Here is a 144,179-nt window from a genome sequence, read left to right as displayed (position 1 = left end):
AGTCATTTGCCATTACAATAAGCTTGAAAATGACTTCTTAAATTCCATAAATAGGTTTGTTAAATTAAATATTAACATTGTGGATTTTATATATATTGGTGTGGGTCTTCAACTTAGGGATTGGACACTGTCCCTGAGCCCCTTTGTGCTCAAGGCTAGTGCTCTACCACTTGAGCCATAGTGCCACTTCCAAGTTTTGAGTGGTTCACTGGAGACAAGAGTCTCATAGAGACTTCTGCCCAGGCTGGCTTCGAACTGTGATCCTCAGATCTCAGCCTCCTGAGTAGTCAGGATTACAGGCATGAGCCACCAGCACCTGGCAAGGATTATATATTTAAACAATATTTTGGGGGAAGTATACCAGTATTTATTGAAATATTATCATTTGAACCAACAATTGCACTAGTAGATAATCCTATAAAAATGTTTACAAGCCTGCACAAAACAAAGGAATTTATTACAGCATTATTTACAATAGCAGAAAGTAGCATGACCAGTACCAATAGGAAAGAGGTCAAAAAACAATGGAACATTAATACAAATGAACTACTGTGCAGCTAAAAAACTGAAGAATTAGAGGTGCAATAAAGATACCATGAAATTGCTAAGGGTAATCCTCTGGTGATTCTTTTTAACATTCTGCTTTACACAGAATAAGCAAAGACCTTGAGTTCAAGCCCCAGTAACAGCACAAAAAACAATAAAACAAATCACCTTTCAGCACTAATACTCAATAAAACATACTATATACTCACAGAGAAAGCATAATGCTGTAGAAAGAATAGTGTTAGAAGGCTGGGCCCCAGTGGCTCATGCCTATAATCCTAGCTACTCAGGAGGCTGAGATCTGAGGATCACAGTTCAAAGCACAAAATTCAGGGAGACTCTGATCTCCAGTAAACCACCAGAAAACTGGAAGTGTTGCTGTGGCTTAAGTGGTAGAGTGCTAGCCTTGAGCTGAAGAGCTGAGGGACAGCACCCAGGCCCAGAATTCAAGCCCCACAACTGACCAAAAAATAGTGTTAGAAAGATCTGGGTTCAAATCCACTCCAGCTCCTAAGAGCTACCTGGCTTGGCCAAATTATTTCGTCTTAGAGACCTCTTCCCTTATAATGCTACCTACCCTATATGGCCAATGAATAAAATAATATACTTTATTAAAAGTGCCTAGCATAGAAAGCCCTCATAAGTGATTTGTTCCAATTTGTCATCAAGTTGTCATCTTTTTTTTTTTTTTTGGTCAGTCGTGGGGCCTGAACTCTAGGCTTGGGCACTGTCCCTCAGCTCTTCAGCTCAAGGCTAGCGCTATACCACTTGAGCCACAGCGCCACTTCTGGTTTTCTAGTGGTTTATTGGGAGATAAGAGTCTCATGGACTTTCCTGCCCAGGCTGGCTTTGAACCGTGATCCTCAGATCTCAGCCTCCTGAGTAGCTAGGATTACAGGTGTGAGCCACAGTGCCCAGCATCAAGTTGTCATTCTTGATCATTTTTCTATCTTAACAAGTTTTGACTGTTTCTAAATGAATTTCAGTGACTAGACCAAATGTGTATTTTAGCAAATTAAGTTGAAATTTCATTCAAATACATTTATAACTATGTAAGAGTGTAGGCAGGATGATAATTTTGAACTGGTATTTTCAGTATAGTTTTAACAAGTGTAGATGCCATATGTATCACATAAAACTGAAACAAAGTTTGATTAAATGTACATGATATTAACAACTAAATATAGCATTAGCTGGAAAAACATGGCTGTTGTTTTGCAAGAAGATAACAAAGTAATCTTTAGAATAAATGATTGTATTTCTTTGCTATCAAATTATCATCATTAAAGCATTCTTGACTTGGATTTTTTTTGTTTTTTGAGCTACCAGCACGTTGGAAGCTCTAGTTTCTGCTAGGCAAATTAAGAGAAGACAAATTCCACGAGACTTTCAATACAGCCGAGACAAATGAGAGAACAAACCTCATTCAACACATGTAATATATGGACACTAACACAAAACAAAACCTTTATGAAAACCATGGAAAACAGCCCAACAGAGTAATATGCCCTAGGATAAAGCAGTCAAAGCAAGATTCATTAAAAGAGCATTCATTCAGACATTTCTTCAAATATAACTGCTGGGCTCTGATGTATTTGTCAACTCCCACACTTGGGCCCTAGGATAGGGATTCTTCCATCTAAAAGTTAAAACCACTGCACATCGGGAGATGGCTCTGGGAAGCAGCATTTCTTTTCCGGCCCTGGGAAACTAGAAACGTATTCTTCATGATTTTTGTTTTGTTTTCACTCTTGACTCCCAAGACCTTTTACAAAGACATTTCTTTTCTCTTTAGCATCCCAATGGAGGATGGAAAATAGACTCGGGTCTGGTTTTCCCGGAAGACGAACTTTGTGTAGCTATCCCATTCGTCTCCCCGGGGCTGGTGGGTGGAGGGACCTCGAGGGCTCAATGGAAGAGGCTGCTTCAGCTCCTGCTGGCCCTGAGGTGACAAGAATTCCTTCCTACAACACCAAACGCTGGGATGAGGGCACAAGGAGGGTGGTGTTAGTTGAACCTAAGCCCCAATGAATCACTGCTTCCTGTACATTCCCTGCAAAGCCGGGATGATGGTTAACAAACAAACAAAAAAAGGTTTCCTTTGGCTCAAACTTCTATTTCCCCATGCTCCCTGCAAGGCTCGGCCATCCGGGACCGCGAGCCTGCCGGTGTCACCGCGGGCTGCAGCTCCGGGTGACCGCGGATGGAGCAGGGGGGAGGGGAGATGGGGTGTGTGGAGGGGAGATGGGGTGTGTGGAGGGGTGCGCCACGTACCTGGAGGGAGCTGCACGTTGGCGGGCAACTGGATGGTCGTGGTGCTGGGGGCTTTCACGGTGACCAGCTGCGGAGCCGACAGCGCGGGGCCACCGAGGCTGAGTTTCGGGAGGGCGCTGACAGGAGCCACTTTGGTCACCAAGGTCCCCACGGAAGCGCGCGCGGGCTGGGACGCCAAGGGCTCCGCGCGGACACTCAGGGGAGCCTTGGCCACGGCGCCCAAGGCCGCCGGGGCCACGGTCACGGCGCCCGAGGCGCTGACGGCCGCGGGAGGCGCGGCGCCCGGGGGTTCGGTGAGACCCGCGGGCATCCCCGCCGGGGTATCAGCGGCGGCGGCGGCGCTGCCCTGCGGGGAGCGGAGCAGAGGACGGCCGGGACTCGCGGCAGTCGACTCCGGCGCCTGGCTGGCCCCGCAGCATCACTGGCGCCCGCCGCAGCCGCCCCGGGACCCCGCGGACTCCCGCCCGGCGCCCGCGCGCCCGCCCGGCGCTCCCTCAGCGGCGCTCACACGTGCGCCTCTGCCTGCGGTCCCGACTGCGGCGGACCCGGACGCGCAGCTCGCCGAAGGCCGTCACTTCACTCCCCACCTCCGGAACCTCACTGCGAACGCCTCCTTTCCCCACCGCCAGAAACTTCAAAACGACAAACCCCGCAGCACCTCAGAAACGCCCCAGCCCGTGGCGTCCGGCCCCCGCTACGAGCCCCGGCCAGCCATGTTTATATAGCCACGCGGAGACCTGGCGCGCACGCGCTCTGGCTTTCGCCGCCGCCCGGGGCTTTCCCCAGAATCTAGCCTTTGGATTGGCCACTGGGAGGAATCGCGCTCGTGACGTCACGGAAGACGGCCCAGGAGAACGTTAGAATCTTCCCTAGAATCCGGGCCTGGGAGTGGCAAAGTGCCAAAATCCTATCACGTACTCTGGGGGCTGAAGAGGGCGGGGATTCACTGCGCTGCGAGACGCCCCTGTCCCGGGATCCCCCTTTGGGCGGTCCTGGAAAGAGCCTGAGCTACTCTTTCTTGGGCTTCTTCTTTTAAGAGAAAGTAACTGATTTGGAAGATGTCATTCATTAAGGACAGTGTCACTGTCTGAGGCTCCCATCAATTAGCATTGCGACTGATGTTGTGAAACTAGCATGGTGTGTAATTCTGTGATAAGTGCCTTCTAGCATTAAACTACCTAAGATCTGAAACGTGATTTGTTTTCTTTGCTGTATTTTTGTGATCCTATCACCTTTAAAACATGTTTTAATTGTTTACGGGTCTATTTCCTCAGAGATTAAGACAGTGTCTTTTGGCACTCAAATCTCAATGCCTAGCACTAAGATCTTCGGTGGGTTTTGATGTTGTTGTTATTTTATTTTGTTTTTAGTTCCCTGATAAGGGAGCCAGTAGCACTAAGATCTTAAGGGCAAGTAGCTGAAAAGTTCTTGGCATGTGGAAAAACATGCCCCTTCCTGATCTAGTCAGACAAGATGCCTTGATTTCAGACCATTGTCCAAAGATTATATGCTTGTAGGAAGTAACTATATTGAAGGGACTTCTACAAGCTGGCAGGGGTGGTGCTATGGTGTGAAGATACTTCCCAGAATGTTAACTTTAACTTGTATTTTACTGGAATTAGTAAGTGGGGGGGAGAGATTCCCCCACCCAGCACAAAAATGATAAATATGTGAGGTGACTCAGCATGAATTGAAGGGATGTGGCTCAAGTGGTAGAGTGCTGGACTAACAAGCGCCAAGAACTTGAGTTCAAACCTCAGTACTGCCAAATAAGTAAATAAATAAACAAAACTTTATCATCCCACAAATGTGTACATATATGAAAGCATCATATTGTGACCGGTGAATGTACGATTATTATTTGGCAGTTTAAAAAGGTCAGGCATGGTGGAACAGGCTTCTAAAACAGCACCTAGGATAGATTGCTTGAGGCCAGGCTAAGCTACATAATGACACTGTCCCCAGAACTTAATATTACTAATAATGAATACAACAATTTACTAGAATAGACTTTAAGAAGAGCCCTTACCCCTTTCATCATTTAAAATTACTATGAAGAGCAGGGCATCAGTGGCTCACCTCTGTAAACCTAGCTACTCAGGAGGCTGAGATCTGAGGATCATGGCCAGGCAAGGAAAGTCCGTGAGACTCTTTATCTCCAATAAACCACTAGAAAACGGAAGTGATGCTGTGCTCAACTGGTACAGCGCTCACCCTGAGCTGAAGAGCTGAGGGACAGCACCCAGGCTCAGAGTTCAAGCCCCATGACCGCCAAAAAAAAAAAACAAAAATTAAATGAAGAAACATAATCTAATAAATTCTTAATTTTAAACACTAAATCTGACTTTATCTTAGACTTCACAGTTTCTCAAAGTGTTGAGAAATAAATTTTGTGCTTTACAAATTACTCAGTTTGTAGAATTTATTTATTTTGGGTCGGGTCGTGGGGCCTGAACTCTGGGCCTGGGCGCTGTCCCTCAGCTCTTCAGCTCAAGGCTAGCGCTCTACCACTTGAGCCACAGCGCCACTTCCGGCTTTTTTCTTTTTTGCTATGTGATGCTGAGGAATCGAACCCAGGGCCTCAGGCATGCAAGGCAAGCGCTCTACCACTGAGTCACCTTCCCAGCCCAAGTTTGTAGAATTGTTATTACCAGCCTAATGCATTAGGACAGCAGGTAACCTGACATTTATAGTTTTCTCCCTCCTGAGAAGCACCACATTCACAAACTCTAGAGATGTCTCCACACATCATTTCCAGTCAGCCTTCTACCTCTTACCCAGTACAAATCAAAATCCATCTCCTGGAGCTGGGTTAGAGCTGGGTTAGAGGGGTGGCAAGACTTGTGAGGTGGAGCCAGAAACATCAAGAGTTCAAGGTCAGTTAGTGCTACAATAACAAGACTGTTTCAGAATTAAGACCAAACAAAACTCATGACCCAATTCAATCACAGCTTCCTCCTTTTATAATTTACCTATCTCTTGTGGAAAATTAATCAAAGGGAAGGAAAGGAAATTTATTGAACACCTCAGTTATGCTGGTTACTAAGACTTGAATTTCCTGCCTTTAAAAAAATAACTAAATGAATGACTAATTGCTTCATTTGACTAAAAAATTCATTTGAAAAAAATTGAAACAAACATAAAAAGCACTGCAGTTAAAACAGTAATTTATCCAAGTAACTGATTTCAACCCAGTTGGTAATTTGCCAAAGTACATCTCTTTCTATGACTGTACAAATATTTTATTCATCATAGATCTCACACTATCTTGAGCAAAAGCCTTAAGCATCAAAGGTATTTAATAAATATTTGCTGAGGGAATGATTTGAATGGAGCCATACAACATTTGCAGCAAAGTAAAATCGTGTAGTGAATGTGAATTTTTAATCTGCTATTCACTAGCAGTAAATGGTTGAGCCTGAGTTTTCCTCTCTCCATATAGTTCTGTATGATCCAATACAAACTTATGGGTGAAGTCTCAAAGTTTGCTTTAAGATTTTCCTAAATTTCCATTAGACCCAAACCCAGTTTATACTGTTTTAGATATGCAATTAACTCCAATCAAATTGCAGAACCTTCATTAAGGTAATACTAGGTACCTTTTTTTCAAGGTACCCTTGTACAGCTCTCTTAATATAGTCCTGCTTACACAACAGTAGATATTTATTATCCTGATTTTTGTATCTAGCAATAACTATGTTTACATTTCCTTCCTATAAAAACTGAGTGAGCATGCACAGATGGCTCACACCTCTCCTCGTTACAAAGCTGAAATGGGAGGATCAAGGTTCAAAGCCAGCCAGACAGTTAGATCCTAGAGACGGTTATCTCTTACTAACCAATAACAAAAAAAAGCCGGAATTGGAGATGTAGCTCTAGTGGTAGAGCACCAGCCAGCCTCAAGAGGAAAAAAGCTAAGCAAGAGCACAAAAAAAAAAAAAGAGAAGGAAGGAAGAGAAGGAGGGAGGGAAGAGAGAGGAAAGAAGCAAGCAAGCAAGGGGAAAAAAACTGAAACAGGACATTGGGAAACAATACATTTTATCTCAATATATAATAAAAACATAAAATGAAGGACAAGGATAATAATCTGATGTATAATATTGATAAACTTGAAGATTTTGAAAAGCATTTATATGTTCAAATATAGTGCTCCTCAAATCAGATAATGAAATAAAACTGAACAAATGTAAAACAAGTATTTGTAATATTTAACTTTGGCACACACGAACACAGTTTAACTTTACTAAAACCAAAGGCTAAAGGGAGAGTTATTAGGTAAACAATGTAAATTATTCTTACTGTCTTTTTGAATTCCCAAGTTCCATAATGCCTTCAGAAAATGAATCAGGTTGATGAGAAGCACCAGAAATAAAAGATGATGAAATAATCTCGCTTAGTAAAAAGAAAATCAATAGGCTATGGAGTCCTGAAAGCCAAGAAATTAGTAAAAGAAAGTGATGGACTATATCAAATGGAGTTGATGGGTATAATCACAAGAGGACTAGAAGACTAGACAAGTGGTTCAAACCTGTTATCATAGTTTCTCTAGAGACTGAGATCTGAGGGCTGAGGTCACCTGGCCCTGGCTTGGAAAAGTCCATGAAACTCCCTTTTGTGGTTCAAATGGTAGAGCACCAGCCTTGAGAGTAAAAGGTAAGAGACAGTACCTAGGCCCCAAGTTCAATCCCCAGCACTCACTGTCTCAATTCTCTGTCTCTGTCTCTGTCTCTGTCTGTCTGTCTGTCTGTCTCTCTTCTCTCTCTCTCTGTCTCTCTGTCTCTGTCTCTGTCTCTGTCTCTGTCTCTGTCTCTGTCTCTCTCTCTCTCACACTCACACACACACACACACACACACACACACACACACACACACACACGGACTAGAGAGTATCTGTTAGATACCACAACACAATGTAGGTCCCTGGTAATCTTGACAACAGAGGGCTCTGGAATGTGGGGGTGTGTATCTGATTAGGACATACGCAAGAAAGAATAGGAGGAAAGGGTTTCAAGACCTTGAAGTTTTATTGCAAAGTAGAGTACAGAGATGAGGGCAGTAGGGTAGGAAGACTAGTCAAGAAAGCGATTTTCCTATGGTAACAATATGCTTGTATGCTGATGGCAGTGATCCAGTAGGGAGGGAAAACTACTGATAAAGGAATGAAGAAGGGAGATTTTTTAGAAGGCATGTCCTTGAGGGCCAAAAGGGCTGGAATCTAGTGTACAAGTGAGAGGACTTGGATAAGAGATAATTATTTATGCAAGGGAAGGGGAGGCAGAATTGTTGGCCAAAGACCAGAGATAAATGGGTATTTTTGAGGGTGGGAACTTGCACAGATTCTCTTCTCTGGTTTTTCTGTTACTTTTCATTATTTATTTATTTTACATATTCTCTTTTAATGCTTTTCCCTCCCATGCAACCTAGGTAATTCATTATATTTCTATGGTGACCTTCCTAAACTCAAATCTATGTATGTAACTCTCCCAGTTACCATGTTTTAACACAGGGTACAAAACAGTGGCAAGGCATACAAAATTCATTATCATCTGGCACTTGCTAAATTGTCCAGGAAACCTCATTCTGCCACGTTCCCAGGAGTACCTTCTATTTGGTATGGTAGTTACTATAGTAATTTTCCAAATGTCCCAAGCTCATCAAACTTCATGCCTTGTATGCATTATGTTACTTTCCTTGGAAAACTCCCATTCGCATACATTTTATACCTGGCTAAGTCCTATTTGACCTTCAAAGTTACTCACCTATCTTGGCTCCTGTGTATTAATTTGAAATCTCTTTTATCTCCCATTACTCTTTGCATGCCACTTAAGGTATTGAGATATTTGAGTGATTTTCTTGTCCATCATCTCCTGCTGAATTGTGAAATTTCAAGACCACGTGAGAGAAGTGAATACATAGTCAATATGTGACCAATAATGCTTGTCTGGCTCTTATCCTACGCCCAACTTCTAGACTGGTTCCACACAGATAAAAATTTTGCCTTGTTTTGTCTTATCCTTAGGGCCTTCCCTCAACTCTTCATTAAATAATAGAGGCTTAATAACCATTGCTGCTTTCTTTTCACAGTCCATACTTTCCTTAGGCAATCACATTCACCTGCAGGACTTAATCTCTACAAGTTTATGACTTCTATTATCTTTGACTTCTTCCTCTAATCCTTTTTTCTCCTTTTGTACTATCAATGCTTAAACACTGGGCCTCATACTCTTGCTTGGCTTTTTTTTTTCTTTTTTCTTTGTTTGCTCTAGGCTGGTGCTCTACCACTTGAGCTCTACCATATCTCCACTTCTCGCTTTTTTGCTGGATTTTTTTGCTGGGCTGGCTTTGAACTGGGATCCTCATATCTCAGCATTTTTTTTTCTGCCAGTCCTGGTGCTTGACTCAGGGCTGGCACTGTCCTTGAGCTTCATTTGCTCAAGGCTACTGCTCTACCACTTGAGCCACAGCACTACTTCTGGCTTTTTCTGTTTATGTGGTACTGAGGAATTGAACCCAGGGCTTCATGCATGCTAGGCCAGCACTAGGCCACATTCCCATAATATCTCAGCCTTTTATTTGTGTCAGTTCGAGGGCTTGAACTCAGGGCCTAGGCACTGTCCTTGAGCTTTTTTGCTCAAAGGTAGCACTCTAAAACTTATCTCTTATTTGGAGATATGAGTCTCCTGCTCAAAGACTTTCCTGCCCAAACTGGCTTCAAACTGCAGTCCTCAGATCTTAGTTTCTTTTTTTTTTTTTGGTGGGGGGGGAGGTCCGGTCATGGGGCCTGAACTGTGGGCCTGGGCACTGTCCCTCAGCTCTTCAGCTCAAGGCTAGCACTCTACCACTTGAGCCACAGCGCCACTTCCGGCTTTTTTCTTTTTGCTTATGTGGTGCTGAGGAATCGAACCCAGGGCAACATGCATGCAAGACCAAGCACTCTATCCCTGAGCCACCTTCCCAGCCCCAGATCTTAGTTTCTTGAATAGCTAGGATTATAGGTATAAACTACTAGCATCAACCTACATTTTTCATTCTCATGTATATGTACACATTTGCCAATTCTCTCTACTTGGATGTCCCACAAATTCAGAACTATTTTTTTGGTTGTGGGGCTTGATCTCTGGGCCTGGGCATTGTCCCTGCACTCTTCAGGTCAAGGCTAGTGCTATCAGAACTATTCTTATCGTCTCTTTTTCATACTTGTTTTTTTATCCTAAGATTCCTGTATCATTGCCAGATCAACCTTTATTCAGTTACCCGTGATGCAAAATGAGGAATCAATACGAGATTCCTTCTTCACCAAATCACTCAGTTATTAGATTTGTTAATACTTTCAACAAAAAAATCCCTCTTAGCCCTTTGTCACTCTTCTTGATTCAAATCTAAGAGTGCTGACTTGGATTACCCTATCAGGGCTGCCCCACGGCTCTAGCCCTCCTCCTCCATTCTGTTCTCTAATCTATAATCAGAAGTTCTTATTCAAATGTTTGGTCACATACCAATATTGAAATTATCAGCATTTTTTGACCTTGGATTACTTTGTTTCTTATTAAAAGAAGGCTAAAAGAAAAACCATTTCTAGTTTTTATCTATTTGTTATTTCATTATTCTGGCTGGATTATTATTTTTTATATATTACTTTCTAATTTTATCATCCTTGTGACTGTGAAATGTATGAATAATTTTGTGTACAATGTACAACTTAACATTACCAAAACAATTTTCCATGCCTTAACATTCAAATCATGTTACTGGTATAATTCCACATTTCTCAGATAGCTTCACAATGATCATTTTGTATCTAATAGTTATCAACCAATAACAAGTAATTATTTGCATGTACAATTAGTGAAAAATGCTGTGAAAGAGAGTGATAGGGGGCTGGGAAGGTGGCTCAGTGGTAGAGCGCTTGCCTTGCATGCCTGAGGCCCTGGGTTCGATTCCTCAGCACCACATAAGCAAAAAGAAAAAGAGAGTGATAGGTTCACGTTCAGGAAGAGAGGGACTCAAATGCCATGTAATGTGCAAAACAACAACTACAAACAAACATACAAAATGAAATAATTGAAACAGAATCCAGATTTATTTACAACTCTCAACGTTTATTTTAAAATAATTTGTAACTTGGAGAAGGGTTGTGCAGGGCACCAGTGGCTCATGCCTGTAATCCTAGCTACTCAGGAGGCTGAGATCTGAGGATCACAGTTCAAAGCCAACCCAGGCAGGAAAGTCTGTGAAACTCTTATCTCCAATAAACTGCGAGAAAACCGGAAGTGGCACTGTGGCTCAAGCAGTAGAGCGCTCACCTTGAGCTGAAGAGCACAGGGACAGCACTCAGGCCCAGAGTTCAAGCAAGCCCCATGACTGACAAAAAAAAAAAGAAATGTACTCATTACTTATGTAACTGTAACCTTCTATGCATCACCTTTACAATAATTAATTAATTAAAAAATACTACTTGCAACTTTCAGTTCCAATTGTTGGCACACATGCATTTATGTGTAAAGAATGTGTGCATGTAGTGTGTGTGTAAAGCCTCAGACCTCCTTTTTTATGATATTGGTGTTGGTGAAGAGAACAGTCTACTCATTTTGTAGTTTGGATTTGTCTGTTGCTTCCTCACAAACAAATTCAGGTTTATATCTTATATTACATTAGAAGTCATATTGTATAAGTTTGTCATACTATTGTTTGTGTTAAATTTGATCACTTCTTTTTATTGTTTTTGTGTTTGGGCTGTGCTTAGCTATTTTATACAGTAAGGAGGTAGTCTACCATTGAGCTACATCCTCAGTAGTATTCCTTTGTTCTATTTGATGTAAGTAGCTAAGGTTATATGCATGTGCCACTGGTGCCTGGTTCAATATTTTCTGTATTAAATCCACTCCTAAAAGAAGATTTTCCTTATTCTTCTTATTATATGGGCAATGAACTTGTGGGAAGAAAGTAAGCCAATAGCACTTATTTGGATGATTTAAAATATAATAGCAGAAGTAAAGAATATGGGAAAATATGAGGTTTTGTGTGTGTGTGTGTGTGTGTGTGTGTGTGTGTGTATGCTTATACACTGAGAGTTGAACCCAGGGACTCTAGTATGTGAAGCAAACCCTGCCACTCAGCTGCACCCCTATCTTTTATAGGTATATTTTAGAAGACTCTATGGACCATACCTGTAGACTGAATAAAGGTGAGGAGTACGTGAAGTGCTAAGATTGTCTTTCACATTTCTACTGTAAGAATCTGGGCAGACGGTGAGTGATTTAGTTCATAGTGATGGGGAGTTTGGAGGTAAGGCAGCTCTGATATGAAAGATCAAGAGTTCAAGTTCAAGAAAGATCAAATGAAACTTGAAAGTGAAATCCAGCATAGGTTTTATATTACCTTTACTCTTGCACTTACTGGCACAGTAGAGATCACACTGCAAGTGTTGAGACTGGATGTTACATATGAGGAAGAAAAGGTACTCTAAAGAGAGGATAACCCATACCAAGCCCAGCAGTCAGCAGTTACCTAGAAAAGAAGCCAGTAATGGGAACTACAGAAGTAAAGAGGTTGCTGAAGGAGGTGAACGCACCCAAGGGAGTTACTCACCAAGCCAAGATGAACACTGACAGAATAATAACATTTCTGTTTTTTCTCTTCTAGAATAATTTTCATGAATGCAAGAAACTTTTCACCTATTTACCTTTTGTGTATCAGTTCTGGGGTTTGAACTCAGGGCCTAAGTAACATCCCTAAGCTTTTTTGCCAAGGCTAGCACTTTACCACTTGAACCACAGTGCCACTTCCAGCTTTTGTTGGTGGTTAATTGGAGATAAAAGTCTTACTGACTTTCCTGCTTGGGCTAGTTTTAGACCTGATCAGCAGATCTCAGCCTCCTGAGTCCCTAGGATTACAGGCATGAGCGACTGGCACCCAGCTTCCCTTTCACTTTTATATCTCTATAGCCTGGAACAGAGGACCTGAACCATAGTAGCTGCTTAATGTTTGTTGATTGACAGAATGTAAATGTAAATGTAAATGTAAATCATGTGTCATTGTACCCCATACTTTGTAATAACATAATTCCAGACAAATGTTAAATAGCAATATTTTGCTTTCTGCTCATGTTCTTGATATAATAATTCCTTTTTTTGGGGGGAGTCCGGTCATGGGGCCTGAACTCTGCGCCTGGGCGCTGTCCCTCAGCTCTTCAGCTCAAGGCTAGCGCTCTACCACTTGAGCCACAGTACCACTTCTAGCTTTTTTCTTTTTGCTTATATGGTGCTGAGGAATTGAACCCAGGACCTCATGCATGCAAGGCAAGCACTCTACCACTGAGCCACCTTCCCAGCCCCATGATATAATAATTCCTAAAATGGTTTGTCTCCTGTTTACTTCTATAACACAAAAGATGGATGCTTCATCCATGGATGAAAGCTTCTGTATCTTTCTCAGCTAATCCTTATATATGTGGTGTTTGAACACCAGGCCTTTCTCACACACTGGACTTTTTTGTTCATGGCCGACTTCTACCACTTGAGTTATGCCTCCATTTCCAGCTTTTTGCTGCTTAATTGGAGGTAAGAGTCTGCCCATATTGGCTCTGAACCTCAATTCTCAGATCTCAGATTCTTTTTCTTTTTCTATTTCTTTGTCAGTTGTGGGGCTTGAACTCTGGGCCTGGGCTCTGTGCCTCAGCTCTTCAGCTCAAGGCAAGCACTCTACCACTTGAGCCACAGCACCATTTGCTGTTTTGTGAGTGGTTTATTGGAGATAAGAGTCTTCCGGACTTTCCTTGCCTGGATTGGCTTTGAACCGTGATCCTTAGATCTCAGCCTTCTGAGTAGTTAGGATTACAGGTGTGAGCAACCAGCACCTAGCTTCAGATCTCAGATTCTTAAGGATCTAAGATTATAAGAATGAGTCACCATTTTGAGCCACCAGTCCTTTAAGAGTCAAATTTTTGCTATGGTTTGCATGTCCTCACAGATTGAAATGTAACCTTCACAGTGAAGTATTAAGAAACAGGACAAGGTAGGACCCTTAAAGAGAGTTTGGACAAAAGGACTACATACACAGGAGTAGATCAACTCATTTAGAGATTACCAGGTTATCAAGAGATATTTGTTTTGTTTTAGAAAAACAAGTTGTCTCTGTCTTAGAGCACTTAAGACTCCACAAAAGTTCTCACCAGCCTGGCGCCGGTGGCTCACGCCTGTAATCCTAGCTACTCAGGAGGCTGAGATCTGAGAATCTCGGTTCAAAGCCAGCCGGGGCAGGAGAGACCGTGAGACTCTATCTCCAATAAACCACTAGAAAACCGCAAGTGGCGTTATAGCTCAAGTGGTAGAGCGCTCGCCTTGAGCTGAAGAGCTGAGGGACAGCGCCCAGGCCCAGAGTTCAACCCCCATGACCGACAAAAAAAAAAAAAATTCTCACCAAAAAGAAGGGTCTCACTAGATGTGGTCGCTTGACTTTGAACTTCTAGCCTCAGGAATTGAATCAATTTTTTTCTGTAATAAATGACCCACTCTGTAGTATTCAATTTTAGCAGCTAAAAATAGACTAAGACAATCCTGCCATGGCATAGAAATCCTGTCAAAGTGTGGCCACTGCTTGACATTTCTTCAGGCTACGCCTCTCCCTGCACTGACCATAGAGGGAAGAGTTTGCTACGAAAGCTTCTTTCATTCTCTCCCAACCAATAACCCTATTGAATTTCTATTTTTTTCCTAACACATATTATATTTGTCTTTCCAGTAGATTCAAAGTTCCTTGGTGAAGGTCTGTGTCATCTTAGGGTTTAATCTGAATTTTCTTCACAGTTATCTTGATATACTATGGTAAGTGGTTATTTGCAGAGGAAAATTTGTCTGAAGACTTATTAGCAAGGCTGCATTGTTATGTTCAGACCTGGGCCTGAGAAGCTTATACCCCATTTGGAGATACTGTTAGTATTATCCCCACCTTTGGTCCTCAGCTCCATCCAGACCTGAGCTGCTCCCTACCCTGAAATTCCCTCCCTACTACTGGCCACTCCCTCTCTCTGCCCAGACCCACCCATGTATGCATTTTACCTCACTTCCCCCAGATGGACTGGTGATTTGGATAGGGGCAGGTGCCTCGTGCTCCCTCTCCTGGGGAGATATGGCCCTTCTAACCATCCTTATAATAATGTTTATCCTGTGCCTGTCTACCTCTGCGTGGTCCCCTGGGAGGATCCTGAAGGATCCTTTCAGATACTATAATAAAACAATTGCTAGATGCTATCCGGCAGATCATGGGAAAGAGTTATCAAGACACAGGGCTCCACCAGGCGCCAGTGGCTTATACCTGGAATCCTAGCTACTAAGGAGGTTGAGATTTGAGGATCACAGTTAGAAGCCAGCTGGTGCAGAAAAGTCTGTGATACTCTCCTCCAATTAAATCACAGAAAAAGCCTGAAGTAGGGCTGTGGCTGGAGTGGTAGACTGCTAGTCTTGAGCAAAAGGAGCTCAGGGGCAGTGCCCAGGCCCAGAGTTCAAGCCTCAGGACCAGAAAAAAAAAAAAGAGAGAGAGACACACACACACACAGGAGTCCAACCTCTAACCAAATGTGAGGATAAGCATTTTGGGGTAGAACTCCTGAAGTCATTTGTGAGAAATTTTCAGAACTCAATGAAAAAGAGAGGAAAAGTCTCAGAAAGAGGAAGCATGTGTGTGACTCATCACTGATGTCTGTCTATCCCAGTCTTTTGCAAGAGAACTACTTTTCTGATGCTAAGGGCATACCCAAGTGAACCTATTCTGCTGGCCTCTGCTAACTGGACCAGCAACAGGAAGCTTGCTCTAGAATAGCCATTGTGACTACAATACGCTGATATAAACAATTACCAGCTGCTCTAAGCACATTGTAGAACTAGAAACCTTGGAAAGAGAAGGGACATCAACTATAGAAGGGAAACTACATAACTATAACTTAATGAGAGGTAGAGAGCCCATCATGCATACACACAAGAAAGTTGTAAGGAAAAAGAACCTAAGAATTTCCATAAGCAGCAGGTTAAAGAAAAGAAAGACAGAAAGTGAAACGGTAATGAGGGAAGAGCAGAAAAGATATACAGAAAGTGACTGATCTCATTTGTGCTTCAATAATATTGTTAAGATCCAAAAGGTCTTATGCTGACATTTCTGGGTCTGCCTGTTCCTATTAGGAAAAAAAAAGCTATTATTTTAAGTTTCATATTTCCCCATAGGAGTTTTTGTTTCTTTGTATCTTTGCTTGAGGTCATTTGAACAAATCCTGGTTTCTTAGAACCAAAAGCTCTCAATTGAAATGGGCATAGTTAAAACACAATACAAACAGCAAAATCCAATTACCCAAGTTAGGTATTCTTTTTTTTTTGTTTTGGAGTCCGGTCGTGGGGCCTGAAATCTGGGCCTGGGCACTGTCCCTCAGCTCTTCAGCTCAAGGCTAGTGCTCTACCACTTGAGCCATAGTGCCACTTCTGGCTTTTTTCTTTTTGCCTATGTGGTGCTGAGGAATCGAACCCAGGGCCTCAGGCATGCAAGGCAAGCGCTCTACCACTGAGCCACCTTCCCAGCCCCAAGTTAGGTATTCTTGAATGGTTCCTGAATTCTAAGCATGGTAAGGCAAACTTTTTGTAAATGATCACACCCATGATGATACATATTACCAAAACAGAATAGCTGATGAATAAATACATCATTTGGAGAACTTTTCAAAATCCCTTTCTTATTTTTCTTCATTATCAATTAATATGGCATTATACTACAAGTTAAAATAAATCATAGCAAGTCATTTCATATATATTTTATGTAAGAAGAATGAAAATACCAGTATCTAGCCAGGTGCCGGTGGCTCATGTCTGTAATCCTAGCTACTCAGGAGGCTGAGATCTGAGAATCACAGTTCAAAGCCAGCCCAGGCAGAAATATCCATGAGACTCTTATCTCCAATAAACCACTAGAAAACCGGAAGAGGCGCTGTGGCTCAAGCGGTAGAGAGCTCACCTTGAGCTGAAGAGCTGAGGGACAGCGCCCAAGTCCAGAGTTCAAACCCCAACAAAAAAAAAAAAAAAGAAAGAAAGGAAGAAAGAAAGAAAGAAAGAAAATACCAGTATCTGATTTTTTTATTTTATAATTTTAAATGGGTCCTGTTATTCCATGACTATTAAATATCTGCATTGTGCTAGACACTCTTCTGGGCACCCATCCTATGCCAATGAATAAAATAACACAGAACTCACAATTCTAAAGGGAGGAACTCTAAGTGAATACAGACAAATACATATTTTGCAGACACATAGTTTAGGTGTCATTAGGTATTAGGGGATGTGTGTTTTAGAAATATTAGTCAAAGAAAGTCTTTCATAAAGTGACATTTGTGCAGCAACTAGAGGAAGTCATGCCAATATGGGGCTGAATCAGTAGAGGATACAGTTCAAGCTCCTCAAGGCAGAAGCGTGATCAGTGTAAGAGCGGGGAGTTCTCTGTTTCTCAGCTAGTGTGGTCTAGCTGAGGGAGGACAGAAAGAAGTGGCAGGAAATGAGACAAAAGTATGTATATGCAGGTCAAGGTCACTGTATTAGTTAGCTTTCTATTACTATAAGAAAATACCTGAGGGGCTGGGAAGGTGGCTCAGTGGTAGAGCGCTTGCCTTGCATGCCTGAGGCCCTGGGTTCGATTCCTCAGCACAACATAAGCAAAAAGAAAAAAGCCGGAAGTGGCGCTGTGGCTCAAGTGGTAGAGCGCTAGCCTTGAGCTGAAGAGCTGAGGGACAGCGCCCAGGCCCAGAGTTCAGGCCCCACGACCGGACCCAAAAAAAAATAAAAAAGAAAGAAAATACCTGAGATAATTATTTTATAAACAGGAAATTCAGTCCAAGATCATCCCTTAGGTGTCTGGCAAAGGCATCAGATGGCAGTGACAGGAAGTAAGTGGCATAGCAAACTCCTCACTTAATGAGCCAAGAACAACAAAAACCCAAGACTCAGATCCCATAGTCCCCTTTAAGGGCACATCCTCAGCAACCTCAGAACCTTGGCTTAGAATTGATCTCTTACATGTCTACAACAGATCTCAATATCACCACCCTAAGGACTAAGCCTCTAATTACACAGATGTTGGGGATCCTATCCACATTCAAACCACTGCAATTCACCAGGGAAAAATGGTGGTTATATGTGTATTTCTCTCCAGTACTAAGCTAAAGAGATCTAGCAAGTTCCTCACTATAGTAGTATACCTTAGGAATCACTGAGGAGTTTGACAGAAAAGATGTTTGCATTTTACCCAGAGACAGAATCTGCATTTTAAAAAAATCTTTAGATGGGGAGGAGAAGCAGGGGGGGAAGGAGGGCTATGGGAAGATATGGGAAGGGGAAACAAAGGAGGAGGCAACAATGCTTGATAAGAAATGTACTCATTACTTTGCCATGTAATTGTAACCCCTCTGTACAGTATTTTCACACACACACACACACACACACACACACACACAAATCTCTAGATATTTGTATTCACATTTTAGCAGGAGAAGCAGTAGTTTAGAGAAATAAGAAAACACAATAAACATTTTTTTTTAATTTTCAGAGTATGATAGTTTTCGATTTCTGAAAAAAATTGTTGGGATTTTAATAGGAATGACAATGAATACATGACTAGCTTTGAGAAGTACTCACGTCTTAACAATGTTGTTTCCATCTATGAACCACACAAATCTTTCTCTTTTGTGTCTTTAACAGTAGCAACCTTTTTTACTTTTCAGTGTATACATGTCTTTTGCTTCCTTGGTTAAGTTTGTTCCAACATATTGTATTCATTGTGATGAAAAATACTGTTTTCTTCATTTCTTTTCTGGATTAACAATACAGAAATAATTTTACTATTTAATTTCCATTTTGAATCTCCTACCCATAATTGCTTAGGCTAGAACTTCAAATATTATGTTGAATAAAGATTATAAAATCAAGCATCCTTAATTTCATAGAGAAAACTTCCAGTTTTTCATCACTGAATTAGCCTTTTAGTCTTCAAAATTGTCCTTTAGCATGTTGAGAAAAATTCTCTTCTCTCTTTAGTTTATTTAGTATTCTTTTACATTTTTCATGTATATGTGTTTGTTTTTGCTGGTACTGGGGTTTGAACTCAGGGCCTGGGGACTGTCCCTTATCTTTTCTCTCAAGGCTGACACTCTACCACTTGAGCTGCAGTTCTTCTGGCTTTTTGGTGGTTAATTGAGGTAAAAGTCTCATGGACTTTCTTGCCTAGGCTGGCTGCAAACCTTGATCCTTAGCTATCAGACTTCTTTGTAGCTAGGATTACAGGCATAAGCCACCAGTGCCTAGCATTTAGTATTTTTTAATATAATAATTGATCTTTTGAACACTTTCCAAATCTGACTGCTTATGGCAAAGAGACAAAAATCTTGAGAGTAAAATCTTCAGATTTTTTACTTTTGCCTGGAGGATTGCTCTCTCTGAAGAGTAATTTAGTACTGAGAAATAAACATCTATTTCATCCATTATAGTAGGTATCACTACCTTCCTACATGTAAGAAAAACATAAATATTCAAATATACAAAAAGCTGTTATAAGTCAGTCAGAGAGAGATCAAGAATTCAGTGGAAAATTTAAGCAAATGAAATAATCAATGGAGGGGCTGGGAAGGTGGCTCAGTGGTAGAGCGCTTGCCTTGTATGCATGAGGCCCTGGGTTCGATTCCTCAGCACCACATAAGCAAAAAGAAAAAAGCCGGAAGTGGTGCTGTGGCTCAAGTGGTAGAGCACTAGCCTTGAACTGAAGAGCTGAGGGACAGCGCCCAGGCTCAGAGTTCAGGCCCCATGACCGGACCCGCCCCCCAATACATATAGATAGATAGATAGATAGATAGATATAGATATAGATATATACTGTTGAGTGCCACATTGACTGGGGAAGATTTAATTAAGTTGTTCAGAAACCATAAGCATTATATCCCATGTTAAATTCACAGACTGGGAAGGAAGCAAACTTTTCGGACTTTATACAACTCATAATAATAGATCTCTTTATTTGGTACCATGACCTCTTTAGGACAAGGACCATATCTTACTTATTTCTGGTGTCTGCACAGAATCTTTCAATCAGGGATGAATAGGAATGCCACTCCTAATTATTGCACCCTCAGGTTTCCCAAGGTTATATCATGTTGCATAACAACATAGTTCTCCTTTCCTAGAAGTATTCCCTTTTATTTAATCATAGCCTGAGTACACTTTCCATGTTTGTACTCATTGACCATGTAGTATCTGCCCATGACTATAATGTTCAGTAAGGTCCAATGAGGTTAGGAAGTTGATTTCTACCCTGAGTAAGTACACTGGTGATTAGTCTTCCTTTTCTTCCCATGTTGGACTTTTCTATTTTCTTCTTCTTTTTTTCTTTTTCTTTTTTTGGTAGTACTGCGAATTTAAGTCAGAAATTTGTGCTTCCTGCTCTACTACCAGAGCCATACTTCTGCCCTATTTTAGCAATGGTTATTTTTGAAATATGAACACATTTTTGTTATTATTAAGAAGTTGTGCAAAGTGGTTATAATTCTATAAGTCAGGTAATGAGTGCAAGGTTTATTGGACAATGTCCATCCTTCCTTTGCTTTTCCCCAGTTTCTCCCTCCCATCCTTGCTCATGAGTTACATAGTTCATTTTTTACATAATGCATATTGAATACAATGATGCAGTTATTCGTCTTTCTTTTCTCATTCCTGTGTCCCATTTTGCCTGCCCTGTAAAAAAAAGTTTCAGTTTCCTATTTTGATAAATCGTACTTTAGATGTTCAGAGTAGTCATACCTTTGGGTTCCTCCCCTAAGTGTATTCTCCGTTAGTCAGTTTATGTGTAAATGCGTACAACCCTATAAGTTATCATATCTAGTTGTATTCTAGATCTAACTTCCACATGTGAGAGAAAATATGCATCATTTGTTTCTCTGAGCTTGCTTTACCTCACTTAACATGATTTTTTCTTTTTCTTTTTTTTTTTTCTTTTGGGTCCGGTCGTGGGGCCTGAACTGTGGGCCTGGGCACTGTCCCTCAGCTCTTCAGCTCAAGGCTAGCGCTCTACCACTTGAGCCACAATGCCACTTCCGGCTTTTTTCTTTTTGCTTATGTGGTGCTGAGGAATCGAACCCAGGGCCTCATGCATGCAAGGCAACGCTCTACCACTGAGCCACCTTCCCAGCCCTTAACATGATTTTTTCTGTGGCTATCCATTTCCTTGCAAATAATATTATTCTTTCTAAGTGATGAGTAATATTTCATCGTGTATATGTACCACATGTTTAGTTTTTGTTTTTTGTTGTTATTGTTCTTGTTGTTTTAATCCACTCATCCATTGTAGTGTGTCTGGGCTGTTTCTATAAGGTGGCTATTGTAAATAGTGCAACAATGGACATGGATGTGCAAGTATATTTATTGTATTTTAACTTGTAATGTTCTAAGTGTTTGCCCAAGATTCGTATGGCTGCATCATAGGGTTCTTCTGTTTAGTTTTTTGAGGAGTCTCTAAACCACCATCCAAAGTGGTTGTAGTAGCTTACATTTCTAGCAGAGCAATAGGGTTCTTTTATCCCTACATATGCACCAGCATTAGTTATTGTTTGAATTCTTGATGTTGGCCAATCTAACTGGGATGAGATGGAATCTCACTGTTGTTTTGATTTGTATTTTCTTTATGGCCACAGATGATAAACACTTCCTCATGTGTTTACTAGCCATCCTTATTCTTCTGAGAAGTCTCTCATTAGCTCCTTTGCCCATTTATTGAGGTGTTTATTAGTTTTAGAGAGAGTTTGTTTCATGAGCCCCTTGCACATTTTGGAGAGGCCCTTGTCCAATGGTTAGCTGGTAAAGATTTTGTCTGTTGGCTGTCTTTCTAGTTTAGTAACTATGTCCTTTTTTGTGCAGAAACTTTTCAGATTCATATAACCCCATTTTCAACCCCATTTCATATAACCTCTTTCCTATTTGTGGTGCCCCTAAGACTCTTTTCAAAAAGTCCCTGCCTGTGCCTAGAAGGTCTACTATTTCTCCTACTCCAAATGGTGGTAGTTTCAGGTCTGACATTGAGGTCTTTGATCCATTTTGAGTTGATGTTGTTACAAAGTGACAGACATGGATCCACTTTTAGTTTCCTACAAATGGATGTCCAGTTTTCCCAACATCAATTATTGAAGAAGCTACTTTTTTTCAAAAATATATTTTTGATTTCCTTGTCAAATATCAAAGAACTGTAAGTATATAGCATTATTTCTCAGCCTCCTAGTCTGTTACATTGATCTTCTGGCCTGTTTCTGTATCACTACCAATCTTTTTTTTGAAATCTGGAATTGTGTTACCACCGTCATTGCTTTTCTTACCTAAAATTGCTTTGGCAATTTGAGGTCTTTTGTTGTTTCATACAACTGTGGAGTTGTTTTCTCTAGCTTGGTAAGAACATCTTTGGGATTTTGATAGGGATTGTGTTGGAGTTATAAATTGATTTGGGCAATATGGACATTTTTATTGGTTGTGGGGCTTGAACTCTAGGCCTGGGTGCTGTCCCTCAGCTCTTCAGTTCAAGGTTAGTGCTCTATCTCTTGAGCCACAATGCCATATCTGGCCTTTTCTGCTTATGGGGTGCTGAGGAATCAAACATGTAAGGCAAGCACTCTACCACTGAGTCACCTTCCCAGCCCCAGTATGGACATTTTTGCAATATTAATTCTACCTAACTTTGAACATGGGAGGTCTTTCTATTTCCTGATGTCATTTTCAATTTCTGTCTTCAGATATTTACAGTTTTCACTGTACAAGTCTTTTGTTCCCTTGGTTGGGTTTGGTCCTAAATATTTCATTTTTTTTTCTTTTTCTTTTTTGAGGTTATTGTAAACAGGATTGTTTCCTTTTTTTTTAAAAAAAAAAAATTTTGCCTGTCCTGTGGCATTCTTGAACTCAGGACCTGGACACTGTCCCTGAGTCTCTCTGTGCTCAAGGCTAGCACTCTACCACTTGAGCCATAGTGCTCCTTCCAGTTTTTCTGTTTATGTGGTACTGAAGAACCAAACCCAGGGCTTCATGCATGCTAGGCTCACACTTTACCACTAAGTCACATTCCCAGCCCTAGGATTGTTTCCCAGATTGTCCTCTCTGACTGTACATTGTTAGTATACAGAAAAGCTACTGATTTTTGTGGGTTGATTTTGTATCCTGCTACTTTGCCAAACTTGCTGATCAGCTCTAGGAGCTTCAGGATCAAATCTCTCAGGTCCTTGAGATAAAAGATAATGTCATTTGCAAATAAGGACTTCTTGTCCTATATGAATCCTTTTTTTCCTCTTGCCTTATTTCTCAGACTATGAATTCCAGTATTATATTGAAAAGGAGTAGAAAGCTGGACAATCATGCCTTGTTCCTGACTTTATAGGAAATGGTTTTAGCTTTTTTACCATTAAGTATGGTGTTGGCTGTTGGTCTGTCATAAATAGCTTTAATTATGTTGAGGTGTGTTCCTTCTATTCCTAGCTTCTCCAGAGCTTTTAACATGAACAGAGGTTTTGTCAAATGCTTCTGTCAAAGGCTTTTTATGCATCTATTGAGAAGACTGTATGATTCTTTTCTTTAGCTCTGTTAATGGGGTATATTATATTTATTGCTTTATGTGTGTTAAACCAGCTTTTCATCTCTAGGATAAAACCCACTTGATCATAGTTTATAATTTTTTTATTAGCTGTTGAATTCTATTAGCAAGCATTTTATTAAGGAACTTTACATTTATGCTTGACAAAGAAATTGATCTATAGTTCTTTTTTATTGTTGGGTCTCTACCTGGTCTGGGGATGGGTATAAGCTGGCATCATAAAATGTGTCTGGTAGTGACCTTTCCATTTCTATTTCATGGGAAAGTTTGAGGGGTACTGGTGTTCATTCATCTTTAAAGGTCTTGGGTAATTCAGCTGTGAATCTATCAGGACCTGGACTTTTCCTTGCTGGAAGACTATTGCTTTCTCAGTCTCATTACTTGTTATATATCTGTTTAAGTGGTTTGTATCTTCTTGGTCCAGCTTAGACAGCTTATATATCTCTAGGAATTTATTCTTTTACTGCCCAATTTTTCATGTTATTTGAGTATATTTTTTTTGGGGGGGGGGTCCGGTCGTGGGGCCTGAACTCTGGGCCTGGGCGCTGTCCCTCAGCTCTTCAGCTCAAGGCTAGCACTCTACCACTTGAGCCACAGCACCACTTCCAGCTTTTTTCTTTTTGCTTATATGGTGCTGAGGAATCGAACCCACGGCCTCAGGCATGCAGAGCAAACGCTCTACCACTGAGCCACCTTCCCAGCCCCTTGAGTATATGTTTTAAAAGCAGTTCCTCAAATATTTTTGATTTCTGGGATGGCTGTTGTCATGTTTTGTCATCTCTAATTTTGTTGATTTGAATCTCTTCTTTTTTTAAATCAACCTTGCTAGAAGGCTGTCAATCTTGTTTTTTTCAAAGAACTAGCTTTTTGTTTTGCTGGTTCTATGTCGCTAATTCATTGATTTCTGCCCTAATCTCTATTATATCTCTCAATCTAGTTATCTTATGTTTAGTTTGTCCCTAGTTTTCTAGAGGCTTTATTTGCATCATGAGGTTATTTACTTGAAAAGTTTCTGTATTCTTTTTGTAGGAACTCAGAGATATGAAATTTCCTCTCAACATTGCTCTTGTTGTATTCCAGAGGTTGTAGTATGATACATTTTCATTTTCCTTGGATTTTAGGAAATTTCCAATTTATTCTTTTATTTTTTGAGTGACCACCTGTTATTCAACAGTTATTGACAAGGGTGTTGTTCATTCTTCATGTGTTTGAATGTTTTCTGTAGTATCTTTTTCATTGAGTTGAAGTTTAATCCCATTTTAATCAGGTAGGATACAGGGAGTTACCTCAATTCTATTTTTACTCAAGCTTGTTGAATATCCTAGAATATGTTCTATTTTGGAGCAGGTCCCATGGGCTGCTGAAAAATATTTATTTCCAGTTGTTGTGTGGTTGTTGGAAAAAATACCGTATAGATGTCTATTAAGTCCGTTTGAGCTATGGTGTCATTTAACTCAGAGGCTTCTTTGCTGATCTTTTGTTTGGTTGTCCTATCCTATAGTGAGAGTGGGATGGTAAGTCTCTCGTTATTATTGTGTTGGTGTCCATCAGGTTTTGTAAGACTAATAGCATTTAATATACTTAGGGACTCCATCATATGATGCATATATATTGATCACTGTAATTTCTTCTTCATGGACCACTCCCTTTATTAATGTGTTGTAACTTTCTTGGTCTCTTCTTATTGATTTTAACATATAGTGTATTTTATGAATATGGCTACTCATGTCTTCTTGCAGGATGCATTTTCCATCCCTTCACTTGTAATTTGTGTTTATCTTTGACTGTGAGGTGTGTTTCTTGGCAATGACAAATGGTTGCATCTTGTTTTTTGATCCAGTCTACTGGTCTATTTCTTTTTATTAGGGAATTGAGCCCATTGATGTTTAATGTTGCTATGGAGAAATGTATGCTTCCTGCCACTTAGTTGTTTTTCTGTAGTTTGCTTTTTGAGATATGATCTCATATATGATATGCTTAGAGTGGCCCAGGGTGTGATCCTCCTATTTGTGCTGCCTTGAGTTGCTGAAAATGACAGGTACAAGCCACTATACTCATCCACTTTGCTTCACCTGTAATTGGAATAACAGATATGCATCACTGCACCCAATTATTGGTTGACATAGACTCTCAATAATTTTTTTATGCCTAGGCTGGCCTTGAACCACAATCCTCTAATCTCTTTCTTCCAAGTGGCTATGATTATAGGCATGTGCCACTATGTTTAGCTCCAGTATTTTGTAGGTATTTTATTTATTTTAAAGGAGACAATCTGCAGGTCAACAACAGCTTTACAAGCATTTATTAAGTTATAATCATAGGCAAACCATGAAAACAAAATGAAGGAAAAACAAATATAGTTTAGAAGTGAAAACAGACATGACACTAATCTCAATTGCATTAAAATTATTTGGGTTTAATTGCTGTTTTTCAACTACCTAGTAATGAGGTCAAGAACTTAGATCATTATTATCATTATATCCTCAACATGTATCATACCTCTTATACTTAATAAGAGAGGCAGCAAGACTTTCCTAGGTTCCAGTGTCTAGCTCAAACTGATGACAGGACATTACACCTCTGGGTGATTTTGGCCTAGATACAATGCTAATGGATTTCCTTGAAACAATATCTCAGCTCTGTCAATCTCCATCTTGCCTCCCTAGAACAGGGACACATCAGCTACGGATGTGGTTGTAGTTCCATTCTTTATTTGTAGTTGGCCAATACTCATACAGCACTCCATATTTGTCAATAAGTAGATCAAACAGATGATCTGAATATACTGTGATGAATATTAAGAAAAGGCCCATGTGCAAGACATTAAGATGTGTGACAAGGACACAGACTCTTCACAATGGACTTAATGCAGAACAGTAGAAGGGAAATTGCAGACTTCTGCATGTACATTTGTATTAAGAGGGACATCTGAGTCTGGCACTGGTGGCTCCTGTCTGTTAATTCTAGATACTCAGAAAGCTAAGATCTTGGGTATCATGATTTGAAGCTGGCTCAGGCAGAAAAGCCTAAGAGACTATCTCCCACAAAAATCAATAAAATGCTAGGATGAAGGTCTGGCTCAAACGGTTTAGAGTGCCAGGTGAAAGTAAGCTGAGCAAGTACAAGGTCTTGAGTTCAAACTTCAGCATCACTAGATAGGAGAAGAAAGGAGAGGAGAGGAGAAGACATGAGAGGAGAGGAAAGAGGCAGAGAGATACACAGGAACAGAGAGTCAGAGACAGTGGAAGCAAGAGAATCTTCAGTGAGGCTGATTTTTATGTTTATTATTATTTTGGCAGTATGGGGTTGAACTCACGGCTTTAAGCAAGTGCTCTCCCACGTGAGCCATACTTCCAGCCAAGAGCTGATTATTGGTAATCAATTTTTGCTTTTTGTTCAAAGCACTAAATATTGCTTAGCAAGCCTTCCATTTGGGAAGTACTTTTGCCTCTAGGAGGTTAAACAGGGCCAGGAGGGGCGTAGAGAAACAAATATTTGGCTTTGATGCTTAGGTATAAAGAGGTAAAATACATACAGAATTCCATGGTTTGAACAAAACTAGAAAGGCAGCCAGGGTATAAGTCAGGGGTGGCATTGGAGTCTGTACAGCTAGCTCTAGAACATGCTCTTTAATCTTTGTATCTAGGCAATGGAAGTGCAGCATCAGAATGTGACAGGAATTTATCTCAAGACAAACACTGATTAGGTGGCCATATGATTGTTGTTACCTATTAAAATTCTAACTCTGTCCTTTTGCTTGTCCTGGCTTTACAGCATTAAAACAAGCTGATTCTTTACCATCACTCCTGAGCTCTTCATTCTTCTACAAAAATTGACTTCTATGCTTCCCTGTTTTCAAAAAGAAAATAATAGAAAATAGCAAAAAACCCAATGCCACCAAAAACATTTCCTGGTATCTTAACTTTTATGTCTAAGCCTATTGCTATCTTTAAAATAATGAATTATGGACACTAAGTACATTCTTCTGTGGGCCATTTGGATTAAGTTCTCTGTGTGCATAAGATTACTTGTTCTCCTTATAAATGTAGCACAATACCAAGCTTAAGCAAACACTCAATTCTTTGATGGCTCACATAACAAGCCTAACATATTGGATATACTGCAGCTAAAATAAAATTAAAATTAAAATTTCAGGGATGAACTTCTTTCCTTATTTTTTTCAGACTATATATATTTTATTGTGAAAATACTGTACAGAGGGGTTACAATTACATGGGCAAGATAATGAGTACATTTCTTATCAAGCATTGTAGCCTCCTCCTTTGTTTCCCCTTCCCATCCCTTCCCAGCCTCCCCCACCCAATCCTCCCCACTCCCCCTCCCCCCCTCCCCAAAGTTGTAAAGTTCGTTTTTGACATAACAACTTGTACATCTCATGGTTGCAATGGGTCCACCTGTATCCCTTTTTAAACGATTTGTTTTTCCCCTTTCCCTCCACAAATTATACCAACATCAAATACAGTGAAAGCAGGGGTTATACTGTGGGGGCTCTCTCCTTATTTTTAATAGCATCCTGCTAGGATACCTTTATCAATTTTGAATTTGGCTTTTTTTGGGGGGGTCTGGTCGTGGGGCCTGAACTCTGGGCATGGGTGCTGTCCCTCAGTTCTTCAGCTCAAGGCTAACGTTCTACCACTTAAGCCACAGCGCCACTTCCAGATTTTTTCTTATGTGGTGCTGAGGAATCGAACCCAGGGCCTCATACATGCAAGGCAAGTACTCTACCACTGAGCCACTTTCCCAGTCCTGAATTTGGCTTTTAATGCTTGCTCCACAACCAAAATATTATACTATTGCTTATGAAATGAAAAGAGCAAAATTTGATGAATTTTGTGTGTGTGTGTGTATGGTGCGGTGGATTGAACTCTGGATCTCACATATGCTAGGTAAAAATTCTGTTAACTACATCCTCTGGGTGCATATAAATAAATAAATAAATATATATATACATACATACATACACACACACACACATATGTATCTCCTTGAGGTAGGATCTTGCTGGCCTCAAACTTGTGATCTTCCTGCCTCAGCTGGTGAGTAGCTGCTATTATAGTTGTGTACCATTATATCAGTTCCTGGAAAGAATTAAATAGCTTTATTAGTGTAAATTAATTATAGAAAGCAATAGGTTTCGGGGCTGGGAAGGTGGCTCAGTGGTAGAGCACTTGCCTTGTATGCCTGAGGCCCTGGGTTCGATTCCTCAGCACCACATAGGCAAAAAGAAAAAAGCCAGAAGTGGTGCTGTGGCTCAAGTGGTAGAGCTCTAGCCTGGAGCTGAAGAGCTGAGGGACAGTGCCCAGGGCCCAGAGTTCAGGCCCCACGACTGGACCCCCCCCCAAAAAAAAAGAAAGCAATAGGTTTCATTATGACATTGCACTATGTGCATACAATGTGCTTTAATCATACAAGAGTGGGTTCTTGTTCTCTGACAGTACAGAAATAAAGTCAGGAACAGCAAATGCAATTATAGTAGACTAATAATTTATTAACAAAGAAAAGTAAAGGCCACTCAGAAATGAGTGGTGGGACCTAAAAACTGGTTGTCTGTCATGTGGTCTGGGACCTTTTTCCTCCTCCCTTTAGTTAACTTGTCAGATTGTGATTGGTTTAAAACAGACAAGACTTTTCCCTGGGTAACAGCTGCAGGATGGTGGGCTAGGGTGCGCTTGTCCATCTTCCTCTTTGTGTTATGTTCTTTCGAAACCAAGGGCAAGTTATTCTTCCTTTGTCCCCTTCCTGCCTCCCTGTTTTCCCTTTCTGTGTTCCTAATAGTTCCCTTTTTATTCTCATGCTCTTCCCCTACCTGCATTCCACACGAGAGAATATTTGTGATTCTACCATTTATGGGATTGCCTGAGGTCACTTGACATGATCATCTCTGGTTTCATATTTTCCTGAAAGTGACAATCTCATTCTTCTTTATGGGTGAGTAAAATTCCACTGTATACACATACTACATTTTTTAGCCATCCATCCATTCACAGAAACCTATGTTGATTTCAGATATATTCTATTGTGCATCAATAAACATGGGCTTTCAGGCTTCTCCACAATAAACTGGCTTTGATTCTTTTAGACTCAAACTATCCCAGAACTGGGATAGTTAGATCATATCGGAATTCTGTTTTCAACTTTTTGAGGAATCTGCATACGAACTCCATGTGTCTGGACTAACTTTCCCACTAGAGGTTCTTTCTGCATTTTACCAACATTTATTGTTTTATTGATTAGACATTTTTGGAAAACAAAATGAAATCTTAACATGGTTTTGCATGGGATTTCTCTGATAACTAAATAGTCAATATTTCTTCATGTATTTACTGGTTATCTGTACATCTTCATTTGAAAAATATCTGTTCACTCTCATTGCCTATTTACTGATCATTGGCTCTACTGTTGTTTAATTTTTTAAATATTTTTTATTGTAAAGATACTGTACAGAGGGGTTACAGTTACATGACTAAGGTAATGAGTACATTTCCTATCGACCATAATTACCCCCTCCTTTGTTTTTCCACTATTTCTTCCCTTCCGGCTTCCCCAACTCCTCCCTCCCCACCCCCAACTAATAAAGTTTGTTTTCAACATAGTGTCTTGTACATCTCATTGTTACAATGGGTCAACCTGAATCCTTGGTTCAGCATTTTCTTATTTCCCTTCCCCTCTCTGTTGTTTAATTTTTTATCTCTGCATATATTCTAGATGTGAATCTTCAGCTGGATGGATATTTGGGAAAGATTTTAACCCATTCTCTTCACTCTTGTATTTCTTTTGTTGATAAATGCTATTAATTCCTGAACTACTGGAGTTCTATTCAGAAAGTTATACTGTTATTTTCAGATCTTGAAGGGTGTATTGAGTCCTCACAGTTCTTGGAGAGGATGACAAGACTTTGAATAATTTACCAACACATGGATGTTTTTATCATTCACCAAGAAATATAACTCATATTGTTTATTTGATCATAGCTAGTTGCTTCATAACATGACTTTTTAAAATTAAATTTTTATATTTACTTAAAGTTTTTTGTGAAAAAAAGCAACATGCTTTCAAAGACAGTCTTCACATGAACCTATGCTTGACTATGTAGCAGACCAAAGATAGCCACAAACCTGCCATTTTTAAAACTGCATATAAGATCTAAGCTTATGCTCACTTTAAATTATTTCCTCTAAACTTTTGCTAAGTAATTCTAAACAAGTACAACAAAACATTAGAAGCTTTTAGTGGTCATCTGAAGATTTTAAATGTTCTTTTTTGTTTTTTTCTTCTCTGCTTCTTCCTTTTCTTTTTCTATTTCAGTTACTTGGAATTCAATTTCTTTGGCACTAAACATCTGAAAAGAGGAAAAATTTTAAAAAGCAAATTTTAGTTACATTGGTATCTAAATATTTCTGTCTATAATTTTGCATTTTGTCACTTCAAATATACAGTGAAATGTTTTATAAGACTCAAAAACAACAAACTTGTAATAAGATCAGATCTCTGATATCTCCATTATTACTACATTTTGAAAAAAAGTAAAGCAAAATGTATGTTGAATTACATATCATATATGTTTAACTGAAAAATTTTCAACAGGCAATTTATTTCTATTTGTAAGTAAATGACTCATTATTGAACTCCCTTTGACTCACCCTATTGTGTGATTCTGTAACAGGGTTTATCTATTTGGTCAGTTCATAAATTGTCAAAAGAGGTAAGTAAAGATGATTTGCATTGTGTTTTAATGTCTCCTCCACTAGGCTGAAAGTAAGAAGTCTGTATCTTCTAAAAATGTGCAATGTTGTTTTTAACATTTCTATTGTATGTCTCACACACAGATCCAATATTACACAATTGCTGCTATAGACTACTTAAATAAAGTTAAGGAATTTATATAGGGAGACCTGAATAAATTTCCTTATTAATGAAAAAGGTATTTAGTGACTAATAAGGAAATAACCAACTTTACTAGATGGCAGTTTTTCAAGAGATTTTAGCAATTAGCCCATTACCATATTTTACATAAAAGGGAGCTAAGAGTAAAACCAGCAGAGGAATTAACAATTAGCCCTCTGACTTCTGTTTCAATTTCAGAATTCTTTGTATTGCACTACTGTATTTCAAAGAATCTGTCTTTGTCAATAATATACGTAAAAGCTGTTATCTGAATATATTATGGAGGGAACTTAACCTGAAACATTTACTGGGAGATCTATGTGCTCTGAAAATAAGGTGGATTAACATGTAAATCTTGCTTGCTATAATATTCCATAGTTAGGCAAATAATTAGGTGATTATGTCAAAACTCTGAATAAAGTGGTATGACATTATTTGTGCAAGAGTCTAAGAAGCCTTAACATTTAAAATCAGATCTTGAGTATAAGCTTTTTTGTATTTGAGGCAGTCTTGAATATAGCCCAGACTGGTTTCAGATTCTTCTTTTGGCCTCCTGATTGCTGGGATTATAGACATGAGTCCTCACATCCAGCAACTAGTGTATGAACATGTTGAAATTAAAGAGGTAGCCAGCTACATCCTGCTAACTGCCCTCCACCTTGTGCTGAATACACACAATTACATATATTTTTAAAAAGAAGATATTAAAAGCTTATAATGAAATACAGCATTTCCTTGATCCATTCACTGGGAGAGGTTCAATGTATTTTCTTTTTTCTTCTTCTTCTTCTTTTTTTTTTTTTTTGCTGGTCGTGCAGCCTGAACTCTGGGCCTGGGCACTGTCCCTCAGCTCTTCAGCTCAAGGCTAGCTCTCTACCACTTGAGCCACAGCGCCACTTCCAGCTTTTTCTCCTTATGTGGTGCTGAGGAATGGAACCCAGGGCCTCATGCATGCAAGGCAAGCACTCTACCACAGAGCCACCTTCCCAGCTCAGTTCAATGTATTTTCAAGTGAAAAGTAGAAAAAAAAAAGAGATGAAAGCCAGCAGACATAGGCTGGGGATGTAACTCAATAGCAGAGCACTGCCTAACATCTGCAAAGCTCTGGGTTTATTCCCCAGGATAGGGATGGGGTAATGGGGTTTGGAGAGGAGACAACAGCAGATAATAAAAAAGTGAGGGAAGTCTTTTGACATAATCAAAGATAACATCATGTAGAAACCTAGAAGGCCAATAACATAAAAACAGCAGCCTATTGACACTGGTGAGAATATCTTGATTTCAGAGATATAAAAAACAGGAAAAGGAACTGTTCTCTGGATGGTACTAGCAATTCCATAGGGAATATGCTAGTCAGACCTCACAGAGGACTGAATCGGTAGATGTTCCTATTCACAGGAACTAAACTGGGAGGCTTATACAGAAATCTGAGTCTGACCAAATCTTCACAAAGAGACTGGGGCTGTAAATACTGCCAAAAACCATATATAAATTAGTGACTATTAACCTACCAAAACAAAATGGAAGTCTTGGGGTACAAATGGATGTCTGTCTTTTGCTTATAATGAAGACTCACAGGTATCAACAATCTTCAACTTTTGTCAAAATATATTATTGATTTTTTTCCTCTTTGGTTAATGACTTACCTTCAATGGTTGATTTCTTCTTATTATAGCCAGTTCAATATTTTTTCCACCAGACTGGACAACCTAATAAAGAAAAAGTACATATCAGAACTAGTTTAACTGGTTTGAGATGTAGTTAAATGTGTGTCCCTGGGTTTGATCCCTAGCACCACAAAACACACACAGACACAGACACATCAGCACATTTTGTGTTTAATAAAATGTATTAGAAAAAAAACAATGTGATTTTCTGAGTGCTTTCTTAGATCACTTACTTCTAGCAAAGCTCTTATTGCTAGCTTGATAGCTTCATAGTCATTTGCTATGGCATCTTCTGTGTAATTCTTTTCTAGAAATTCTCTAACAGTTTTAGCACTTCGACCTATTGCATTGGCCTTGAAAAAGAAAGAAGTAATTATTAGTACCACTGAAATATGAACAAACGTATGTGAATTTAGGATTCTGGAGTTTACTCCAATATTCCTTACTAGAAATACAATGTAAAAAGTTACGTGAAAATTTAGTAAACATTCTAGAAATGCATTTAGAGTTTTTCATAATTCATAAATGGTAATGATGTTTCTGGGTAGTTTAATGGCTGCCAGGTCCTTTATATCTAGAGAAGACAGAAAAAGCTGGAGAGAGTGAGTTCTAGGCCAGCTTGGGCTATACAGTGAGTTTGAGGCTAGCCTCAGCTAATGAGACTCTTTCTCAAAAAACAAATAACAAGCCTGGTGCCGGTGGCTCACGCCTGTAATCCTAGCTACTCAGGTAGCTGAGATATGAGGATCATGGTTCAAAGCCAGCCCAGGCAGGAAAGTCTGGGAGACTCTTCTCTCCAATTAACCACCAAAAAGCCAGAAGTGGCACTGTGGCTCAAGTGGCAGAGTGCTAGCCTTGAGCTGTAGAGCTGAGGGACAGTGCCCAGGCCCAGAGTTCAAGCCCCGTGACCTACAAAAAACCCCCCCAAAACAAATAACAAACCAATAAAAGACATCAATGTCAATGTAAAAAAGGAAACTATTTATATGAATATAACTTCTATGAGAAAATGGAACTTTAAGTCATTTCCTGTGACTTAAGAAGCAAAAAGGGCTTCTATTCTATTTCCTATTTTCTCTGTTCTTTGAAATGTTCACACATAGATGAAATTTTTACACACAGATGAAGGAAATGGGCAAACGGATCTCTGTGCTTGCAAGGCTATTGGTAGCAGACAGTATGTTCGTTTCATTTAGTCTAAATAAGGAGGTCATTACAACTGATGATGATGATGATGACGACAACATGTTAATGGAACACTTACGTGTCAGGCATTATGTTGTTTTAACTGGATTTTCTTGTTAGTAGTACTTGGGTTTGAACTCAGAGCCTCATGCTTGCTAGGCAAGTACTCTACCACTTGATTCCTGCCCTAAGTGGATTATCATTTAACCCTTATGAAAATGATTAATAGGTATTATCTTGAATACAAACTCTTGGATGAAGACATGGGGGCTTGGAGTTCTTTAAACTCAACATTATTAGTTTTTATCATGTGTGTTCTATGAATTGTAGGTTACTTTGCAGTCTTAATTGATTTGGGTCAAGTAGCATCTTCACCCTAGTCTAACAATCAAATATATCTCCAGATATTATCCAATTTCTCTCCCTGTCTCTGTCCCTGTCCCTACCCTGCCCCCTCTGGTGCCAGCACTGAGGCCTGAACTCATGGCCTCACACCAATAATGAAAACATGCTCTAATCACTGGACTATACTAGCTTTTAGGTCTTAAGAGACACAGTCACAAAGCTGAGGTGGTTCACATTGAGCAGAAGACTGATGTACAATTTCTTGCCAACAGCCTTGACAATAAGTTCTGGGTGGATTACTATGACATTGCCTCCCCCCACCTGGATCACAATGTATTAGCTATGAACTTTTATTCAACTTCCTGGTCATCTTAGTCAAAAAGATCGTCGACTAACAATGTTGGGGAGTTCTGGATAAAGGGCTTGTACAGATCATCTTGTTCCTCATGTGTATCTACTGGTGTCATCAGAAGGCTTGACGTCCAGGTCATGTATCCAAGAATTCAGGGGCACTATATTCACATCAGTTACAACTTTACAGTATAGTCAGTTTCTTGATCAAATTGTAATTAATTTTTTGTCAGCTGGGGCCTTGTTATAATTAAACATTAGGTCTTACATTCTATAAACAAACTACATTTCTACCTCCCCTACCATTGGGATACAATCTAACTTTGTAGTAGTTCAAGCTGGTCTGAAAATAATGATCCTTATTCCTTTGCCTCAAGAGGCAAACCCAATTTCCTGACTGAATCTTCAGCAGCTCAGGATTTTTTTTTTATTTTCTAGTGTACCCAACACAAACCCAAATTTAACCCAAACTCTGTGGCATCTTTCACATGTCTCTTGTTGATGATATTCTTAAGACTGTGGTAATCATCTGCTCTGGAGTGCATGGTTTCGCTGAGTTTTGCTGCAATGACAGAGATGAAAAATTCTTATGTGGCCAAGCTTGCTGCCAGGATGAAAACTGCCATTGGTCATACTGAAGACTGGAACAGGCAAGGGCAACTGTGGCAGTAGGATGATTACTTGGGAATTGTTACCCAATTCCTTCTCTATGGTACCAGATTTATGAACAGCAAGGGACAGACACCTCAGCACAACATCCCTAAAATGTTAGATTTACTTTGCCTTCTATTCATATTGATCATCTGTCTACCAATCTTCTGTCCCATCATACTTATTTCTTGCTAACCAGGGTAGATTTAATAGCTTTACTCTCGTGAAGAACAGCTTTTGCAGAATCCTTCCCTATAGCATGAATCCCCCATGAATTCCCTATACCATGAATTCCCCAAACGGGTGTGTGTGGGGGGGAGGTAATGCAAGAGGGCATATTTCTAATAGAGGACATGATAATTTTACTGAGTTAGATGATTACACTGCTATTTATCTAGTTTGGACTCCTCATGCCACTGAATAAACAAAGAAAAGATAGTGTGATTTGTTCTGATTATCAATAGACATAAAGTAACTATGAGTCAATGGGATCAGGAAGGAGGTACTAGAACTCAAAGGATTTTCTGGGGATCTCTGTTACCATTCCTATATAAAGTGAAAAATCAATGGAGAGCTATATAACCCAACATTAGTATCAATGGTACCGATTTTCAGAAATAAGAGTTGTAGGGCTCAATGATAGACCTCTTATGTAGCATGTGTAAGGCCTTAAATTTGATCCCTAACCATTTTTCTTCATGTTAGGGACAATTTTTAAAACTGTTATTGTAAAGGGATGTTCAGAGAGGGTTACAATTACATAAGTCAGGTGATGAGTACATTTCTTTTTTCATGTATTAGGTAACAAACTCCAAACTAAAGTGTTGGTCCCAGCTAGTTCTAGCATTTCTACAATGTATCATGAGTCACCCTTCAGATTTCTACTAAAAATTCCACATTTTCTCTTCCGATATCTTGTTAAACTGCAACTCCACCTTGCAGAACGTTGTCACATTAGTGCCATAGCTATTTCCCCAAGTCCACTGAGCCAGAATACTGAGCCAGGATACCTGGTACAGTAAGTCAGGGTAAAAAACAGAACAAATGAAACACAGAAACAAACAAACAATGAACAACTGAGTCTCATAGTTAAAATGTTAATACAAAAAAAGAAATCAGAAGTAGAAATCATGTCAGAAGATTTCATTCTATCTCCTAAGAATGAATATTCTATCTCCAAGAATGAATATCAGAATTTGTATGATAGGCACAGAAAATCATTGTGCATATGGAAGGTAGCATTATGTAGTAGAAAGAATCAAACTTATTCCTGATAGCTTCCACTAATTGCCATTTACTCGGAATGCAAACCTAAAATAAAATCATTTCAGCCTCAAATCTCAGTTACTAAGTATGTAAATTGAACATTTTTTATATTTTTGTTATAGAGTTTTAAGTTCCATTGTAATTCCTTCCCCTACAACACCAAAGGAGTGCACAGTATGTAAGACACATGAAATGACCATTGTGTGGGTTCTATGTCTGCCTGTGGGTACATGCAGAGGCAGTTCACACTCTCCCCATTCCAAATGTGGCCTGCGGTCACCACAGAAAGATCATCATCAACGACATTTCCAACAGTTCAAAAATCCACAAATTTCTTAAGCTACTGTAACAACATAAAAAGACTTTTCTGGATATCCCTAGAAAGAAATCAGATTAAAATTTTAAGAATTACGTTAACTTGGAAATTGTGTTATGTTGTATTTTGATACTTAAATGAAGAGTGAAAATGTAATGACAAATGCAGACAGAAGATGGCAGGCTTCAAAATATTTCAAGCTTGCTTTCATTAGGTTATTGACTTGGGAGGTACAAGAAACCTAGTACAAGTAAAAGATTTCTTATTGGCAGAAAAAAATGTATTTGCATCAGATAAATCTATACCTTTTGATTACCAATTAGAATACCTAGGCAGATTAAAAAAGCTGACATTTGTTGCAAAGTTATAATCTACTGCTTTACTGGTCTGTTTAACTGTTAAAAAACTATCAGAGCAGGTGCTCCAGCCTGTAATTCTAGCTACTCAAGAGGTTGAGATCTGAGGATTGAGGTTTGAAGCCAGCCTGGGTAAGCTTCCTGGAATTCATTGACCTGTTAATTGTTCAAAGGTGTTATACTATGTAAACCCACCCCTCCAATTTGATTATATATTACAATATGGCCCTGCAAGTGTTTTGGTATGTTTATATTTTAGATTTAACTTTCATAAAATGGAACTGTTTAAAGCCTGTGTACTTAAAACTTTTAATGAAGTAAAAGATCCCCTACAGTAAATTCTATAACATACATAGTCTTATTCTTTTATAGAAGAACATATGAAAATTCACTTCTGGAAACTACTACTAGTTTCTCTGGTTCCTAGACTTTGGTACTGGATTTGAGTGTATCTTTAAATAAAGAGCTGGTACTAACAAAAAATAACAGCTCATCCAGAAAATAAACTACTCCAGGATCCAGGAATCTTGTGGAAATTATAGCTATATGTTAAAACCTAAGTATATAACATAGGTTTGGAGGATCTGACTCTAGTAGAATAGAGGACATGTTAAATATTTCAGGGTGGGGTTTAAGTGCTCATCAAATTCTGTGTGTGTGTGCGTGTGTGTGTGTGTGTGTGTGTGTGTGTGTGTGTGTGTTGGTACTGGGGCTTGTACTTAGGGCCTGGGCTCTGTCCCTTAGCTTTTTTCACTAGTCTAATACTTGAGCTACAGTTCCCCTTCCAGTGTGTCTATGTGAGAGAGTGTTGTGTATTGTGTGGTTAATTGGAGATAGAAGACTAGGTGATGAGATCTGAGGATCACGGTTAAAGCCAGCCCAAGTAGGACAGTCTGTGAGACTCTAATCTCTAATAAACTAAGAAGCTCAGGGACAGTGTCTATAGACATTGAGTTCAAATTCCAGGACCAGCACAAAAATAAAAGAGTCTAATGAACTTCCCTTCCAAGGCTAGCTTTGAACCCTGATCCTCAGATCTCAGGCTCCTAGATGTGTGGCCAAATTTTTAATTAAAAGCAAATACTGTACTACTTTTACTTAAAGCAAGCATCTTAGGACACAATACTAACATAGTAACATGGAAGAATGAACTGGTAAGGAACTGTATAGTATTTCTCTTACTTGGCCTGTTATAAACACTTAGATCTGTTATATCTTTTCAAAAGTAAGGAAAAGAATCTATTATTTTCATTATTCATAATCATTATTTTTTGACTAAGTGACTATAACTATAAAGTTTGTGTATATCATTTTGTAATATCCCCTGAAAACAATAATTATAATGCATATATTCAAGTTCTAAAAAATAATAAATTCATTACTCACTTTCCAAGCATGATAGGTACCAGAGGGATCCGTCTGATACAATCTTGGGATGCCGTCATCATCAAAACCTACAATTAAGGCAGAAATACCAAAAGGTCTTCTTCCATTGCTCTGGGTATATTTCTGTAAAATAAAATTTATTTTTTAGGATAACACTATTACTTATCAAATAAAACATACTGTATAACAAATAAAACATTGCTGACAAAAATTACCTATGTACTTTTTGCTGTACCAGGGAGTAAATTCAGGACCATGATGTTACTAGACAAGAGCTCTACCACTAAAACCATGCCTCTAATCTTTTTGTTATCTTTCTCAGATACTATCTCCCTACTAACTTCACCTAGACAGGCCACCTGCCTCTGCCTTCAGAGTTTGATTCTTATTTTATTCTAAAACTGTATTTTATACCATTTTAGGGCTCTTTCTGGACTAATTTCAATTCATAACAAACTTAAAGGAAATTAATATACATAATTAGGAAAATAAAATCCCAAGTTTGCTTCTACGTGACCTTGAGATGTGTTTTGTTGCTTTGTGTACAACTTGGCAACATAACTACTACACCTAAGTCTCTTTAATAGAGGAGAAGATTGGGGGGTTATGCACATCATTTTGGCTCTCAGTAAAGCTGATTTCAATAAGCTATGCTTTGGAAGCACATCCTGGTCTACCTTGAGGGACACTAATTGTTACTATTATTACCAAGTATTCTTACTTGATACTATTATTATCAAATGTTTTGTTCACTCTATGCTAGGTTATCTCTACTTAGAAATCCAAATGAAATGTTTCTTTCAGCCACATGTAAAAGGACCTTTTGTTTCTCCTGAAGAAAAATTATTCTTTCTTCTCAAAGACAATGCAGTCCTGGAAACGAATTATATTCCTTATTACAATAGTGACAAGGGACTTCTTGGACATGTGCTGGCTGCAAGGAGTGGAATTCCCACTGAGAATAGTGCTCCTAAAGTCATACAGAGGCAGCCCTGGAAAAAAGCTGAGGACTAAATATGTAGGCCACTTTATATAGGTGTCTGTTTGTGGTTCTATGTTAACTCTGTATACAACTCTGTGATTTCAATTAACTTTATAGTAGCTTTTCTCTAGGCCTTATCTATGTATAAGATCTTACTATTCAATTTTGCTAAATTATATGAATTTTTACAAGCCATTTCAAAATTTGAATGCAAACAATTGAGGCACCAATATAAATAACCTTATCAAAAATAAGGGTGCTGGTGGGTGCTGGTGGCTCAGACCTATAATCCTAGCTACTCAGGAGGCTGAGATCTAAGGATCAAGGTTTGAAGCCAGCTCCAGCCAGAAAGTTCATGAATCTTATCTCCAATTAACTAGCAAAAAGCTGTAAGTAGAACTGTGGCTCAAGAAGGCAGAGTGCTATCCTTGAGCAGAAACAACTAAGGAACAGTGCTCAGTCCCTGGAATTCAGTCCTCAGTATTGGTATTGGAAAAAAAAAAGCATTTCACACCTAGATATGATGCCATGCAAATATATCTTATTTACTTATTAATCTTTTTTCAATGAAAAATTAATATATGCATAGGGGTAAAATGATATATAAAAGACACAAATGAGATACCTACTTTCTGTCCCAGATCTCCAAGTCTCTCCAGGGGCAATCCTACTGTGACAGACTTGTAACTATGTTTTAAAAAATGTTCTGTGCTTAACCTTGGTAATTCTAGAAGAAATTCTATACTTTTTGGTGGCTACCTTTGTAACAACTTGCAAAATCAAAGCAAATCAAATAGGAAGGTCATATGAAAATATGAGATTTTCTGCCACAGCTTAAACAAGGTTAAAAAGGCCCAAAGGGGGGGAATTTTGTTCATAAGTCCATCATTTAAAACTTCAGTATACAAAAGAATCTGTAAAATATCTCTACATAGACAGATGATAATAGGTTTGCCAGAAAATCTGCTAGAAACATATTAAATTATGCATTATATCACTTAAAATAGGCATTATGCATAATATTCATTTTATATATAAGAAAAATTGAAATATTCAGTTTTCCTAAGGCACTAAAAATTAGAAAAATCAGAATCAAATTTCAAAATTCTAGCTCTTAAGGACACACTATGTTTTAAATTGTATTTATTATTATCACTAAGTAGTCACTAAGGAATTAGTATTCAACCAATCAGTTTATAAGTATAACACATCTTGATTAATGTCACCTAATTCATCATTCTCCATTATTCTTCCCAACCCAACCCCTCTTCCTCTCAATTTTATTAATTTAATAGGACATATATTGAATCTTATGACTGCATTCTTCCTCCTTCCTCTCTTAATTAAAAAAATGTTTTGTTTTTTTTTCCCCTCAAGGCTAGCATTCTACTACATGAGTCTTAGCTCCACTTGTGGGTTTTTAATGTTTAATTTGAGCTAAGAATCTCAAGGACTTTCCTGTCTAGAAACGGCTTTGAAATATGATCCTCAGATCTCAGCCTCCTGAGTGGATAGGATTAAAGGCATAAGTCACTATCATCTGTGAAAGACACACTCACTAACTGAATTGCCACTTCTAAGAGAGTATACATTAGCCAGGTGTGCTGACTGTAATCCCAGGTACTTGGAACCCAAATCACAGTTCAAAGCTCACCTGGGAATAAAGCATGTGAGACTCCTTTCTAAATGAATAGCTGGCTATGGTGACATGAGACTGTCAGCCCAGCTACAGGGAGGGCTGACATTAGGATAATTAAATTAGGACAGACTGGGCTTCTAGACATTGGCAAGACTCTTCCTCAATTGGAAGAAGGAGGACATGGTGGCATGAGCTTGTTATCCCACTTAATGTGGGAAATGTAAAACAGGAAGATCACAGTCCATGCCTGTGGAGAAAGTGAGAACCTGTTTCAAAATTAGAAAACTTGTCTAGCAAATGTGAGGACCCAAGTACCACAGAAAAAGAATGCAAATAGCAACCACAATACTACAATACTACAATGACAATGTAATATTTATTTGTAAAATAAAGAAAAAGAAGAAATTCAAAGTTGACGATGCCCTGGGTACAGCTAGCTGCACAATAAAATTGGTTCAGTCAACTGTAGTATAGTTAACAAGAAAATAACTACACGGATGATGTTGTAATATATAAAATATATATAAACAAGTGAAAATGTATCATGATTATACTTAATACATCAGAATTATACTTCAATGCTTATCTATGTACAGATTTAGAAGAAATTATACCTAAACAAGATCAGGTATGTTTGGGTTTGTAGGTCAGATTTAAAGAAGGGTTATTACTTTATCTCTAAAAATATAGAACTTTCCTTAAAAGAATAGACTTACTGTTTTTTAAAATTTCCTTTTATTCCTAAAATTGAAACTGATTAAGATTTTCTGTGATAAAAGTAATCCATTCTACCTGAATAAGTGTTTGAAATAATTGTGAGAATAAGGTATTTAGTAGATTTATTTGAGTGAATTCTTATAGCATTTATATGATAGGACCTGCTAAGACAGAAAATAAAACAAATGAAGACATCTGCTTACCTGCTTTAAAGTTGCAATGAAGCGAGTTATGTATTCTACAGTGACTGGGTCTTCAACTGTAAGCTTATGGCTCTGGCATTCCACCCGGGCTCTGTTTATCACTACTCTTGCATCAGCAGTCAGTCCTGCAAAAATAATTAAAACTTCACAAAGATGTATCTTTTTTTTTGGGGGGGGGGTCCAGTAGTGGGGCCTGAACTCTGGGCCTCGGCTCTGTCCCTCAGCTCTTCAGCTCAAGGCTAGCGCTCTACCACTTGAGCCACAGTGCCACTTCTGGCTTTTTTTTTTTTGCTTATGTGGTGCTAAGGAATCGAACCCAGGGCCTCGAGCATGCAAGGCAAGCACTCTACCACTGAGCCACCTTCCCAGCCCCCAAAGATGTATCTTTTTATATTATTATATTTGTCTGTGTCAAAGGACTTTCAACTTCATCAAATCTTTCTTAAAACTTCATTTTTTCCTTCAATGTCGTTTCTGAAGGGATTGTAATAGGAAAAGTACAACTTACATATTGATTTCCTTTTAGAAATTTAAACTGATACGTTCTAGTTTTTAAAGAAACTACATACTAGTTTTAAAGAAACTAGTTATTAAGAATGATAGTCAAAATTCACAAGAGGTTTTTCTTTTAATGTACTATGTGATTTTTTTTTTTGTTTCTTTTGTATGTTCTTTCCCCCTATGGTATATCCCCTGTTGTCACTGTATTTGATTTTGGTGCCCTGGTATTGTATATATATATTTATTTGAATTAGGGAAGGGAAGAGGAAAAATAGAATGGTGAGACAAAGGATAAGGGGGGAACCAATGCAACAGCAACATATACAAGACAATATGTAGGAAATGATCTGTACAACTTTGTGGGGGAGGGAAAGTAGAAGAAAAATGAGGGAAGGGGTAACAAGCTTGACAAGAAATGTACTTATTACCTTATGCAACTGTAACCCCTCTGTACATCACCTTGACAAAAAAAATGCTACTAGTGAGCTGGATTTTTTTTTAACATGAAAACGTTCTTTTACATGAAAATGGGTTGGGGATTTAGCTCAGTGGGATAGCACTTTCCTAATAAAGTACAAGGCCCTGAGTTCAATCCTCAGCTCTATAGAAAGGAAGGAAGGAAGGAAGGAAGGAAGGAAGGAAGGAAGGAAGGAAGGAAGGAAAGATGGCGCTCGCCTTGAACTGAAGAGCTGAGGGACAGCGCCCAGGCCTAGAGTTCAAGCCCCACGACCGACCAAAAAGAAAAAAAGTAGATAGTATTTAGAGGGGCCCATCAGCTGAACTGGATATTGATGAAAATGAACTAAGCAACTCAAGGGCAGTGATGGGAGAGAGAGAATGAGAGGGAAAAAGGGAACAGCTAACACTAAGCAAGAGGAAAGCAATGTACATATCACCTGATGTGGTAGAAATAGTTGTATTATCAAAGCTCATAGAATTCACGAACTTTATAGACCGTGAAGGTTAAAATGTGTTTGTGACTTTAATTATTACTATCCCACAATACTGTGAAATTTGTGAAATTTATGTAATCACTTAATCTCAATACAAAAATTATAAAAAAATAGGTTCTATTGTCTGTTTTTAGTAAAAGCTGGGTGATGTAACTACATATGTTGTACAAACATGTAAAAATATTAATTAATATTAGCAACCATTGTGTTTCCATACAACAGTATGTTTCCATGTTAGTGTAGGGCCATAAGTACCTGCAAAGGCCATGCAAACATGGTCATCAAGAGCACAAATTTTCCTCACAGTTCTTTCATCTTGAAGCTTGGCAACTGATTTTTTTTCTACTCCAAGGACAACTATATTGGTTCCTCGAATTCCAACCTGTCAGGTCAAATAGAAAATAATTAATTTTAAATTCAAAACTGACAAGTTATTCTAGCATATGACTTAAAGGAAAGGGTGTGTTGCTAAACATTTAATAAAAATGAAAGAAAAATAAGACTTCTGGGAAAACAAGTGCATAAGTTCAGGCTTTCTGGCAGCCCATTCCCCAAACTCAAAACAAAGACCAAATAGGTAGAAAAAGCAAAGAAAATACTACCAACAAAGAAATGACAAGTGTCCTGATTTCATACCTCAAAGGCACTATCTAAACATAGTACAGTCTTAACCAAAGTGAAAGAAGATATTGTTCATCCATACAAATTGCTACTATAGTGGCTGATAATGGCAGTGATAAAAAAAAAGTCTAAGGGGACTGAAGTATAGATGATTGATAGGACATGTGCCTAATATTTACAACACTGTGTTCAATCTCTAGTAAAAGAAGAAACTATGACTAAGTTGGCTTTGAGCTTCAATTTCTTTTTCTTTTTTTTTTTTTTTAAGTCCGGTCGTGGGCCTTGAACTCTGGGCCTGGCCGCTGTCCCTCAGCTCTTCAGCTCAAGGCTAGCGCTCTACACTTGAGCCACCTTCCCAGCCTGAGCTTCAATTTCTAAGCCTGAAGTACTGTAAAAAATAAATTGTTGTTTATAAATTACTGAGTATATAATATTGTTACAGAAGCCAGAATGAACAGAGAGGCCAAAAGTAGCCGAGAAAGCGACAGGATCACAGGTTATGAGGGGTTGCCTTCAGAAGGAATTAACACAGCTCTTATGAGATCCCTGAGTTAATTCTCTTGAGAGATTTTATTTTTATTTTATTGATGTTTTTTTCTGGTCCTGGGACTTGAATCCAGGGCCTAAGCACTGTCTCTGAGCTTTTGTGCTCAAGGCTAGCACTCTACCACTTGATCCACAGCTCTACTTCCAGCTTTTTGATGGTTAATTGAAGATAGGAGTCTCATAGACTTCCCTGCCCAAGCTAGCTTCAAACCATGATCCTCAGTTCTCAGTCTTCTGAGTAACTAGCATTATAGGTCTGAGCACCAGCTTCAGAGTTTTTATAAGAAAAACAAGTCTACGGGAAAGTTATTAAAATGTAAGTGTAAGGTGCAATACCTGCAAACCATCTATCTGAAAGAGGACTAGTATCTAGAATCTACAGAGAATAGTCAAATCTCAACAGTAAAAATAAATAAATAATAAACAAATCATTAGAGTTGGGCACCCATGGCTTATGCCTACAATCCTATCTACTCAGAAGGCTGAGATCTGAGGGTCTCAGTTCAAAGCCACGCCAAACAGGAAAATCTGTGAGACAGTTATTTCAAGTAAACTATGAATAAGCTGGGACTGGAGCTAGAAGCTCAGAGACAGCACCCAGGCTGAGAGTTCAAGCCCCAGGACTGGCAAAAATAAAGATAATTGGCAAAAGAAATTAAGATACATTTCATTAAAGAAGATATAGTGGCAATTAAGCACCATAAATATATTCATCCATCGTTAGCCATTAATATTCATTTCAATTAAAACTATACTGAGATTTCACTACACATTTACTGAAAAGTAGTAAAACTGCTAAATGCTGACAAGGAGGCAGAGAGACTGGATCATTCATCCATTCAAAAGAGAGATTGTTTTCTACTCTGGGAAGCCATCTGGCAGTTTCTTACTGACTATCCAGGTGATTAACCATATAATTCAGCAAATGCACGGTTAGGGATTTATACCTAAGAAAAATTTATACCCATCTTTTACTGAAAACCTTGCAGACGAATGTTCATAACAATTGTATTCATACTAGCTATAGAATGGAAACAACATACATGTGCTTGAACAGATTACCATATTGCCAGGAGCCAGTGGCTCCTCGCTACTTAGGAGGCTGAAATCTGAGGATCTCAGTTAAAAGCCAGTCCAGACAGGAAAGTCCATGATACTCTTATCTCCAATAAACCACCAGAAAACTAGAAGTGGTGCTGTGGCTCCAGTGATAGAGCGCTAGCCTTGAGCTGAAGAGCTGAAGGACAGGGCACAGGCCCAGAGTTCAAGCCCCATGACTGGCAAAAAAAAAAAAAAAAAATCTAAATGGCTCCATTCTGTATGATACTATTCATATAACATTTCTGATACGGAGGGCCGGAGGGGTGATGTCAGGGATTGGAGACATGGATTGGAAGGTGTGGTGAATAAGGAGGTCAATCAGGGCAACATGAGGGAAAGCTGCAGAGCTGGAGGTGTTCACTGTGGATACATAAATTGCCCAGCTAATAAAATTTGAAAGAATTTAATATACAAATTGATATAGGTAAAACTGAGGAAATTTGAATAAAATGTGATATATTAATATGAACAGTATCCTGGTTGTGATAGTAGTGTATTATAGTTTTGTAAAATGTTACCACTGGTAGAAAATGGGAAGAGATGTAGAAATTATTATGAATTATTCCTTACAACAGTATTTACAGTTCTATTTACATAAATCAAGATTTTTTTTTTTTTTTTTAGTCCGGTCTTGGGCCTTGAACTCTGGGCCTGGGTGCTGTCCTTCAGCTCTTCAGCTGAAGGCTAGAGCTCTACCACTTGAGCCACAGTGCCACTTCCGGCTTTTTTCTTTTTTCTTATGTGGTGCTGAGGAATCGAACCCAGGGCCTTGAGCATGCAAGGCAAGCGCTCTACCACTGAGCCACCTTCCCAGCCCCCACTTTTCTTTTAGCTGGTGTCACTGAGGATTGAATTCAGCAGACTGAACTCAGAGCTTGTGCTTGTGCTTGGTAGAGTCAGAAAATGGATCCAGGATGACAAATGGTTCAGGCATGGTGACAGAGAAAAAAATGTGTGGCATTTCTTAAAAAATAAGCAAGGTCTGGGGTATGGCATAGTGGCAGAGTGTAGTCCTAGCATGAACCAGAGCCTGAGTTCAATTCTCAACACCACAAAAACACACTAACCTGTTAAAAAAAATTAAAAAAAAAAAAAAAAAAAGCAAGCCAATGCTTGTCCACATGGCTGGTCCTGGAGCCAAGGAAGACCCCCCTTTCTTACCTTTTCTATAGCTTCAGGGAGCTAGCAAAAACAAAAACAAAATAAAACAACCCACCAACCAGCAAACTAACATGGAAGGGTAAGTATGTCCCCTGCATGGGCAGTTAAAGTGGATGAGGTTTCTGGAAGGCTTGGACAACCAGGCATGGGAACTAAGATTTGATAAAGTAGGAAATATGAAGCTATTAAGTTTGAGGTCAGGAAAAGGACAGAGTGAGGAATAATAATAAATCTTATCTTTTTCATGAGAATACTGAGATTCATGTTTTCTCCTAACATGAAAGGCATTACTTTCCCAAAATGTTATTCAAATGTATTTTGCATTTATAGAGACAAAGCCTAAAGCAAAAAGAAAACAGCCATCAGGCACCACTTTGCACTGTCAGAAAAATCAAAGAAGTAGAATCTATGCCCAAATAATTATGGCCCACATAGAATTTTACATTACTAAATAATATCATATGTACATACTGGTCAAAATTGGCTTAATTCTAACCCATCATATTAACTGCTGTTTATAGATACAGTATTTTATAACCTACTTTAACAAACAAGTGCAGCATAAACTTTACCCTACTTAAAAGGTCATAGCACCCTCAAGGAAACACAATGAATAACTTCTAAGAAGATGCAAATTGTAATTTCAGAATCTTGAAAGTCTCACTCTCCCAATGTATCTTTATAAATGCCCACTATAGGTATTTTTATATCCTTATCCTTTTACAGTTCATTACAAAGGAACTATCAATCAGTTCTATAACATTCTTAAAACATTTTAAATGAGCCAATGTGGTTTCTTATTACACTCAAGTCTTCTCCCATTACTCCCTTTATTTTAGGCTCTAAAACTTAGACATTATTTTCTAACCATATGCTACATGCCATTTTGGGGATTATATAACTTTTTGTTTTTATCAAAATGGTACCCTTTTGGTTTAAGCTACATCAGACTTTTCCTAAATTCACAATTCTAAAAATATTCCTTATAAAATAAGAGCTAAACTAGTGGGCCTAATTAAATAGAAAAATATTTTAATAATAGTTTTTGTTTGTAATTAATTTTTGGCACTTTACATTTGCTAAGTTTATAAAAGTTAACCATTTGATTAGTTTATAATGAAAGTGAATTATTTCCTTCCATTATGAAGTTGATATGTAAAGACACTTGTAGACTTAGAAATGCTCTGGGTATTTTCATAGCTACTGTTTAAATTTCCAAAATATACAACGAACATATGCATGAAATTTGAAGGGTTTTTTTTTTGGTTGTGATTTTGCATCAGGTCCTTCCGAGATTTTAGGTTAGGTTTTGGAAGTTTAGGGGTAAAAGATCTTTAGTCATGAGGGTCCTTTTAAAAAAGTTTTTATAAATCATTAAGATATTCAAAGTAGAATTTGGCAGCAGCCTTAAAAGTATACTATCATAGCTACCATGAGTGCTTACATTTTTCCGTAATGTGGATACATAAGTATAAAGTATAAACTCTCAAGAAACTAACTTCCAGAATTACTTAAGAACAGAAAGGAAGCAGGAAAGAGTTCTGAACTTCTAAAAGACTTCCAAATACTGGTGTGGCAATGACTAGGAAACTACTTTTTTTTTTTTTTGGTCTGGTCGTGGGGCCTGAACTCTGGGCCTGGGTGCTGTCCTTCAGCTCTTCAGCTCAAGGCTAGCGCTCTACCACTTGAGCCACAGCGCCACTTCTGGCTTTTTTTTCTTTTTGCTTATGTAGTGCTGAGGAATCGAACCCAGGGCCTCATGCATGCAAGGCAAGAGCTCTACCACTGAACCACCTTCCCAGCCCCTAGGAAATTACTTTTAGCATGTGTATTTGAGTTAGTCTATTTGACTATTTCCTTATATAAAAAGACAATACTATCTTAAGTCCATATTTCTGGAGCAGATTTGGTTAAAATTTTTTTTTTATTTCTCATCATTCACAATTGTTTTTTTTTTTTTTTTTTTTTGTCGGTCGTGGGGCTTGAACTCTGGGCCTGGGCGCTGTCCCTCAGCTCTTCAGCTCAAGGCGAGCGCTCTACCACTTGAGCTACAGCGTCACTTCCGGTTTTCTGGTGGTTTATTGGAGATAGGAGTCTCATGGTGTTTCTTGCCCGGGCTGGCTTTGAACCGCGATCCTCAGATCTCAGCCTCCTGAGTAGCTAGGATTACAGGCGTGAGCCACCAGCGCCCGGCAACAGTTGATTAGGTTTTTTTTTTTAACTGTATATATTTTTTTGTCTTTTCTTTTTTGGTACTGGGGATCGAACCCAGGACGTTGAGCTTGCTAGGCAAGCGCTTTGCCACTGAGCTACATCCCAGCCCCACAATTGTTATTAAACAATGGCTTCCAACACAAAAGCATGACTTTTCTAAGGATGGTTCTGTGAATTCCTAAGTGAGCCATGAGTATTGATGGAGGCTCCGCTGGGTATGTCATTATTTTCAGACACAAGATTCGTGTATCTTCTAGAATCACTATTTGCTTCCCTCTGCTCCTTATCTTAGCTTTATATCTATAACTACTTCTAAACAAAGCAACAGTACAACTGAAACCAGTGAAAGGTATCATCAAATTTTACCCAAACCTCAGAAGCAAAATTTCCCTCAATAAAAAGACCGGATAGTTTTCACAAGCGAGGGGGAAGAGAGAAGATCCACTCCAGTCTTGGCCCCTATATTCCTGAGCAGTGGGCTGGGACTGGATGAGGAGGCCTGCCAAGGCATGGGGGGTGGGGGGATGGACCTGTGGGGCGGGGGGAAGGGCCTCACCGCTGTGGAGCCTTTCTTCACGGCTTCCTGGGCATATTCCACTTGGAAAAGATGTCCATCTGGAGAGAAGACAGTGATTGCCCTGTCGTAGCGAGAGGCCATGGCACAGGACTATAGAGATGCGCAGTCTCAGAGCAGCTCAAGCTGGTGGACTGAGCATCCACCACCACGCGCTAACTCCCGGAAGTCGTGCACTGCCTGGTGCTTCTGTCTCCCAGAAGCTCCTGCGCATACCGGAAGTCCTCCATACCGGAAGTCATTCCATCCTTCCCCTAGCAAGGCCTGTGAGTTGTCTCTGTTCCGGTGAGGCGGTGGTGCTCTTCCTGCCCGGTCTTGGCTCCTAGTTTTCCACCTCGGTTTTACCCTGAGCGGTGCCAGATTATTCACTGTGATTCATTTTTCGTGGTACTAGGACTGAATACAGGGTTTCACACGTGTTAGGCCAGCATTCTGCTTGTTGGCCCTTTTTGTGTGTACGTGCCAATCCTGGGACTTGAACTCAGGGGCTCACCCACTTACAATTGGATGTGAGACCTTTCACCCCCGAGATCCCACTGATCTGGCTGTCTAGGCCCGCATCCCCTTCCTCCTCCTTGCTTTTCTATTCAAGGCTGGTGTGGTACCATTTGAACCACAGTTCTGCTTCCAGCTTTTTGGTTATTAATTGGAGATGAGTGTCATAGAGTTTTCTGCTTCCAGCTCTTTGGCGGTTAATTGAAGATAGGAGTCTCAGTTTTCTGCCTGGATTTGCTTCAATGTTCAGATGTCAGTCTCTTGCGTATGTAGAATTGCAGGCATGGCTCACAAGTGTAGGCTTTTTTTTTTTTTTTTTTTTCATTTTGAGATCAGGTTTTGTTAAGTTGCCCAGGTTGGCCTTGAACATGTGATCCTTTTTCTTCAACATTCCAAATAGAAACTACTGGTATTGTGCAACTGGACCTCATATTTTGTATAAACATTTTAGAAGAGTAACATTTCAGCCCCTTTGCTTTTATTTATTTTTTGCCGGTTGTGGGGCCTGAACTCTGGGCCTGGGTCCTGTCCTTCAGCTCTTCCGTTCAAGGCTACCGCTCTATCACTTGAGCCACAGTGCCACTTCTGGCTTTCTCTGCTTATGTGCTACTGAGGAGTTGAACCCAGGGTCTCAGGCATGCAAGGCAAGCACTCTACCACTGAGCCATCTTCCCAGCCCCTCCCTTTGCTTTTAAATTCTAAGTTTTTCCTCTGTTTTTCTTTTTCCTCTACTTCTCTGATGGGTCTTTTGTCATTTGAAACCAATAAATTATAATTGTCATAATAGTGTTTTTTCCCCATTTTTTTCTTGTGTGCAAAACATTCTATGAACTAATGGCTCACTAATGAAAGCAAATATTCCATCAAATTAATGCTTACAGCAAAAATTAAGTAATGTTTTAACTGAAGAAATTACTGCTGGGATTACAGACCCACACCACCCTGTCCAGGTTCCCTCAGTGGCCATAGAGTCTTGTAAAAGTTTTCTGCCCATTTGGCTGGGAACCATGATCCATCTTCCTTTTTTTGGGGGGGGGGGGTCCGGTCGTGGGGTTTGAACTCTGGGCCTGGGCGCTGTCCCTCAGCTCTTCTGCTCAAGGCTAGTGCTCTACCACTTGAGCCACAGCACCACTTCTGTCTTTTTTCTTTTTGCTTATGTGGTGCTGAGGAATCAAACCCAGGGCCTCATGCTTGCAAGGCAAGTGCTCTACCACTGAGCCACCTTCCCAGCCCCATGCTCCATCTTCTGATTGCAGGTTTGCCACACACATCTTGGGACAACAGGCATATCCCACTGCACCTAGCTAGGGGTTGAGGAGAAGTCTTAAAGGCTTTTCTGCCTAGGTTAGCCTCAAAACATGATCTTTCCATTCTCAGTCTCCCAAGTAGCTAGGATTACAAGTGTGAGCTACTGTTGTGTGGCCCTTGTGTAAATCTATGACTTGCTGACTGAACCAGCTCCATTTCTCATGGAATACTTCTATGAAAGAATGATTATTTAGAGTCAGATATTTTGGCATATATTTGAAGGTGAATAAAGTGAGCCTATCACTTCAAGAAAAACAATGATAACAGATTTTACTTGTTTCAAAGAAACTTTAAAGTTTCTACCCAGGCAGAAAGCTTAGAAATTTTAAAGCTTGGGAATCTCATGGTTACTAATCAAAGTGTCCAAAAATTTTAATGTGAAGAATAAAGACTCGATGAAATTGATGATATAAAAATATGAATTGTGATATCCATATGCATATTTACTTGTATGTAAATATGCATATAATGTGCATATTTACAAAATATGTGTAACTTTTTGAACTAGTATTTTTCAACGAGTAATACATGATATGGAATTATATGTAAGTTTAAGTAGATAGGCCAAATTAACTTTACTTAAAGGTAACAAAAAAAGCATTTAAAAAAGAACCAAAAACAATGAAAAAAATCTTAAAGCAATCTTTAAAAAACAGGCATATTACTAATCCAAGGAGCAGTAAGAAGATAATCAGCTAATTTCTGATAATAATTCTGTATTTAACATGCCAGAAAATAAATACATGATATTCTCGAGTAAGAATACTCTTTAAAATTGAAGGCACATGAAAGTGTTTTTCACATGAACACACAGGTCATTTGTTACAAACACAAAAATATTAAAGAATGTTCTTTAAGCAGAAGAAAGTGATCTCCCTTTGGATATACAGGGAAAAATGTAAGACAAGTAAACACATATAGTTTCAAGTAATTATTAATTCAATCAAAATCATAATCTTCTGGGCTTATAAAGATATATAAATTTAAATGACAAAAATGCATGACTTGGGTAAGAACAAATTAAAGTGTCCTTTTCAATGTTGCAGAAATTGGTAAAGATTTTTATTTGTATCTTTGGTCTGTGAGTCTAGATTTCTCAGTTAGTTAGCTGTTAGGACAAATTAACTCTAGGAATAGGAGTGTGTGTGTGTGTGTGTGTGTGTGTGTGTGTGTGTGTGTGTGTATGCCTATAGTGGACTCTAGGAATAGGAATAGGAGTGTGTGTGTGTGTGTGTGTGTGTGTGTGTGTGTGTGTGTGTGTGTGTGTGTGTATGCCTATAGTGGATGTTTAACTGAGGGCCTGGGTGCTGTCCCTTAGTTTTTTGTTTGTTTGAAGCTGGCACTGGACCATTTGAGCCACACCTCCACTGCTGATTTTTTGCTGATTAATTTGAGATTAGAGTCTCTGGCACTTGTCTGCCTGTACTGGCTTTGAATTGCATTCTTCAAATCTCATCTGTCTGAGGAGCTAGGATTATAGGCATGAGCCACTGGTGCCCAGCTAGGAGTTGTTTTTGATTTTTGTCTTATAAATTCTAAACCTATTCTGCCTCCTGTAGAGACTGCTATGCTGCTACTGTTATGACTATTACACTTGTGAGTCAGCTGGTTTTCAAGCATACTTTGGAGCCTGCGAGCATTGTATGGTTATTGGGCAGGTTAAAAATCCTAACATTTTCTTCAATACGCAGTAGCTTTGGCAAACCTTTGGTTAATTTTATATGTGGTCAAAACTTGATTGAAACTTTTCTCTAGTTTTTCTTTTTTTTTCCTTTTTTATAGAAGATAGGATTTTGTGAGGGGAAATCCTGACAATTTAGAAAGTTCTTCTCCCAGTTTTTGCCTTCTAATTGTATTATTTAGAACATTCATATTCATTGTGACTGTCAATATTTTTGTGCTGAAAGCTATCATCTTACGCTTTCATATTTGTCTCATTATTTTGTAAAAGTTCTCACTTTTTGTTTTTGGTGTTAAGAGAAGGAACCAGGACATGTTAGGTCTGTACTCTACTACTGACCTAGTCCAAAGGTTCCTTTTTCTCTTTGATTTTTAAAATTCTTTTTTATTTTAAATTTTTGCTAAGGAGTTTGATCTTGGAGTCCTTGAGGGTTTCTTGTACTGTTTGAAATATCCAGGAGGTCAGAAATTTTGTAATGCTACTCAGTTGTTACATTGGCATAGTCATGAGCAAAATATCTGAGCTAATAAGTAAAGCATAAAAGGCTTATTTGGGCTCCATTTCAGAGTGTTTAACCCCACAGTCACTTTGCTCAGTATTTCTTGGTCTATGATGAGGTAGATTATGCCACTAGGAGCAGATGACAGAGACTATCTCATAGTGGACAGGAAGTGGAGACCAGACAGGGTTTGGGTACTAAATTTAACCTTCAAAGTTATGACTCCTGTGATCTAGTTCCTTTAATAAGGTTCTGAAATCCTGGTAGAACTTCCTAAAATAGCAGCGCCAGCTGGGACCAAGCACTCAGCACATGAACCTGTGAAGGACATTTCATGTTTAAACGATAACGTTTGGTCCCATGGCCATCTTACGATGCAAAATATATTTTCATCTCAAAGAGCCCCAAAATCTTAATATCAACATCATTCAATAGTATCATTTTTTAAATTTTAGTTTTTTTGATACTGATATGAACTGAATTCAAGGTAGGCAAGTGCTCTATGACTTGAGCCTTATCCCTGGTAAGCAGGCTGCTTCTGAACTCACAATCCTCCTGCTTCAACCTCCACAGTGATTGGATTACAGGTGAATGCCAGAATGCCTGTTATCATAAATTTCACTTTTATATAATCTTTTCACTATCATGTTATTCTTTTGTTCTCTTTTTTAAATTTTTGGCTATTTTCAAGGTGCTGGGAATTGAGTATGTAGCTCAGCGGTAGAGCACTTGCTTAGCACGGGCAAGACCCTGAATTCAGTCCTTTATACTGCAAAAGACTTAAAAAAGCAAAACAAAACACCCAACTACTTCTAATAGTGTTTTAGCCGCTTCTTCATGTTGAGTCAATTTTATTACATACCTCCAGAGTGGCCTTGAACTTACAATGTATTTGCCTCTACTTCCCTAATGCTGGGAATACATCCCTTTTCCAACATATCTAGTGATTGGGCACCACATTTTCATAATGAGAAATATAGGAATGACCTATTAAATATCATGCCATAAACAAAATAGCGAGGAATTCCAAACCTGTACATTTTCAACAGAAACTCTATAGAAAAATATTTCCTTACCTCACTAATCCTCAAAATATACTTCAAATTTAATTCATCCTTAATTCATTCAATGTCTGACAATGTAAGACTTCATGAAAATGCCTGTTAGGTTTTATTATAGTTCACTTTGAATGAATTTTTTCTGGAGTATCAGAAATAAAAGTCTTTTATGGTGCACTGGAAAAATAATTTGTTCTGGCTGGAATATGATTATATAAATATACGCTGTTCTCCTTGTAGTCTTGACATCTGTGGAAGCCACAACTCAAATTGACTCATCAAATGCCACAGAGACTGTGAGTAGAAATATTTTGAAAGATATTACCTAAGGGGTTTTGCTCTGAGCCCAATTATGAGCAGACTTGACTTGGTCTGTGCCTTCCTAATATATACTAAGAATTTATTGTAGCAGAGTGGCTTAAAATACCAGCAGATTTTGTTGTACAGGTATTCTATTGATTATAAACGAGTATTAAAGAAATTCTTTCAAGAAAGCAAAGTTATCTACATTATCTGGAGGATTAATTTTTAATCCCACGCTTATAGTTTCAGTAAACAATGAACATATTCCACCAACATTTCACTAGTTCACTGAAATCTACTTAAGAAATAAATTAAAAATGGAAATGTTTTAAAAAATCAAATGGAATTTTCTACTACAGTACAACAATTTCTATTTTCATTTTTTAAGTTATATCAGCCTACTTTACAGTCATTTTGTGTGAATAATCAAGAATTTTTCATGCTGATTATTCTATTTTGTCACATTATATGTTCCATTAGGATTATTCTGAAATCCTTTCATGCTTGTGACCTGGATTCTTTCTTCAGATATCTCAATCCAAGAGTATTTAAATAAATGGGGACTGATTTTTCTGGTTGGGGATATAGTTGCCTGATGACTTTTTTTCCCCCTTTTATACCAGCCTGCACAGTCAGTTCCCAGATTTAGGCTAACCTTTCAGATTTTCTATTTCTTCCTTAACTAAATACCAGACATTCTTTATTTTCTTTTACCTCCTAATTCTTCCACCATGCAATCTACTTCAGGATTCCTCCCTAAAAACTAAAGGTGAAGTAAGACAAGATTTACAACATTCTCTTAGGTATTCCCCAATCCCACTCATCTCCCCTCCCCCCTCCCTCATTTTCCTTCTCTCTGAGTCTTCTACTTTCCAAAGAAGGGTTGGACTTTTACCAAGGAAGCTGTAGGGTAAGGTAGAGCCCCCTTTTTAGAGTCTCCTTTTAGATCATTTGCATTTCTGGTTGGAATTTTTCTGGCTGATGCTCTCCAGCAGATTTCATATAATGGGCGCGCGTGCATGTGTACATGTACACACACACACACACACACACACAGTGTTTTCATGGCATGGACAGAATCACAGGAAAGGCTGTGGCTCTTCGTGCACGGGTGTTGTGGGTGCACCTGGCTCTCTACTTAACTTGGGGGAGACCCAAATTTTCTGGATGAGCAATTTACCTTTTTTTTTTTTTTTTAAAGCATTTCTTTGACACAAAATTTTAAACTGTATTGCTTTCCAGCTTACACATAAACTGACTTATTATTGGTGTACTGACACACAAAACCGAGGTACTGACTTAACGTTTCCGATCAACGTTCCCTTTGTCTTATGGGAAAGCCTAAAATTACAGATTAACCTACAGCAACACATAGGCCCACATTTGCAGGTGTTTTTTTTTTTTTCTCATTCATGTGAAAAGTTTTTCTTCTTCTCCGGCACCCAGCACCAGGACTTGAAGTCTGGCCTGGGGGACAAGCCACCAAGTATACATATGTATCTATGACTGGCAGCGTGAGGGCGTCCTCTTGCAAAGGTTCCCCAAGTCTGAAGACACCCACCCGCGTTTCAGTTACGGGGAGACACCCCAGAGGCGGGCTCTTCTTGGGCCGCTCCATCCCCGTTGGCCTCCTGCCCTCCAGGGCTGGACACGGCCCCCGGGTCCAGATTTCGGGTCGGGGTTACTTTCCACTTGGCGAGCTGGCGGGACCGTGCACGGCGAGGTGCGCCTTCGGGGCGTAGCCTGGATATTTAAACCAGCGAATCCGCGTTCTCCGAGTTCCTGCCACCTCCGGACTCGGCACGGCAGATGCTCCCGGGCTGCCAGCACCACTCCGGACCTACCTCCGCCCCGCTCCGCGCTGCGGGGACCGATCGGAGCGTCCGCTTCTCCCCGGCAGGGGGGGGGGGCGAGGACCAAGTTGGAAAAAAACAAACAAAACCACGGCAGGTCGGGTGCAGAGCCCCCGAGCCGCGGCGGGAGGGACGCCGGTGAGCGGCGGCGAGCAGGCGGCGAGAGGGACCGCGCGGAGGGGGTGGGCCGGCCCCGGGCCGCTCGCATTTCCTGTGGCAGGGGCAGCCCCTGCCGCCGCCTCTCCCGCCGCGGCGGGACCATTTCCTGAATCGCTCGAGCGGAGGGAGGCCTGGGGCGCGGCCCTACCACCTGCTCCCGGGGACGGGGGTGCCGCGATGCCGGGGCCGACGGGCGCGGGCCAGGGCCGGAACGGAGACGGTCCAGCGGGGCTGTAGTTCCTCAGAAACACCCAGAAACGTACTGTCCGAGGGCCTGCGCCCCCTGCCCTAGGCAGGGCCGGCCGGCGGCGTGCGCCGTCCCGCAGCATCCCCCCTCCCCGCATTCCACAGTGGTTCGGCCCGAGAGGCCGGCGTCTTGCCCCCAGTTTGCCGTTCTCCGGGAGCGCTCGGGACTTGCCGATCGCGGTGACGGCGGCAACATGTCTGTGGCGTTCGCAGCCCCGAGGCAGCGAGGCAAGGGAGAGATCACACCCGCGGCGATTCAGAAGGTGAAACCTCTCGGGATCAGGGCTGCCAGGCGCGTCCCGCTCCTACGGGAAACACCGCGGGCCGGGCGGGCCGGAGTCGGCCGGCCGGGGACGGAGGCGGGCCTGCGGGGAAGCCGCCGAGTGTGGGAACGGAGCCGCTCAGGCTGAGCTCCCCCCCCTTCCCGAGTGGGTAGAGGAAGAGGGCGAGCCGGTTTCTCCACCGAGCCCTCGGTGCGCTCGGGCACTTTGGGACAGAGGTACACAAAAAGCCCCCGAGCAACCGCCGCCCGATTTCTCTTGGGATGGGGCGGCGTTCGGGCGGCGGGCGCGTGCGCCTGGCGGCGGCGGCGCGGCGGTGGCGGCGCCCGCGCGGGGAAGGGCGGTGTGCCGGAGCCGGGCGCCCCCCGGGCCCCGCGCCCCCGGGCCCCGCGCCGCGCGCACAGTTACTTTGGCGTCGCCCCGCCCCGCGCGCCGCGGTGGCTTCGTGCCGATCCCGACCCCCAGGAGGGGAAGTCTGCACGCCGGTCGTCACCCCGCTTTCAAGCTGGAGGAGTTGGGGTGGGGGTGGTCTCTCTCACTCGGGAACCTTTTTAGAGTCAGAGACGCAGCCCAAGTGGAACCCCAGCACCCCCATGAACTTGAGGGGCAGACCCCCCCCCCTTCCCTCCCTCTGGATCACCCCTGTGCTTTACCTCCGATGGACGTGTTGATGGAGAACGCCTGTTGCAGGCGCCGAGACGACTGGGCGAGCCGTGGTCCCTACCTCCTGCAACTTTGGGTCTGGTGGAGGAATCAAGTCGTGACCAGTTACATAAGTCGAGATAAAAACACCAGTCCGCCGTGCCCTTCATGGAGAGGCTAGTGCGAACTCCGGTGTTAACGTCCTCTGTGGGCACAAAGGTTCCTATCCTCTGGTTGCAGCGTTCTAAAACTTCATGAGCTAGACTTCCCAAAGTTGTTAACTAGCCAAGCTTAGCATCTTACCTTACGTGTTTGCTTGTTCTCTACCGTAGGAAAAACATCGAAAATAGAAAAGTCCACTTTTACTACACCGTGGGCATCACTGTTACACCCATAAGTCGGGCTAATAGGTTCCTGTTTAACGTGTCAGTTCTTCAAAGAACTTAGTTGGGCATTTGACATCTGCCCAACTGTTGCTTTTTTTTTTTGAACAAACCAGCAGAACAGTGCCAGGAAAATGTAGTGTTTTCATGCAGTGCTGAGTCTACAGCCTGAGGAGACATCACATGCACACACATACACTGTATTTCTAGAGGATTGATTATTTTCTACTAGAAAGTCTGGAGTGAATGATGCTCAATTATTTTCCATTCTCTGATAAGAGGAAAATAGATCCCAAATTAGGTGCTTCATTTTTCCCTTTTGGAAATTGATAGCTGTGAGACAGTCTAAATGTCAAGTTTGTTAGATTGAAGAAAATGGGTGAGAAGATACAGTACTGGATTAATGCATTTTTAGAGGTGCATTTTTGGCATCTGGTTTCTGTACTTAAGAATTAACTGCTTATTAAAAAGTCACATTTTCCCAACAAGTGAAGATTATGAAAAATGTGCAGGAAAAAGTCACATCTAAAGTTATATGGGTCTTAATGTTAATTAGAAGAGTTGCATTAAATTATTGACCTCGTGTGATTGTGGTATTGTGTCTTACTCTTTGACTGAACTTTTTCAGAAGGAATCTCTTGTCCTTTGATCTTAAAGCTCCTGAAGATTTAAGTGGTTTGCTAAGGATAGCAAAGCTGGCACAAAACTCTTGATTGCTGTGATCAGTACTTTTTCTTCAGTGCCACTTAACTTAGTTGAATTATTTAACTCTCAAAGTCAGAATTATTTAGAACTGTAAGACAATAGAATGATAAATTAGTATATTGTTTGTTTTTTTTGAGACAACTTATAGATAGTACATAGAAATAATTGTATTTTATTATTGCATTCTATTTGGAGAATCACAAAAATACTGTTATAAAACTTGGAAACTAGCCAGCAATCTGCCTACTCAAGGCTCCTGGACTGAAGTTTTCATGTATTTACTTCATTTTGGCTAAGGATTGTTTCTTACCCCAAAGCATGAGAATACATCAAAACCAACTTACTTTCGGAAAGGTTTTGTTATTTTCTCTCTGGGCTTCAGTTAATAATTCAGAGGGTGATTAATCAGCACAGAGATATTAAAAACTACTGATTTTACATGATTCCAAAAGTGTAAAATAAAGCTTTTTTATGGTAAGCTTTAGAATGTATGTGAAAAAGATCCTAGTGGGCCAGTTCCTATATAGATGAAAAGTTTCTAGAAAGCTGAACAAAAAAAATAAATCACTATTGAAAGGATTATCTATATGAACTGTGTAGTGCCCAATTTTATAGAAATTTAGTTTAGTATCTAATGAAACTATGTGAGAAAGAGCTAGTTCTACTAATCTTTCTTTAGAATTTGTTATTGGAGTGAAATTAAAAATTTTATAAAATAGCAACATTGACAAAAAGGAGTTTTAAGAGAATTTCATTTTTTTGTGTCCCTGCTTAAAAATGATTTTTACATTATGTAATGATTGTTTTGGGGTAATAGTATTTTATTAAGGGATCCACTTTAAGCTGTATTTATTAATTTCTTTCACATTTTCTAGTTTATTTGATATATGACATTTACATTTTTTTCTAATTTCATTTCAGATGTTGGATGAAAATAACCATCTTATTCAGTGTATAATGGACTATCAGAATAAAGGAAAGGCCTCAGAGTGTTCTCAGTAAGACTGATAAACTTTTTTTCTCATTTTTCTTTGTTGGTTAGTTTTCTGCCTTTTCTTTTATTAAGAGCTTTCATTGATTGGTAATTAAAGTGTACAATTCAATGTTTAAAAATATACCCATAGACTTGTACTAATGTCTACCTAGTCAAGTTTAGAAACATGATCCCCAAGAGAAGTCATTCCCCATTCTTCTCCTAATCTCTAATCCCCTCATGTAACTACTATTTTCTGAGTTTCACATAATATTTTCAGGGTTTACTGTGATAAAGCATCAGTTCTTTGTTCCTTTTCATTGCTGGTCTTCCATTTTACATTATTTATCCATCAGTAATGGACATTTAGGTTATTGCTAATTCTTGGTTCATAGTATCTCTGAACATCTGTGTATAGGGTTTTGTATTGGTGATTTTTTTTTTTTACAAAAAATTCCTTTGTGAGGGAGTTCAGTGTCTGTTTTTTCTTCTACTTCTTACCCTGCCTTATAAAATAATGACTTAGAGTACTTACAGCAGGCACAAGGCTCTAGGTTCAGTCTCCAGAGCTGCAGAGAAATACGTAGAGACATTTAAACATACTTGAATACATATGTCAAATTTGTGTATGGCTTCATATGTAAGAAAGATAGAACTTCACATATGTAGTACATTTATGTTAGGGAATAACAAAGCAAAGCTTATAGAAATAAATAGAAAATTGGTTATCATTTCTAAGGACCACATATTTTTATTTAGAAGAGATGTGTATGAAGTAAATAGTGAATCCCAATAGAATCTAATATTCACTAAACTCAGTAATAAGCATCTCTAAAGCAACTTTGTCCTGCTGGTATACAAATGCCAGCCACATATGTAACTTTAATTTTCTAGCAGACATAGTGAATAAGCAAAATGAAACAGGTGGAATTAATGATACATTTTATTTGACTCATATTTGTAAAATACTGTTATTTCATTATGTAATCAATAGAGAGGTATGGACAAGATTTTATATATTTTTTTTTATTGTGAATATACTGTACAGAGGGGTTACAATTACATGGGCAAGATAATGAGTACATTTCTTATCAAGCATTGTAGCCTCCTCCTTTGTTTACCCTTCACATCCCTTCCCAGCCTCCCCCCGCTCCCCCAAGATTTTATATTTCTTGTATTCACAGTAGGTCTTTAAAATCCATTGTGTGTATCACTCTTAACATATTCTTTTTTTTAACATTTTAATTAATTAATTTATTTCTTTACAGATAACTGAAAGTGATGTTACAGTACATAAGTTATTTACAACTGTGCAGTAATGTGTTGCAAAATAAATTATCTAGAAGGCAGCAAAAGTACATTGTGAATGTATATAAAACTGTACAGCATTTGCAGATACACTCTTTATAGGACTCTGTAGTTCTTAACATATTCTTTTTTTTTTTTTTTGGGTCCGGTCGTGGGACCTGAACTCTGGGCCTGGGCGCTGTCCCTCAGCTCTTCAGCTCAAGGCTAGCGCTCTACCACTTGAGCCACAGCACCACTTCCGGCTTTTTTCTTTTTGCTTATGTGGTGCTGAGGAATCGAACCCAGGGCCTTGAGCATGCAAGGCAAGCGCTCTACCACTGAGCCACCTTCCCAGCCCTTAACATATTCTTAACATTGAGGACCAACCATACCTCACTATGTCTAGTGACTGTTGTATTGGACAACATAGCTTGAGAATATTTTATTCAGTATATTTTATTTGATTTTGAGGACAAAAGTTTGAGGCCAACCTGGGCAGAAAAGTCTGTGAAACTATCTCTGCGAAACCATTGTTTCTAGGTACATATGTCTTTGCTAGAGAGCTCTTGATTTGTTCTCAGGCAGATATTCCCAGTAACCACCAGTTTGCTAGGTTTTCCTTCTGTGTTGATCTGTTGCTGTCACTTGATTCACTCTATCTAAATTTCATGTGTCCAGTACTTTTTCTCCTTTTTTTAACATAACAATTTCAAATTACCCTGCAAAAAGATTGCAATGGTTTATTTTCTTCTAAGTTTTCAGAGTCCTGGGTTTCATTAATTTCCACTAATGGTAGATCCTAGCTTTCTTGTAAGAATTTTTGTACATCAGCTCTCCGATTATTTAAAAAGTGGGAAGTTTGTAAAAACAAAAAACCCCACCCCAAACCCATTATTTTAAGCTGGTGTACATGTGCTTTGTGTTGAAATCCCAGCCACTCAGGAAGATTAGATCCAGAGGACTGAAGTTTGACACAAACGTAGGTATAACCAACAAATGTCTTGCTGGAAGCAGACCACCAGTGGCTCATACCTGTAATCCTAGCAACTGAGGAGGCTGAGACCTAAAGATTGTGGTTTGAAGCCAGCCCCATCAGGAAAGTCTGAAACTTATCTCCAATTAATCACAAAAATACTGAAAGTGAAGCTGTGATTCAAGCAGAGCCTTTTCTTTGTAGGTGGGGTTTGAACTCAGCTTTACGCTCACCTCTTTTAATCACAGCTGGCACTCTACTTTAGGTTCCAAAAATTTCTTCTTGTGGGGCTGAGAAGGTGGCTCAGTGGTAGAGTGCTTGTCTTGCATGCATTAGGCTCTGGGTTCGATTCCTCAGCACCATTTAATCAGAAAAAGCCAGAAGTGGCTCTGTGGCTCAAGTGGTAGAGCTCCAGCCTTGGTCTGGGACAGCGCCTAGGCCCAGAGTTCAGGCGCTATGACTGACAAAAACAAAACAAAAATTTCTTCTTGTACCACAAAATGTTTTATCCTGTACTTTTTTCTAGCCAAATTCAAATTCAGTATCATCCATTTTTCTGAGTCCAATTCTTTTTTTTTTTTTTTTTGGTCGGTTGTGGAGCTTGAACTTTGGGCTTTAGTGCTGTCCCTGCACTCTTCAGCTCAAGGCAATTGTTCTACCACTTGAGCCACAGGGCCACTTCTGGTTTTCTGGTTGTTAATTGGAGGTATAAGAGTCTTAAGGACTTTCCTGCCTGGGCTGGCTTTGACCTGCGATCCTCAGATCTCAGCCTCTTGAGTAGCTAGGATGACAGGCATGAGCCACCAGTGCCTGGCCCAATTCTTTTTTACAGCTGTTTAAACTAAGATCTGGGCATTGGATTATTTTATTTTCTAATCACTTGTATATTTTGTTCTTTATATTTAGAAATACTTTTTTTAAAATGAATCTTGTCTATATATTTGAAAAATTGTTTAAAAATGTTCTAGCTAATATTTTTCTGTAGTTTAACTATGCAAATCATCAATGGTTTGATCACTACCTAAAGTCAGGCATGAATTGATTAAAATTGGGAGACAGTTATTAGAGTAATTATTGTTAGCTGTGGCTTTTAAGGACCCCAGATAAAACCCAGGGATTTTAAAGTACAGGACAGATTCAGTTGTCTTTGGATTCAGTAGTATATGTTATGGATAGATAGAATGAGAACTCATGTTCTCAGCTTGAATCAGTAGGACACTGGTTTACTCTTTGTATTCTCAACTTTTCCACAAGTGAGTGGCTGCGATAACAGGCAAGTACTACCTTGTCCAGCTTTGATGGATTTAATTTCATTCTTAGTGTTCTTTTCTTTGCATATTCTTATTTTCACATTATTGGAATTGGTTTGTGAATAAAAAAATTTTCCTCTCAGTTGTAGTAAATGTTCTTATTACTCAAAGTTGAAAAAGTAAAAGTAAAATAAAGAGAAACAAATGATAATTATGTGGGAGTTGATAATATAATTTTTTTTTGTTTTTGGTCGGTCATGGGGCTTGAACTCTGGGCCTGGGCGCTGTCCCTCAGGTCTTCAGCACAAGGCCAGCGCTCTACCACTTGAGCCACAGCACCACTTCCTGTTTTCTGAGTGGTTTATTGGAGATAAGAGTTTCAACAGGACTTTCCTGCCTGGGGCTGGCTTTGAACCAGATCCTCAGATCTCAGCTTCCTAAGTAGCTAGGATTACAGGCTTGAGTCACTGGTGCTTGGCTAATAGTTTTCTTTTTTGAAAACACTTTATGCATTGTAAAAAATTAGAAAATATAAACATGTCAAAAGAATGAACACCATATTACCCACCACCTAAAGGTTTTTCACAGGTAATATCTTTGTACATATTGAGTAATATAACCATTTCTGCAAGACATGTAAAAATCACTTGTGGAGCTATATGTTCATATCCTCTTCTCTTCACATTTTAGTAACATGTATGTGAGAAAGTTCTAGTCAATTGTGATTGGTTTGTGCATTATTTTATAGAGTGGGTTAAGCAATTTCAGGTAGTTTTATAGTTAACTGTGATTTAAAGATTTATTTCTTATTATGATTTAAGGCAATTTAATGTTAAGTTTCTGCTCAAGAAGGTAACTTTCAATCTATAAAATCTGCTATTGTCTTAATAAATGTACTTATTATACTTTCTAGGTAAAGGATTTTTTTCAGATTTGTTTTTAGTTGTTTCAGTAAATTTAATAGTAATTTTCATAATTAATGTAGCTGTTAGTGGAATTTTTGGGAAATAAGCTCATTTAATAGGTTAATTATCATAGGTATTTGGGCATATCTGTATTAGGATAGTATCATCATGAAACAAAATGTTGCATATATTTCTTATCTGTCATTTGCTCATTAAATAATTACTGTCATCAGTACACCATATTGAGTAAGTTTTCTACCTCTCCTTAGCTTATCTATTCAGTTTTACTAATATAATATTTTAGAAATAATAATGTGAGCTGGCACTGGTGGCTCACACCTGTAAGCCTGGCTACTCAGGAGGCTGAGATCTGAGGATTGTGGTTCAAAGCCAGCCCTGACAGGAAAGTCCATGAGACTCTTATCACCAGTTAACCACCAGAAAACTGGATGTAGTGCTGTGGCTCAAAGTGGGAGAGCCCTAGCCTTGAGCAAAAAGAGCTCAGGGACAGCTCCCTATAATTGACAAAAAAGTAAAAATAAAATAACAAAAAAATGTATGTTAGGAAGCTACAATCATGTTGCTTAAAGTTAATGACACATACTGAAATACACATTGTTTATCATTTTGTTATTGTATAACTACAAAAACTAAGATATCTGATATTAAGCAGTCTACACCATTATTTTTGCAATAATATATTGAACGCATTGTTGACTAAAATGTTGTGCATGATTATTACCTATTTCCATGACATGGAACAATAATTAATAAAAATTTTCCCAGGAAAATGTTCACTTAATATTTTTATCTCTGTTGTCAAGATTCTGCTAGAATTTTTTAAAATTGTGTTTTAGGTGACCTGTATGCAAACTTATGAAAAAAAATCTGAGCTTATGAGTGATTTTGCTCATATCTATCTTTGAGCCCTGTTACAATAAGCCTCTGAGAAAAAGCTTAGTTGATGAGTGTATAATAACAGTGTAATTTTACCAAAGCAAATAGCTATTCAAAGCAGATACATTGGCACCTGCCTGTAATCTTGGCACTTGGAATGCTGGGACAGAGGATTGCAACTTCCAGGCCAATCTGAGCTATAGAAGCTTGTTTCAAGGGAGAAAAAAAAGAGAACAACCAATAAACTAACAAAATCTATAAGTAAATAAGTTAAAGAGAAAAGAAAACTTGTTGAAATAAGAAAAACCCAATTAAATTGTTTTAATTTTGTTTTTCTTTCTTATACTTGGCAAAATGACCTGCAGGTATTAAGACAAATTTAAATGGGTTTTATGTATAATATGGTAATATGTAAATGTTTCCTCATTATGGTTATAATCATAAAAATGACCTTGTTTGGGGAAAATTAACATAATGAAGACTATTTGGAATATTAAAGAATTATGTCTGCAACTGTCAAGTGGTTTGGATAGAAGTGTATGTGAAACAGAATTCTAGTAAAATATGAAAAAATATTAACAATTAGGAAATCTGAAAGAAGGAAGTACTTTTGTAATATTCTTAAAACTTCCCTGGAAGTTTAAAATAATTCCAGAATTAAATTGTAAAAATATTTAATGGTTGGGAGAGTTGGGACAAATGTCTTAATTCTCCATAAGTGATTCTATTTTTATAGATGCTTAAAAGTTCACGGAACTTTGACTTATTAGACAAGTGAGATTGTCGTTTGGACAGATTGTATTTAGTAGGCTATTAAAATTGGCTTATTAAGTACTGATAATCATAACAATTTTGATAGTGTCACAAATAAATTAACCCTCTTAAGATTCAGTATTTTTATTTTTGATGGGGTAGTCAGTAGTCCTCAGAAAATATATCTCAGTGTAATTCAACCATACTAACACCCAAAGAAGTAAAGGAAAACTTGAAGGAGTACTTTAAGATGAATTAGGTGTTTTAGTTAAAAGAACTGGTTGGTTTTCAAATAATGGAGAGTTGTGAAATCTTGTTTCTTAAGATCAAGACTTCTACAAAACAGTTTCATCTGTTACTGTTAGTGCTATTTGAAGCATTTAAAAACATAACCATTAAAATAATTTAGTATAATATAATTATATGATTGTGCTTGTCTAGGGATCATTATAAGAATTTATCATGTCTGATTAGGTATTATGTGGGGAACAACATTAAAAGTATCCACCTATTAGGAAAGTTTATAGTTAGTGAAAATTAAAGTTTTTTCCATAAATAAAAAATTGGTGAAATAAATTATTTCAGGAAGAAATAGGTACCAAATAGTTGCTATGATTCCTTTAATATGTTGATTTAAAATATGACTTCATTTTGAATCAGAATTAAATACTTCATTCATCTGAATAAAATTCTTTGGACTTATGATGTAATTTATAGTTACTGTTTTGCATGAAATGAAATTTTATGGCAGCCTAACAATTAGACACAGATTTATTTTGTATTTATGGACCCTCTTTACATACATTGTGATCAGACACTGGTAGCTGGATTACTACCACTTTTAGTGTGGTTTCGTTGGAGTTAACCTTTACAATCATGAAGAGAGTTTAGCCAAGCTCACTTATGTTTAACTACCTAATGTCAATATTGAGAATTTAGCTTAAAATTTTGAAGTGCAAGCCAGGCGCTGGTGGCTCACGCCTATAATCCTAGCTACTCAGGAGGCTGAGATCTGAGGATCACGGTTCAAAGCCAGCCCATGCAGAAAAGTCTGTGAGACTCCTATCTCCAATAAACCACCAGAAAACCGGAAGTGGCGCTGTAGCTCAAGTGGTAGAGCTCTCTCCTTGAGCTGAAGAGCTGAGGGACAGCGCCCAGGCCCAGAGTTCAAGCCCCATGACTGACCAAAAAAGAAAAAAAATTTTTTTGAAGTGCATTATTAGTTATGTTAATGTCTTGTTATTTTCATCTCTGTGTTGTAGTATATTTTTCTGTTTTTGAGGTTACCTGGTCATTTTTCTTTAACTAGCATAGAAGAATCTACCAAAGTAGATTTACATTATATTTATTACTGTAAGAAACAAATCAATGATTTTCCACCACCTTTCTGATACTTCAAAGGAGGATATTGATTGTAGTTGGGTCTGAGGCTTTTGGCAAGCTGAAAATGTTAGAAGGAAAAGGTTAAACATATGGCAATGAATACTTCATGTTTAAAAGAATGCTATGTGTGAAACAGCTATGTCAGTTACTCCATTGACAAGCTTTGTACATTTATAGAAGTTAGCAACCTCTAACTCATCTGTGAAATTGTAGAAAATAAGAGCTACAATCATAGTGCTGCTTTGAATATTATGTGCACTCAAAACAATGTAACAATGTGGTAAGAGTTCTGTTACTTAACTGCATTATTTATTGTTTGCAATCATTTTACAGAGGAAATAGGAACAGTTGAAATGGTATTGATAGGTAACAAATTTATTTAAACTGTAAAAATCATTAGAATGCTGTTTGTATCTAAATGAAGGAGGAATTTTTTTTAATGTTGGTATTTGTTTTGTTTTGATAGGTACCAGCAGATGTTGCATACAAACTTGGTATATCTTGCTACAATAGCTGATTCTAATCAAAATATGCAGTCTCTTTTACCAGCAGTAAGTACCTTTAAAACAGTGTGAAGTTGATGGTCTTTTTTGAACTATATGGTATATTTATTGTTTAGTGAATCCTGAATTAATTGGAGAACCTGAAAGGATTCTGTGTTGTCTAAAATCTTTGCATAAACTAGTTTCTTCTCTTATGAAGTTAAATCCATTCACCTACCCATTAACTTATCTGCCTATTTATTTTATTTTTAATTAGAGGGACAATGTGTTAATATTGCACAGTAAACAACAGGCATGATGTGATTTCACTAATAAATATTTCATTATGTATCTGTAGTAGATAGGATCATTATCCATCCAACAAAATTTACCATAGTTTCTTAACATCTTGTGATGCCCAGTGTGTTTTCAATTTTTCTTATTTCCAAAAACAAAAGATTTCAATGTTTGCCTACATCAAAATCCAAACAAGGTTCCTATATGGCATTGGTTGGTATGTGTATTAGGGATTCTTTATGTCAGCTTATCCTTTTTTAATTTCCATTTATTTGTTTTAGAAATTGAGTCATTTGTTGTGTAGGGTTTTTTTTCCCCCCAACATTTAAATAAGGCTTACAGTATCCTTATAGACTTTAACATTATTCTCTGTATCTCCTATGCCAGAAAGGTGGTGATTACATGGACCGGCCAAGTTGGGTTTAGTTTTGTTATTAAGAGTATTTTATTGGTATTGGTATATGTATTTTCTACTGGAAGGGCATAGTGGAGAAGTGCAGTTCTCAGGGTAAAGAAGTAAGGGGAAGGAGACAATGCATTCTGCAAAGGCATACCCAAGTCACCTGCTTTCTCAAACTAGGCCCCAATTCCACTGTATCCTAGTGTCTCAATGAATTAAATCATTAGTAAGGTCAGAGCTTTCCAGAGTTAATCATGTGTCTCCAAGGTGTCACTCCTTCTAATTAAATGTCTCTTTTTTAATGAACAGTATTTTTTACCCTTATGGGCTCAAAGTTTATCTCACTTCTTGAGCAAGTACTTAACCATACATTTGTATGACCCATGGTGTTGCTTTCATGTTCCTAGCTCTTTCTTGTTTTTATTATTATTGTTTCTTCTTTTCCTTCTTGTCCTCTTTTTCTGATTTTTTTTTATTTGTACCTCTAACAATGCTTGAACTCAACATCTTGAACTTTCTTGCTTACTAGTTAGCAATCCATCAGTTGAGCCACAACTGCAGCCAGGCTCTTTGTTAGTTAATTGAAGATAGAGTTCTGACAAAACTGGTTTTGAACTACATTCTTTTAGGCCTTGGACTCCTGAGTAGCCAGGATTATAGACATGAGCCATTGATACTTTTTTTGTTGCTGTTGTTTTTGTGCTGGTACTGGGGCTTGAACTCAGGATCTGGGTACTATCCCTTAGCTTTTTTGCAAAAGGCTAGCACTCTGTCACTTGAGTCACAGCTCCATTTCTGCCTTTTTGGAGGTTATGGGAGATGAGTCTCATGGACCTTTCTGGCTGGACTGGCTTTGAACCTTGATCCTCAGAACTCAGTCTTCTGAGTAGCTAGGATTACAAGTGTGAGCAACTGGGACTCAGCTGCTTGTTTTAAGTATATTCTGTGGAATTTCTCTCTTCTGGAAAGATAAGGCATTCACTTTTTGTTATTAAGATTAAATGATTAAATTTAGGCTTGGTGGCACACACCTGTAATTTTGCGGCCAAGCTGGGCTACAAAGAGAGACATTGTCTCAAAAACTAAGTAATTATAAATGAATAAGGTGTATTTGCTTAGTAATAATTACTTCTTGAGGGTAGAGTAAAATTAGGTTTTCAGAGCTGAAATCTATGATATATGAAATTATGATATATAGATTTGTTATGTAGAGGAAATTGCTGTTTCATAAAATAGGAAAAGGTTGAATTTAATGTGGATCTTGGCACCAGAAACTGGAGAGAATATACAGTTGGTAGATAGATTATTTTGGTACCCAGCCTTTTGGAAATATGGGGAATTACCATCCAGTAAAAAATAAAAGTAGGAAATATTAATTATGAAATTTCCACTGGTCAGGTTTTATATTTAACACCTAACTGTCCCTTAGGGAGGGACAAGGTAATATGATACCATTTGAAAAGATTCTTTAGTTGAGGTAATTTATTGGTTAGTTCTAAGCTTGCTTATAAATTCAGGGCTTCCTGTGGTGGCATTTGTGTCATTCTGAATTTTTTTGTAAGAATGAATGATTAGAGGGGACCTTCCAAAACTTTCAGATATGTGTAGAACTCACTTTTGGAAGACTAATTTAGGACTAAAGTGAGTATGATACTGATGAGATTTTGGGTTCCTGTCTTGCTTGACTTTGGTTTATATGTATGAAAGTTATCAGCTTTAGGAAGGTATTTATAATAATATTTCCTATTTTGAATTTTGGAATCATTTATTTATGTTATTTTAGTGCCTCCTTGTGGGTAACTATATTAATGGCAGTTATACTAACCATAGTTATATGTATGAAGCCAGAAATTATGTTTGTAATGATGCTTATATGGTAAAGAAACATTTATTTTTATAGTATGTCATTTAAATTTGAGAACTCTTTAATTTCTCTACTATATAGCTTTTCCTGTTCAACTATAGTAGTATCTTTGAAACATTAGGCTATAGTAGTTAATATTTTTGAAACATCAGTGAACAAAACACATGTATTGCTATAAATGGATCATGTAGTGTATTGAAAAATATGGAAAGGAAAATTCTCAATATATTAGGAATATTGGGGTTTGGGTATAGGAATTAATTATAATATGAAAGAGTGGTCAGGATAGACCTTACTAAGAAAGGTGACATTTGAATAACAGTTTGAGTAATTGTGTTTGCAGTCTTGAATGATAAAGCTAAGGGACAGCACTTAGCCTGACTTTAAGCCTCAGAACCGGTAGACACACACATGTAACATACATACACAAGCGTGCGCATACACATACACACACAAAAACACAGGGGTGTTTTAACAGCAGTGATAAGGTCTTGAGGTGAAATTGCTTGGCTTGTTTAAGGAACAGTATGAAGGTTATTATGGCTGACACAGTGAAGGTAAAGAGGTGGTATGGACAAGTGGTAGACACTTTCATAGGATCTTGTAATAACTGGCTTTTACTGTGAAGTTGGAAGCTGCTGGAGGATGTTGAGTAGAAAATGAACTGATATATTTCTACCAGCTCGTTCTGACCACTCTGGAGAGTACAATGCAAAGGAGCATGGATTAAAGCGGGAAGTTGATCTAGAGGCTACTCTAGAAAAATTTGTTTTATTTGATTAAGAATACTCTTAAGAATTTTTGTTATACATAATATTGAATTTTATTAGTGCCTTTTCTTTATTGATGCTTTGATAATTTGGTGTATTAAATTTCCAAAAGTTTAATGGGTTTGTACCCTTAAGTGCTAAAACATATTGTCTTTTTTGCAAGTCTGAATTTTATTTGGTAACATTTTGTTTAGCATTTTTCTGTCTGTGTTCATCAGAACATGGCCTGTAATTTTTCTTCTTATATCTTTGTCAGGGTTTGGTAGCCTTGTAAAGAATCAGAAATTGGCCTTTATTTTCTGTGAAATATTTATATAAAGTATTATTATTTATATCAGATATTGCTTATTCCTTAATGACTTAGAAGAAAAGACAGAGTAGCTATCTATGTTAAGGTGATGTTTTTTTCAGGGATTTTTTTCAGATTTTATATTTTTTGTGTCAGTCTCTGTAAGCTATACATTTCAAATTGTCCATTTCACCTAAATGATCAAATACACTGCTAAGGTTTGTTTTTAAATATTGTCTTTAATATCTCTTAGATATTTATTGATTGCTTCTCCCCTTTTAATTTCTCTGAAATTGAAATACTTTTTTTCCTTGATTATTCTTCCTCTAGAGGTTGTCAGTTCCTAATGTTTTTAAAGAATAGTCTCTGAATATTTGGCAATTTGCATAGTTGATTTTCAACTTGCCAGGTTTTTTATTTTTTGTTTTGTGGTGCTAGGGATCAAATTCAGAGCCTTTCAACCCATGCTAGACAAGTATTCTATTTCTGAACTACTTCTAAGCCCTGTTTATTTAGTGCTGATACTGGGGCTTGAACTAAGGGCTTCACACTTTTGCTTGGCTTTTTTGCTCAGAGCAGGCATTCTACCACTTCAACCATACCTCCACTTCCCCTCCTTTTCTTAAATATGCATTTTAAAATATAAATTGCCCCTTAAGTATAGATTACAGTGCATCTCACAATTTTTTTGTTATTATTTGAGATAAGGTCTTGCCATGTAGTCTTGCCTGCCCTGGAACTCATGATTTTCTTGCCTTAGCCTCTCACTCAACCTGTCCCAAATTTTGATTTTGCATTTTCATATTTAGCTAACTACTTCTGATATCCGTTGTGGTTGCCTCTGTCACATGCTTTTCTATTACAAATTTACAGTTTAATATAAGTTCAGACAACAAATTCCGTAAGATTTCAATTTTTTGGTGTTTGTTGATTTGCTTTTTAGTCTTTAATTACTAAGAGAAGTATATTAAGATCTTAAATTTACTGTTACTTAGTTCTATCAACTTTTGTTTTACAGGGCTGGGAAGGTGGCTCAGTGGTAGCGCGCTTGCCTTGCATGCATGAAGCCCTGGGTTCGATTCCTCAGCACCACATAAGCAGAAAAAAAAAAAGCTGGAAGTGGCACTGTGGCTCAAGTGGTAGAGCACTAGCCTTGAGCTGAAGAGCTGAGGGACAGCGCCCAGGCCCAGAGTTCAGGCCCCACGACCAGACCAAAAAAAAAACAACAAAAAAAACCCCAAACTTTTGTTTTACAAATCTTTATAAGATATATACAAATTTATATTTGTTAAAAGTTCTAACCATGCAAAATATGGGGGATGCTGCACATTTTGTGGTTTGGACATACATACAATTTAATATATACTACTGTTATGTAGTAGTATACAAATACAGATAAACTATGCCCACTAATTTAGATTAGTTTTCTTATAATGGATTATAGTTACAGATTTTTTAAATCTACTCTTTCAGTCTTTGTTACTTAATTGGAATGATTGGTTCATTTACCTTTATTGTAGAATGTGATACAGGGTTTGAATTTTAACAGCTGGATATTTGTTTTCTATTTATTACTTTCTTGCCTTTCATTTAGTTAATCAAACATGTTTTACAGTTTTTATTAGATTTTAGCTAAACATTTGTTCTTTTTGTTGGTTGGTCGTGGGGCTTGAATACTGGGCCTGTGCCTTGTCCTTGAGCTCTTCAGCTGAAGGCAAGTGCTCTACCAACTTGAACCACAGGGCCACTTTGAGTTTTCTGGTGGTTAATTGGAGATAAGAGTCTCATGGACTTTCCTGGCTGGGCTGGCTTTGAAACGTGATTCTCAAACCTCAGCCTCCTGAGTAGTTAGGATTGTAGGCATGAGCCACTGGCACTGGCTTGTTTTTTATTTTGTTTTGTGGTATTTGCGTTTGAATGCAGGTCTTATGTTTGCTAAATAGGTGCTCTACTTGAGCCATTCCAGTGGCTAGAGTGTTGGTTATTTACAAGATAGGGTCTCAACTTTATGCCTGAGCCTCCCTGGATTATAATCTTCCTATTTGTACATCCTTCCTATTGTCACTGAGATGACAGGCGCATACTATTTCCTGCAGTTTTTGAGCTTCTGTAGCTCAGGAAGACAGGCTAACACCCATATGCCCAGCCATTGATTGAGATGGAGTCTTCTGAACTTTTATGCCTGGATTGGCTTGGAGCTGTGATTCCCTGGACTCTGCTAGAATTAGAGGTTTGAATAACCACTCCTGGCTTAGTCGTACATTTTGAATATATGTGTATGTTGCTTTGGAAAGTACCATATTTGCTCTTGGTTTATTTGTTTCTTGCATACATTTGTACTTTCTGATACTTGTTAAAAATGCAAGAACCTTAGCATTTTACTTTATATAATTTGCTGTGTTTCTGTTGATTTCTTAATTTCAGTAGCTGTATTTTCTAGTGCTGGAATTTATATGATTCCTTTGTAAAATTCTAGGACTTTACTGAAATTCTATCTTTTTCTGTTGTCTATTTTGTGGTTTTTGTTTTGTTTTTCCTCCTTAAAAATATCAAGCTCATTTATTTTAAAGTCTGACAATCCCCAAATCTCAATGGGTTATGTTTCTTAAATTTCTCTTGGTTGGTGGTTCATCCTTTGCTTTTTGAAAAAAAAATGAGTTATTCTTATATTTTATATTTCTATGCTTAACTGCTATTTTATCATATACTTTTTGTTTCTGAGGATATAACCATGAGCCTTTAGGTTGTTTCTGAGGATATAACCATGAGCCTTTAGGCCCAAGGTTGTTTTTATTTTGTTTTTCAAATAAAATCTTGATCTGACTTTGTCCAAGTTCTCCTAATGCTGCTTTTCTGTTTGTTCCTGTCCTGTGGCTTAAACTCAGGACCTGGGCACTGTCTCTGAGCCTGTTTGTATTCAAGGCTAGCACTCTACCACTTGAACCAGTGTTACTTCTGCCTTTTCTAAGTAGTTTATTGGCGGTAAGAGTCTCATGGACTTTTTTTGCCTAGTCTGGCTTCAAACTATGAGCCTCAGATCTCAGCCTCATGAGTAGGTAGGATTACAGGTGTGAGCCACCATACCCAGCTAGTTTGTTTTCTGTCCTTTTCCTTCTCTCCCTTTTGTGCTGTCACTTGGCTTTTTCACTCTAGGCTGGTGCTCTACTACTTGAGTCGCAGCTCCCACTTCTGGCCTTTTGGTAATTAAAGAGTCTCATGGCCTTTGATGCCGTGCTGGCTTTGAACTGCAATCCTTGGATCTCAGTCCCCTGGAGTAGATAGGATTGTATGAGTATGAGTCACCAGCAGTTGGCTCTGATGCTGTTTTCAAGGATTTTCTCCTCTTTGTTCTTCCTCTCTGGGATTTTTTTTTTGTTTAGTTTTCTGCTGTTAGCCAAGAACTCTCAACTGCCCCTTTCTGCTTGGGTTCTCTTATCTCTCACACACCAAACTAAAGGAAAATGCCAGGGTAATTGTGAAGCTTAGCTAACATTCTTCCTTTCTGAGTATATCCCTTCTTGTTTTCCTTGTTCAGGTTGTTCTTCAGTTCCTTCAGAGGATTTTTTTTGTCTTTTTAGGAAAGTGTTAATTTGATCCACATTCCTTTTTTTTTGGTAGTTTTGTCAGTTGATTTACAAAAAAATTAAGCATGACATGTAAAGGAAGGGGGAGAGGGAGAAGATTTAAAAGTAAGATGTATGATAGTTGATTTTTGATTTTTTTTTTGTGTGTGAAAACTGAATCAAATTATAAAGTGTTCAGAGATAAAGAATTTAAGAAAGCTGGGCACTGGTGGCTCACGCCTGTAATCCTAGCTACTTAGGAGGCTGAGATCTGAGGATAGTTCAAAGCAAGCCCAGGCAGGAAAAGTCAGTGAGACACTTAGCTCTAATGAACCACTAGAAAACCGGAAGTGGCGCTGTGGCTTAAGTGATAGAGTGCTCGCCTTGAGCTTAAGAGCGCAGGGACAGCCCAGTGTTCAAGCCCTATGACTGACAAAAAAAAAAAAAGAATTTAAGAGAACTGAAGAGAGAAATGCTTAATATAAGATGAAATATCTAGATTTAGCAGTGAAAAAAATGTAAGGTCTAGAGTAGCACATGGTTATTTCCGTTACTGTTAGTGATTCATTGAATATTTCCATGTTCCATTGTTCTAAAAAATAATGTATATTAACGGAACTAGAGAGAATTGTGTCTACAAAGTCTGCAAAGGCCATCAAAAAAGATGGGAGGAAATTACTGGACTGGACCTTATGTTCAGATCATGGAGAAGCAGAGAAAGACAACAGAAATAGATTTGTAAATAATGATATCTTCCTGCAGACTTAAAAATGAGAGGTTGGAAAGAAACTAACCATTCGCTTTCTCTACTGAAAGATCCCACAGAAGGGAGCCAGGTGTTGCAGACCATTTTGTGTATCTTTTTTTTTCCCTTTTCCCTTTTGTGAACTCTCAAGGTTAGTCAGTGGTTTTCTTCAAAATTTCATTAGGAAATTTGCCAAAGGCATCCTTTAGAGGCAGCTGTCTCTGTACCCTTGGAGGCCATCAGTAATGTTTCCAGTCTATAGCAGTAGTCGGCACAAAAATGTTAACTGAACTGTTGTCTTTGTGTTTTAAAACATTCCTCTTTGCCATCACTTTCATACACACTCAAACAGTATAAAAGATTTAATATTGGAACTTTTATAATTAATAAAGAACAATAATTAATAAACAACAAAGAATAATTAACAACCATAGACACATTATAAATCCTCAAGAAATAAATGAGAATTCTATGGGTATAGAATGTTAAGATTTTATTCTCAGTGTTGAAATTAAAGTACATTTTAATTATGGTCTACTATTCAAAGGTGCTCAGATGCTAGATTTTCATTAACCATTTTGTGTGAAGGAATAGGGGGTATTAAATATGATGTTAATAATTCTATCATTAAAATTCATTAGAAGAAATTGAAATACATTTGTTTTGTTTCTTTCCAGTTTAATAATATAGGCAACTGTTACTCCATATGCATCTTTAATATTTTAGTCTGACTGTTTCTCTTGTTTTACTAAACTGTCTTCTTTCAGCCACCCACACAGAATATGCCTATGGGTCCTGGAGGAATGAATCAGAGTGGCCCTCCCCCACCTCCACGCTCTCACAACATGCCTTCAGATGGAATGGTAGGTGGGGGTCCTCCTGCACCACACATGCAGAACCAGATGAACGGCCAGATGCCTGGTAAGTTTTTCTCCTCTAAGACATTAACACCAGAGTTGCTTAGCAACTGAAACGACATGGGGGCTCAAGGGATACTAGATTGTTGATGACAAAACTGCTTTGAATGCCCCCGAGTACAAGCTCTCTTAGAGTTTGTTAGCTACAGAGCTACGTGACCTGTATTCAGTGTTTATCAGGCTGCCCTTGGGCTTTGATGTAGCTGACACACAGCATTCCTCTGATGAACAGAACTGGCTAAATTTAGTCTGTCTGAAACTATGTAGTACAGTTGGCTTTTGGGGGAAAAAACCCATTGTGCTGGGACTTAAGAATTAAAATCTGTTTATAAAAAGCTACATTTCCCCCAGTTTTTATTTATTGAAAAATTTATTGATCTCAGAACAGTAATGTCAGAAGAAACACACAGGGAAAGAGACAAAGTAGTCTCTGGCATGCTGCTTAATTTTGTATTTTGTCATTGGTATTATTGAAGCTGAAACTAGATTTCCATGAGTACATATGTTTATAGCAAAACATAAATATGTAAGTTGACTTTAAGCAAAATTAGAAGCTAAAAATAATGTAAGTTTTTTTTTAATATATTGAGCCATTCTGTTTATTTGTTTTAACTTTTAGGCCATTGGTTGCTAATTTTGTTAGCTTTTGCTGTTTTTGTAATAAAAGCAATTCATAGCCATAAGTCTTAGCAGAATAATCTCTACTTTTATGAGAATATTTTTAAAGACAAAGGTTATTTATTTATTGTTGTACCTGTCCTGGGACTTGAACTCAGTGCCTTGAACTCAGGCACTGTCCTTGAGCTTTTGTGCTCAAGGTTCTACCACTTGAACCACAGCTCTACTTCCAGCTTTTTTTGGTAGCTAATTGGACATAAGAATCTCATGGACTTTCTTGCCCCCACTGAATTCAAATTTTGATCCTCAGATCTCAGCCTCAGTAGCTAGGATACTGTACAGGTGTGAACCACTAGTACCTAACTCAAAGGTTATTTTCATTAGCAAAAATTCAAAAGTACTGAACAATAATAGAAGTAAGTTATAATAACAGAATAATTTATTATTAAAATTAGTAATTAGATTCCTTCAGATAGTGTGTTCTTCAACTATTGAAGGATAGTTGTTGGTAGCATTGGTGTCCAAGGTTACTGGATGTAATAGGAAGGACAATGTGTAGCAAGAAGCTTGACAGTGGGAGGGGGGATGAAAGGTGGGGGGAGGATGGGAAGGGATGGGAAGGGGAAACAAAGGAGGAGGCAACAATGCTTGATAAGAAATGCACTCATTATCTTACCCATGTAATTGTAACCCCTCTGTATGGTATTTCACAATTTAAAAAAAAAAAAAACTTGATAGGTTTAGAGCATTGCTTTGTGAGTGATCCTGCAGGAGGTGAATGGTGTTTCACAGGCTCTCTTCTATGTTCTATGGAGGTTTCCAGCATTGATGACCTCACATAGTATGGAGTTAGAATAAAGATAAAACTATGTTGTAGTTGACAGTTTGGTTATCCACATTTAACTTACTGGGACACATTGCTCTTAGAATTGGAAGAACAGTGCTAGAGAAGGTTGTCATACAAGAGCAGAACTAGTTTTTACAAAGGGTACTTCCTTTGATTTAGAATTTTGAATTCACATTTAATGTAATGTTGAAACCTAAGACCAAGGAAGCATGGGAGAAACATATAGTTAGTGTCAGCCTGATGTTCTGTTTTTTTTTTTTTTTTTGGGTGTAAAGTGTTTTGGAATAGTTATGCTTTTCATAAGCTAGAGATTACCAACCATTTGTGACCTTGATTGTCCGGAATATTCTTTAGAGTTTCTTTTTTTTTTTTTTTGGGTCCGGTCGTGGGGCCTGAACTCTGGGCCTGGGCACTGTCCCTCAGCTCTTCAGCTCAAGGCTAGAGCTCTACCACTTGAGCCACAGCGCCACTTCCGACTTTTTTCTTTTTGCCTATATGGTGCTGAGGAGTCAAACCCAGGGCCTCAGGCTTGCAAGGCAAGCACTCTATCACTGAGCCACCTTCCCAGCCCCTCTTTAGAGTTTCTGAAGCAGTAGTTAGAAGACTCTTTTAACAATGGATGTAAGAGAAATTGAAAGACCTGTAACAGTGTATTCTTTAGTCCTTCCTTATATTACTTAGCCAACTTTTTTCGGGTGTAAATTTGCATATAGGATCTTAATTTCCTTTTTTAGTCTTTTCTATATTTTAAGTTGCAAAGCTATTGATGCTGACAAAATAACCTCAGTAACCTCAAAATAACCTTGATATTGGCAAAATAACCTCAATCATAGTTCCTGATTAATACTGATTACAAAAAAAACACAAAACCCTAGAAAATACATAGCTATGGAACTCAAATCAAAGGTATCAAAAGGTATATAGCACTTAACCTTTGTAAACATTTAGCTCTGGAGAGGCATAGGTTAGCTCTAAAACAACTTGGTCTCTGAAAAAAAAATTCTTTCTTTTAAAATTTATTCTTTTAAATAAACCCAATAGTAGCACACATTAAAAAGTTGTATGTATGTACTTTTTCTTTTCTCATAAATATTTATCTTTGAACCCATCATTCCGTTCAGTGTGTAAAGAGCTGCCACATTCTTTTTGGTTAATTTTTATGGATGTACTCTTGTTTACTTGAATAGTTCCCTTCTGGTAAAATAAAATTTACTTCTAGTATTTTCATTGTACAAGTTGTGGCTCTAAGGATATGACTGTAAAATATATGTACAGTGACATACATGCGTTTTTATATCCATGCATTCATGCACTCTAAAACTCATATCTATAAAGAAACATTCCTAGAATGGAAATTGTTGGGTGTGTACATAAAAATATCTGCTAATGATCACAAATTACCCTAAAAATAGTGCTGACTTATATTTGCATCCTTTGAACAGTGTATGGAAGTTATGTCTTTCTTCCTAATATAGTTGAATTAAAGCTTAATTTTTGAGGGCAAAGCACGGCCTTCCTAGCTACTTAAGAAACTGAAATGGAGATGATCACACTTCAAGGCCAGCCCTGGCAAAAAGGGAGATCCCATTTTATAGTCATATCCATAGAGCCACAACTTGTACTATCAGGCCCCACGACCGGACCCCCCCCCCCCCAAAAAAAAAAAAAAAGAGTTTTAGTTGGCTTTTTTTTGTTCTTTTACATTATTTGTATATGAACTTGTATGTAGTTTTTTTTTTTGTTTTGGTCATGGGGCCTGAACTCTGGGCCTAGGTGCTGTCCCTCAGCTCTTCAGCTGTAGATTAGTGCTCTACCACTGGAGCCACAGCGCCACTTTGGGCTTTTTTCTGCTTATGTGGTGCTGAGGGCCTCATGCATGCAAAGGCAAGCACTCTACCACTGAGCCGCCTTCCTAGCCCCATTTACCCATTCTTTTGTGTGGTAGGTCTTTTCTTTACATGTTCAGTCATTAGCTTAGTTAGTGGTCAATCACATTTTTCCAGTTTATTTTTTGATTATGTTAGGAATTTTTAAAAATAATTTTCAGGGCTGGGAAGGTGGCTTGCCTTGCATGCATGACGCCCTGGGTTTGATTCGTCAGCACCACATAAGCAGAAAAAAAGCTGAAAGTGGCGCTGTGGCTCAAGTGGTAGAGCACTAGCCTTGAGCTGAAGAGCTGAGGGACAGTGCCCAAGCCCAGAGTTCAGACCTCACGGCTGACCAAAAAATATTTTTTTCTTTTTTTTATGTAGGAAGACTTAAGAAATGATAAATCAATCATATTTTAAATGCTTCTAGTACTGTAGCATGGTTAAATTGGCTGTGCCCTTCTAAGAAATTTTAAGTTCACACACACACAGAATTCATTGTAATGAAAGGAATGAGGTAATGATCCATCTCTTTTTTTCCAGTTGGCAATCCAGTTAACAGTACTAGTTACCAAATTAGTTTTCTGTTGCCCATTGATGCTTAGTATTTACTATATATAGAGAGAGAGAGGTTGGGGTGGGAGGGAGGAGAAGTGGAAGTGGGAGTATAGTATCTTTTAGACTTCTGATTGATTAGTCTGTTAGTCAATCTATATGTAGCTCTTACTACACACTTCTGATTACTCCAGCTTTATGTTTTACTGCATACAAAACTAGTTCATTCATTGTCCTTTTTCAGAATTTTGTTGGCTTCTGAAAAACATTAGTGTTTTAATCTCTAAAATGGTCACACTAAAAACATCCACTTTCCAGTGTTTTCTTTCACTGTGTAAACCATTTACTATTTGATGTTGATTACATAATCAAATTGTTTTTTATTGTACTACTTTTTTGTGGTACTGGGGATTGAACTCAGGACCTCACACTTTCTAGGCTGTAACTCTACCAGTTGAGCTATTTATTCTATCTTTTTGTAATTATTACAGTAGTGGGGGAAAGTGCTTCTTTAGGTACTTGAGTGTATATAAATCCATCTCTTTAATTTTGGTTTTCATCATTTTTCTTCAAAGGGCCTAACCACATGCCTATGCAGGGACCTGGACCCAATCAACTGAATATGACAAACAGTTCCATGAATATGCCTTCAAGTAGCCATGGATCCATGGGAGGTTACAACCATTCTGTGCCATCATCACAGAGCATGCCGGTGCAGAATCAGATGACAATGAGTCAAGGGCAGCCAATGGGCAACTATGGCCCCAGACCAAATATGAATATGCAACCAAACCAAGGTAACTAGCATGATGTCCTTCTTGACTAGAGTGTTGTATTCACCTTTCTGGGGAAAGGAAGAAGGTTTGAGGTCTTGACTTTGTATGGTTAAGGGTGGCTTAAAACTCTTGATCCTCTTGCCTTGACTAGGATCCCAGGTGCTATAACAGACATAAATCATTGTACCTAGCTCTGTTAGCCTTTGTATGCAAAAATGATGAAAGTAAGTTTGAAGTGAGCAATATGCATATAATCATGCCTTTAAAAGAGCAACAGTGAGTTGGAAGCTAGTTTAAATCTATTTATGCTTAGAAATTAAATTGCTCAGTTTGCCTTTCTTTTTTTCTCTTTCTTTCTGTTTTGAGACCTATGTCTCACTATTTATCCCAGGCTGACTTGGAACTCCTAATTTGCTTGCTTTACCTTCCCAAGTGTTGGGATTGTATGTGTGTTTCTTCATGCCTTGTCTTAATTTGGCTTTTTAAGCTTATTTATTATTGTCTTTTAGGTAATTTATTTGTTATTGAATTGCTTTTAGGGCTAATTAGTGAATAGCAAACATTGTTTTGAAGTAGAAAATAGATAAAATACTAATTTTTGTTTTGGTAAGTACCATTGTCATCCTCTCTAAGGTACATTTTATTTACTAAGAGTAGATAGTCATTTCTGACTTTCTTTTGACTTATGAATGTGTTTTTGATGCTGAAAGGTAGTTGTGAGATGCTTTGGTGTATTAAAATGTCCAGTGGAGATGCTGTTGTTCTTAGAGTTATGTATGTCCATTACAATCTATTACCAATATCAGAGAATAAAGTTGTACTAAAATATCTGTGAAGAATAATTAAGAACTAGTAAGTGGTGTTCTGTTCTGCTGATTGTATGTTAAACTATTTGGCATATTGCCGACTTAAAGCTATTTCACTTACAAGGAGGAGGCTACAATGCTTGATAAGAAATGTACTCACTATCGTGCCCATGTAATTGTAACCCCTCTGTACAGTATTTTCACAATAAAAAATTTTAAAAAAATATTCCTGTAACCCATGGTTAACATAAAAAATAAGCTATTTCACTTACAAATGTGGCGAGGTTAAGAATATAAGATAGAATGAACTATATATTAGAATTTTAATTATTTATATGGATGTCTTTTAGTGAGATATACTGAAACATGGAGATGATAAACTTATGAATCATTACAACTTTACAAAACTGGTGCTTGTTTCATATTTTTTTCCCAACATTTAATGCTCCCAAAGGAGTGTTTTCTTTGACTGGATTACTTAAAAGTTTAAAGCAGTAGTTAGATCAGAGAGTGTTCAGATGTGTCTGAGAAAGCAAGAAAATTGTTAATGACTCACACAGCAACTACTGTGTGAGAGATGGCATACTTCTCAGAAAGTTATAGTTAAGAGAAGGTAAGGTGTATACAGAACTGGATGTTGCTAGTTTAATGCAAAATTGCAAAATCTGAAGAAAATAATTAGTAGCACTGTGCATGTAGAAGAAAATTACTGTTTTGTAGGTTTGAGGTATTCAGAGGGAATTTTTCTTTCTAAACTTAGGCCAGAGAATACTGTGTGAATTGAAGAGTGTCCTTGAGATTTATTTTATTCATAATTAATAATCTTCATTTTACCCAATTTGTTGCATGGATCAGTAGTTACTCCATTTTATATATATTACTAAGAAGTATTCTATGTTAGGGCTTTACTAGTTTGTTTAACCATAATGTTTTGTTGCTTCCTTTTTTTTTTCAGTGTTGGAATTTTGGACACAGGGCCTCATTCCCACTAAGTGTGTTCTACTGCTTGAGCTATGTCCCCTTTTTGCTTTTGTTCATAGAGTCTTACACTTTTTGCCAAAGCCAGCCTCGAATTGCAGTCTCCCTCTCTCCACTTATTTTGTAACTAGGATTATAAGTGAAAACCATCATGTGTGTTTGTTCTTTGAGATAGAGTCTCACCATCTTTATTCGCTGGTTGGCTTCAAAGTACAACCTTTCTGTCTCTGCCTCCCAACTTTTTGGATTTTACAAATAAAGATGTTATGGATAGCCATACACATACCCATTTTTTTTTAAAGCTGGACATAATTTTTAATTTTTCTGGATATATACCCAGGTGTGTAATTAGTAGGTGCTATTGTAGGTAAATGTTTTGCGAACTGCATTTGAACAAATATCTCAAGTCATGCTTACTTATAGTTCATTCCTTCAGAATTTTCCTGGGCAAGATAAGCTCTTTTGGATAATTTGTCAGCTTCCAAACTAGTTCATTTAGTACACAGAGCTAGATTTTCTAATTTAATTGTCTCCATGACTGTCTGCTTGTATAAGATAGGATTGTTCACAACAGATTGTCACTTGTGTCACATTAATCTGGAGCTTTGGAAGTTTATTAAACAACAGATGTTTTCCGGTGACCTTATTTTTGAGTTATTACTACATAGTATAGTACTACATATGGTATTATATATGTAGTGTTATATATAGCAATATATAATAATGAGAAATTAAGAGGAGTTACTTACCTAAGCAATGCTACTATATATAAATTTTATTTTGCTAGGTTTATTAGCCATATCACGTTTGTTTTCTATTTCTGACTAGGAAGTAAGATGCATAATCTGGTTCCTACACTAGTCTTTTAAGATGCCTATGGATTAAAATTATGCCCTTAAAAATCCAGGATGTTTCTTAACATAGCACCTTTGATGTTTTTGAGTAGATTATCAGTTGTGGTGGTGACTGTCCTGTGCATTATGGAATGTTTAGTGCATTTTTGTTCTTTACCCACTAGGTGGCAATAGTCCTCCCAACCAAAAATGTCTAGATTTTGCTAAATGTCCTTGGGGGAACATCACTTAGGTTGAGAACCACAACTTATAAGAAATGGTTAATATGATTAGATACCTTAAAAGCTGTTCTCTATGACTAAACAAATGATAATAAGCCTTATTGATAGTTATGCTTTTATTTCATTTAAGACACAAGAATTTCTCAGAAATATGCTATAAAAAGTTTGTATCTTTGTGAGCTATTTTTTCTACTAGCTAAAATTTTTCATGATTTCTCTGTTTCATTGGTAACTTACTAATTCAGCTAAGTTTGTGCTTAGTTGCAGTGATTTTCTGAGCTGAGATAATGCTCTTTTTTGTGTTTTTTTTTTTGCGTCCGGTTGTGGGGCCTGAACTCTGGGCTTGGGTGCTGTCCCTCAGCTCTTCAGCTCAAGGCTAGCACTCTACCACTTGAGCCACAGCACCACTTACGGCTTTTTTCTTTTTTTTGCTTATGTGGTGCTGAGGAATCGAACCCAGGGCCTCATGCTTGTAAGGCAAGCACTCTACCACTGAGCCACCTTCCTAGCCCCATGTGTTTTTGGTTTTTTTTGGTCATTTGGGTCCTGTTTTGTCCTTGATATTCCATCCAAACATTGAACTCTGAACTATTATTTATGTGGACAGATGTAAAATTTAGTTATGTATGTAAAGAGTCCTTTATATTTTAAATGACTGTTTATATAGGCAGTACATAAACTGAGTTTTCTGGAATTCAGGGATTTTTTTTTTCTCTTGAAAATAAGCCATTTGTGTTACCTTCAAATGGGGAGTATAAATCGGTTAGAGATTGAGTGGTTAAAGAACAACTAGTACTGAATGATGAAATAAGAATTAAAGTAGTTAACTACTCATGCAGTTTCCTTGTCTTAATTTTCATTATAAGGTAGATTGAAGAAATAGTTTTTTTTTTTTTTTTGTGGTGCAGTGGTTGAGATTCATTATGCAGCACTGTTTCCATGAGGGATAATGACATGGGAGAAGTATGATGTGACATGGAAGGAAGGGCACATAGTGGCAAAGAAATGTGGCCTCGTGAGTTCTCCCTACTCTGTAGCTGTGCAGCTTTGAACAAGAGCATTTTTCAGCATTCAATTTTTGGATTGTAAAATGAACTTGATAACACTGCCTGGTTGATAAGATTTGGGAATGATAAACAATTTGTAGAGCTGTAGCCTAGTACTTGGCTTGTAATAAGTGGTCATTAAATATTAGCTATCATTTTTAAACTATATTACTTAATGATAATTCTTAGCTTATTGATATAATTCAGGGAGTTTCTTTTTTTTCCCTTCGGTTGTGGGGCTTGAACTATGGGCTTAGGTGCTGCCCCTGCGCTCTTCAGCTCAAAGTGAGCGCTCTACCGCTTCCGGTTTTCTAGTGGTTTATTGGAGATAAGAGTCTCACAGATTTTTCCTGCCCGGGCTGGCTTTGAACCGCAATTCTCAGATCTCAGCCTCCTGAGTAGCTAGGATTACAGGCGTGAGCCACTGACGCCCGGCTCGGGGAGTTTTTAATATACTGTTTTGCATCTGAAGATGTATCTGTGTCACTTGAAATTACATCATTCATACTTGTTCACAGATTAAGGAGCACAGTATCCATAAGCTCTTCTTTTTGTCTATCTAATCATAACTCACCTAACTGGGAGTAGTGCCTGCCACATCTGTCTATCACTGTGGCTCCTAGCCTACAGTTTGCTACGTAACTACTACAGTTTTATTCCTGACTTCACTTTGTTAGAAAATCCTTCTTTTTGACTACTAATTTAAGTTTAAACTAAGTATTAACTTTCACATTGAAATAAGGGATTCCAGAAATATGAAATACCCTAATTTAAGAATGGTTTACATGTTTGAGATAAGGCATTATTACTATAGAGTAATAAAATATAAATCTTAAAATGAAGTAAGTGTGGTGATGGTAAGTATTTGTTTTGTCTCCTTTTAAGATATTTGCAAAAATATATATTCTAAGTAGTTAAAGCACTGTAGAATCTTTGTGTGTGTGTATATATATATATATATATATATATTCACAATTCATAGGGTATCTAACAAAATTTATGTGTAAGGACTATCTCTTACCCAAAGTAATGTATGATGTCATATTATTTATAGACAATGTTTGTTTCTAATACATTCCTTTTGTAACCCTACTTGACTCTGTACATGTTGGTAGAACTTATTTTGGGGATGCATTTTGAGATTTGGCACTGTATTCCATTGTTGTCTCAAAAGGTAGTGCTCACACATTGCCAGTGTAGTGTATTTTCTAATCAGGGAGAAAGTAATATACAGCCAGAGTTGAAGTATAACTTCAATGGATGATGTTTAAGTAAACCATGGAAAGTGCTTTGTTTCAGTTATGCTAGCTTGTTCGATTCTCTTTGGTTTTAGACTGGATCCTGACTGATTTGGGGTCCTCAGAGGGAGGGAAGTGATGGAGAATAAAAGAAGAGTAGATGGTAATTGAGCTCTTTGGGATCAGAACTGCTGACAGTCCCCAAAGATAAAGCACAAATGGCATGGTCCTTCTGTCTAGGGCCTAAACTAGAAATACTTTTCTCGTAGAGTAATATTTAGAATTTTGTTGTGTATCTTTTAGTCCCCTTCTCCCTGGCTGTTATGGTTTTCCTTTTTAATTTTGGTACATGTACCTAGAGTATGCTTTAGTGGTTATTACTACCTTTAGTTAAGGCAAGAGTTCTTTAGTAGTGTTAGAGAATAAAGAAAAGGTAAAGCCTTTATTTACATAATGCTCAGTTTTCCTATTAAAATTATGGATGTTTGTGTTCAATACTATATTTGTATGTAAAATATTAAAGTTGTGAGTTTAATTAAACTCCTTAGGTTTTTAGAACTTTTTAATGACAGACTTTGCTTTTGAGCTGTGGACTTTGAGGAAAGCCTAGTAGCACAGGCATATGCTGTGAAATCAAGCTGAGGGTTTGTCTTCTTCCAACTGATATCTATTAGCTGTATAATCTTCATCTCGGGATTCCTTGCCTAAAAACCTAAAGTTGGAATTCTTCCTCTGATAGTGGAATTTTTAAGAAAGTAAGCTAAAACCAGGTACCTGGCAGCTTAAGTGTACATTTATCATTCTCTTCACTCTGAGGCTCCTTGTCCCTGCTAAGCATGTTTTTCCTTACTGAGAGAAAAGCCCCAGTGTAACTTTTTTTGTCAGTCGTGGGGCTTGAACTCTGGGCTTGGGCGCTGTCCACTATTTGAGCCACAGCACCATTTCTGGTTTTCTAGTGGTTTATTGGAGATAAGAGTCTCACGGACTTTCTGCCTGGGCTGGCTTTGAACCCCGATCCTCAGATCTCAGCCTCCTGAGTAGCTAGGATTACAGGCATGAGCCACTGGCACCTGGCTCCCTGTGTAACTTTTGAAAAAAAATTTATTATGATAACCAAATTTGAAAGAAGGAATAAAAGAATTGGAAAAGAAATACCACAAAAGTTGAGTAGGTGGATAAAATAACTCTGAAAAAGAAATTCTTCACATAAAATAATTTTTTACCTTGGAAAGGAGCTGAGCTCTTCCTGCTTACATTGTTGCTCCTATTGTAGGTTAGTAATATAAAGAGGTGAGATGATTGCTAGATTTTTTTTTTAATTCACTTTTTCTCTTTCTCTCCCTCCCTATCTCTTCCTCCCTCCCTCCCTCTCTCTCCCTCCCTCGCTCCCTCGCTCCCTCGCTCCCTCGCTCCCTCCCTCCCTCCCTCCCTCCCTTCCTCCCTTCCTTCCTTCCTTCCTTCCTTCCTTCCTTCCTTCCTTCCTTCCTTCCTTCCTTCCTTCCTTCCTTCCTTCCTTCCTTCCTTCCTTATTTCCTTCCTTCCTTTCCTCCTCTCCTCCCTTTCCTCCTCTCCTCCCTTTCCTCCTCTCTTCTCACCCCTCCTCTCCCCTCCCCTCTCCTCTCTCTCCTCTCCTCTCTTCTCCTCTCCTCTCTTCTCCTCTCCTCTCTTCTCCTCTCCTCCTTTCCTTCCCTCCCTCCCTCCCTCCCTCGCTGCCTGGCTGCCTGCCTGCCTGCCTGCCTGCCTGCCTTCCTTCCTTCCTTCCTTCCTTCCTTCCTTCCTTCCTTCCTTCCTTCCTTCCTTCCTCCCTCCCTCCCTCCCTCCCTCCCTCCCTCCCTCCTTCCCTCCCTCCCTTCCTTCCCCCCTTGCTTCCTTCCTTCCTTCCTTCATTTTATTGTGGGTCTTGAATTCAGGGCCTAGGTGCTGTCACTGAGCCTCTTTGTGTTCAAGGCTGGCGCTCTGCCCTTGAGCCACAGCACCACTTCCATGTTTGAGTGGCTAATTGGAGATAAAAGTCGGGGGGGGGGGTTCTGCCCAGACTGGCTTTGAACTGTGATCCTCAATATCAGCTTTGTGGGTAGCTAGGATTACAGGCGCGAGCCACCAGTGCATGGCTTAACTATTTCTTTAAATAATTAAACAATGGGCTTTTGGTCCACCTAAGCAATTTGCCTGTAAAATTTTTCTAGGCTCCCTAATCTTTGCTTTATTTTGCATTCATCTGAAAATCTCTCCACATTGTAAAGGAGGACCACACAGCTATGTCAGCAGGAGTCAGCAATGACTCCTGTGCATTTTTGAGAAAGAAATGTGTATAATGTTTGAAAAGTGAGGTCCCTACACCATAAGGCCCAGTGAGCCTTCAAGGAACTGCTTATACTGTGAAGCTAGTACTGATTGTTTTATATGATGTAATTTCACTGTTCTTGATACTTTAGCAATGGTAATTTAACAACACAACCCTTTGGTGTTACTCTGGAAATTGTGCAGTTCTAATTCTGAACTTACAGCTTATGCAGTCCTTTGCCCTGGTGTTTTGAAGTGGGAGTGGAGAGGAAATGAAGCGGCAAGACAGAGTTTAATAAATTAAGAAGTATTTTAGCTTTTTGATTTCAAGAAACCTTTTTGGGTTATAAAACTTATAAGAGACTTGGAAGAGGGAAAGAAGACTTCAAATTTTTGTGCAATTAAAATTTATGATATTGTACTATTTATGAGATTGCACTGATCTGATTGTAAATATATAAATATGTTTACAATATATATTGTATATATAATATATAAATATAAATATAAAGCAGTTTCCCTAGTTTCACACTATTGAATAAGGCTATTGAATGTAGAATACAACAGAAATCCAGAAGTTTAGTTTCTTTATTTCTTTTCTTTGGTTTGACTGTGTAACTTGTAAAATTTACTTTGATTGTCTTTTGGGCATGTAGCTGAAGGGTAATTAGTTTGGTGTTTTGTTTTGAGAAAACATCTATGTAGGTAAATATTACATAGTACATCAAAAATATATTCATGGTTGGGTTTTTTGGTTTTTGTGTATTTTTTTAAAAGTATTTGACCAAGATAAGGATTCAAATGTTTTTTATTATGATTGTTTCTAACATATTTATAAGATGATTTCTTTGTTGCTTCATATGCCCCTCCACCACGGCATAACCCCTATTTTTACTGTATTTGATGTTGGTATACTTTGTAGAGGGGAAGGGAAAAAAACCAATTGTTTAAATAGGAATACAGGTAGACCCATTGCAACAATGAGATGTATAAGATGTTATGTCAAAAAGTGAATTTTATAACTTTGGCGGGAGGGGAGGGGAGATGGGAAGGGATGGGAAGGGGAAACAAAGGAGGAGGTAACAATGCTTGATAAGAAATGTACTCATTATCTTGCCCGTGTAATTGTAACCCCTCTGTATAGTATTTTCACAATTAAAAAAAGTATTTGTACAAAGGGGTTTCAATTCCACGTGTCAATTTACGATTACAAAATTGGTCATTGGGGCTGGGAAGGTGGCTCAGTGGTAGAGCGCTTGCCTTGCATGCATGAGACCCTGGGTTTGATTCCTCAGCACCACATAAGCAAAAAGCAAAAAGCCGGAAGTGGCCCTGTGGCTCAAGTGGTAGAGTGGTACCCTTGAGCTGAAGAGCTGAGGGACAGTGCCCAGGCCCAGAGTTCAGGCCCCACGACCGGACCAAAAAAAAAAAATTGGTCGTTGTCAGTCCTTTCCTCATTCTCCCCCTAACTCCCCCCCAGCTCCACCTATCCTGTCAGTTTTCCTAGTTCCATTTTTACAAATATACATTGAATATTTTGATCATATTCTTTCACTCTTCCTCTTTCCATTTGTCAACCCTTTTAACAAAACAAAAACCTAGAATACTCTTCTAATAGATTTCAGGTCAGCTACCATACACTGGTTGTTTTATTTGTTAACAGATTATTTTAGACTTGTAGTCTTTGTTTTAAGACTTAATTTGAAGTGAGTTTTTATGATTAATTATATATTTTGTGTTTTAAATTATGAGAAAACCTTGTATTTCTCTTAAAATACTGAAATAACATGCCACAAACTTATCTGCACAATGCTATATCTATTTTTAGGTCCAATGATGCATCAGCAGCCTCCTTCTCAGCAGTACAATATGCCACAGGGAGGAGGGCAGCATTACCAAGGACAGCAGCCACCCATGGGAATGATGGGTCAGGTTAACCAAGGCAATCACATGATGGGTCAGAGACAGATTCCTCCCTATAGACCGCCTCAACAGGGTAAGAGTCCACGGGGAAAATTTCCTGCTTCATGTACATAATGGTATTTGAAAGGCTTTAAATTCTAATGAACTTTTTATCTAAGCCAAACTAGGATTTATTTTGTTTTTTGATTCCTCTTTCTCTCCTACTCCCCCCCCCCCCTCAAAAAAATAAGAAAGGATTGGATATATTGTAGTTCTTAAGAGTCATGAAATAGAGAAAGAACTTCCTGATACGGCTTGCTTTTATCTGTTATTTTCTAGGAAAAAGTGGCTTCAAAGTAAAAAACAAAAAAGGAAATTAATTTTCTACCAGGTTGAGCCTCTTGTTTTAGAAATTCATGTCGTTTTCTGAGTTAGTATTGTTTGCTATTACATGTTTGGTCTTAACATTTATTTTAGTTAGTATGTGTGAAACTGCATGTATGGTGGTTTTGTGTGTGTGTGTGTGTGTGTGTGTGTGTGTATGTATGTGTGTGATGAATAATTTAAAGTTTCAGAAATGCCAAGGCTTTAGAGGGGAATCTGTAGCTGAGAAATAAGCTCTCATAACATCCGTTTAGAAACAAACCTTCGATGACATAGAGAACAGATTATTTACATCTTGACTGGTTGTGGTTTTTCAGGCCCACCACAGCAGTACTCAGGCCAGGAAGACTATTATGGGGACCAATACAGTCATGGTGGACAAGGTCCTCCAGAAGGCATGAACCAGCAGTATTACCCTGATGGTAATCTCTCCTAATACTACCCTTCCCATTTTCTACCTCTACCCCATATTAATTTAGAAAGTGAATCACAACACTTTAGTGAGGATGGAGAAACTCTTAATTTGTTTCTTCTACATTTAGAAACACTTAAGTTATCTAAATAATACCATTAGTTGATAATATATTTCATAGTATATTTTATGTAGCTATTCCATTAGTACCATCAGCAATCAGTCTGTCTTTGGAATCCTTTTTTATGTGAAATGTGATCCTTTTTACATTTGGGATTATTTATTTGAACCAAAGCAAATATTACTGATTGATTTCATTTTTTAATGTTTTATGGAGATAGTCACCTACTGTAAAGTTCACCCATTGATTTACTTTTTTTGTATTGTGTAGGTATACAGAGATTAGATTTTTTGAATTTTTCTCCCAAGTTTTATCATTTTTATGTTGCATCCTTCTCAGAGAACTATTATCTATATACATTAGTACTTACAGTTGAGAACATGAAGGAAGACAAATTGTATACATTATGTAGTATACATTAAGCAAGGTATTTGGGAAGTAGATTTTTAGTTATTTAATATAGTAGCTTTGTTTTTTCTCAAATGGGAAGGTAGATTGTGAGTAACTGATAGTTGAAGAAGTATTGCACTTTAAGAAAATCTGAATAGTAAGAATCTAAGTATGTGTAGATTTTTCCCTGTACAGTTCTTTCAGTTTTTTGTCTGAAAATACTATGTTGAAGGAAAGTTACCCAAACTTAGAAAATGGGAAAAAACTGACATGTATGCAAAGATTTGCCAAAAGGTTATTTAGTAAGCTCCTATCATAATTTTAATCTAAATTACTCAACAAAGAAACTAAGAGACTTATTAAAGCTAGTGGGTTAGGAATCATTGACTAGAAGTTAATGGAAGCCAGCAACAAGATAAATTTGGTGTGTTTGAGAAATCATTTCACCTGTCATATTTCTCTAGCACATAAAGCATAATAGAGTATGTGGGTGCTCAAAAACACTTTTTAGTGAAGAAGCTGACTGTATAGGCAGAGCAAATACCTGTTGTATTTTGCATACAATAAATGTTTATTAGTGAGAGTATAATTATGGCCAGAATGATAGAACATTGTTTGATCTCAGACTTTTTTGCCTTAAATTATTCAGAATATGTTTTCTTTTTTCTTTCTTCTTTAGACAAAGTATTAATTAGAGATACCTAGTAAGCTGATAGTAGACTATAAGTATTTTAAAAAAGTGTGAAACCTGTGATTACAGTGTATATATTAAGAAATGTTAAATGTTATTTCGCTTAACTTAAAAAAATATATTTTAAGTAATTGGATTGAATTTGACCTTTGTTCTGAAATGTGTCTTGTTACAGATGTGATCTGTCTATTCAAATTAGATATTATTTTGTAAATGCAAAACTTTAAAGTTATTACAATTTGTTTTGTAATTTTTTATTCAAATGGTATCATTTTTACATAGATATATAAATTCCTGATATATAAATACAGTGTTCTGTTTATATCAATAATTTTTTCTTAATAACCTTGGACTTTTTGCTCTAGATTTTATGCTAATAAATGCATGGATGAGGAGTTGGCAAACTTCTTCTGTAAAGGGCCCGATAGTACCTGTAGTCTTCTTCTCAACTAATGAACTCTGTTATAGAGAAAGCTGTAGACAGTACTTTAAAAATGGATATGACTGACTGTATCCTAACAAAGCTATAAACATGGCTAAAGACTACAGACCATATCTTGCCAACTTTTGATGTAATATATTGATGAAGTAGTTTGGGAATATTCAAAATACTAGGGCACTAAATACATTTATTTGCAACTGCATTCCTTTGTCCCTAATTAGGAATTCTTGTAAAATTTGCGTTTTATAGCAATCTGAAAGATTTTTTCTTACATTGAAACTTAGAAGGATGAGGACAGATCTAATTACCTTATGGATGAAGAATATTATGTCAACAGTCAACACAATATTATTTTTGGGAAAGTGTATAGTTTATGGTATTCTATAAATATTTTCTAAAGACTTCTAAAATGACAACATATTCTTTTACATCTGAAAGTACTTTGAGTTACTATACTTTATGTAAGAAATAGTAGAGTGAAAAATTTGTGTCAGTTTTTTTCAGGGGAAAAAAATTTGCAGTCCTCTTTTATATTTTGCTTTGATTTTAGCATATGCTGTGGAATTGGAGACCAGGAAAACAGGTGTTTCACAAAATATGATAATTACTTCATTCTTATTTATTTACATGTGAAAGACTTAAATGCTTTCATTCTTGTTTTTTAAATAGAAGATAATTTTTTTTCTCCTCAATGGGGATAGTTAAGAGAATAAGTGTAATGTTTTTAAAACTGCCTTTTGCTCTTAAAAAAGTTTGCACGTTATTTCTATGAAAACAATCACATTGGTAAACAGTTAATGCAATCAAACTTATTTTTATGTATTTCCATTTTCTTTTTTTCAGTTTTATCTGAAAGTTTAAATATTTTAGGGTTTTCACTCAGTGGCCATTAACGTTTCTTCCTGTCTCTTGTCGAATTGATGTAGGTCATAATGATTACGGTTATCAGCAACCGTCGTATCCTGAACAAGGCTACGATAGGCCTTATGAGGATTCCTCACAACATTACTACGAAGGAGGTATCTATATACCTTCACACACACACACATATATATCCCCTTCTACAGGAATGACAGTTCTTGCATAAGACAATTTCTACCCAATCAGAGCTCTTGTAGAGTACTAGTTGCTGGCTGTCTTGAAAGTCCAAAACAATCACAATAATTTCCTTACAAATATTTAAAATGTATAACCATGACTTGCCATTTCTAACAATAATAAAAAGACTAAAACATTTAAAAATAAGTTTTTTCCTTAGTGGACATTTTCTATTTGAACACAGATCCACCAATCCAATTTTTTCCTCTTTGTGTGTTTACATATGTATAATTTTACATATAAGTACAGTGCCTTTAGGAAACAGCTTGCTGATCTTGTGTAGCTAGTGTGTGCTCTTGTAGCTGTCTTTAATTTTGTCTTTTTTATTTTATTTAGCATAGTCATGATCTTATGACTGTGATGTTCCAGTAAATGTAATGCTCGTATGGCAGAGACGCTGAAAATGCTGCAGTTCAACCTTGCACAATTGGCTTTAACTGCAGTTTGTTTGGCCGAAATCCTTCTGTTTGGTTTGAGTTTTTTCTTTGTTTTGTTAACTTTTAAAAATCAATATGGCATTTCATTTTGTTCTTGTGTTGTTGGCTGTGCATCTTAGAGGGAAAAAAAAGTTAATTAAGCATACTTCTCAGTGGTTCTTTTCCCCCCAATCTTCTCCATTTATCCTGTAGGAAATTCACAATATGGCCAGCAACAAGATGCTTACCAAGGACCACCTCCGCAACAAGGATACCCACCCCAGCAGCAGCAGTATCCTGGGCAGCAGGGTTACCCAGGACAACAACAGGGCTATGGTAATAGTATGTTTTAGTTGTCTACCAAAGAAGTCCTGATTACTGTTTAGGAATGTGAAAATAAATATTTGACATCTGTTTTATAAGTTTTTGGAATGTCATAGTGTCACACAGTTTAGTATTAGAATATTTGTTTAAAATAGTGTTTTTAGATAAGCTAGTGATCCATTTACAAAGAACCACAAACAAGAGATGCTTCATTGACCAAAGGTAAGGTGTACAGTCATTTAGGTAAGAAAAAATGTATTCTCAAACATACTTGATATTCATGACCAGCCTAGCTTTGTAAGTGCTTAAAAACTGATGACTGGGTGATTATTCAGCATATGTTTATAATTTGGTTAGGGAATTTGTTTCTAAAAACAAATGGTTGTTACTACAAAAAATATTTAGTACAAATGAAACGAGATATTAAAATGCGTAAGGAAGATTTTTGTCACTGGCTAAAAAAATTCACAGATGTGTATTTATAAATACTGCTTATAGCATGTACAAGTCCTTGATCACCTAGCACTAAACAGAAAAAAAAATCTACCTAGAAATTTCATTATATATACTTCTTTATTTATTAGAATGGGAGGAAAGAATGAGGGCCTGTTATTTCCCTCTTAAGTTTTAGGCTACTATCACCATTTTAGATACAGGAAAATAAGGTTCAAATGCTGTAGAAATAGGAACCATTTCTTGGTTAATTTGGTTCCTTTTCACAGGAGTAATGTCTTATTCTTTTTTGTTACTGATTTTCTGCTATTACTATGACCACCTCTTTCTACCTAAGAATCCAAGATGAGACTGGCCATTTCTTACCATTCAATATGCACATTGAAACTTTGGAGATATTGAAAATCAGATCCTAAGAGGGGGTGTGTTCCTTGATTGACTTTAGAAATAGTCCAAGGGGTTATCATTTTCATAAAGGAAATTTCCTGTCCTTCCCAAATGATATTTTTCTTTCATGACTAATTAGCATTTGTACTTTGAGTAAATACAACATTCTAATTTTTGTGAATTTATGTGAAAACAGATGTATCTAAATAGTAACTTGATTAACTTAAAAAAATAGTTAAAGCTGCTTTACAGTACATCGGGAATTCCCATGGAAAAATTCCCATTTTGCTTATTCATTTTATTTTATTTTTTCTTATTTTTAAAAAAATTTTTTTGGGTCCTGTCATGGGGCCTGAACTCTGGGCCTGGGCGCTGTCCCTCAGCTCTTCAGCTCAAGGCTAGTGCTCCCACTTGAGCCATAGTGCCACTTCAGGCTTTTTTCTTTTTGCTTATGTGGTGCTGAGGAATCGAACCCAGGGCCTCATGCATGTAAGGCAAGCGCTCTACCACTAAGCCACCTCCCCAGCCCCTCATTTTGCTTATTCATAGGCTCCAATTGAGACTACAGAATTGAGAATTTTATTAAATAATCAGTGATGGAATTTATTTGAGATTGAATTTTTTTGTTCTCTTTTTCTACTTTCCTATACAATCACTTGTTTTTATGTGAGGTTTTGAATGGCTGCAGAGGAAAGCATTGAAGTTCCAAAGCCTTGAGCTTAGGCCTTAGAGCGCTTTCTTTACAATAGATAATTGTGCTGTTTGTGAAACAGATATATTTGTTTCACATACGAAACTAAACTCTCACATCTCTAGAACTTGAAGGTGAGTGAAGGTGATTAATTCTTATAGTGTAACTTTTGCATCAAGCTTTTTCACATGAAACCTATGGCTTTTTAAGTCTTAATAGTTTTTAATATTAAAATACTGTGACAATAAATTTGTTGATTCAAAGTATAGTCATATGGTCCTTGTGATTGTTTTGGCACTTACAAATGTAGGTTTTGAGTGATAGAACTATAAATACTATTGTCCAAATTTTATTCAGAAATTATTTTAGTGGGGGCTGAGAAGGTAGCTCAGTGGTAGAGCGCTTGCCTTGCATGCATGAGGCCTGGGTTCGATTTCTCAGCACCACATAAGCAAAAAAAAAAAAACCTGGAAGTAGCGCTGTGGCACAAGTGGTAGAGTGCTAGCCTTGAGCTGAAGAGCTGAGGGACAGCGCCCAGGCCCAGAGTTCAGGCCCCACGACTGGATCCCCCCTCTCAAAAAAAAAAAAAAAAAGAAATTATTTTGGTGTTCTTAGATCTGCCTCTTGATTTCTTTTTTGCCTCTTGTTTGCACTGATTAATTCTTCAATAGACACATATAGGTTAATTTGGTATCATCATGGAATTTACCTGATTTGTAATTTCCTTCCATCTTTCTTGCACTTTTTTTGTGTGCTGTTATTAGGGCTTGAATTCTAGGCCTTGTACTTTTGCTTGGCTTTCTGGCTCATAGCTTGTACTCCAATACTAAAGCCATACCTCATGTTCAGCTTTTTGCTGTTTAATTTGCAATAAGAGTATCTTGGATTTGTCTTTTCCTGGGCTGCCTTTGAGCCTTGATTATCAGTTTCACCTTCTGGAAAGCTAGGATAGGCAAGAGTCAATGATACCTGTTTTTTTTTTTTGTTGTTGTTGTTTGTTTTTTTTTAATACCTTTTGATGTATAAATTTAGAAATAACTAGGATTAACATAGTAGTAACCACAAATATTACCTTTTTAACAAATTATTCTTATTTGGTCTCAGTATGGAGCTTGAATTTGGAATTTGGCCCTTTCCTTTAGCCATTTCACTCAAGGTTAGTGCTCTACCACTTGAGCCAGAGTTCTACTTCTGGCTTTTTTTTTTTTTTTTTTTGCAGATAGTCTCATGAGTTTTCTTGCCTGGTCTGGTCGTGACCATGAGCCTCAGATTTCAGTCTCCTGAATAACTAAGATCACAGGCTTGAGCCATTGGCTTCCTGGCATTAATTCTTTTTGAACTCAGGGCTTTGAATATGCTAGGCTAGCTGCTCTACCACTTGAGCCACACCCTCAGCCTCTTTTTTTGCTTTAGCTATTCCTTGAATAGTCTCTTACATTTCTAACAAATTGGGCTTTATACTATGATCCTCCTATTTTTCCCCTGTACCTGAGATAGTAGGTACACACTACCATGCCTGGCTTGTTTTGGGATAGAAGTCTAGATTAGCCTTGAGCTAGTTTAATACCCTTTGTCATCTTCATAGACTGCTTCTATTTATTCCTGGGCTTTTGCTTATGTTTATTATCTTACAGGTCCTTCCCAGGGTGGTCCAGGTCCTCAGTATCCTACCTATCCACAAGGACAAGGTCAACAGTATGGGGGATACAGACCAACACAGCCTGGACCACCCCAGCCACCCCAGCAGAGGCCTTATGGGTATGACCAGGTAAGCTATATTAGACCAGCTGTAAAACTGCCACATTGTTTGTATACTGTTCCTTTTTTGTTGTTGTTTATTTCCCCTTCTCTCTTAATTAGCTTATACTTGAAAGCTCACATTTCCCTTCTCTTGTCTTTCCTTTTCTTTTTTGGGGGGAGTATTTGGTTTGATTTTTGTTAGTTTTCTGTGATAGGATCATACTCTGTGGCTGTAGTTGACTAGTGGATGTGTGACCCTCCTCCCTAGAACTGAGATTAGTGACATGTACCGCACTACATCCAGTTCCCAACTCTTACTGTGTATTTGTTAACAAAAAATAGTACTACTTTCAATTGTCTTACTTAGAAAGCCAACACAGTTCAGTCATACTTACTCTTCTAAAACATACCTTGAAATAAGATACCAGCTTTGCCTCATGTTCGTTCATTTGTTCATTCATTTGGGCTATGTCTCTTACTCAGACATAATTTTCATAGGTATTTAAGAAATTTTCCAGCTGGGTGCCGGTGGCTCACACCTGTAATCTAGCTACCCAGGAGGCTGAGATCTGAGGATCACGGATCAAAGCCAGCCTGGGCAGAAAAATTCGTGAGACTCTTACCTCCAATAAACCACTCAGAAAACCGGAAGTGGTGTTGTGGCTCAAGCGGTAGAGTGCTCTCCTTGAGCTGAAGAGCACAGGGATAGCGCCCAAGCCCAGCGTTCAAGCCCCAGGACTGACCAAAAAAAAAAAAGAATTTTTCCTCATATTTGTTGCTCAAGACTGCTCAAGACTTTGTCTCCACCTACTGAGATTTGGAGTCCATGCCAGTGCTTTTATTGTTCCCCACTTCATTTCCACTTATTTTTCCTTTACATTTGTAATACCCTGTCTCTTTTAAATTCAAACTGTGTCCTCTCTGTTGCATCCTTCCATGAAGTCTACTACCTCAGATTTTTTCCCTTGTTACATTTTTTCTCCTTTCAAATATTTTCAAATGTGTAGAAGTAAGTCTCATTCTTAGATAATATTCTATTGAATGCAGTTTTCTTTTTTCATTACATGATTCAGACTCAATCTATACTCTATGCCATAGTCTTTGTATAACGGATGTCATAATGCATTCCTTAAACAATGACTTAGTGTGGAAGTGATTTTTTTTTTGTAATATCTTTATATTGACTTCAGGTTGGTCTAGTGAATTTCCAGTGAGGACATTCTGATCTCCATTTAAGATACTTAGTGTATGGAACTGTCTTTAGTTTGGAACTAGGGCTCCCAGCCCAGTGTAGATGCTTTAATGTGAGGAACAACATGCTGTAACTTAAGGTTTGAGGTATAGGGATTCCTTCTGCAACCCTCTCTCAAGTCTGTAACTCTTTTTTTTACTGATTCTTCCTTCTTACATACAGATCCACAGCATGTAAGAGGCTTAAATAGAAGGGGTAAGCTCAGTATATTTAAAAAAACCATGCAAAAATAAAAAAATAAAATAAAAATAAAATCAAAGTATGAGGTAGAAGTATTTTTTTTCATGTTTTAACAAGCACTTGTTACTTTTCCACATATGCTGGGTAATCTGTTTTCTACCAGACAGACTTTTAGACCAATTACCTTGGTCTATTTGGCACATCTTCATTTCTCATTCTTAAAAGTCTTTAGCTTCTCTTTCACTCTATTATTTTGTTCTCACCTCAAATTCACAATGACTTATTTTTTGTCCATTTTACATTGCTGTAACAATATCTGAGGCTGAGTACTTTTTAAGATGTTTTATTTAGGTTACAGTTCTGGAGACTTGGGTACATGATGCTGATAGCTCCTTAAGTCTGTTGAGGGTGTCTGGCAGATGGCAGAGAGTGTGATAGTGGCCGAGAAGAATTCAAAGGAGGTATCAGACTCCTCCCATATAACATCCCATTCTTGTGAGAATTAACCTAAGATTTTCATTAATCTATCATTCGTTCCCCTCCTTCCCTCCCTCCCAGCCTCCCTCCCGTCCTCCCTCCCTCCCTCCCTCCCTCCCTCCTTCCCTCCCCTCCTTCCTTCCTTCCTTCCTTCCTTCCTTCCTTCCTTCCTTCCTTCCTTCCTTCCTTCCTTCCTTCCTTCCTTCCTTCCTTCCTTCTCTAAACTCTACCTCTTATGAGCTATACTTGATCTCTTAAAAGTTCCACTTTCTCTTAACATTGTCATACTATGGACTAAGTTTGCAGCACATAAACTGATGCTAAGTACTGTGCTAAAAGTGGGATATATTGGAAATGAAAATACATTGATTTTCCCTTTGTGACTTTAAATCTAGATGGGGTCAGACAAGCAAACCAGTGATATAGTATGGTAAAGATCTATGGAAGGAGCTTCGATCTCAGATATAGAAAAAATGTTCCATTCCTTGAAATCTTTTGCATGTAGAATTAGTGACTCCAAGCCTGAGTATTAGCTAGGTAGACTTGGAAAAGAAAAGGAGATTCTACTGAGGAAGAAAAGCACTTACAAAAGCCTAGTATTAAGGTATATTGTTCAGTAAGACAGAAGGATATGGCAGGAGAGTCAAGACTGGAAAGTGACGTTAGGATTAGATTCAGAGGCAACTCTTGCAGCCCATATTTGATGTCATTTATCTTGACATTGTTTCAAGCAAGGTGAAATGTCTTGAACTGGTTGGCACTTGGTATACATGTTTAATATATGTCTTTTTACATCATACTTATTCTACTCTTTCATGTTCTCAAGAATTTGGGACTATACTGTGGATTAAGATTCATGTTGTTAGTAGTTGCCAGCCATGCTTCTTTCTGCACTGGACGATAATGTTAGTTACTCTGGTGCAGTAGTCTCTGCACATTGATCTATCTTTCTACCTTATCTTTGCCCTCCAACACTAGTACCTACTGATTTTTTTTAAATTTTATCGTAAAGACACTGTACAGAGAGGGTACGGTTACATGAGTAAGGTAATGAGTATATTTCTTGTCAAGTATTACCTCCTCCTCTTTGTTGTTCTCCCACTGTATCTCTTCCCACCTCTCCCTCGCTCACTCCCCCCTCCCCACATCTCCTACTGTTTTCTTCATTTTAGGCAAAGTAGTTTGCTCATCTTTGAAGATGCAGGACACAGTGGAAAACCAAAGCAGATTACTGCACTCAATACTATTTAATTACATTGGTAGTTTAAGGAAAATTAGAAAAATCTTACCAAGATGCTTCTGTATTAACTGTTGTAACCAGCACTTATATTCTGGTTCCTCAGGCTGAAAAGTTGGAGTCATCCATGACTCTTTTTCAAATCAAATATCCAAATGATTAACGAATCTTATCATGTCTTCCTTCAAAATATCCAATATCTAGCCAGTTTCTATAATCTTCTCTTACCCAAGTCACAATTGCAACAGCTATTCTTTTGGATTACTGTAGTATCTTTCTTCTTGTTTTCCTGATTTCATCCTTTTCTTCAAGAGAATATTCTCCACATAGAGCCCAGAATGATCTGATAAAAATAGTATCTTATGCCATCTCTTTGTCTAAAAACCCTTGGTGACTTCAATCTCACTGAAAATCAGCAAACCTCTATTTACCCACCAGAACATACCTGATTTGTTTGCACCTCCATTCATGCCACCCAACTCTATGTTACAGCACAGGCAGTTGCTGCTTTAGCAATGTTTCCATCACTTTGAGCTATATGCTCTTTCTTTTCCATATCGAGCAATTTTTCTCCTCACATCTTTAACTTATTTACTGCTATTGTATTACTCTTTCTCCTTCTTTATAGTATTTTTTAAAAAAAGCTTTGTACTGGGAAGGGATGTGAAGGGAAACAAAGGAGGAGGCTGCAATGCTTGATAAGAAATGTACTCATTATCTTGCCCATGTAATTGTAACCCCTCTGTACAGTATGTCCACAAAAAATAAAAATAAAAATTAAAAAACTAAAAAAAAAAAAGCTTTGTGATGTTTAATGTACTTAAACTACATGTAAAATAGATAATTTTGATATGTTTGACTTTACATCTGAAAAAACATCATCAAAACCAAAATAAGCAAATAGCCTTGTGCCCTTTGAAAATCTCTTACCATATCCTGGCCCTAGATAATGTACTGATCTGCTATCAGATCAAAATTCTGTCCAGGATTTTAATAAGTGGTATAGTATGCTATATTTTTGTTTCTTTCACTCTGTGCATTTTATATTCATATTATATTTATTAATAAGTCTTTATTGCTAACTAGTATTCTGTTATATGATTGTCTCACAATTTACACATTTGGATTTCCAGCTGTAACTTTTACACATAAAGTACTATGAACAGTCTTGTACAGATTTCTATACACATGTCTATTCATTTTTCTGTCTAAATGCCTAGGAGTAGATTATATGGTCGGTATGTGTGCTACTTAAGAAATTGTCAAACTTTATTCCCAAAAAGTTACCATCTTACATTTTTATTAACAGTACATGAGAGTTCTAATAGATCATACTTATGACTTGAATTGTTTTGTTTTTAGTATGACTCATTTTATGGTTCAGAATAAGGGTATATTCTTGATCACTTAGAGTGGGTTAATAGTATTGTTCAAGTCTTCTATGTCTTAGCTGATTTTCAGCCATCATTGAGAAAGAGCTAATAGATCTCTGGTTTTAAGTACGTTTGTTCCTTTCCATCTTTATTTGACCCATCTTTGCTTATGTATTTTGGTACTACATTTTGAAGGGTTTTGGTAAGTAAGCTTTTGAAGATTTCTTGATACATTTATTCATTTACCTATATTAAAATTTTATTCTTGCTAATGTTTGCTCTGGAATCTACTTTGATTATAATAAAGCTTCTTCATATTGGTATTAGATTGGTTTAATCTTCCTTCTTTTCAGTAGTTTTGTTTTACAAGTAGGCCTTAAATAATTGTTAGGCTTTTTTTCTCCCTAATCTGACAATCTCTAATTTTTTTTTTTACACTATGAGATGATTATGATTATAATAAGTATATCATAAATATATCATCTTGATTATTTTTTCTGGGTTTTGTTCTTTTTCCAATTTTTCTGCCTTATTTTGATTTCTTTTTTTAAAAAATCTGCTTTATGAATTATAATGTATATGTCATGTAATTCATTTCTTTAACTCTACTATTCACTTTTTTTTTTTTTTGGTGTTTTGACAATGTTGTGCAGCTGTCACTGCAGTCTTACATTTAGAGCTCTATCAAATTTGGAAAACTTTGAGCCAAAAGTTTTTCCCTTTTAATTTTAATTGTGTGTGTGTGTGTGTGTGTGTGTGTGTGTGTATATATATATGACTGTTTAAAGTTACCCCATAGCTTTCTTTTATTGTCTCATTTAAAAAAATTCTTTCTAAGATATATTTCATCTTGGTAATAATAATTCTCATCTCTAGTAGAAGTTTGATTTGGATCTTTTGTATCTTTTATGCTTCTCCTTAAATTTTTAAACATATGACATGAAAGCTTAACTTTTGATATCCTTTTCAGCCAGTTCTAGCTTTTGTGTATTTACAGGTCAATTTTGGTTAATTGACCTTTTCCCTCATTGTAGGACCATATTTTCTTTGTATGGATGATAATCGATAATCTTTGACTCAATTTCCAGACATGAAATTTACTTTGTTGGACGGTGAATATATTTATATTCCTAGAAATTTTCTTCAACTCTGTTTTGGAATGCAATTTACTCAATTAAAGACAGTTTGATCTTTTGTGGATTTCTTCTGAGATTTTATTTTTTGACAGAACCAGAGCAATGTTTAGTTTTGGGCTCATACTGTCCTGTTAAGGTCAGACTCTGCCATTGCCTTTTCACTGTGGCTGGTGACAGTATAAGCTGTATTTCTGTGCCTATGTGAGTGCCAGGTATTGATTCCCATAATCTTTTTGGGTATGTCTTTCTTTGGCTCTCGATATTTTTCTTGTTCATTTGCATATCAGTGTGCTGAATACTTAGGGAAGGTTCTGTAGATCTTCATAATTCTATGTGTACAGATCTTTCTTCTCTGGTGCTGTGTCCTATTAGCTACACTTACCTTTTTCTCACCCTAAACTTTTATATCCTTCGTTCAGAGCTTCTGGCAGACATTCAGCCTCCATTCCCTTCCATGTACAGCAGTCTGGAAACTCTCAGGCCAGTAAGCTCCAGTAACCAAAGGGCTTACTGCATTTGTTTTCTATGTCTCAATGATTGTTTTCCTTGATTGCTTCTGTCCAGTGTTCTGAGTGCATTTGTTTTGTGTAGTTTTGGGGATGTTTGAAGTTGGAGGGTAAATCCATCTGGAGCAGAAAAGTGCCTTAATTATCTAGCTCAGTACGTCTCTCCATTTGTTAAGACTAGTTATTCTTTATTATTATACACCACTTCTGAAGTAAGTTCTTCAAAGGCATTATTTTGTTTTTATTACTGCTGAGTCTCCATTACCTAGTAGAATGCAATAATATAGTCAGTTAACTATTAGTGAATAAACAAGGAAGTAACTGAATCAGCTTCATAAATATGAGTGATTGATTGCAAGCATTAGAAAAGTTACCGTGAAGAAATAATGTTAAGACTTTTAACTGATTGGATAAAAGGAATGAAAGAATTTAAATAGTTCGTACTGTTCAGTTTTCTTGCCTAGCAATTTTCTTCTTTATGACATACTTTCAATTTACTATGTTAGTAATTCCTAAGTCTGTGCCTAAGTCTTTCTTCCAAAAACCAGGTGCTGATTGGACATTTCAATTAGCTGTATTGTATGTAATAAAAAAGAATTCATAGTATTTTTTCCACTCAAACTGCTTGTTTTTTTCTATATTCCTTATCAAAGAAAGGATGGCACCAAGGTAAAATATCCAGTGTAATTAGTATCTGATGTTTCAGACAGCTCAACCAACACTCTTCCTTTCCTTTATCCTTCCCTCCCTCTCTCTTCCTTTGCTTTCTTCATCCTTCTTACCTAATAATAAACAAATCTATTTGAGTCTCCTTCTTGAAAAGCTCTTGAATCCATAGATTTCTCTTCTTGTTACCTTAGTTTATATCACTAGCCTGTATTTTTATTGCAGCAGGGTCTTTCATACTACCTTCTTACTTTGTTTTTAATTTTTGATACTCTAGTCAGTGGAATTTTATAATGGTTGAAGAATAAAAGAGAAAGTGAGGCTTAGAGCGTTAAAATGATTTACTCACTCAATAGACTACAAAGAAGTTCAGCTAGATGGCAAAGTCTAAGTGACAAGAGTTCATGATTGCCCAGGTCACTAACTCCATGGTGTTCCTCCATGGTGTTGAGAGGAACAACTGTTTTTGTGCAGTTGAATTTACAATCAGCTATCGTTTGAAAATAATACGTGTCCTAATCTTTTCAATAGACCTTCAGTAAAACTGAAGTATATTGTTATATAGTTTATATATTATAATTTTTATATATTGTAATGTATATGGTCTTATACTATATTGTATATTATAAATAATGACCTTGTATGTTATATAATTTTTATATATTAATTTTATATATAGTTATGGTAGTATATTTTATTATAGTATATTCTATATTGGAATGTATAGTATATATTATCTAATATAATATGTATATTATAGTATATACTATACTATATATACTGTAGTAGTATATACTATGTATACAATGTTATATACCATATATAAAATATATGCTAACATATGCTATGTAGAATATCCTGTAATAGTATATTAATAGTATATAAATAGTGTATAGTTTAATTGTACATAGAATATAATATAGTATATCCTATAATTATAGTATACAGTATCATCATTGTATTTCATTGTTACTGCTGTTAATCTCTTATTATGTTTAATAAAATTTATTATAGGTATATATGTATAAAAATAATACTTTGGGAGTGCAGTACATTTTGTATTCTTGGAATCCATGGGGGGCTTTGGAATTTATATTAATACGTATTTGAGTAGTTTGCAAAGCAGTTTTGTTTGTTTGAGTAGGTATCAGTGGCTGAGGTTGAACTCCGGGTCTCACATTCTCAATTTTTTTTTTAATACTAATGATTTGCTTTCTAACATTTGAGCCATGCCACCACTTCTAGGTTTTTGCTGATTAATTTGAGATTAGAATGTCTTTTGATTTTGTTTGCCTGGGTTGCCTTTGAACTGAGATTCTTGCATCTCAGCCTCTTAAGTAGTTAACATTACAAGCATGAGGTACCAACACCTGGCTGTAAAGCATTTATTATTATTATATATATATTTTTTGGGTCCAGTTGTGGGCCTGAACTCTGGTCCTGGGCACTGTCCCTCAGCTCTTCAGCTCAAGGCTAGCGCTCTACCACTTGAGCCACAACACCACTTCCGGCTTTTTTCTTTTTGCTTATGTGGTGCTGAGGAATCGAACCCAGGGCCTCAGGCATGCAAGGCAAGCACTCTACCACTGAGCCACCTTCCCAGCCCATTATTATTTTTTTTTATACCAGTCCTGGGTCTTGAACTCAGGGTCTAGGCTCTGTCCCTGAGCTTTTGTGCTTTAGGCTAGTGCCCTACTACTTGAGCCAAAGTTTCACTTTCAGCTTTTTTTTGGGGGGTGGGGTAGGTAATTGGAACTAAGAGTCACAAAAGACTTTTCTGCCCAGGCTGGCTTTGAACCGTGATCCTTAGATCTCAACCTCCTGAGTAGCAGGCATCAGCTACTGTTATCCAGCTTGGCAAAGCATTATTATGGTTATAAAATTCCAAAAGAATATTTTTCTGTGCTGCTCTTGTGGCTTGAACTCAGGTGTGTGTCTGTTCTCCCTGTTTTTTTTTTTTTTTTGTTTTTTCTCAAGGCTGGTGCTCTATACTTGAGCCATAGCTCTATTTCTGGCTTTTTTTTTTAAAATGGTTAATTGGAGAGACTCATGGACTTCCCTGCTCAGCCTATGTTCAAACTGTAGTCTTCAGATCTCAGTATCCTGTTAGCTAGGACTAAAGGTGTGAGCCATTAGTGCTTAGCTTCAAATAGCATTTTGAAGTAGAGTTGTATTCATATTTACTTGTCAGTGGTATTTGAGGAAAGATAGGTAACTTTTTGCCTAAGGTCAAGAATGCTGTTAAGTGAAGGAAGTTAGTACTAGAAATTGTCTGGTACCTCCAGATTGAAACCTATAGCTCCCTAGAATTAATCAGATTGTTTCAAACACACAGATCTTGTAGGCTTGGTTGTGATGAGCACGTTCTAGGAGTGTGGCAAGTATCTGGTCAAGTTACATAAGCAATGAGTATCCTAATTTTCAGGTAAAAAATGATGATATATATACTGCAAATGCTATAGCAGAGCAGATAGTATTTAGTGTAATATTTGATATACGATCAGGTCTTAGTTGTTGAGATAACTATTACTAACATTAGCTAGATTTCTTATTCTGTATTACTTTAAGATTTGTCTCCTGTCATACTTTTTATTATTAGGTATTTTCTTTTCACTTCCCTATGTATGATTTTCTCACTTTGTGTCTTCCAAATCTTACTATTTTCTAATTATTTCAGTTTATGGAATTCGTTTCCTTTCTGAACTTGTATAGAACTTACCTTACGTTCTATAATTATACTTCTTACATTTCTTAAGTATCTGCTTTTTATCTTTTTAAATTTATTCTGAAAATGTTTATAATTGCTCGGATGTAATTTTTTGGCACACATTTTTGGAGAAGGCTTATGTATTGGGCATTCTTCAATAATTTGGGCATCAGAATGCTAAGACCTTGCCTTTGTCCTCAGGCAGTTCATAACATAGTAGATGAGATTACTTCCATTGCAGTAGCACAGAAGCTCAGCTTTTACATTCTCTTCTTTCACCTTTTTAAAAATATATGTACTTCTCTTTCATTATTAGTATCTCACTTTAAATATACACTAGCGAGTGTTTTCCTCCGGCATTGAGGCTCACTGATGTGTGTGTGTGTGTGTGTGTGTGTGTGTGTGTGTGTGTGTGTGTGTTGAGTTAGGGCTCACTGATGTGTGTGTGTGTGTGTGTGTGTGTGTGTGTGTGTGTGTGTGTGTGTGTGTGTGTGTTGAGTTAGGATCTCACCATGTTACCCAGGTCTCACTTTTCAACTCTAACAATTCTTTGTCTTTAGCAGAGGCTACAGGCATACTATGTGACCCCCTGTTGGCTCATAATTCTAAAAGCCTTATGTCCTCTGTTATTTAAGAACTATAATAGGCATATTAGGTGGGAACTAATCCATTAACACAAAAGCAATTACGATTGACAGCTAGATGCTACTGTTCAGCTATAAGTAAAGAAACTGAGTCTCAAAGAGGTTTTAGACTCTAGTCAGAAGTTTTTTCAGTATTTAGGTGCTGTAAAATGAAGTAATAAGCTTTAGTATGCTAAAGAAGAACCTTAATTTTTAATTTTAAATTTAATGGAAATCTTTAGGCACATACAAAAATGAGATTAGTATAATGTGTGTACCATCACACAACTTCATTTTGCCATTATTCTGTCTACCTCTCAACACTACTTTTTTTCACTTTGCAGAATATTTTAAAACAAACTCAAATACTGTATCATTTTTAAATGTTTTTTTATTGCGAAAATACCATACAGAGGGGTTACAATTACATGAGCAAGGTAATGAGTACATTTCTTATCAAGCACAGGTTGACCCATTGCAACAATGAGGTGTACACTTTTTTTTTGGTCCAATCGTGGGGCCTGAACTCTGGTCCTGGTGCTGTCCCTCAGCCCTTCAGCTCAAGTTTAGCACTCTACCACTTGAGCCACAGTGCCACTTCCAGCTTTTTTTTTTTCTGCTTATGTGGTGCTGAGGAATCGAACCCAGGGCCTCGTGTATGCAAGGCAAGCACTCTACCACTGAGCCACCTTCCCAGCCCATCATTTTAACCATAAATTCTTCAATATGATCATTGATTTTTAAATTTGGCAGAATGTCGCCATATAAAACACAAATCTATGGAATTTTATATTAATGTAATATAGTATTTGGTTATGTATATGTAACAATCAGATTACCAAGTCTACTTCCGTGAAAATATAAGGTTTCAGTGTACTGTTTTTAGGATACAGAAGTATTTCTAATCTAGAATATTTTGAGTCACATTGATGATTTTGAGGGGGAGATTTAATCAAAGGAAATTATATGGTAATTATAGGCTCTGTTACTGGAAAATAGATGCTTTTATAAAAATCTGTTCTAAACACATTTATGGAATTTTAAATTATAGATTCTTATTATATTTCATTTTCTTCATTTTTTAGAGGGAAATATAATGCTTCTCACTAAAACTAGTCTTCCTACATGGATACCAAGCATTATATACCTTACTTATAGAATTTTGCTGCTTCGTGTGTTTTGTGTCTTTATTTCTTGTTTTCTAACCCTGTCAGCTTAGGGTGCTTCAACTTCACTGAAAACAAAACAAACCTTTCCTTGATATTATGTCCCAGCCACCTGTCTGAAAACTTGTACTGACATTTTTTTGCCTGAGGGAGAGGTCCAAGGGAAAGGCTTAAATTCTTCAGTTTTGATAAAAGATTCTTTATATTCATCTCCCAAATACTTTCCATCTTCACTTGTCACTTTTCCCAAATATTTTTCAAGTTCTTTTTTGATAATAATTATAGCAAACTACACCTTCACAAGATTCTCACACTACTGTGTTATTTATATGCAAATTATATACCACATTAAAGTTTAGAAATAGAATTTCTCATCATTGGAAAGTCAGTAGAGTTCACTAAGTATTTAAATTTCCACTGTAATTATTACTCTAGGCTCATTTGCTAGTCCCTTGTATATTTTGGAAGTTGAAATCCATGTGCAATTGAATATAACACCAGGAGAAATCACAGCGATAATTTGTACGTAGTATATAAAGAGCTTTGTTTGTTGGAGATAGTGTATTTTATGATGAATTATTTAAATAATTTAAATCAAACTATTATCTAATTCTGTTTTCTAATTTTATCTTTTAGGGACAGTATGGAAATTACCAGCAGTGAAAAGTACTTACATTCCAATAGCCAGTATCTATTAGTAGCCATATTGTCACCTCAGCACTGTGGACGCCTCCCTGTGAAGACATCCTTCCATTCCATCTAGTTTTGGGGAAAACCTTGTGGATAAATGGCTGTTTCATCCCTAAATGGCCTTTGTGGTTTAGTTGTAAAAGGCTTTAGTAGCTCAGAAATATTCCTGATTTCACATTTCTACTCTAGATGGCAACATTGGACAGAAAATACAATGATATAATTTGCAGAGATTTCAGAACTGTGTTTCAAATGGACTGTTAGAGACTGAAAGGTGTGAACAGCTTTGTATGTTTATGAAGGTTAAGGGAATTTGATACTTTTCCACAGATTCTTTTGTAGGGGGAGGAGGGAATGTACACTTTTTACAGCAGCAATATTTTGTATATTATGTTTATTTCATGTGGTAAATATGCAAAGCGGTACACTACGCACTGGATAGCATCAGAAATCCTGTTAATGTGGACTGGAGTGGTAGATGCTTGATTGTTTTGCTCTCAAAATGGTTTACCATGAAGATAAAGGTGAGGGAAAAGACAAAAGCACACCATATGTCCACTATTATGTTCTCGTAGAGGAGAATCAAATTCCTTTTATCTATCAGATAATCAAGGGCACTTGATACAGTTTTTGAGTAAAATGACTTTTTTTTTAAGCCTTCCAATTTTGTGGATTAAAATCTTTTTTATAAAGATTGTTTATAAAACTTTTAAAATATGATGCAATAAGAATTACTTTATGTTGGATCTGAGGAATCTTTTGGTTTCATGTAAAGGAAGTGGTAATCTCCTAAAATAGCAATAACTGAAAATGAAAGTGTTAATTTTACCTTATTTACATAATCAGGGAACTTAGTAAGTTATATGAAGACATTTTATAGATGATATCAAAGAAGAGTCAACCTTGATCCAGTAATTTTATTTTTTAACATTAAAAGAATTGGTTTATATAACAAAATAGCTTGAGAGACTTTACAAACCTTAATTTCAACTGGAAATAATGCTTTTATGTTTTTTCCCTTTTCATATTGGATAATATAACAGATGTCTAGGAAAGTTCTTGTTGAGGAGGTTTATTTGGATAAAGCATAGAGGTTGAAGTTTAGTCTCTTTGTTTGTAAGCATAGCATATTTAATCATTATTTGAGACTGGCCTATGCCTGATTGTTTCAGCTCAATTTAGGGATATTGCACTGAGCAGGAAAGCATGCACTGAGAAATTTCCAACCATAGTTATTTAAGCATAATCTGAAAACATCTAGCCCAAAGGTAAGTTCCTATTTTCATCACAGTTGGTTGTGCCCAGGGAATAAGATGTATTCTTTATAATTGAATTGGTTTTTTCCACTTCTAACTGGAAACAAAACAGAAGGGGTGCCATACATTTGAATAAGCAGAACATACTGTTCTCAACATACTGTAATCAAAAGAGGAATTTCAGTGTCTCTGTGTGTATGAGAGCGAGAGTGTGTGTGTGTTTTAAGGTCATAATAGATTTTTTTTTCCAACTTGGTCAATAGAAAATGGACAGCAAGTTTGAACAGATTTAACATGGACAGCCTTACTGTGATTTGAAATGCTTTTAGGTTCTGTGCCAATTTTCCACCATTGTGTACTTTGTTACTATTTAAAACTGTATCAACTCTAACGGAAGAATAAATTATTTGTGATTTTAATTTTCTCATTTGTTTCTTTAAATTAGATCTCTTTGACTTTCCTGTTTTGCCTGGAGACTGCCGTGGGTTTTTATACAAGTTAGTCCAGTATAAGCAGACTGTATTTGTATTCGAGGACTTTATCAAAATTCTCTTGCCATGCCCAAGTTAATTAGAATTAACTGTTCAGTAATCAGAATGTTGTGCAGATTGTTTGTTACAGAATTCTTTCTCTGAAAATGAAGTCCATGAGGCTATAATCACGATGACTGAATTAGATAAATGAGTTGAGGAGACAAAATTATACTGAACTCAACCTGGTATATATACGTTATCTCATTTGAAACAAGCTCAGCTGACATTAAGAAATAATTTGTCTTGCCAACCCATCTTCTGTTGTCTTATTCTCCTTTTAATGGAAACTAAAATTGCAATTTTAATAAGCAGAATTTCCTCCAGGACTTTGTTCCTGGAGACTAGTGCATTTGCAAGGTTTAATTGTTTTATAACAGTCCTATTTTGTAAAAGTTTTTAATTGGTGGTGACAAAAATTACCTTACTCCTTTGATACCAAGTTAGAAGAATAACTTATTGCCAGTAGCTTTCTACCAAATTTGACATTTCCATGGATTATATGTTGTAAAACCAAAATCCTATTTAACGAAAATGTATTTTAATGAATAAATAACCTTACCATCACATACCATTCCAGGAGCAAAGGATTACTAAGAAAAGAGTAGAGTGGCTTTTGACAGACCATTTTAAAATACTCATTTGCTGGTTTCATTGTTTGAGAATATATTGGAATTGTTCTGTAGCTTTATTTAGGTGGCACATTGTTTGGACTTTAATCTTGGTAGGGTAAGTTTTAAACATACATCAAAATAGTGAAAAAGATATCATGAACCTCTATGTTCCAGTAATCCAGTGTATTTACTTAGCAGTTCATGGCCAGTCTTTTCTTTCTGTATACCATCACACAAACTGAGGCAAACATTCTTCTGTGAAATGTTGCCTTTTTTCATTTAAACTCATTCATAAAATGAAAGATTAATAGAAGTACCCTGAACATCTATCATTCTTTGTAATAATTTTTAAAATCACACTTCTTTTAACTTGTTTTATTCACATAGCCACCATATTTTGATTTTTAAAGAAAAAATTCCATGTCATTTTAATACTTACCTTTAAAAAAGAAAACTTGAATGATCCCTATTCCTGCACCTCCTTTAATTTTTTACTACTGCAAAGAGTAATAAAAACAGTTTCCATGAATTTTCTGTCAGATTTTTTTGTACGTTTTTGGGATATTCCTATTCAGTACATTTTGTATATGCTAAGTATAAGGTTATGAACACTGAAAAAAAGTATCACCCTTAAAGAAATGTGCTCCACAGTACCCATTTATTGGCATTGTTAGATTTTTAAAAACATGTTATCTCTGCATGTAATTTTGATTATTTGATTTATTTGTAAGTTGGACATAATACCAAATACTTGGTTAATACTTTTTCTGATGTTCCTTTCAATATTTTATATATATATAATATGTATTATACACATATTTGTATGTATACACGTTCAGATGCAGATATAAATGTATAGAAAACTGGTTCTATAGGCACATACTGATCCTTTATGCTTCAGGTCTCTCTTCATTTTTAAACTTTGGTTATTATGTCTTTCATTGTATTATAGTTTCATGGTGTTATATAGAAAAAAAATCTGACTTACAACCTCTCTAACTTACAAATTTATAAAAAGTATTCCTCATATTTATGTCATTTTTGAAGTTTATTGTACATGATATAATTGAGTGCATTAGCTTTTTCCATATATGGATAACCAGTTGTTTAAACATTTATTGAATAAACAATTTTTCTTCTAATGATTTGAGATACCTTCTTATTCCTTTTAGTAAAAATTAATTATAGTTAAATCATGTTATGTAAATTTATAGATTAAGTGGAAAAATCCATGAGAAAGAAGAGCTAGGTTCATTTAAGTGAGTACTTAATTGCCATGAAGTTGTGGTTCGTTTCCCCTAACAAGGTGGGTTTTTTTTTTTTTGTATTGGATAAAAGTGATTCGCAAAATGCAAACAATAACTGTCTGCTTAATAGTAAGAATTTTTAAAATCAGTTTTTTTTTTTGGGGGTGGGGGGTGTCCAGGCCTGGGCGCTGTCCCTCAGCTCTTCAGCTCAGGGCTAGCGCTCTACCACTTGAGCCACAAGGCCCTTCTGACTTTTTCTTTTTGCTTATGTGGTGCTGAGGAATCGAACCCAGGGCCTCATGCATGCAAACCAAGTGCTCTACCACTGAGCCACCTTCCCAGCTCTAAAATCAGCTTTTGTACAATGAGTAGACCCTTTTTTTCTCTAGTTAAACTTGAGAAGGTCTTTGGTTTCTTTATACTGTTGAGTTAGGTTACCTGTTAGCTCTCCAGTGTATCTCTGAGTTACTAAGGAGGAAAAACTAAGAAACAAATGGAAAAATCTAATTGTTTATAAATCTAAATATTAAAAATAGGCAGTGAAGTACTGGACACATGGCTTAGCAAGCTAGGAAGGCAAGCTGATCAAGTGCACAACCCTGAGGAACACTGAAATGTAATTCAGAGTGAAATATAATTTTCATTAGTTCAGTTCAGATCTGCAGTAGGGTGACCATGTAAATTATTGCTTACATTGGGAAACTTATGAGAATGAAATAGTAACATTTTTATTTTACACAAATACACATATACATGCAGAGACAAATGTGTTAACATTTGTGTATATTTTAAGAGATATGCTTATTTAATACATAGTTAATATCATTTAGATAAATATATAATTTAAATTTTATTGTCCTGATAGAGATCTATAGTTTAAGAACTTAGGTATGTGAATAATAAATATATGTATTTATGTTGTAATAAAGTCTTAAATATTTTGATTCCTCATTTCTTATCTCTATTAGGGAATGTTGATTATCTCCCAATATTCTTTTTTTTTAGTTTAATTTTTTTTTTTTTGGGTTCCGGTCGTGGGGCCTGAACTCTGGGCCTGGGCGTTATCCCTCAGCTCTTCAGTTCAAGGCTAGTGCTCTACCACTTGAGCCACAGTGCCACTTCCGGCTTTTTACTTTTTGCTTATGGGGTGCTGAGGAATCGAGCCCAGGGCCTCAGTCATGCAAGGCAAGCACTCTACCACTGAGCCACCTTCCCAGCCCCTCCAATATTCTTTTTCTGAAAATAATCCTGTGTTTGGGGTAGATGTGTGGCTGTTCACCTAGAGACATTAACATCCTTTTTTATAGCTTGGCTTGAAGAGGACATGTTAGAATGTTGGGCTGTTTAGATTAGAAAAATACTGTACCATTTGGGTTCAGTGATGAGATGTTTGCCTGTAAACCCATCTACTTGAGAGAGGCAGAAGAAGCTCCAGTATGGCAAAGTTAACCAGATCTTAGTTCAAAAGCAACATGAAAGCAAAAGGTACTGGGGCACACATAGATCAAGTGATTGTTCTTGCCGGGCAAGAAGTTCCTAGATTCAATCCCCGGTACTGCAGTAGTTAAAAAGAAGAGGAACTAAGACTGGTGGCTCATGCCTGTAATCCTAGCTACTCTGGAGGCTGAGATCTGAGGATGGCTGAAGCCAGCCTGGGCAGGAAAGCCAGAGAAACTATTTCCCATTAATTACCTCCCCTGCCTGCCCCCTTCTCCCCTCCAACCCCTAAAAGAAAAGCCAGAAGTGGAGGTGTGGCTCAAGTGAGAGTGCTAGCCTTGAAGACAAATTTGGGGGCAGCACCCAGGCCTGAATTCAAGCTCCAGCCAGGGCCAGCACAAACAAAAAGAAAACGAAAGAAGTGCAAGTCTATATCTCTAATTAGGCCTGTGAAGCCTCTCTTGTTTATCAGTGGTAGCCACTGTTACTGTGGTACATGGACAAGTCAATGTAATATGTGTGTAGTTATACATCATCATTACTTGGTTGATATTCTTTTTGTTGTTGCTGTTGGTTGTGGGGCTTGAACTCACGGCCTGGGGGCTGACCCTGAGTCTCCGTGCTCAAGGCTACTGCTCTATCACTTCTGGTTTTTGACAGATCTCACAAGGACTTTTCTGCCCCTGCTGGCTTCAAACCGTGATTCTCTGATATTAGTCTCCAGAGCTAGGATTACAAGCTGAGCCACCTGTACCTGGCTAGTTCATATTCTTTTTGTTTGTTTTGTTTTGTTTGTTTTGTTTTTGGGTGGTCGTGGGGCTTGAACTCTGGGCCTGGGCGCTGTTCCTCAGCTCTTCAGCTCAAGGCCAGCGCTCTACCCCTTGAGCCATAGTGCCACTTCTAGCTTTCTGGTGATTAATTGGAGATAAGAGTCTCACAGACTTCGTTGCTGGGGCTGTCCTCAGATCTCAGCCTCCTGAGTAGCTAGGATTACAGGCATGAACCACAGGTGCTCCAGCCTCATGAATTCTTTATTAGTGAAGTAGGGAAATTTTTCTTTGCAATTTATTTTAAGATCATCCGTGCTGTTTATTATTTGACTGGATTGAATATTTAATTTAATAACAATTATTTTTCATAATTTCTGGCACCTAGTTATGAAATTTTATGGATATCATATTTTCTATTATACAGAGAATTACATAAATAGAACTTGAAAATCTTAGGGATTTTTTTTTTAACTTGGCATCTACCATTTTAGTTCTTTGTGATTTTATCAAAAAGTTACATTAGCAATGAAGGTTATTTTTGGAATAAGATCATTTTCTGTATGCTATTTTATATATGTGATCAAGTTCTGTAACTTTTTAAGACTGATAGCAATGAACCAAATACTGTTTAGGACTACCATGGCTTTTGCTTTTTCTGTCTTGGTTGTAGTAAGGAATTATGTCTGTTAATGTTTTGTAAACTAAGAGCAAGGAAGTGTGATGTGGCTTTGTTTTGGGGACTAATATTCTACATAAAGAAATCCTATTTCTTGTTCATTTCGGTGTTCCTTCCTTTCCCAAGAACTCTCTTCACAGCAAGCTTTCATACTTCAAGCCCTACATGTTAGTTCTCAGTCCTCATTCCCATATAAACACAACCATTTTGAAAACATGAACTGATATTAATTACCCCCTTGGCACCAAAAAGTCAGAATTTCCTGATGCGGCACGCTAATGTAAAATGCATTAGTGCTAACGCTGGCTCCAAGGGGTAATACTCGCTAAATAAACACTGCACTGTTTTTCTTTATTCACAACTCTTGGGCTATTCTGAAAGTCATTCATCCTTCATACCCCCTAAAAACCATTTTGAGTTTTAATAAGTTGTAACTGGATTTTCATAATAAGAAATTTAATTCTAAGCTGCAAATCAGCAGCCCATACTTTTTTTGGTTTGATGAAATAACACTGACCTAAATGTTTCAGTGATTAAAAAATCTGAACTATAATTTGTAGTAGTCACAGAAGACGTTTGTTTAGTCATTGCTGTTGCTAAAAATGTGCAATTAACATTTTTTATTGTGAAAATACTGTACAGAGGGGTTATGTAATTAACATTTTGACTTAGTGGTAAAAGAAGGTCTGTCATTTAAGGCTAGAAAATACACGATGAGTATTTTGGTTTGTGAGTACATGTGTGTGTTTGATTATTTTGTGTATTCATATATAAATAGATAAATGATATATATATATATAACTTATTAAATTTAAAAGGATATATTCACATATTCTTTCCAAACACATTACTGTTTATATTGCTATCAATATTGTTATATTGAATTTGATATTACTAATTGAAAAGGGAAAACAAAACCTGAAAGAGATAGTAAAATAAGCCTCAAATAAGTGAAGCATCTTTATAGACCAAAAATAGAATAAAATGTAGTGAGTAAAGCTGAAACCTTGGGCTTCCTGGGATCTGCATCTAGCAGCTTTGGTGGCATAATAGACATACAGATATTATCAAGATCAGATACTAGAGCCAGATTTGCTGTTTTTAAGGCAAGGGCTGGAATGTGACTTCTTGTAAAAGGAAGTTTTAAAACAATTGCTGCTTTTCAACTACCTAGAACCTTGTTTTGAAGAAACAGCTTGGTGATTCTGGAAAACACATATGAATATATGTTATAGCTCCTAATCTATAATGGAACCAACTAATTCTGAAACTTAGTAAGTATAAAATAGTTCCTCAAATCATTAGAGTAGAAAGACATTTCTCTGATTTGGTTCTGCATTTGATTTAGGATGCAATTGCATAAAAGGAAAGACAGGAAAATAGAAGATTGGAAAAGGGTGGATGGGTAGAGGGAAGCAAACAAAACTTTGTTCATGACCATGAACAATACTTTCAAAATATGTTGACAGACTCAACAAAACATGTACTCAAGATTTGTAAAAGTTTTATAGAAATTCAAAATACTTGTTTAGAATGCTTACATATTCAACTTACATAGATGCTCAAGTAGATATGAAGTTGCAATTATCTCTCTATATATCTCTCTATATCTGTGAGTGGACAAGTTGGAAGCAGAGTTTTAATATGAAACTTTGAAGAAAAAGGGAAACTAGTAGGAAAGCAAGATTGAAACAAAAAGCAGACTCTTAAGTAACTGAGTTATAGAAACAGGTTGTAAATTTCACTGTAGTCCAACTTAAGCCAAAGCCAGGTGTGGTGGCACACACTTGTAATCTCATCTGGGGACTGAACAGGATTGTGAATTCAAAACTTGTAGTAGCCTAGGCTATACAGAGGGGGAAAAATACTCATATCTAGACATCATATTGATGTTCAAGAAAAAAAATCATTCTAGAGACTCAAGGGGCACATTGCCTGAAAAGAAATATAATTTAGACATGAGAATTCTCTGCCACAATAAAAAAGATGTAAATGTTAAACTTAACCCAAACTTAAATGCTATACTTAGCCTAAAATGTAATTCTGAAGTGATGGCAAAATAAAATATTTTCAAGCTTACAAAGTCTAAGAATTTATCCATAAAAGATACACTTAAGCAAAAAAAAAAAAAAAAAAAAGTCATCTAGAAGGCAAGTGTAGGATATCTGAACAGTAAGTATGTCTTTTTTTTTTTTTTTATTGTGAGAATACCGTACAGAGGAGTTACAATTACATGGGCAAGATAACGAGTACATTTCTTATCAAGCATTGTAGCCTCCTCGTTTCCCCTTCCCAGCAAGTATTTCTTGACGAAGTATATTTCTTGATGAAATCAATTTTAGGGAATGAAGAAAAGGCAAATGTGATAGGTTGATTACTATAATAGTCCCAATATTTTATCCCTCCAAGTCAATGACTTGTCATGTGAGGGCAGAGCTGATTTTCCTGCCCCCTGATTCTGCCTTTGGCCATGTGACTAACTGTGGCCAATGAGATGCCAACACTTGGGACTCCTGCTGAAGCTTGTGAAAGCAATGACTGGAAATTCTGCCTCCATGTTTGTTACTGCACCTTTGCCAAATGTGTGTATGAGTGTGTCTTTGTTGCAGCAGTACTGCAAGCAGTGAATAAGTGATACCATAGTAAGGTAGCATGACATGACAAGAGAGGAAGCATAAATGAATAAACTGTAATATGCTAAGGATTTTTTTGTGTTCAAGAGAACAAGAAAGCAGAATCTTAAGACTTGCCTAGATTCCTTTCTGGTAAAATAAGGTTATGTTTAAAGCTAATGCAAGAAATTAAGAGGTATTAAAAATGGAACGGTTCAGTAATTTGGACTGAAGACAGAAGATGAGAAATAAATAGTAAATGAAAGAAACATACTCCCCTAAAAATTATTCTACTGAAAGGAATGCAATGGAAAATGAGGGAAGACAGTTGAAAAGACAAAAGGCAATAAAAATGCATCACAGTAGTCAAAATACAAATTAAAGTCATTTGTTGACTTAACTGGGGGAAACCCAAGTTAAGCTTACTAAGAGGTGTTTCTAAAACAAAACACATGCCGAAGATACATATTAGTGTGCCAGTATAAGGGAAAATGTTAAAAGGAATAAAGAAAGACCCTAAGAAATAATACATTAAAACGTAATTACAATATGTCTTTGTGTTCTTCACAGTAAAAACAATTGCAAGTCAAAATGTAAGACTAGTATCATCCTAGGCAGATTTGTGTCTGTGTGTTCCATATTTTAGTGCAAGGTTTTAATCATGGCAGAAAGGGGCTTAATCCCCCACAGTATAACCCCTGCTTTCACTATATTTGATGTCAGTATAACTTGTGGAGGAGATGGGGAAAAACCAGTTGTTTAAGGATACAGGTGGACCTGTTGCAACAATGAGAAGTACAAGTTGTCATGTCCAAAACGAGCTTTACAACGTTGTTGGGGCGGGGGGGGGGGGGGGGGGGGGGGGGGGGGGGGGGGGGGGGGGGGGTGGGAGGAGAAGGATTGGGATTGGGGGGGAGGGGGGAGGCTGGGAAGGGATGTGAAGGGTAAACAAAGGAGGAGGCTGCAATGCTTGGTAAGAAATGTACGCATTATCCTGCCCATGTAACTGTAACTCCTCTGTACAGTATGTTCACAAATAAAATTAAATTAAATTAAAAAAAAAAAAGAGAATAAAGAATAAACCTGCTGGAAAAAAAAAAACAATACTACTAAAGTATTGAATAGTTTTTTTATAAATACATTGTCTTTAAGATTGTAAATCCATAGAATTAAAAAGACAGGAAATTTTATTTCACTTTTTTTAACTTGAGCCATGCCCCGGTTCAGTACATCTAGCCCAATATGTCCAAAATCCGATCTCATCACGTAAATTCACAAAACATTTTGTATCTTTTTTTCATAGATGTCAGAAAGGTCATTCGTACTTTATGCTTCTAGTCTATCACTATCCATATTTCAGGGACTCAGTAGTCACATCTGACTAGGGCTGTATGAAATTTACATCCTGATGTAGAAAATCCAATAGATAAATACAGAAACCTGGTCCTAATGCTGTACTGACTAAAACATTGGGAAAAATCTTGAAAGACATAATAAGGACAAGGCAGAAATTGGTCCAATTTAAAAAGTATGGGATCACAAAAAGAACTATTTTTTTTCTGAACTGCTGATCAGCCAGTGCCTAAATTAATGCGTAATGTATAATAGTTTTATAAATCCTGATTTTTAAAATGACTATCAGGAAGATTATTAAATAGGGAGGTTATTAGGATGAATACATACATTTAAGATTCTATTGAAGTTACATAGTAAAACAGATGAGTTAGAGATAAAAGAATGTTTTGTCCACAGTTCCAAAATCCTATCCTGCCCTGGAGCCATCTGGCTATAATACCTATCCTGACCCATAGTGAGGCTATTTATAGTGTGTCTTTATCTGACTTAGATTCTCCTTGAGGAGCCATGTACTATATTGTGTATATATCGGGATCTGGGAGGTTTGGATAAGAGCTTATGAACCTGTACAAATGTACTTAAGCTATATAATAGAAGGACATATTTTGTTTTGAGCAGGCCAAGAATAGGGACCTGATTATTACACCAATGATTTTAAAAAATAATGTAATGGTTATATAATGGCAAACATACTTTGTCCTATTTCTCCTTGTTTATATGTATGTATGTATGTATATATATACAAGCATATATACCTATATATGTATGTATTGTAAAATCTTGGTGGACTGTCTTTTTGTGGGAATGAAGATGGAAGAATGATGACATTAGTGATAATATTCCTGTCTAGGTCTCACTTTTCCCTTTCTCTGTGCCCAGAGGTAAATCATTAGAATCCTGCTTACTAGGCAAGCATGTGCTCTTTTGCTCTTTTACCAACAGAGACAACTATATGATACATATAATGATCTTACCGTCATGGGCTGTCTCTGCCTTCCTGTCATATCACTTTCAGAGTTTTGGCTACATGCCAGTCCTACCTTAACAATGCTCCCTCTATTTCCCAGTGTTCTACTTCCCCCTGTACAGTCCTTCCCAAACACCCGGTTACATTCCAAATGGCTTTCTTTACTGCATAACAGTCACTCAACCATGTTCAATCAAGCTGCCCCTTAAACCTGTTTCCTTCTTATGGCTTTTTATGGCTTCTAAGAATTTCTTTTAGTGGACAGTTTACTTCACATTCGAGTGATGGGCTTGTAGTCTGACAGATGTAATTATTAGAAATTATTTCTCTTCTATGCAAATTAAGTAGCAAGAGCTCCTGGTAAGCATAAGGAATTTGAATACTCATCTTTGGACTAATGCCTCAGGAAGACTACCACGGTAGGGAAAGTTATATGAAAATTCAGGCTGAAAAAGATATGGCATATCTTTTAGAAATGATATATCTATCCCTTCCTATCGGGAGTCCAAGATTAAAAATTATCATCAGAAATACAGTAAGGCCAACCTATTTTGAACTAAATATACTGTACTTCCTCTGCTCAAAGACCCATTGAAGTCACATCTTAATGTCTGAGGTATTGGGAAGTTTTTTCCTTCATAATGTGAAGTAATGGGGTTCCCTATATTCACATTCAGTAGCACTTTAGATTATATGAATTATAAATACTTTATAAAATGTATGTCATTATTTTCATCATTATTTCCTTGTTTTGGTTGGTTGTGGGCCTTGAACTTTGGGCCTAGGCACTATCCCTGAGCTCTTCAGCTCAAGGCAAGCACTCTACCACTTGAGCTACAGTGCCACTTCCCATTATTTCCTTAATAGACTAATGTTCCTTCAGAATCTATAGTAACCTAAATAATGAAAATCAATCATAAAATCCTCATTTAAAAAAAATACTGTTATTTATTGTGCTAGTCAGACTTTTCGTTGCTGCGGCATAAAATGCCTGACATAACAACTCAAGGGAGCAATGGATGGTTTTGCTCATCGTTTCATAGGTGATGTTTGTCATGCTCCAGAGGGCATGTCAGAGCAGAACAGCTCACATCCTGGTGGCTAGGTAGCACAAAAAGAGATGGGGGGGGGGGGAAGCAGGGAGGGGAGAGAAGAAAGGAGAGGAAAAGAAAAGGGGTGGGGAGGGGGAGAAAGGGAAGGGGAGGAGAGTAGAGAGAGATCATGGCTGCAATGTTAAGTGTTTTCCATTATTTTCTCTTATTCCATCTAAACTTTGACAATGGGATAGTGTCTCCCACATTCAGGGCAAGTCTTCCCACATTACTGTCCCATGTTCTCTTACTCTTTAATGTGAACAGCAATAGCAACTATCATCCGTTTACTCACTCATCAGCTGCAATCACAGTTTTGCTGCAGACACACAGCTTTCTAGAAGTCAACAAAAACATTTTTTGATGATTGGTAGGATGGGATTTACAATAGAGTATTGTGTATTTGATGATTATTATAAATCATATCCTTCATAGGCATAAAATGTGTAAAAGCCGATGTACATATATACACGTGTCCACCTACCCACAGACAGCCAGGTAAACATTTACCACCTCATAACTTCTTCAGACCCTCGTTATAAACTCCCAAGTAGACATTTTAAATTTAAAATGATAGGCATCTCAGACATGTCAAAGACAGAATTTATTTTTCTCCTGAAATCATTTTGCTCTCCTAGTATAGTGTATCTTGAAGAATTACACCACCCTAAGGAGGTTAAAAACACGTGGAAACAATAGCTGTGTCTTATCTATGAAGGCCAGAAAGAAAATGAGAGGGAGATATAAGACTTTTCAAATTGGGTTTAGTTGTAAGAAAAGCTGGTTGTGTTTATATTCATTCAGCTCAGAAACGTCAGGAAGATGCTATTTGGAAGATCTGAGACAGTTGACAGGCAGACAAGATAGGATCCAGAGGACATTTGTTGTAGACAGGAGAACCCTTTCTTCCACATTGACAGGAGGAAAGGAAACCAGGACTCACCTTGCTTTAGGATTTACTCCCTGGGACAGCCTGCATCAGAGTCTTGTTCAGAGTTGTTAGTGGTGGTGGGATGCTTTCAGAAGAGGACAAGAGTAGAATACATAGGAGAAAAAAAAAAAAAAGCTTAGCCACTTTGATCTTCTTGGAAGGAGATGCTGCATTGTCACCTGTAGCACAAGCCTTTACCACAGGAGGCAGGAAGGAAATTGGCCATTTTGCCCTGTGCTACACTCATTTGCCTTCCCAGGGGAGTGGGGCATAGGGTACAGATTAACTGGGGCCCGCAGGGCTGAGGTGAGGCCTTGCTCAAGGTGTGGGAGAAACTGTGGATTTGAAATAACCTGTAGTCCTAGCAGCTAAGGACAAGAACACCTGCCACGGAGGGCCACGCCCCTGCCACTGAGGTGTCCATGGCATCCACTGAAAGGAGGAATTACAGGTTGGGTGTGAGTATGCGTGGGAGAAGGAATTCAGACAGCCTTTCACTCAATGCATAATCCACCTTCAAAACAGGGCTGCTGGAGGAATCAAGTCAGAGGTCTGTCTGCAGCCCTGGCTTAAGTGGGCCAATTTACAGCTGCCCTGGGAGGGTAATGAGGAAAGGGGCTGATCTGGGCAGTGCTCAGGGTTAGTTACTGTGGGGTGCGCCCTGTATTGTTGCTTATTCTTCTATGGAAGAACATTTGTCCTTACCCAGTATCGACAATTTTCTGGTTGATCAAACTGAGAAGAGTAAGGCATCTGAGTATGTTGACAAGAGTTATTGAGGTTTTTAACTTCCCTCGGCGTGGGGAGACCTGTACCCACCACACCACAGGGCAAGACAGTGTGTTCTCAGGGCAATGAAAAGAGTGCAGAGTATTGGGGAAGTCTGAGGAGAGGGAAGAACTTAGAGCCAAAGCAGAATTTCCCTAGCTACTTTTATATGGAGACTGCGCTTGAACTGAGTTGTGAAGAACCTTGGAGAGGAAAGAGGGAAATTTTCCTGGAAGAATATGGGAGAGAATGGGCAAAGAGTGGGAAAGCAGTCTGGTTAAGGATCTTGGGTTAAATGTATGGTAAATCTAGCAATAAGGCGTCCACAGTCACTAAAATCAGACCAAATGGTGGACATTGGTTCTGTCCTCATTTAAGATTGTCCCTAGTCTCAAATTACAGCAGGCTATGTTTTATTCAAATGGAATGAGGACAGAAGGAGCAAAAAAGAGTTGAAAAGGGCGTTTATTAGTTGAAAATAATGAATAAAAGCAATCCACACTCTTTATAAATAATTGAAAATAATGCAGGAGAAAAAAAAGTAACCATCACCCATCCACCAAAACTCTCTTCTAAGAGATTACCATTATTAACAATTACGAACAAATATTGCTTTTTATACATTCCTATGCATATATGAAATTTATGTTTAGTATGGAAATATACACATGCTATATAATATGCTAGTCTTTAATCAGTGATATATCTTGGGTATGTTAACATGATCAAAGTGTCACAAAGATTGCCTTTTTTACAGCTAGCTAATATATCATGGCAGAGAAACATTATTCATTTAACAAACTTCATTAATGAAAGGATAAAGTTTTGTCTTTTTATTTTATAATAAAATTAGTTATCTAATTTAGTTAAATGTCTAGAAGTGGAATTATGAGTCAAAGGGTCTGATATTTTCACAAATCAATTAACTAGTTGATATATATGCCAGGTTTTCTTTTTCTTTTTTTTGTTTTTTTTTGGGTCCAGTTATGGGGCCTTAACTCTGATCCTGGGCACTGCCCCTCAGCTCTTCAGCTCAAGGCTAGCGCTCTACCACTTGAGCCACAGAGCCACTTCCAGCTTTTTTCTGTTTGCTTATGTGGTGCTGAGGAATCGAACCTAGGGCCTCATGCATGCAAGGCAAGTGCTCTACCACTGAGCCACCTTCCCAGCCCCTATGCCAGGTTTTCTTAAAAACATAAATTTGTTTTGTGGCCTACAGTGTGAAAGAATGCTTGTTCTTCACTAAAATAGAACACTATGATTATTTCTATCTGATTGTTACAGTTGTATTTTTAAGAATCTTCATGATAAAAGATGAATAAGGCACAAGCATGATTGATATTTACAGATGGAAAACATTCTCTGGGGAGCTGAACTCAAAAACTGTCTGTAGGTAACTTTTCTGAGAGTCTGTTGAGAGTTTTGTTGAACTGATAAAGATTCTTAACAGTAGTTAATAGTGCTTCACTTCTCCCTGAATAGCCTTAGGGAGAGTTAAGTCACTTTGTCTCAATAGCACCATTATAATAAATATTTAGCTAAAAGTTTGTATCTATATCTCAGGAATATCTTAGTCTGTGACTGTGGACAATATTCGTGTTGTGTTGTGTTGTGTGTATGTGCTTGTCCTGAGCTTGAACTCAGGCCCTGGGCACTCTCCCTGAGCTTTATTTTTTTCCCCTCTAAGCTGGCACTTTACCACTTTAGTCACAGCTGTAGTTCCGGCTTATTGATAGTTAATTGGAAATAATGGTTTTAGGGACTTTCCTGACTGGGCTGGTTTCGAACTGTGACCATTGTGACATGCCACTTTGAAACAAAATATAGTTGCTTCTTGGGCTCACTCTTTTTATACTTCCACCCTTCTCAGATCCTAATAGTATGGATGAAGTGGACTTCCTTTTATCTTGGCCATATTCCTTTCTTTTACTGACAAAAATGGAGTGTAACTTCTAGTCTGACTCATAAGGTGAAAATGATCTGGCTCGCCCTACTGGACATGAGATCCAGGGAACTGATCCAAGGTCATCTGTGAAGCAGAATAACCCCAACTGATTTGTAGGATTGTGGAAGCAGGTGCATACTATTTATTGTGTGCCCTGGGATTTGTGGTTGGTTCTTAGGTGGCATTGTTCTGGCCATAGCTAATGTGTATACATTTCCCCCTATAGTTCTTACTGCGTCTACAAAATTTATACTAATTTTTAAAGTTTGACCCATCTAAGTAGATGTAACATGTTATGCTTTTAATGCTATGGTCTTTATTTCCTACCAAGAGTTCTACTGTCAAATTACAGTCCTAAGAGAACATTCATTCAACCATGAACTCACATACTGGTAAAGATGAGCAAAGCAAGCTTGATTTTATTTCCTTCAAATCCATACTTAATTGCACGTGAACTTTGTGTCTCCATTGAAATTTTATTATAAGGTCATGACAATGAGGACACTGGAGTTCTTAAAATGTTTCCTTTTGCATTCAGTTCTCAGAATTCTCTTTATGTTGTGTAAGTCTGAAAGGTTAAAAATAACCATACCTCCGGAGACATCTCCTTGGGCTGCATTCTTCCTTGAGATTCTCTCAGCTTTCCCACCCAAACTGGGTCATCATCCTTGCCTGAGTTTAAAATCTCCCAGATCCAACATTCTACAAAAATCAATGAGATCTTACCTACCAATAATCCCAACAGCCCCACATTATATTCTCTGGTCTGATTCTCCATGAGTTTGATTTTATAGACTCTATTATAGTAATTTATTAACTTGATAAAATCTGCTGACTCCTCATGGAAAAATATTGTTTATATTTTATATTTCCTGCAGCTTCCTTTCCACAGCCTTTATTGTGGAATATTTACATGAGAATAGGGCCTTTGTTTTTTTTTTTAGGTTAATCTGTGCCTTCGTTTTGTCTCCCCTGAAGTCACAGCCCTCTGTTTGTGACATACATCGTGCTTTTCATATTGAAAGCACTCAACGAACCCTGAATAATTAATCTTCTCATCATGTTTGAGTTATCCATCTGAATTGAATTAGCCCTATTTTATAGAGAAAGCAACCTAGGGAGGTACAGAAAATGGTCCCTTGAGGATGTCCAAGTCCAAGGCACTGGCATCTCTTAGGTTGAGTGAGGCTCCTATCCTTGGCTATAGTTAGCATATTACTGCTTCTACAAATTTTATATGAATGCATATTATTTATGCTTGCTTTTCCTCTGCCAGGAAATTTCAGAAGTATATACATCAGTGGGTAAAGGAAAGATGCAAATTGGGTGAGGAAATGTCACAATGAAGTTGCTGTAAAGCATTTCTTTGGGAAGAGGTTGCTGGATAACCTGTTGGTAGGGTGGCAGCAGCATCTTTGCATGATGACACGTTTGCTCGGATTGAGGATGAGTTCTGATTTAGAGCTTCCCTCACGCATCAACTGTTTTTAGATCACAACTTTGGGCTTACCTGGGAGATAATAGAAGTAACAGTGTTTTTACCTTTACATTATCCATAAGCCAAATGTGATTTATTTTCTTTTGTTAAAATATTATTCTCACTGATTTAAACATTTCCTTACTAATGGGTGATAAAAAGTAGCGATGATTAAAGCCAAACAAAAATATTCAAAAAATCAATGGCACCATTGTAGTATTTACTCTGGCTTTGCAAAATAAAAGGCTTATAGTCATGCAGTTCTTGTTGAGCAATAGGCTGAGGGTCCCATGTGTTCTTGCTCTTGAGGATTTCTCCTACAATGTTCCATTCTTCCTTTTCCCCACTGATGGATTCTTGTTAAAAATCTTCAAAGCCCCTCTCAGTTGTAGCAACCTCTATCTGTCAACCCATCTTTTTCTTTCCAATCCACATTAGATTTTATTTGAATTTCTTTTATGTAAGTTATCATAGCTTACTATCTTATCCTCCTGCTAGATTATAAAGTTCTTGGGGGCAAAACCTATAATTAATCCATCTCTATATTCTCTGAAGGCCTTAGGAGCCTTCTGTTCTTTCTATTTGAATAGTATTCAGTGTTAAAGAAACTAATGAAATGTAATACCTAAAATATATATTCCCTTCTCCTGGGTGGGTTAGACTTGGATGGGGAATCAAGTCTGGGGCTGAATTCTATGAGGAAAACTAAATGTTAGTAAAATTGGAATAGTTATACTATTAGGAGCTCATCCAAGCCCAAAGTAAGATCACAGTTCTAGTGATTTTCACAATTTTGCAATATTCATAGAGATGAGAACTCCAAATCTTTTAGCTCCAGTTTTAAAAAGGATCAGGTTGCTTTAGTAAGAAACCAAGGACCGTGAATAGAAACTTGGTTGAGTGTTTTCTATACTGAAAACAAACACCCACAATGAGATGTAAATAGGGGGAGAGCATGTTCTCCTATGTACTCAAGAATTAATTCCACTGCTATTCACTAACCTTTATGAATGTGGAAATAATATGCCTGTTGGCTATTTGTGCTAGAACAGATGTAAAATTAATCAGTCTAGCTAACAGCACTTGATCTGCCTTGGCTAGTGAAAGATTAAAGAGGAGTTGTTAAAAAAAAAAACCAACTCCTTTAACTCTCAAATTATTAAGAGGCCAAAATATTGTCATTGTGTCATATGTATTCACATTTCCCCTCTTGTGAACCATTTTTTTTGTCTTTTCCCAAGAAACACAGAATCATTCTGTCTGCATAACTTGTTCTTCTTGGAAAGCAGTTTTCTTGCCCATAGCATTAGTGTCTTCCTGGAAGGGTCTATGAGAGCAACAGGGTTGACCAAAACAAGATCTTCAGTAGCTGTTCAAGTACTGGCAACCTCTATCCATGGGCAGACAAGGCAATAGGGTATGGCCTTATTGGAGCGTAGAGAGCAGAGGTGTACCAGTTAGCCATGGCTTTAAAACAATACACTCCTTAATTCTCTCCTGCCTACCCCTGGCTCCTTAGCTGCTAACAGACAATATGGAGATAACTTATTTCAGCAAATATTGTATTCCTATATTGATTCCTAATCCTCTTTCAAGAGAGTAACAGGAGGAAGTTATTAATTAAGCTCTTAAATGAGAATGACATCTATAATCCACAGAGTAGATTAAGGCAACCAAAAGCTTTACACCTTAAAATCCTGTAAGCAGCCTTTGACTAGGAAAGAGAAGACCTCAGTTTGATTCCTAGCTTCAACATTGCAGATCACCAACCCCCCCATACACCTGCTTCAGCCATTACATTTTTACATAAATGTAAATCTTGGGCTTATGAACAGTTCTCTTACTTTGGCACTTATTTAGAACCTTTTTTATTGATGCTCACTCACAAGCATCTTAATTTTTCTGTCATGGTTCCATTTTAATTTCCAGCATTCTTTTTAAAAACACAATAATATAATTTATTAATTACAATAAGTACAAATACAATAAGTAATACAAATATAATAAAACATAATGATGTTTCCATACTGTCTACCACTAGCCATTACTCTGATTATCCAAATTGTTTACAGAGATGCATGTCTACATTTTCTGAAGAGAAATGATTGCAATATTTCTGATTTGTATGGATAAGGAAAAGAAAAAAATGTTGCACAATAAAGCAACCAACATTTCAAAGTAGACAAACAAAAAGGCAGCAAAGAATATACTCCTGTATACCGTCTCAGAGATATACTTTTTTGATAGAAACTTCCCAGAATATTCTATAGAATATACATCTATACATTTTATCAGGAAATAATAAAAAAGGTGAAAAAATCTTTAAAGGAAGATATAACTTGGACCTAAGACACTTCCTCATTTGCCAAAATTAGACCAAATAATGTAAATGATAAATAATGTCATTGATATGTAAAGGAAGACTTCAGATGGATCTTGTTGAGTGGTGTACTAGTGTATTCTGTTCCTCACTGAGAAGTTAAGAATATTTCAGAATGTCCATAAAGAACATAACAAGCTCTCTATTACTAGATAGCTCTCAGGTGTCATTCATCATAGCTTTGGTTTTGTCCATTCCCAGATTGTGAAAGGGAATTCAGGAGACAGCCTATCATATGTTCACAAAAAACAAAAACAAAAAAAAAAAACGAAACAAAAAAACAGAATGAAAGTGGGATTTTGTTTTCAGATCAAGACAGGTGTAGTATTAATTGATGACTCCTAAGCAGTTGAGGAGGAGATTATGTATATGAATAAGATGAGCTCACTGGGGAGTGGAATGAAGTTGCAGGAAACAGGGAAGAATGTGAATAACAGGATAAAAAATAAGAAAAGTGTTTCAGTAGTTTTTGTGTATTCTGAGGCTGAGCATACAAATTAAGGTCTTCAAAACTTAGCCCTACTTTTATTATTTCTTTTTTAAAAAATTATTGTAAGCAGCTGCTTATGTCGGTGGTTTTCACCTGTAATCCTAACTATTCAGGAGGCTGAGATCTGAGGATCGCTGTTTAAAGCCAGCCCAGGCAGAAAAGTCCGTGAGACTCTTATCTCCAATAAACCACTAGAAAACCGGAAGTGGCTCTGTGGCTCAAGTGGTAGAGCGCTTGCTTTGAGCTGAAGAGTGCAGGGACAGAGACCAAGCCCAGTTCAAGCCCACAACCGACAAACAAACAAACAAAAAATATATATACATATATATTTATACAACATACAATATATAATATGTATTATATATTATATTAATATATATTAATTAATATATTAATTAAGGGTGATAGGGTGAGGTACAGAGAGATTACAGTTATACTTGTAAGGTAATGAGTACATTTCAACTTCACATAGTACATTAAAAGCAAAAAACAATGGCTGGGAATATGGCTTAGTGGTAGAGTATTTGTCTTGCATGCATGAAGCCCTGAGTTCGATTCCTCAGTACCACATACACAGAGAAAGCTGGAAGTGGTGCTCAAGTGGTAGAGTGCTAGCCTTGAGCAAAAGAAGCTCAGGGACAGTGCCCAGACCCTAGAGTTCAAGCCCCAGGACTGGAAAACAAAACAAAACAAAACAAATCCCCTCTTGTTTCCGTATCTTGGAGTTCATTTCAATTACCATCATTTTATATGGTCATATGTACATAGCTATTGAGCTACTGTGATCCTCTGCTAAGACTCTCCTAGACATATACTCATTCAAATGAGGGAAACCATGAAACCAGTGTTTCTTTGGGGTCTGGCTTACTTAATGTGATTTTTTTTCAAGGCTACTTCCAGCCTTCTTTAGGTCCTATATTCAACACTGCATTGGAGCTCACTTTACTTTTTTGGCTATTCAGCTATCGCCTGGACCCTGTGAGGAAAGGAGTTAGATGCATAACTTCTCACAGGAATTAACATTTTTTGTTATTATACAGGTGATGTGCAGAGGGGTTATAGTTACATAAGTCAGGTAGACTACATTTCTTGTTGAACCACCACCCCTACCCTCAATCTATCTCATTTTTCCCTCCTGTCTCTACCTACAAGTTGTATAGTTCATTTTCAACATACTGTCTAGTGAGTATTGCTGTTGCATTTGTTTATCCTTTGTTCATCCATTTCTGTGTCTCTCTTTACCTTCCCAAAGAAAGGTAAACAAGACAAAAAGAAAAAAAGAACAAAAACAGCAATGAAGAAAAAAGAACTTGTTTCTATTTCCTGGAGTTCATTTCCATAAATATTATTTTATATGATCAGAGGCACATAGGCATTGTGCTTTTGTATTCCTCCCTAAGAATATCCTCATTTGGTCTCATGGTGTGGTGTGTCTAGAGTCCTGTATAGTTTACCATATTCCAGTGTATGTTAGATCTAGTTTCTGCATATGAGAAAAGATGCGTTGTTTGTGTCTCTGTTTGTGAGTTTGGCTTAACACTTAACACGGTCCATTCCATTTCCCTGCAAATGACATAATATTCTTTCTAATAGCTGTGTAAAATTCCATTGTGTATAGGTACCACAGTTTTTGGATCTACTCATCTATTGTAGGACATCTGGGTTGTTTTGCACAACTTGGCAATTGTGAACAATGCAGCAGTGAACACTGATGTGCAAATGTCTTTACAGTATCCTGGCTTTCATAGGGATTTTTGTTGTTGTGATTATTTTGAGACAGGATCTTGTTGTATGGCAGTTCTGGATACTTATGTCTATGAATAAGTTACAGTTTTCTGGTAAAGTCAAGGTGTGAAGGACTGTGGAAGAGTGCACAGGAAGTTTAAAAGCTGGAGGTGTTGCCGTGGAGTATTACTTTACTAGCTGGGGGAGTGGGGAGAGGAAGTGCATGGATACAGGTTTCCAAAGGAAAGTCACAATGGAGTTGAGCTTGAAAGAACAGTGTGGAGTTGGACAACTTAGGAGACTGGGTAAGACCACAAAGGGAACAGAGAGGCATTGAGAAGCCATACCCATTCTAAAGAGAGCTGGCCTCTCTAGTCCTAGGCAAGAGGCTTAACCTCTGTGAGCTTTAGTTGTCAATCTGTCTTTTTAAAAAGGAGAGGTATCAGGTTCTGGTGGCTCACGCTTGTAATCCTAAATACTCAGGAGGCTGAGATCTGAGGATCTCAGTTTGAGCCAGCCCATGCAGGAAAGTCTGTGAGATTCTTATCTCCCATTAACTATCAAAAAGCCAAAAGTTGAGCTGTGGCTCAAAGTGATAGAGTGCTAGCCTTGAGCATCAAAGTTTAGGGACAGAAACCAGGCCTTGTGTTCAAGCCCCAGGACTGGCATAAAAAAAGGGGGAGGGGGTATAGAGGACATTTTGCGATCATGGTTTCCCTTCACTTCCTTAGTCTAATCGGATGCTGATTTGGCATCAAGCAACCACCAATCTCTCACCTTTGATGTGCTTTCCTGAGCTAGAGTCAAGGGCTGGATATGTCTTGGGGCTGGATCAGTCAGTGTCTTGTTTCTTCTGACGGCATTGATTGGTTCAGGAATGGCTATACAGAAAGACTCAGTTTTGAGACTAATTTTTATTTTAGTTTTTAAGTCTTTGCTGTTTCTCTAGGGAAGGCAGTTACAATGAATAGGGATAGAAGGAAGGAAGAAAGGAAGGAAAAAAGGAAAGAAGGAAGGAAGGAAGTTAATGAAGAAAGCAAGGGAAGGGAAGGAGGGAAGAAAGGAATGGAAGGAGGGAGGGAGACAAGTAGGAAGGGAAGAAGCAAGGAAAGAAAGAAGGAAGAATGGATTTGGATTTAGCAAAAGGATCAAAATAAGTTCAGTGGTGCTGAGTGTCATGGTGGAGACTGGAGCCATATGGCAGGAGTTGAAGGGAACCTGTCGAAGTAAGACAAGCAGAGTAAGGTCATGGGAGAAGCTCACGTAGTCACTTCCTTTAAAACACAGACCCTAGGAAGTGTATGTTCTTATATCTCAGTCTTTTATAGCAATAAAGTGGGAGTAAAAAAAGGCATCAAATATTGGCTCAGTCCTAATGCAGCAGAACTGAGGGGAAAGAGAATACAAGAAAGTGGGCTACAAAGAAACATAGGCAAATAAGGTTTCCCTTATTTGCAATGACTAATATATGGCTGGGACAAGTAGAAAAGGTCGAAAGCTTTATACATATGACCAGATAAGATGATGTTAAGTGAAATGAACCCCAAGATAGGGACACAAGTGTTTTTTTCTTGCTTGCTATTGCTTCTAACATAGTTATAATGTACCATCTGATTTTTTTTGTTTCTTTGTATGTTCCTCTCCCATGGTATAACCTCTGTTTTCACTGTATTTGATGTTGGTATAATTTAGGGAGGTGAAGGGAAAAAGCAAAATGTTTAAATAGGAATACAGGTTGACCCATTGTAATAATGAGATGTACAAGACACTATGTTGAAAAACAAACTTTACAATTTAGGTGTGGGGGGGTTATGGGGGGAGTGTAGTTGTGGAGGTGGGAGGCAAGAGATGGTATGGGAAAACCAAAGGAGGAGGCAACAATGCTTGATAAGAAATGTACTCATGACTTTGCTTATGTAACTGTAACCCCTCTGTACAGTATTTTCACAATAAAAAACTTTATTTTTTTAAAAAAGAAAGTGGGCTATACACTGATGGTGTGGCTATGAGAGTGAGTAGATATGTGTTGTTAATGGTTTTGTATTCAGTCTACAAATACGAGTATTTCCTCTGTGCTAGGTACTATCCTAGCACCTGTGATTATAGAGTTGACAATAAAGACAAAAATATCTTTCTTGAAGTAGCCTACATCCTAATGGTAGTGTGTGTGTGTGTGTGTGTGTGTATGTGTGTGTACACATGTGTGCATGCATGTGTGCATTCTGGCATGGAGAAAAATGAAGCAGAGAAGGAGGCTTGGGATGTGGGGTAAAGGGGTTGTAATTTTCAACAGGCAGGTAGGAAGAGTTTCATGAGAAGGTGGCAATTGCGTGACCTGGTAGAATCAAAGAAGTGAGTCATTGTGACGTCTGTTTGAAGGAGAATTTTAAGCAGAAGAGGGGACATAATCATATGAAATGCTCAGAATTCTTTCAACTTCAGATAGAGCCATTTCCTCCCACTGCAGAACCAGAGCAGTTAACTACAAAGAGTTCTGGAAAGAAATGGCTCTCTCAAAGGGAACTTTTCTCTGGGGCCACCTAGTCCTTGCTGTTTCAGTCACGTGTCCTAGCTCTCTGGGTCTGGATGCAAGACTGATCAAGAGAGGCTTTGTCATTCTGAAGATGATAGGATAGCAGTTGGAAAGACTGGGGAAATTTAAAATCTCGATTTTTTTTCCTTTAAGGTTTCTATATAAATTAGTAATTATGTTTCACTAAGTATAAATGAGTTCATTTTGCCTTTGCTCAGAACCAGTTTAGGAGAGAAATGTTACAAATTATCCTTTTGTATTTGCTAAATCTGGTCCTAATTCTATTTTTCAAGAAATTGTGTTTGCAGAAATAAGGCCACATGGAAATGAACAAATAATGAAAAATTGAATAGAACAAACCCCTCAAGTCCTAGAGAATTAAAATTCTGCCAGGATTATTTATAAAATGTGCACCAGTATCCAAAAGTATTTACAATTTGCTCCATGGCTTGTAAAATCTGGTGCAACTCAAACATACTTGGTAGTTCCCTGAGACTCAAAACATGTTTCTGAAATCCTGTGCCCAAACTCCAGTGCAAAACAAAGAGCTCCATATGGTTGAATCATAATCCTGACATAAAAATTCTTCCTAACTAGAGACCTTCAGGGCCATCCAGAATAGTAGTAGCTTTCTAACTGTAACTCTATTCTCTAGTAAGAATCTACGTATATGTATATATATATATATATATATATATATATACACATATATATGTGTCCATTTTTTATGACTCAGGGAAGTTTGTGGCGGGGGAGGGGTCAGAAATTAGAGGAGAGTGAGTGAAACGGATTGTGGCGGGGGAGGGGTCAGAAATTAGAGGAGAGTGAGTGAAACGGATTGCCTTGCACAGAAATCAATGTGAGAAGAAAAGCAAATGGAGTGAGTATCATAGAACTCTTTGAAATGCTAAGGGGGACATTTTAACACTAAACAACAGAGTGACTTATTAACATTTGAGCCATGTAGGTTATATCCAACTTTCAAAGTTTCCTGGTATATAGCGATATTGGAGAGCCCTGCAGAGGGACTTCTGTGTCCCTCTGCACTTGGTTGAGCCACACATCCCTTGTTCTGTGACCCATTCAGATGGTGTAAACACAATGCCATCCATCTGTACCTCTTTGAAACAAGAATCTCATATTCAAGCATCCCTTTTAAATGGTGGATACAAGAGCCAACTCTTGCTGCTCTCACAAAGTCTCACAAGGCTGTTAATCACCAAGTACTGATAGCTACTGTTCAGCGTTGGATGAATACCAATTAGAGAGATGGGCCGACCTGAGGAATGGAGAGGAGAAAGCAGTAGGGGACTGGCTTTGTTGTTTTGGGGAGGGGTTGCCAAAAAAATGTTACCTGGGGCGCCAGTGCTCTTCTCGCCAACCCTGAGGGGCAGCTGATGAGAAAGGCAGACTAATTTACAAAGTGCAAAGTAGGGAATGGATCACAAGCATCATATTATTATTAATAAGGCTCGTTTTTCTAGTTACGGCTGAATTGGACTTGCTTTTAGTTTTACCATCAGGCAGCACTTGCCTAAACTTTATAATGCTTCTTTTTGCACAGTCTCTCATGGCATCTCCTCTGTACAAGAGGTTCTGTGGAGCTTCAGGCAAGCTTGGGAGGAAAAGCTCTGGAAACAATGACAACAAAAATCCTTATCAAGTGCAAAAGAAAAGATTTACCATGGAACAGTTAGAAAAATAAAGGGATGATTCCTATCACGTTAAAGACAATCTCTCTCTCTCTCTCTCTCTCTCTCTCTCTCTCTCTCTCTCTCTCTCTCTCTCGCTTTTTTTTTCTTTACCATACAGCCCAAACTGGATAAGTACCTTGGGGCTTTCAGTATCATGCAATCTTATTTGCTTATGTGTATCTCTCCACTCAGTCAATACCATTCAGATCTAGCACTCAGCATGGAGTCTTGTTCCTTTGTCTCTTGGAGATCCCTGTCTGGTGTAGGAAGTCTCTCACTATCTTTGGATGCATACAGAGTCAGTGAGACTCCATATGAGGATGAGGTTATATGACTGGCTACTGTATCAGAAGTAAACTTGTTGACAGCCAACTACAGACTTGGGAACAGAGAAGGAAAAACACGGAAGCTCTCGCTTGAGAGCTGTCTTCCACTGCCCCCAGAGTGCCGCCTGCACAGCATGGAGCTGCTTAGAAAACCTGATTAGGTCCCACAGAGCTAAGCACATAGAGTTTCAAGAGGCTGAGAAATTGTTCATGCCATTGGAAGTTGTATGAAAAATGGTCCATGTGGAGGGAAGACAAAAATTAAGCTGAGATGACTAAGAAACATATTAACTAAAATTATGTTTGATTTGCCATCAAGAGCTCTACTCTTTCAGGCACTTGGAAGAGTACCTCCGTGGGGAGCTGAAAAGCTGTCTTTGAGACCTCTCCTGCATTGATAGCATTCCCAGGGCCAATAGGAACAGTACCAGGGGTGGAGAGAGCCACGGAGACCTTTCAACTGGCTGGGAGGCCTTTGTGATGGATTTGAGAGGGAAAAGATTGAGGAAATTAGAAAAAAATAATTTGGCTCTGAGACGTTCATTTTTTGTGTGTGTTCAGTAGGCACTTAATAAATACTAGGTTAAGGAATATTTATTCTATTTTTAAAATAGTATGAAGTGCCCAATTCCTGAGTTATGAAATTTGAAACTAGGTGGTAGATCCGGCCAGATATGGCTTCTCAGATTATTATCCCACAGCAGGAAATATCTCACCATGCAAGACAGTGGTGTAGAAATTTCTCCAGAGGGAATTGAGCTTATTGAACCTTCATTTGCTTGGGTGATTTGTGATTGTGAGACTGTGGAAGTCATAGCTAAACTGAAAGAAAAGTAAACCTCATGTATAGCAAAATCTTATATTTCATATAATCATGCTGGTAATTGTTAAGCAAGTATATATGGAGGAAGAAGGAGAAGATCCTGTATAATTTGTCTTGAGTACAAAGCTGAATACCTTAATGAATGATTAGACCTTGCCATTCATTATGAAATCTTGTCCAGTGTGTCTGAGCATCATGCTGGGGGCCTTGTGTAGTTGTGTTTGAGATTTCCTTTATCTATTGGTAACTTTTGTAAAAAAAATGGTGCCCATTTCACCATGACTGGGACCAAAAACTTGAGAGACAACTTAAGGGAGGCTCAGAGTTTCAGAGATTTCAGTCAATAGTCTTTGTCTCCATTGACTCTGGGCCCACAGTGAGCAGAACATCATGGTGGAGGGAATATGCAGAGGAGGAGGTTGCTCACCTCATGGTTGACAGGAAATAGAAAAGAAGAAGGAACTGGAAACTAGATAGAATTTACCAGGGTATACTCGCAGTGACTTCCTTTCTTCAGATAGGTACCATCTCCCAAACCTTCAACCACCTCCCAAAATTGTGCCACCAGTTGGGGACCTGTTAATCAGTTCAGCAGGGGACATTTCATGTTCATAACATTGCATAATCATCACATTTTGTCCTGGCCCCTCAACGGCTCAGGACCATCCCATAATGCAAAATACATTTCGTTTATCTCAGATAGATCTCAGATTCTTCACATTTCCAACATTGTCCAAAAGTCGAAATCTAAAGTCTTGGGCTGAAACTCACGGCAATCTTTTTTCTGTGAATCCTTATAAAATAAAATTTAAAAAAGCAAATTTTATTCTTCTAAGATTTCAAGGGCACAGAATGAAAATCCTCACCCCACAAGGGAGGAATGGGGTCATAGGAAGAAGGAATGGGATGAAAGCAAGGACAGAACCACCAGGAGAACAAACATTAAATCCTGTGGCTCCCTGTGTGGCATCTGGGGCACATATTGGCAGACTGTGAACTCCAGCAGGCTGATGCAGACCAAATCCAATGGCCTTACCCCTTGCATCCCAGAGAGTTTATCTTTTGGCCTTCCTGGACTTGCGTCCTTGGCTTTTCTTGGCAGATGTTTCACATCCCCCAAATCTCCAGCATCCTGGAGTCTCTACTGCACCTTAGCATCCTCACAGCTTCACATATTGCACTGTCAAGGGTTGCTTGCAAGAGTTTCAGACCTGCTACATCTTACCTGGTTTCTCAGGTCTTCCTTTGAAAAACCATGATGGAAGTTTTGCTCATAGCTTGTGCTCTACCATTAGAGCCATGCTTCCATTCTCAGGTATATGTTTCCATCACTCTGTGACCCTTGTAGTTCGAATGCCCGCAAAAAAACTGGCATCATTTGGATGTGTCAAGGTTTGCTGCCAGATCTAGCAGCAGCTGGAACATGGCTGCAGTGGCCTCTGTGTTGTCTGGGCAGCTCAACCCAGGAAAACACTTCCCTAGGTAGCCCTGTACATACAAAGTGCCGTGGAACCAATGTTTTTCAGATGAGTTTAGGTTTTTACATCCTTGGTCCTAAAATAATTGGGGTTTGGCCAATTCCTGAGATGTCCTTCAATTTGCTTATTAATTTTCTTTTGTCTATGCATTTTCTTTTATTTCTTTTGTTTATTTTAATTCTGGAATTGAATGCAGGCCTTTATTCTTGTTAGGCAAGCATGCTAAACAAACATTCTCCCACTTGAGCCATATCTCCAGGCTTTTTATTTTATTTTATTTTTTTGTAATTTAAGATAGGGTCATATGCCTTCAGGCTGGCCTGGGATCATGACCTTCCTGCCTCAATCTCCCTTAGTGTAGTAGTATACAAATATATAAAAGAACACCGTTGCACTAAACCCTTTGATGTTTTTGTTTTGTTTGTTTGCCAGTTATGGGGCTTGAATTCAAGGCATGGGTGTTGTTCCTGAGCCTTGCGCCTGGCTAGTGCTCTACCACTTTTAGCCACAGCTCCACTTCCAGTTTTCTAATGGTTAATTGACTTTCCTGCCTGAGCTAGCTTTGAGCTGAGATCCTCAGATCTCAGACTTCTGAATAAGTAGGATTACAGCTGTGAGCCACCAGTGCCCATCTTTGATTTATTTTTAATGGTTCTCATTTCCTTAGCATCTGCATCCTACTTGTCTATAAGTTTAAATGGAGGTGTTTTCTGGTCAAACTGCATGTTTTCCAAATATTTGAACTCTACTTTTGTTCCTGATTCTCATCATAAACCTGACAAAAGTCAGGAAGGCTATGCTATAGCCTGAGTACTGAGCTGTCTTGTATTTTGCTCTGACAAGTTAATTACATCTTTATCATCATCAAATCATTAGTTGGTACAGGAGTTTGAACTCAAGGCCTTATGCTTGCTAGACAGGTACTCTGCCACTTGAGCCATGCTACAAATACTTTTTTGCTTTAGTTAGTTTTAAAATAGTTTCTTGTATGTTTGCCTGGAGCTGGCATGAACTACAATCCTACCTATGCCTCCTAGACAGCTGGAATAATGGGAGAGCACCACCATATCCAGTTTGTTTCAGATAGGGTCTCTTTTTGTCAGAGCTTTCCTTGAACCATATTCCTCTTGTTCTGTCTCTCTTTAGGGCTAACTTTATAGGTATGTGCCATCATCATGTCTTGTTCAGTATATAACTTTTAATTTCGGCTACTCAAAGTCTCCGGACATGACAACATGTATACAGATTCTTTGCCAGAATATAACACAAACAGCTCCTAGATCAGTTCCTAATAGAGTCCTTATTTCCTTGTGAAACCAGTCTTCGCTGAATATTTTTCCTTAGCATGGCAGTCTTTGGAGCTCTACTTGTAAGCTCCACTTACAACATTTAATATTATATAGTGTGCTTCTCCAAATTCCCAAATTTGTAAAGTGGCCACATTGATAAAGTCTTGACTTTTTATAAATGTTGCTTTATAAAGAGATTCCCTTTTTTCACTTTCTTTTTTTTAAAAAAATTATTTCATTGTAAAGATGCTATACAGAGGGGTTACAGTTAAAGGAATAAGGTAATGAGCACATTTCTTGTCAAGCATTGTTACCCTCAAGCATTGTTACTCCCACTATCCCTTCCCTCCCTCAATCCTCCTCCCCCCACCCCCCCTTGAAGTTGTAAAGTTGATTTCCAATATAGTGTCTTGTGGGTATCATTGTTGCAATGGGTCATCCTGTGTCCTTGTTTCAGTGTTTTTATTTGTTGTTGTTTTAAGTATACTATGGGATTTTTGTGTTTCTTTTGTATGTTCTCCCCCTGTTGTCACTGTACTTGATTTTGGTACCCTGCATCTTGTATACACAGTTGTCTAATTTGGAGAGGAGAAAGGGAACCACAAATACTTTCTAACATACTGACAAACAATGCTTGATAGGAAATGTACTCATTACCTTGCTCATGTAACTGTAACCCCTCTGTACAGTATTTTCACAATAAAAAGTTATTTAAAAAAAAGCATCACTCAGATCAGTAAGAACATATTTACCTAAAAATATCTTAGTCCTGTTACTATTCTTACTTTGTATTTGTTCATCTTGTTATACATGAGGGTTATTTCTTATCTGTGTCCCTATTAAGAAGTTCTTTCTTCCCATGTCACTGTGGTACCGTGAAGAATAATGAAAACAATGTCACATTCCTCTTCACAAACACAGACCAGCTCAACAGTGCTGAATAATAATGTCATGATTTTGAAAGTTGCTTTGAATTCTTTTCTCTGTGATTGCTTGTTTCTTTTCAACTCTTTTTTCTTTTTTTTCCCCTACCTCTACAACTATCCCCCTCCCCCATCGAAGTTGTAAAGTTTGTTTTTAACATAGTGTTTTGTACATCTCATTGTTACAATTGGTCAACCTGTGTAAAGACAATCAACTCAAGGTAAATTAATCTTTGACTAATGAATAAGAAAAGTAGAGCAGTGCTTGTAGAAGAAAAGCCAGAAGAAAAATAGAGAACTTTATAAACTTAGGTTTTCAAGTGGAAGGCAACCATGATATCAGGGCTAGCAGGTATCAGGTATATGAGGAAAATTAATTCATCCTACCAATATTTCAGGTGCAAAAGGATCAGTCAAAGGACTAAAGTGAAAATGTTTAGCATCAATATCTTGTCAACATTTCTCTATAAAGCTCAGTGGAAGTGGCTCTTGTACAGAGAAGAGGATATTCAATCCTATAGACCAGAGAATGTTCGTGAAGAATTTTGAAAGGCTGCTAAAATGGATGCTATTTTGGGGAGATGAGCCATATCACAAAAGTCAAGGAAGTAAGTAGTTAACTGGAGAAATACAGAGAAGATACTATAGAAACACTGCTTCCAGTGGCTCAAAGGCTTTATGAATTTCACTAACCAATAAGAAAATAGTGTAGATCAGTGCCTTCCAATGATAAGAAGGAAAAGAAGGAGAGTTCCTTTTTGCCTATCTTAAAGGGGTATGGCCTGACCTGATGAAAGCAAATCATAAGTTAAGAAGAGAACAGCATAGCAACTATATTGGACTATAGTTGTACATGACATAGGAACCTTCAAGATTTAAGATCCAAAAACTAATTCCTACCAGAAAACAAAAAAGATTTAAGATCCAAAGACCCAGGTGAACCATCTACTTTCTGCTTACTTGTAAAGCCATGTAGATGTATGTTTGGGTTAAAATGTGCAAACTTAGGCATAATAGACTAAGGAGAAATGCAGCAAGCCTGCATGTTTAGATCCTGCTTGGCCCTCTTGTAGCCATTTCTTCCTCCTGGGTGTGGGGTAGGGCACTTCTGGAATGAAGGTCTTAATTTTTATTCTGACTACTATTACATAGAAAGATTTGGGAATAATAGAGTCATGTATTTTGGCTTTCTGGCTGGCTTTAAGAACAAGGGGTTCTGCTTTCTATGACTTGCTTGGGGCAGAGAAATTCTAGTTCCTGTGACTTGCCTCAGAAGAGAGACAGAGAGGCAAAAAGACAGAAACTTTGCTTCTGAGATCTTTACTTTTGGGTATCATTTTTTTTTTGCTCATACTTAAATATGAACAGAAACACACGAGGATCTTGTGAAAATGTAGATTTGGATTCAGTGAGTTTTGGGGTTTATGATTCTGCCTTTCCAACAAGCTCACAGACTATGCTCATGATACTGTTCTGAAGACCAGATTTTGAGTAGCCATGATTGGATAGCCATTAACTCTTAGTTTGGTCAATTTGGAGTCCTGAAAGAGAGCTGTGTAGCATGATGGCATGTTCAAGATGATAGTTTTTTTTAAGTTTTATTCAGTCACTTATTAACATGTTTTCAATTGTTATTATTCTGCAATGTTGGATTGTACATTTCTTAAATGGCCTTTGGTAGCTACTAGTATACCAGTTGTCTTATGTCAGATTACTGACAATTCCTGTTTTGGGTTGCTGGGATTTGATGGTTGTCCTCTTGATAGTACTCGACAGGAAAAAGCTCCACAAAGTGACATTACCTACATCCAATTCTTATTGCAACAAGA

General features: G+C 37.7%; 3 protein-coding genes across 6 annotated transcripts in view; 1 reads left to right on the top strand and 2 right to left on the bottom strand.

The window, feature by feature from the left end:
* Taf4b (TATA-box binding protein associated factor 4b) overlaps window positions 1-3,130 on the bottom strand; it is a 100,712-nt gene extending 97,582 nt beyond the window's left edge. Inside the window, exon 1 of the mRNA XM_042675319.1 lies at window positions 2,821-3,130. Coding sequence (XP_042531253.1) covers window positions 2,821-3,130 — 310 coding nt within the window. The remainder of the gene's footprint in view (window positions 1-2,820) is intronic.
* A 27,267-nt stretch (window positions 3,131-30,397) lies between these two features.
* Psma8 (proteasome 20S subunit alpha 8) lies at window positions 30,398-57,333 on the bottom strand. 3 transcript variants are annotated; one of them, XM_042675179.1, is made up of 7 exons: window positions 57,003-57,333; window positions 44,136-44,262; window positions 42,427-42,551; window positions 38,886-39,008; window positions 33,263-33,382; window positions 33,009-33,071; window positions 30,398-30,817 (listed from the first exon to the last, which is right to left on the bottom strand). In XM_042675179.1, exons 1-7 carry the CDS (start codon window positions 57,057-57,059, stop codon window positions 30,725-30,727), a joined length of 708 nt encoding a protein of 235 aa, XP_042531113.1. In that variant the 5' UTR covers window positions 57,060-57,333; the 3' UTR covers window positions 30,398-30,724. The 3 variants fall into 3 exon arrangements, with proteins under 3 accessions (XP_042531113.1, XP_042531112.1, XP_042531114.1); XM_042675178.1 differs by lacking the exon at window positions 57,003-57,333 and adding an exon at window positions 50,080-50,652; XM_042675180.1 differs by lacking the exons at window positions 33,263-33,382; window positions 57,003-57,333 and adding an exon at window positions 50,080-50,652.
* Window positions 57,334-57,826: 493 nt separating this feature from the next.
* Window positions 57,827-112,687, top strand: Ss18 (SS18 subunit of BAF chromatin remodeling complex). Of its 2 annotated transcripts, XM_042674975.1 has the most exons (11): window positions 57,827-57,962; window positions 60,632-60,708; window positions 68,598-68,682; window positions 77,309-77,462; window positions 81,922-82,143; window positions 91,377-91,544; window positions 92,152-92,256; window positions 94,817-94,909; window positions 95,618-95,740; window positions 98,894-99,027; window positions 110,959-112,687. In XM_042674975.1, the coding sequence occupies exons 1-11, from the start codon at window positions 57,894-57,896 to the stop codon at window positions 110,983-110,985; spliced, it is 1,257 nt and encodes a 418-aa protein (XP_042530909.1). In that variant the 5' UTR covers window positions 57,827-57,893; the 3' UTR covers window positions 110,986-112,687. The 2 variants fall into 2 exon arrangements, with proteins under 2 accessions (XP_042530909.1, XP_042530910.1); XM_042674976.1 differs by lacking the exon at window positions 94,817-94,909.
* Window positions 112,688-144,179: the final 31,492 nt, after the last annotated feature.

This window comes from Dipodomys spectabilis, unplaced genomic scaffold (genome assembly GCF_019054845.1).
Source record: "Dipodomys spectabilis isolate Male_0828 unplaced genomic scaffold, ASM1905484v1 ptg000024l, whole genome shotgun sequence".
Lineage (NCBI taxonomy): Eukaryota > Metazoa > Chordata > Mammalia > Rodentia > Heteromyidae > Dipodomys > Dipodomys spectabilis.
Note: the sequence above shows the minus strand (reverse complement) of the source record. Positions and strands in the feature narration are given on the sequence as shown.

What these genes read in the sequence shown, in the direction of transcription:
- Psma8 (XM_042675178.1), bottom strand. Translation starts at nt 50,181, where the DNA reads ATGGCCTCTCGCTACGACAGGGCAATCACTGTCTTCTCTCCAGATGGA. An exon ending in TGAAGAAAGGCTCCACAGCG is followed by an intron (nt 44,263 to 50,079) that starts GTGAGGCCCTTC and finishes TTGACCTGACAG; the next exon opens with GTTGGAATTCGAGGAACCAA. An exon ending in GTACCTATCATGCTTGGAAA is followed by an intron (nt 33,383 to 38,885) that starts GTGAGTAATGAA and finishes TTCTTTTTCAAG; the next exon opens with GCCAATGCAATAGGTCGAAG.
- Ss18 (XM_042674975.1), top strand. Translation starts at nt 57,894, where the DNA reads ATGTCTGTGGCGTTCGCAGCCCCGAGGCAGCGAGGCAAGGGAGAGATC. An exon ending in CACCCGCGGCGATTCAGAAG is followed by an intron (nt 57,963 to 60,631) that starts GTGAAACCTCTC and finishes ATTTCATTTCAG; the next exon opens with ATGTTGGATGAAAATAACCA. An exon ending in GATGAACGGCCAGATGCCTG is followed by an intron (nt 77,463 to 81,921) that starts GTAAGTTTTTCT and finishes TTTTCTTCAAAG; the next exon opens with GGCCTAACCACATGCCTATG.